Source organism: Tamandua tetradactyla, chromosome 2 (genome assembly GCF_023851605.1).
Source record: "Tamandua tetradactyla isolate mTamTet1 chromosome 2, mTamTet1.pri, whole genome shotgun sequence".
Lineage (NCBI taxonomy): Eukaryota > Metazoa > Chordata > Mammalia > Pilosa > Myrmecophagidae > Tamandua > Tamandua tetradactyla.
Genome location: NC_135328.1, coordinates 120559668 through 120703846, shown reverse-complemented (window position 1 = coordinate 120703846; position 144179 = coordinate 120559668). Strand labels below are relative to the sequence as shown.

Sequence of the window (144179 nt, the reverse complement as noted above, 5' to 3'; positions counted from 1 at the left end):
TCCGTTTTTGTTACATGGGCTGGGGCCGGGAATCGAACCGAGGTCCTCCGGCATAGCAGGCAAGCACTTTGCCCGCTGAGCCACCGCGGCCCGCTCCATTATTTTTTGAATGTCAGGGGTCCATCCCCTAATCCTTTGTAATCCTGTTCCTTTGAATTGTACCTCAATTTCTCTTTGGGAAACAATACCTCTTTCATTGAATATAGTGTTAAATATCATTGGATGTATTGAATATAATGCTAATGGGACTGATATTCAATCACACTCTTCTTCTGGAATTTGGGTGGTAGGCAGAGATTGAAAACAATCCATGTGTATTCATTTGAGGTTATCACTCTAAAGAAACTAGCCATCAACTCCTCCTCCATCATGAGATGTTTCTTTAGTCTTGCCTCCCATTCTGTGAGCCATCCATTTGAATTCTATTTTTACTTAAGTTAGCTTGATCTGGTTTTGGTTGCTTCTGTTCCAAGAACCCCAACAGATACAATGATGAGAACTGGATATTGTTTGTGAATAATTTAGATGGCCTCAGATGACAGCCATGCAAGGAATCTTGTATCTTTTGTGAAGGTTTTTAAACTCCAATAAAAAAGAATTATTGTTGGAAGGTTATTATGGAAACTTGTACAACAAACAGACTTTGAAAACCATATTAATAAGCAGTTCTAAATTTCTCGGCTTACACAAATATTTTGACAGGTTAATGTTCTCTGGATCAGCTTATACTTTCCTTTTTGATGAGTTATACAAGCTATTGCTACTGCTGCTGTTGCGTGGAGATGCGAAGTGGTGTCTGGGTTCAGGCATATTTCACAGAGAAGGGGAGAAGCTGTCTGTCTGACTCTTATCTTGTTTTATTATAGCCTGGGTCATCTGTGCTCTCAGAATCTTTATTCTAGACTCCATTCTAGACTCAGCCCTACAGCTGGACTCAGTTATTCTATGGAGGCATCAAGGATGTTGAGTTGGATAATTTTAGGTTCTGAAATAAACTTTTTCTCAATAAGTGGATAGACTGACCTTATACTACGACATCTTCTATCAAAATCTGACCTATTCTTTGAGCATTGCACACATCCCAAATGTTTTCGTAACACTTCTGTTGACCATATCTGGAAAAACTCTCCCTTACTCTGAAACGCTAGAATATGTATAATCTGAACTGGTATTATTAGGACTGATTTTACACTGGCTTATAATCTGGCCTTAATTTGCATACTATGTTCCCCCTAATTGTTCCCAAGCTTCCAGAAGTTTGGGAACAATTGCATGCAACTTTGCCCCTCCTATGGCAGTTGTCATGAATGAATGACATCTTTTTGTCCTTCCTCTACTTTTTGCCCCAAACCCCTGAATTCAGTAAGTGTTGATATGAATCCTATTATGAATTAGAAGACACTCATGGCAATGAAATTTAGTGCCAACACTAGCAATAGAGAAATCAGTGTTCTGGCAGCATAACAGAAGTAGGGTGTCTCAGGTTGTGATCCACAAGCTATTGCAGTCCACAGACAGTCTTCAAAATATATGTTAAAATGCTTGTTATATGAACACTTTTAGCAGAGCATGTGCTGTCCACTTTAAAGGCCCTACCTCTCCCTCTCTTCTGCTTCCAATCTGCATTTGCACATTTATATTCTTTGATAGGTTCTGAAGACATTGGAGTTTGGGAACCCAAATATATATGCCAACTTTTTATTATAGTAACATGTTGTGCTAGTTTGAAATGGTTTTGAACCCCACAAAAGCCATGTTCTTTAATCCTCATTCAATATTGCTTGGGTGGGATCTTTTTTGATGTTTCCATGGAAATGTGACCCACCCAATTGTGGGTGGTAACTTTTGATTAGACGGTTTCCATTGGAGATATGTCTTCACCCATTCAAGGTGTGGATGCTTACTGGAGCCCTTTAAGAAGAAACCATTTTGGAAAACGCTTTAGTGCTGACAGAGCCCACACTGCCAGAAACCTCTGGAGATGAAGAAAGAAAAAGTCCCTGGGGAAGGTGTTTGAAATGAGAAGCCAGAGACCCTGGCAGATGCCAGCCACATGCCTTCCCAGCTTACAAAGGTGTTCCAGACCCATCGGCCTTTCTTAAAAACAAAAAGGTATCTTTTTCTGTATGCCTTAGTTTGAACATTTTTATAGCCTTAGAACTGTAAACTTGCAATTTAACGAGATTCCATTTTTAGAAGCCATTCTTTTTCTGGTATATTGCACTCCAGCAGCTTTTACAAACTTAAATACATGTATGTAACTCAAAAATTCCCATTTTAACCACTTTTAAGTATACAATTCAGTGGCTCCAGAGAGTTATTAAACAACTTTACTGAGATATGGCTCACATGCCATACAATTTAGTCATTTAAAGTATACAGTTCATTGGTTTTTAGTATTTTCGCAGATGTGTACAACCATCACAATAGTCAATTTTAGGATATTTTCATCATCATAGAGACCCTGTCGCCATTGGCTATCATTTCCTCTCCTCCATCCTCTCAGCCTTAAGCAACCAAAAATCTGTTTTCTGTCTCTACCCACTGTGTTTTAAGTCTTGTTGTTATATCTCCAAATACTGTGCATATCTGCTTAAAGATCTCTGTATTTCTCTCACAGGTATGCTTTAAAAACTCCTTGACAAGAGTGATGCTTAACTGCAGACCACTACAAAGGGAGGCATTCACTAAATATTACCAACTGTTGCCCTTAATCTTGAGGTTGCTATGTGAGCCAGTCTGTGCCATAGATCACTGTCTGACTTTAAACCTTTGAAGTCATGCTTCTGTCTGATCACGATCGTGTTCCCTCTATGAACTTCACAAACATTTACTCCCTTAATTGTGCTGTATTTTCCAGGGTAAACAAATACCTTGAACAAAAATTATGTTTGTAAAAGAGCAATGTAATCATTTGGGGGTTTGGGGGCAAAGAGTAAAGGTATACAACTCTGATTTTATTCAGCCCTGAAGTAGACATGCAGGTGTAGGGCCAACTGAAATGAGCATATCTTTTAGGAGAGCTTTGGATCGCAGCTAGAACTTTGTTCCACCAGGAGATGAGCAAGGATGTGGGACACCAAGGGGCTTCACTGGTGGCCTGACTTCCTTCTTTGGGTAGAGCTTGTCCTTAGATACTGTCTTTCTATCTCAAGTTGACTAGGAGGCTTAGACCAGTCCTGAGGTAAGGTAGAAGGACTATAGGGGAAAAAAGTAAAAAGCCAGCAAAAATGGCAGATGACATGGATAAAACAATAGCGGTCATCCTCAGAAGATCACTCAGTACCTCACAATGACTTTTTTTTCTTTTTTTGCATGGGCAGACACCTGGAAATCGAACCCAGGTCTCTGGCATGGCAGGCAAGTAATCTGCCACTGAGCCACTGTCACACCGCCCCAGAATGATTTTTAAAGGAGCAAAAATAGATAGATATTGCCTCTTGATCTTTAATGGCTGGGCAGAGGCTCCAAATACAGCTTCTGGCACCCAGTTTATTTCTGGCTGTCAGTGTATTTTAAATGGTGGCTAATAATTAATTGACAGACCCATTATTCTCAGTGGGTTTTATTTCTTTGCATTTCACAATTATGGGGACGGAAGGAGGAGGCAGGGTGTACCACTTGACCTGTCCCTGAGGAATGCAGTCTGTGGTCTGTGTACCCACCATTTCTCCTGGTAGCGGCCTCTCCCTGATTTCATCAGTGGCACTTGAGGTGAGTGTGGTCTTTGCACTTATGTGAAGCAACAGGCAAGGCACAGAGTTATATTTTATCCAGTGTTGCTTTTCTCTAAGGGCAACATTATCTATTAATCACCTCCCCTCTACCTACATTCCTCCTAGGCATTGTGAAAAGTAGAGATGAAAATTCATGAAAAAGTTTATAGCTATGATAAGACAAAAAAAGTCTCTTTTGGAGGGTGGGTGGGTTGGGAGGTGGGTGGGAGGGGAATCTATGTGTCCACTTCTGTTAGTGAATAAACATTAATTGTTAGTATTTATTTAATTTGCTCATAAAAGTCTCATGCTAGGAATGTTCCAGGATGTGAAAAGCTGTCAATATCTCTTGCCTGGACTATTATGATAACTTCCTTATTGATTTTTTTACTTTCTGTCACTCCCTCTGCGATTCTCTATTTCCTATTTAATCGCCCAGACTAGCTTTGGAAACCATAGATCTGCTCATGAGGGTCCTTCCCAGCCCCTCATTCCTCCTGGATGAGAGATAAGGCTCAAAACACATCAGGAAACTCATTAAATCCAGAGGCCTTCTGTATTAGTTTCCTAGGACTTCAGTAACAAAATACACAAACTAGACAGCGTAAAACAATGATCAACAGAAATTTATTTCCCTGCAGTTCTGTAAGTTAGATGTCTGAAATGTATTTGTCAGCAAAGCCCTGCTGCCTCTGAAACCTGTAGAGGAAAATCCTTTCTTGACTCTTCTGGCCTTTGCTGACGATCCTTGGTTTGTTCATTGCTCTACCTTCTCCATCTCTGTCTGGCATTCTCCCAGATGTCTGTCTGTTGTCTCCAGTCCCTTCTTATAAGTCGTATTGGATCAGGGCCAATCTTTTTCTTTTAATTTTTTAAAAACATAGCAACATACAAACACAAACATTCTTACATATGATTATTCCATTCTTGTTATATAAATCAGTAACACAATATCATCACATAGTTGTGTATTCATCACCATGATCATTTCTTAGGACATTTGCATCAATTTAGAAAAAGAAATAAAAAGGAAAAAGAAAAAAACTCATACACACTATACCCCTTAGCCCTCCCTCTCAGTGACTACTAGTATTTCCATCTACCCAATATATTTTAACCTTTGTTTACCCTATTTTTTTCTATACCCCTTACCACTCCCTTTCATTTAGTAGCATTTCAATCTACTAAACTTACTTTAACATTTATTCCCCCTATTGTTTATTTATTTTTAATCCTTATGTTTTACTTATTAGTCAGGGCCAATCTTAATACAGTTTGGTCTCACATTAGCTAATCACATCTTCATAGACCCTATTTCAAAATATGGTCAAGTTTCACCCAAATCAGTAGGCCATGCCCTCAATCATAAGGCTTGCTCTTGTGAAGCTTATGTAGGTAGCAGAGAAGCTTAGACTACCTATAGGCATGCCTAAGAGCTACTTCTGGAGGACCTCTGTTGTTACTCAGATGTGGCCTCAGTCTCTCTAAGCTCAACTCTGCAAGTGAAATCATTGCCTTCCCACCTACGTGGGACATGACATCCAGGGGTAAAAGTCTCCCTGTTGACGTGGGAGATGACTCCCAGGGATGAATCCACACCTGGGACTGTGGGATCAACAAATCCATCCTGACCAAAAAGGGGAAAAGAAGTGTAATAATAAAGTATCAGTGGCAGAGAGAGTTCAAATAGAGTCAAGAGGCTACTCTGGAGATCGGTCTTACGGAAACTTCAGTTAGACCTTGTTACCTATCACAACCTGTCAACCCCGAACCAGAACCACTCACCCAATCCTAAAGAACACTTAGGGCAATATATAGGATTCTACAAAAGTTCCATGTACTAGAGTAACTTTCCAGAAACCTACAACCTCCGGATGGGTCCTTGGTCCAGATAAATTCTGAAACCTAGCCCAGCCTCTCCAGAACATCAAATAGTTCCATCTCTCTACCCCATTTTAGTGACAGACTCTTCCAATATCAAAAATTTAGAATGGCCATAGCCCAAACACCCTTAAAGAGAGGAATGGAAAGATCAAAAGTGATGATGGAGTTATACAGAGAAGATAGGATTTAACAAATGAATATGAATGCTGAATCGTTAAACTAATACCTCTTTTAGTCTTCAGTATTTTAGAACAGCTAGAAGTAAAAACCTAAAATTTTGGAATTGCAACCCATGTCAAAGCTTGAAATATGTTATACAACTAATTGTGGTGCTGTGCTTTGAAATTTATAGCTTTTTTGTATATATGTTATTGTTCACAAAAAAAGAAGGAAAAAAAGTCGATTGTGATGATAAAAAAATATTTAAGTCCCCTAGCCTCCTATATTCTGGAGCAGCTAGAATGAGAAATCTGAGAGGATGGTATGGTAGCCCATGACAAACTCTGGGATCTGTCCTGTACCTATTGTTGAAGAGAACTTTGAAACTATTGCTTTTTTATTTCTTTGCTTTGTATATATGTTATACTATACAATAAAAAAAGTTAAGAAAAAAAGGTATATGGTCATGTTCACAGGACCAGCTCTTAGGACCTGAATTTGCCTTGTTGGGAGACACAATTTAACCCATAACTTTCCCCATACCAGACTATCTTCTCGACTTTGTCAACAGCCACTCCCCTTTGCCCATGTTGCTTCCTCTCCCTTCAGTGCTCTCCTTCCAATGTGCCTCTTCTAGCCACCTCATGAATTCATTTTTAAGACTGTGTCACTCAAATGCCCCTTTTCTAGAATTTCTCAGTCCCCTTTTTCCTCTAACAACTGATTTCTCCCTCATCTGTTTCCAATAAGCCTTCCTTGTACCACTTTTAGGGATTTCTTGTTATATCCTCACAAGTTGTTTATAACTGTTTTGAACTTTTGTGTGTGTGTTATGTGCGTGTGTGAAGAGAGTAAAAGAAGAAAGCATGGAGTTTGGAGAATTGACTAGAGTGGTTTCAGAAGCAGTGAGATACCAGGAAGACACACCCTCATAGCCAATGCTGGATTGTTCCATTGATGTTTGTGGGTCTCACATTGTCCTCCTTCGCACCAAGAAAAGGTGGCTAGAGCATCGATGGCAGTTCTGACCAAGGTCCTCATTGCACTATGACTTCTTTGAAGGCAGGACTGACTCTTCTGTATCTGTTTCTCGAGTCAAGAGCATAATGCCTAGCCCAAATCAGGAACTCCGTAACTGTTGGTGCAAATGAATGACCCAGCAAAACAAAGCCTTTTCCCCAGTGCATGACTGTATTACTCATCCTGCTCCTTGTACCCTGACTTGACTCCTGAGAGTTCTTTATCACCTGCCTCTGGCTTGCCCACAGATGACTTCTATATCTTTTGCCTACTGGGACCTGAGCCAAGCCTGACTTGACTTCCTCCTGCACATTTGTTTATACATAGCCTGGCTGCTGGGTGAGTTTCAAACACCTGAGGTCTTACACATTCAGCCAACTCATGCACTGTCCCCGTCTTACCCTTTCCATGACAGAGGCAAGTGTGGAGGGTCAGCTCTTCTTCCCATCTACACTCTCCTTCTCTCCCCTAGCTGTGAGTTCCTTTCTCCTTCAGGAATGTCCTTGATGTTGTTTTAACCTAATACCTTTATCATTCTAAAAATAAACCAGCAAAAGCTAAATAACCCCGAGATACTGCCAAAGCCGCATTCTCCTAGTTGTGATTCTACATCTTTAAAAACACAAGTAAATTGATGTAAGGTTCTGAGTGAGTTTCATCTCTTTGGCCCAGTGCCTGTTGCTCTGATATTAAAGCTTTGGGCAAGATTGATTAAAATCATAAACTTGCTCAGATTTCACTGTTATTGATTTTTTTTTTAGATGGGTAACAGAAAAGAAGCTTGTTTTTAGTCAGTGTTTGTAGAACACCACTAATAGGTGTGGGGCTGTAGGATGGCTAGATTGCAAGCATAGTGCCATTCTGAAAAGCTGAAAACCCAAAAGATGAAGATTGAATTTTTAATCCTTTCTTAATCTGGCTCTTTATCTTTCCCTGAAAGGATGGGAGGCATTTCTCCCTCAAAAGTATTTTAAGCTCACACAGTTTTCAGCATTGAGACACGAGAATCGAAACTGTTCCTAACTCAGGGAAGCATTATCGTTACTGACTTCTTTGTGGGTTTGAATTCAATTTTTTTTATTCATTTAAATCATTATATTGTTAACAACAGCAAAAAGGGAAAGAACCTTCGCATCTTTGGTTTAACATAGTTTACTCTTTCATGAGAGAAATCTAAACAATCCTTTTGAAAATGAAGCATATATTTGGTAAGATTAAAATAAAAGAATTTTGAGATTTTTTTTTTTTTTTTGGATGGACAGGCACCGGAAATTGAACCCAGGTCTTGGGCACAGCAGGTGAGAACACTGCCTGCTGAGCCACCGTGGCCCACCCTATAATAAAAGAATTTTAAAGGCATATTTATGGATTCAGAAAGTGTACCAATATATTTTAAACTTTTATATTTTTCAATTATATATTATATTCATTTAGAATTTCAAAAATTAAAAAACACATTTGGTTTACTTGGCCTCTGATGATTTGAGCTCTAGAAAAGATTAGAAAGAAGATTGAGAAACTTGATTTTAGTCAAGATAGAGTAACAAATATTTTAAAATTTCAACTTATGTGTGAGACTAAAGCAACAAATGTTATTTGGTACAAAATTTATATTTTGACTAGTGCATTTCCTAATATAACTTATGTAGACAGCTTAATTGAATACCATAAGTACATGGAACCTTGAGTAGGACATGAGATTTTGTAGGTTTGCCCAGAGTGATGCCCTGACAAATCTCAGAGTGATTTGATCAGTGAATAAAAAAGTATTTGCAAAGAATGATGAGAACGGGGGAAAATTCAACTTCCCCAAGTTGAATTCTTGATATTCTCCCAAGCAGTTTGGACAACCAAAGCTATAGGCTGAGCCCCCAGTCTTGAGGTTTGTTCATATGAAGCTTAACCCCACAAAAGATAGGTCAAGCCTACTTAAAATTAGGCCTAAAAGTCACCCCCAGGAGAACCTCTTTTGTTACTCAGATATGGCCTCTCTCTCCAGCCAACCCCACAAGCAAACTCACCACCCTCCCTTTGCCTATGTGGGACATGATTCCCAGGGGTGTGGATCTTCCTGGCAACATGGGACAGAAATCCTAAAATGAGCTGAGACTCAGCATCAAGAGATTGAGAAAAACCCTAGAATGAGCTGAGACTCAGCATCAATGGATTGAGAAAACCTTCTCAACCAAAAGGGGGAAGAGTGAAATGAGACAAAATAAAGTGTCAATGGCTGAGAGATTCCAAACAGAATCCAGAGGTTACCCTGGAGGTTATTCTGATGCATAATGTAGATATCACCTTCTTAGTTAAGGTGTAATGAAGAGGCTGGAGGGAACTGCCTGAAAATGTAGAGCTGTGTTCCAGTAGTCATGTTTCTTGAAGATAATTATATAATGATATAGCTTTTGCAGTGTGACTGTGTGATTGTGAACACCTTGTGTCTGATGCTCCTTTTATCTACCTTATCAACAGATGAGTAAAACATATGGAATAAAAATAAATAAGAGGGGGAACAAATGTTAAAATAAATTTAGATTGAAATGCTAGGAGTAAGGGGTATGGTATGCATGAATTTTTTTCTGTTTTCCTTTTATTTCTTTTTCTGAATTGATGCAAATGTTCTGAGAAATGATCATGATGATGGATACACAACTATGTGATGATATTGTGAGTTATTGATCGTATATCTAGCATGGAATGATCATATGGTAAGAATGATTGTGTTTGTATGTTAGTATGTTTAATAAAAAAAAGATGGTTAAATAAAACCCACAATTAGAATAAAAACCAATAGATATAAACCAATCCAGACATGACACGGTAGTAGAATTAGAAAAAGAGGATGCTATCTCAGCTATTAAGACCACATTTTCTATGCTCAAAGATCTAGACAAAAGATGTACATGTTACATAGTAGTGTTTAAGAGACGAAAGACCCAGTAGACCTTCTGGAGAGGAAGACTTCAGTGATTGAGGTAAAGAATACACTGGATGGGATTTATGGGGTTAGACACTGCAGAAGAGAACAGAACATTAGTGAAATCCAGAACAACTTCAGCTGACCAAATATACATGTAGTTGGAGTCCCTGAAGGCAGGGAGGTCATACAAATATTTGAATGGCCCCCAATTTTCCAAATTTAGTGAAAGCCATAAACTCACATCTAAGATGGCCATCAAACCATAAGCATAAGAAGCATGAAGAAAATGACCATAACACGTCATCAGCCTATTGCTTAAAACCAGTAGAAAACAGAAAATCATAAAACTAGGCATAGAAAAATAGGTACATTATTTATGCAGAGGAACAAAGATAAAGGTGACAGCATATACTAAAAGAACATAAGAACTGAAAGAAAAAGAAAACATGTCAACTTAGAATTCATTACCAGTGAAAATATCCTTAAAATATTAAGGCAGAATAAGGACATTTTCAATCACCCAAATCTGAAAAAATTCATCACCACCATACCTGCACCATGAGAAATGTTGAAAGGAAGTCCTTTAAGCAGAAGAAATGGTACCAAATAGAATCCTGGATCAATACTTTGCATTGGAATGGAGACAACTGAATGTAGTAATTGCACAGGTAAAGGCAATTTTCTTTCTTTTTCTTTAAGTCTCTTAACAAGATAATTGTTAAAAACAAAAATAATAATATATTGTGGGGTTTATAACATAAATATATAACAACATTAACATTAAGCCTGGGGGATGAGAAATGGAAGCATATTGTTGTAAATTCCTTATACTATAATGTAAAATAGTATATTACTTGAAGATAGACTATGATAAGTTTTAAATGTATGTTATGAATCATAATTTAACCACTAAAATCTCAGAACAAAGAGATGAGCGAATAAGACAACAAAGAAGATAAAATCAATTGTAAAATTACTCTCCATCCCAAAGAAGGGGGAAAAGAGGTAAAAGGGAGCAAAGAACATTTAAAACAATGAGGAAAAACCAAGATAGTAGCCTTATCGCTAATTATTATGTAATCATATTAAATTTTAATAGTCTAAGGACCCCAATTAAAAATAAGAGCCTATAAGACTGGATTAAAAAAACAGAACCTAAATATATGCTGCTTGCAAGAAACGCACTTTGAAAATAAAAACACAAATAAGGTAAAGTAAATAATGAAAATGGATATCTATGGTAACACTAGTCAAAAAAAGCTGTTGTGACTAAATGACTAAATTTTTATCAAAGTGGGTTTCACAGCAAGGAATATTACGTGGATAAAGAAGGTCATTTTATAATGATAAAAAATTAAATTTGTCAACAGGACATACCTAGTTGTTTTTGCATGAGCAGGCACTGGAAATCAAACCTGGGTCTCGGGCGTGGCAGGTGAGAACTCTGCCACTGCGCCACCATTGCCTGCCCTGGACATACCTGGTTTTAAACACTTAGGCACCAGAAAAACCCAGAGCTTCAAATGCTACAAGAAAAAGTATATTGCTTTTTTGTAGATATCTTATATTTTACAATAAAAAAATTAAGAAACAATACTCTAAGAAAAATCTGATAGAACTTTAAGGAAAAAGACAAATCCACAATCCCTTTCTCAATTATTGATGGAACAAATGGAGAGAAAATCAGTAAGTGTATGGAATGCGGGAACAACACCATCAACCAAGGTTGTCTTATTGTCACTTATAGAAAACTTCACTCAACATCAGGAGAACACATATGTATATATAATTTGGGGGGGCATGGGCAGGCACTGGGAATTGAACCCTGGTCTCCAGCATGGCACATGAGAACTCTACCTGCTGAGCCACCATGGCCCACCCGGGAGAGCACATATTCTTTTTTTTTTTTATATTGTTCATTAATTAAAAAATTTTAACAACAAACAAAAATATTAACATATCATTCCATTCTACATATATAATCAGTAATTCTTAATATCATCACAGTTTCATATTCATCATTTCTTAGAACATTTGCATCAATTTAGAGAAATAAAAAGACAACAGAAAAAGAAATAAAACGATAACAGAAAAAAAAGATTATATATACCATACCCCTTACCCCTCGCTTTCATTTATCACTAGCATTTCAAACTACATTTATTTTAACATTTGTTCCCCCTATTATTTATTTTTATTCCATATGTTCTACTCGTCTGTTGATATGGTAGATAAAAGGAGCATCAGACACAAGAGAACACATATTCTTAAGTGCAGACAGTGCTCACTAAGATAGGTCGTATTCTGAGCCACCACACCAGTGTCAAAAGTTTAAAAGCATTGATATACAAAATATGTTTTTTCACCAACATAAAAGTAAATTAGAAAAAGATATTAGTATTATTTAATTTCCAAGTATTTAAAAACTAAGCAATACATGTCTAAATAATCTATTGGTCAAAGAAGATAGCAAAAGGAAAATCAGAAAGTACTTTGAACTGAATACAAATTAAAAACATTAAAACTTTTTGGGACACAGGTAAAGCAGTACTTAGAAACTTAGAGCATTAAATACCTCTATTAGAAAAGGAAAAATTCTCAAGTCTAGGACCTCAGCTTACATTTTAGTAATCTACAAAAAAGAGTAATTAAATCCAAAATAAGCAGAAAAAAGGAAATAATAAAAATCAGAGTAAAAATCATATATATATATATATATGGAGAGTGAGAGAATATATCAGTGAAACTAAAAGCTGACTTTTGGAGAGCCATAAACTCCTAGCCAGAATGATTATGGAAAGAAAAAGAAAGAAGACCCAAATTACCAACATCAGGATTTTGTTTCTGTTATAGATATTAAAAGGATAATAAAGAACTATAATAAACAATTTTATGCCAAAACATTTGACAACTTAGGTACAATGGATAGATTTCTTGAAAGAAACTTACTACCATGGCTTACTTAAAACAAAATAGATTTCTTGAATAGATTCATTTCTATTAAAGAAATTGAATATGTGGTTAAAAACTGTCTCACAAAGAAACTCTAGGCCTTCACTGGTAATTCTACCAAACTTAATTAAAGAACAAATTTAATCAATTCTACATGAACTCTTGAAGAAAATTGTAAAAGGGGAAATATTTATTATATTATAATGCCATAAGATCAGCATTAACCTGATACCAAAAATCAGACAAAGAAAGTACAAGAAAAGAAAACTACATTCCTAATGGATAAGATGCAACATTTCTTAACAAAATTTTAACAAATTTATTTCAATAAGATATAAAAAGGACAAATGTGATTGATTCCAGGAATGCAGGACTTGTTTAATATTAAAAAACCAATCTGAGTATTATTAAAACGATGTGAACTAAGGATGCAAGGGTAGTTCAGTGGTAGAATTCTCACCTGCAATGCAGGAAACCCGGGTTCGATTCCCGGCCCATGCACTTCCCTAACAAACAAACAAGCAAAACAACAAAAACAAACAAACAAAAATTCAACAAATGATGCTGCAATGACAGGATATATTTACATGGAAAAAGAATGAAATGTGACTCTGCCATACAGCATACAAAACAAAACAAAAAACAGTGTGAATGGACATAAGGGTAGACGTCTAGACCAACAAAATAAAAATTGAAAGTCCAGAGTTAAATCTGCACATCTATGGCCAGTTGATTTTTGACAAGATATGAAGTCCATTCAATGGGGAAAGAATAGTCTTTTCTACAAAAGATGCTAGGACACTACCTTCCACCATAAACTAAAATGAGTCCAAATGCATGAACAACCTAAATATAAATGTTAATCCTATAAAACTCTTACAAGAAAACAGAGAGAAATATATCTTTAGGACCTGGTAGTAGGTAATAGAGTTTTAGATTTTATACCAAAATTACAAGCAGCACCCCTCCCCCTAAAAAAAGATAAAATGGACTTCATCAAAATTAAAAGCTTTTGCATATCAAAGGACATTATCAAGAAAGTGAAAAGACAATCTAGAGATAGGAAAAAATATTTGGAAACCATGTATCTGGTAGGGGGTTAATATCCAGGATATGTAAAGAACTCATACAACTCAACAAAAAAGACAACCCAGTTTAAAAATGAGCATTTCTTCAAAGAAGATATTCAGATGCCCAATAGTGGTCTGAAAAAATTCTCATCATTTATTGTTAGAGTACTGCAAACAAAAACTGCAGTGAGATAGTACTTTACACCCACTAGGATGCGTATTACTGAAAAAACTGAAAATGCGTGTTGGAGAGGATGCAGAGAAATAGGAATCCTTATACCTTGGTGGCAATGTTAAATGGTGCAGCTGCTATGAAAAATAATTTGTCAGATCCTCAGAAAATTCAACAGAAAATTCAACTCCTAGCTATATATCCCAAAGAATCAAAAGCAGGGACTCAGACTGATATTTGTACATCATCTCAGCATTCGTCACAATAGCAAGGTGGAAGCAACCCAAGTGTTCATTAACAGTTAAATGGATAAACAAAATGTGATTTATCTGGACAATGGGGAATTATTCAGCCATAAAAAGAAGTGCAGTGCTAGTATACGCTACAGCATGGATAAAACTTGAAGACATGTTGGGAGAAATAAGTCTGACGCAAAAGGACAGATATTGTATGATTTCTCTTATTTGATATACTTGTAAGTAAATTCATAGAGACAGAAGGCAGCATAGTGGTTACCAGGGGTGGCAGGTGAGGGTATGGGGGTTATTGATAAAAGAGTGTGAATTTTGGTTTAGGATGATGAAAATAGTCTGGAAATATTTGTGAAACTTACACATTATTGTCAATGTACTTAAAGTCAAAGAACCGCTCACTTAAAATCATTTTAATGATTTTATTTTTCTTGTATTTTACCACAATTAAAAATAAATAAAACATACAGTCAATGTAATCTGTCATCTTTGTAGACTCAAAACAGAAAACTGCATGATCATTTTAATATTGAAATGTGAAAAAAAAGCATTGGACTAAATATCAATTACATTCTTGGCAAAAATTCTCAGCAGACTGAAAATAGAAGGAAACTGCCTCAAACTAGTAAAAGTCATCCATGAAAAACCTACATGTACTATACATGTAGCATAACATTTAATAGTAAAACACTGATAATGTCCCACTATCAAGAACCAATTAGAGGGTGGTACAGTGGTAGCTCACTGGCAGAATTCGATTCGGGTTCGATTCCTGGTGCCTGCCCATGCCAAAAAAAAAAAAAAAAAAAAAGAGAGAGAGAACCAATTAGAATGTCTGCTCTTACCACTTCTGTTCAGTATCTTCCTGAAGATCCTAGCCAGTACAGGGAAAAACAAAAGGAACCCACATTGGGAAGGAAAAATTAAACTTGTTTATAGTAGCCAAAAACTTTGTCTACATAGGAAATTTTATCATATCTTTCATTAGAACTAAGACTAAGTGTAACAGCGTTGTAGTATGTAACATCAACGTCCAATAATTAAATTTTATATACTGGCAATAATCAGAAATGAAAAATTAAAAAATATTATAATTTGTAATAATGTAAAAATATGCAATATGAAAAGCTTCAGAGTAAATCTTACAGAAGATATGTAAGACCCAAAAACTACAAAATTTTACTGAGGGGAATTAAAGAAGACTAAAAGTAGGGATATAATACCAATGTCATGGATTGGAAAACTTAATATTGTTAGGATGTCAGTTATTCCCAAATTGATCTATAGCTTCAGTGTAGTCCAATCAAAATCCCATCAGGTCTTGCTTTTTTGTAAAAATAGACAAGGTGATAACTAAAGTTTATTTGAAAATGCCAAGGATCTAGTATAGCTTAATACAACTTCAAAAAGGAAGACCAAATAAGAGGACGTTTACTAACTGGCTTTCGGTCTTCTTACAGCAATATAAGAAGCAAGAGTGTGGTATTGTCACTGTGGTAGTTAGGTTCAGCTGTCAACTTGGCCAGGTGAAGGTACCTAGTTATGTTGCTGTGGACATGAGCCAATGGTATGTGAACCTCATCTGTTGCTCATTACATCTGCAGTCGGCTAGGAGGCGTGCCTGCTGCAATGAATGATGTTTGATTTAATTGGCTGGTGCTTAAATGAGAGACTTAACTTAGCACAGCTCAAGCAGCTCAGCATACCTCATCTCAGCACTCGCAGCTCAGCCCAGGCCTTTGGAGATGCAGAAAGGAATCACCCTGGGGAAAGTTGTTGGAACCCACAGGCCTGGAGAGAAGGCCAGAAGAGATTGCTCTGTGTCTTCCCACGTACGTAAGAAAGAACCTCAGTTGAAAGTTAACTGCTTTTCCTCTGAAAAACTAAGGAAATAAATTCCCTTTTATTAAAAGCCAATCCGTCTCTGGTGTGTTGTATTCCAGCAGCTAGCAAACTAGAACAGTCAAGATAGACAAATAGATCAAGAGAACAGAGTAGAAGGTACAGAATGAGACCCAAACACATACTATTAATTGATTTTTTAGAAAAATGCAAAGAAAATTCATGGAGAAACTATAGTTTTTTTTTTTAATTAACGGAAAGAAAAGAAAAAAAAAGAAATTAACACAACATTTAGAAATCATACCATTCTACATATGCACTCAGTAATTCTTATCATCACATAGATGCATGATCATCGTTTCTTAGTACATTTGCATCGGTTTAGAGGAACTAGCAACACAACAGAAAAAGATATAAAATGTTAATATAGAGAAAAGAAATAAAAGTAGTAATAATAGTAAAAAAAAAAAACAAAAAAAAACCCTATAGCTCAGATGCAGCTTCATTCAGTGTTTTAACATGATTACTTTACAATTAGGTATAATTGTGCTGTCCATTTTTGAGTTTTTGTATCTAGTCCTGTTGCACAGTCTGTATCCCTTCAGCTTCAATTACCCATTGTCTTACCCTGTTTCTAACTCCTGCTGGACTCTGTTACCAATGACATATTTCAAGTTTATTCTCGAATGTCCGTTCACATCAGTGGGACCATACAGTATTTGTCCTTTAGTTTTTGGCTAGACTCACTCAGCATAGTGTTCTCTAGGTCCATCCATGTTACTACATGCTTCATAAGTTTATCTTGTCTTAAAGCTGCATAATATTCCATCGTATGTATATACCACAGTTTGTTTAGCCATTCTTCTGTTGATGGACATTTTGGCTGTTTCCATCTCTTTGCAATTGTAAATAACGCTGCTATAAACATTGGTGTGGAAATGTCCGTTTGTGTCTTTGCCCTTAAGTCCTTTGAGTAGATACCTAGCAATGGTATCGCTGGGTCGTACGGCAATTCTATATTCAGCTTTTTGAGGAACCGCCAAACTGCCTTCCACAGTGGTTGCACCATTTGACATTCCCACCAACAGTGGATAAGTGTGCCTCTTTCTCCGCATCCTCTCCAGCACTTGTCATTTTCTGTTTTGTTGATAATGGCCATTCTGGTGGGTGTGAGATGATATCTCATTGTGGTTTTGATTTGCATTTCTCTAATGGCCAGGGACATTGAGCATCTCTTCATGTGCCTCTTGGCCACCCGTATTTCCTCTTCTGGTAGGTGTCTGTTCAAGTCTTTTTCCCATTTTGTAATTGGGTTGGCTGTCTTTTTGTTGTTGAGTTGAACAATCTCTTTATAAATTCTGGATACTAGACCTTTATCTGATATGTCATTTCCAAATATCATCTCCCATTGTGAAGGCTGTCTTCCTTCTTTCTTGGTGAAGTTCTTTGATGCACAAAAGTGTTTAATTTTGAGGAGCTCCTATTTATTTATTTTTCTTCAGTGCTCTTGCTTTAGGTTTAAGGTCCATAAAACCGCCTCCAGTTGTAAGATTCATAAGATATCTCCCTACATTTTCCTCTAACTGTTTTATGGTCTTAGACCTAATGTTTAGATCTTTGATCCATTTTGAGTTAACTTTTGTATAGGGTGTGAGATACGGGTCTTCTTTCATTCTTTTACATATGGATATCCAGTTCTCTAGGCACCATTTATTGAAGAGACTGTTCTGTCCCAGGTGAGTTGGCTTGACTGCCTTATCAAAGATCAAATGTCCGTAGATGAGAGGGTCTATATCTGAGCACTCTATTCGATTCCATTGGTCGATATATCTATCTTTATGCCAATACCATGCTGTTTTGACCACTGTGGCTTCATAATATGCCTTAAAGTCCGGCATCGCGAGACCTCCAGCTTCGTTTTTTTTCCTCAAGATGTTTTTAGCAATTCGGGGCAAGCTGTCCTTCCAGATAAATTTGCTTATTGGTTTTTCTAATTCTGAAAAATAAGTTGTTGGGATTTTGATTGGTATTGCGTTGAATCTGTAGATCAGTTTAGGTAGGATTGACATCTTAATTATATTTAGTCTTCCAATCCATGAACACAGTATGCCCTTCCATCTATTTAGGTCTTCTGTGATTTCTTTTAACAGCTTTTTGTAGTTTTTTTTGTATAGGTTTTTTGTCTCTTTGGTTAAATTTATTCCTAGGTATTTTATTCTTTTAGTTGCGATTGTAAATGGGATTCGTTTCTTGATTTCCCCCTCAGCTTGTTCATTACTAGTGTATAGAAAAGCTACAGATTTTTGAATGTTGATCTTGTAGCCTGCTACTTTGCTGTACTCATTTATTAGCTCTAGTAATTTTGTTGTGGATTTTTCTGGGTTTTCTACGTATAGTATCATATCGTCTGCAAACAGTGATAGTTTTACTTCTTCCTTTCCAATTTTGATGCCTTGTATTTCTTTTTCTTGTCTAATTGCTTTGGCTAGAACTTCCAACACAATGTTGAATAATAGTAGTGATAGTGGACATTCTTGTCTTGTTCCTGATCTTAGGGGGAAAGTTTTCACTTTTTCCCCATTGAGGATGATATTAGCTGTGGGTTTTTCATATATTCCCTCTATCATTTTAAGGAAGTTCCCTTGTATTCCTATCTTTTGAAGTGTTTTCAACAGGAAAGGATGTTGAATCTTGTCAAATGCCTTCTCTGCATCAATTGAGATGATCATGTGATTTTTCTGCTTTGATTTGTTGATATGGTGTATTACATTAATTGATTTTCTTATGTTGAACCATCCTTGCATACCTGGGATGAATCTTACTTGGTCATGATGTATAATTCTTTTAATGTGTTGTTGGATACGATTTGCTAGAATTTTATTGAGGATTTTTGCATCTATATTCATTAGAGAGATTGGTCTGTAGTTTTCTTTTTTTGTAATATCTTTGCCTGGTTTTGGTATGAGGGTGATGTTGGCTTCATAGAATGAATTAGGTAGTTTTCCCTCCACTTCAATTATTTTGAAGAGTTTGAGGAGAGTTGGTACTAATTCTTTCTGGAATGTTTGATAGAATTCACATGTGAAGCCGTCAGGTCCTGGACTTTTCTTTTTAGGAAGCTTTTGAATGACTAATTCAATCTCTTTACTTGTGATTGGTTTGTTGAGGTCATCTATTTCTTCTTGAGTCAAAGTTGGCTGTTCATGTCTTTCCAGGAACCCGTCCATTTCATCTAAATTGTTGTGCTTATTAGCGTAAAGTTGTTCATAGTATCCTGTTATTACCTCCTTTATTTCTGTGAGGTCAGTAGTTATGTCTCCTCTTCCATTTCTGATCTTATTTATTTGCATCCTCTCTCTTCTTCTTTTTGTCAATCTTGATAAGGGCCCATCAATCTTATTGATTTTCTCATAGAACCAACTTCTAGTCTTATTGATTTTCTCTATTGTTTTCATGTTTTCAATTTCATTTATTTGTGCTCTAATCTTTGTTATTTCTTTCCTTTTGCACATGAAAAGATATTCAACATAATTGGTTATTAGGGAAATGCAAATTAACATGAGGGTGTGCATATACCTTATTAGAATGGTTTAAATTTTAAAAGTTGACCATACCAAGTGTTGATGAGGAAGTGAAGCAACTAAACTCTCATATCCCTCTGGCATGAATGTAAAATGGTATAGACGTTTTTGGAAAGAGTTTGGTATTTTTTCAAAACTTAAATATATACATACCATATAACCCTACCATTAAACTTAGATTTACCCAAGATAAATTTAAATCATATATCCATAGGAAGTCTTGTACACAAATGTTCACACGAGCTTTTTTTGTAATAACCAAAAACTGCAAACAACCAAAATATCTGTCAACAGATGAGTGACTAGCATGCTAGACAAAAGTAGAGCGCACACTGTATGATTCCATTTATTTAACATTCTGAAAAAGGCAGTGTAACCCATGGTGGCAGCACATCAGTGGTTGCCCAGGAATAGATTTGGGAGGTGGGAGAGATGGGAAGGGGCATGAGGGAGATGTTACACTGAGGCACAAGGAAGCTATTTGAATAGCTATGGTCATTATCTGATTTTTGCTATGCTTTCCCAGATATACACATATGTGAAAGTTTTATACTTTAAATACATCCTGTTTATGTGTCAATTATACTTCAGTTAAACTGTTTTTAATAAGAGGCTTTGTTATAGGAACTAAGTCTGGGATTAAGGAAGAAACTGCTATTTCTATGACTTAGAGACTTTGATCAGTGAAACCATATTAATATTCAAATATCATTTAGTCATTATCAATGTTAAAAACAACCAAATATTAGCATCTGTTGAAAAATACTTGTCAGATAATAAATACACTTAATAAATACACTTTCGAAACATATGGGTGAAGGTACTGTCTGTGTGTATGAGACTTGTCCATTCCACATTTGTTGCCATCTGCCATATAATAATTAGTTTCAATAAGGAAGAATGATAATACAAATCTTAATTTGCTAGTGCCACAAATGTCATAAAAATTGGTTAAATCTTTTGAAAATTATGAAGGAAACAAAAAAATTGAAATGCCATTGGTGTATAGTAATGTCATCACTAATAGAAACAGTGATAAAAATGAAATTGGTTCCTGACCCGTGCACTTCCCCCACCAAAAAAAAAAAAAAAATTCTACAAATGGTGCTGCAATAATGGAATAGTTACATGGAAAAAGGACGAGATGTGACCGCCACCGTACCAAAAACAAACAAACAAACAAACAAACAAAAAACCCCACGAAATTGCTTTCTTCTTAAGGAGATATATAAGAGGGTTGTAGTAATTTTCAGAAACATTTAAATTTAAGAGCATCTGTATTTCAAGCAAAAAGTTTCTTTATTTAAAAAAATATTCTGAAGTCCAAATGTGGTTGGCGCTCAAAATTATTTTTTATATTAATGACTGACTATAAATATGATCATTGCAGATTTAGCTTTGGATCCGGACCTTTATCTGGATGTGTGCCGTTCACTCTGGAAGTATAAAAGGACCTGCCCACAGGAATGGGCATTGCCACAGAGCTGTCAGGTCCTCCTCCTGTCTTACTGAGATATGCCCAGAGGCCATAGCAGTGACTGATGTTCAATAGATTTCAATCAGTTTTTTAAATGAATTAATGGATTTTAGTGATTATAAGACTGTCCCAGTGGCTTTCATCATTGTTTCCTATATTTTGATAGAAAGCAAATGCTTCTGAGAGATGGATGGCCTTGTTTTCCCCTCTCCTTCCTCCATAACTTCCTCTCCTGCCATGCGTGAGTTGTTAATCATTTTGATATACTCGTCTGAAAAGATGACAGCCTTCGGGCATTGTTGAACAAGGTTCCTGAACGATGAAACATGATGGGATAGATGTCTTGCTTACTTAGTGCTGGTGCCTTTCCTTTGAAGACCCAGAGATGAGTAAAATGCTTACGCTCAAAGAAACGGAAAGCAGGAGAAAGGACACTCATTGTTGCAATTATCTTGGACTTTCTTTTCATAGACTTCTTGGGGAAATGGATGTTTGTCTCTTTTCTCAGTTGCACACTGTAGGAAGCATGGTTTGGTCCATCAAACTGTGATTTTTGCCTTGAGGAAATCACAAAGCCGCACTTACTTCTCCAAAGGTTTTGCCGTTACAGCAAAGTCAGTGTATGTTTGGAATGGCATTTGGTTGACTTACTCCATTTTCCTCATTAAAAAAAAACAAAAAAAAAACTAAACCCTCCAAAACACCCAACAGCCCCCAAACAGATTTTACTTTTTAGAGTTTCCTAGATATCTAAATAATTAAGCCAATAGTAAAAGTTTATTGAAATGTTGAAAATTTATTTTCAATAGTAGCTGATAGCTCCCTATTTAGTTTCCTATTGTATTGGACTTTCTTATAAAGGCAGATTTTTAATTCTACAAAATGAAAACTACCCTTAAGACGTAACCAGATTTTAAGGCATGCGACTAGGTGAATGAACCTTGAGGACTGTATGTTGAATGAAATATCAGAAAGGAAAAGACAAATATTCTCATGCCTCACTCATATGGACTACCTATAATACACAAACTCTGAGAATTGAAGTCGAGAGCATGGGTTGGGGCCTATTGTAAAGGATACTAAATTGTCCGCTCTTACAGCAGTCACATCGATTCTGGAGTTGTAGCTATTATTCCTAAATTCTGAGATACTGACCTGTTTGCGTATTACTTGGTCATTCCCTGAAATGTCAGGTATTTAAGTGACACCTGAGACCCAGAGTTAAAGCACTGAAGCTAAGAAGTCAGAATTACCCCATACAACAACTGTTATAAAAGGTGAAAAAGTGATTAGACTTCTAGTAGAAATATTAATGAAGCTGATCTGGATAGGACTAAGGGAAATCAGAATACAGAGTAAAGGATGACAAGGTCCACATCTTAAAACTTCAACTTCTGTGTGAGACCAAAGGGGAGATGTTTTTTCAGTTTTTCTATTTCTTCTTTATGTTCAGCCCATGTCCTCTTCATGTCCTCCCTCAATTTATCGATTTCATTTTTGAAGAGGTTTTCCATTTCTGTTCGTATATTCAGCATTAGTTGTCTCAGCTCTTGTATCTCATTTGAACTATTGGTTTGTTCCTTTGACTGGGCCATATTCTCAATCTTCTGAGCGTGGACAGTTATCTTCTGCTGCTGGCGTCTGGGCATTTAGTCAGATTTCCCTGGGTGTCGGACCCAACAAGGTTGTAAGATTTTTCTGTGAAATCTCTGGGTTCTGTTTTTCTTATCTTGCCCAGTAGGTGGCGCTCGTGGCACACGTTTGCCTGCGGGTCCCACCAGTAAAAGGTGCTGTGGGTCCTTTAACTTTGGAAAACTCTCGCTGTCCGGGAGGTTTGCTAGCCGAAGCGGCTTGGAAGAGTGCCAGCAGGCCCGGGGTCCGAATGCGGGGAGGGTCGCTGGCCACTGCAGCCCGGGAAAGTGCCCGTCCGAATTTCCTAGTCGGCCCGGGGCGCCAAGCGTAGCGGGAGGGCGCCAGCCACAGCGGCCCGCCTGGGAGTGTGCACCATTCCCGGGGAGTCACGGGTTTGGAAGGGGCTCCCCCCGTCACCGTTCTCCGCGGCCTGGGGATTTCCGATCCAATTCTCTCAGTTGGTCCGGGGGGCCGCGCGTGGTGTGGGCACCAGCCGCTGCGGTTTGAGGGGACTGCCTGTCCAATTCTTCCAGCCGGCCCGGGAAGGGGGAAGGGAGTGACTCCGGCCACTTGCCGCCCCGCCCGGTGAAGCCTGCGCCCCTCGGCGATCTCACCAGAGCGGGTTCTCTCAGCCAGCCAGCCGTTCCAGGATGGGGTACGCTGTCTTTTTTATCTCTGTTGTGGCTTTGGGAGCTGTTCTGTATCGTTTCTACTCCCCTAGTAGCTGTCCTGGAGGAGAAACTAAGATCCGCGCATCTTACTAAGCCGCCATCTTCTCCGGAAGTCCCCTACCACCGGGAGATGTTTTATATGGTGCAAAATTTGTATTTTTGGTAGCACATTATCTGATTTAACTTGTGTGGTCAGTTTCTTTGAACACCATACTTACGTGGAATCTTGAAAAGGGTGTGAGATCATGTTGGTTTGTGCAGGTTAGTGTGATGCCCCAATATATCTCAGAGTAATTTGGGCAGAGAATAAAAAAGTATTTGCGAAGTCCCTTTGGATGACTGGGGAGAAAGGAGGAAATATTCAACTTCCCCATTTGGGGAATTCCTGATATTCTCACAAGCAGTGGGGGCAACCAATTCAGTAGGCTGAGGCCTCAATCTTGGGTACAACCCTATGAAACTTACTCCTGCAAAGGATAAGCTAAGCCTACTAAAATTTATGCCTAGCAGTCACCCCCAGAAAAGCTATTTTGTTGCTCAGATGTAGCCTCTCTCTCTCTAACCCAGCTTGGCAGGTGAACTCACTGCCCTCCCGCCCTACGTGGGACATGATTCCCAGGGTGTAAATCTCCCTGGTAATGTGGGGCAGGACTCCTGGGATGAGCAGGAACCCAGCATCATGGAATTGAGAAAGCCTTCTTAACCAAAAGGGAGAATATAGAAATGAGACAAAATAAGGTTTCAGTGGCTGAGAGATTTCAAACAGAGCTGAGAGGTTATCCTGGAGGTTATTCTTATGCATTATATAGATATCCCTTTTTAGTTTATGTTGTATTGGAGTGGCTAGAGCATAGTATCTGAAACTGTTGAACTGTGTTCCAGTAACCTTGATTCTTAAAGACGATTGTATAACTATATGGTTTTTACAATGTGACCATGTGATTGTGAAAACCTTATGTCTGATGCACTTTTAATCCAGGGTATGGACAGATGAGTAAGAAACTAAGGAAATATAAATAAATAAATTATGGGGGAGGATAAAGGCTAAAAAAAAATGGGTATATTGAAATGCTAGTGGTCCATGAGACGGAAGTATAAGGAGTATGGGGTATTTGAGTTTTTTCTTTTTCTGGAGTAATGCAAATGTTCTAAAAATGATCTTGATGAATACACAACTGTGTGATGATTGGGAGCTATTGATGTGTACTGTGCATGGACTGTATGTGTGTGAAGTTTCTCAATAAAAAAAAAAGAACCAAATTTACAAAAAAAGATCTATTGTGAGAATTTAAATGGATTCCTCTCTTAAATTTGATCTAATTTCTATGTCAGGAGTGAGTTATAATGCATATGCAGAAATGTGCTGCTTGGCTCTGAGGCCAGTTATGACATAGTGCTTCAAGGAAATGCAAACCGGTTTCTAAATAAAAAGACCAGTACATAAATGGCTTATGAATATTCTGGTTGTTGGTGAAGATTTCCTATCTTATGACTCATGCACATTATATGACAATGTTTTCCTTTGTTGAAGGTAAGCTCCAACTAAGAGTGGAGAAAAAATTATTTTGTTACTCAGACAATTACAGACACACCCTCTTTCCTTAATCAGTCCACACACATGCAGATTGTGAACCAAAGAAAAAATTTGTACAGTCATTACTGTTGAGCCATCAAAGCAAGATTCTCATTATCTTTTAGGGATCATTGCTTTCTTTAATAATTTTTCTTCAAAAGAAGATAGTATGCATTATAAAGCCCTATTTCAAAGAATTTTGCCCCTTCAGTTTTTTAGGGTGGTAGTAATTAAAATTTTTATTGAATTATAACATGCCTAAAGAGTGCACAATTCATAAGATTAGCTTGATGAATTTTTCTTAAAGTGAACATATCTGTTTAACTACTCAGCTAGTTCAAGAAAAAGAATATTACTAGGATGCAAGGAACTCCTTCTTAAACCCTTTTTCTTCTACAATCCCAAAGGTGAACTTATTGGTTAGTTTTGCCTAATTTTACATAAATAGACTCATAAAGTATGTATTTTTTTTACATGTAATTTAAATTTTTTTGTGAAAAATTACCATATATACAAAAAAGCAATAAATTTCAAAGCACATTGCAACAATTAATTGTAGAATGGATTTCAGAGTTTGGTATGGGTTACAATTCCACAATTTTAGGTTTTTACTTCTAGCTGCTCTAAGATACTGAAGATTAAAAGAAATATCAATATAATGATTCAGCACTCATACTCATTTGTTAAACCCTACCTGCTCTGTATAACTCCACCATCACCTTCGATCTTTCTCCTACTCTTTAGGGGTAGTTGGGCTATGTCAATACGAACTTTTTCATGTTGAAAGGGGCTGTCCTTAATTTAGGATAGCAGGATGGAACTAGCTGATATTCTGGAGAGGATGACCCCTCTGCGTTTCAGGATTTATCTGGTCCAGGGACCCATCTGGACGTTGTAGGTTTCCAGAAAGCTACCCTAGTGCGTGGAAGCTTTGTAGAATCCTATATATTGCCCTAGACATTCTTTAGGATGGGCAGGGATGGTTTTGGTTGGGTTTGGCATGTTATGAAAGGTAGCAGTGTTCCGAAGAGAAAGATAACCAATAAACACACCTTCAAGAAATAGAAAATCTAAACTTCCCTGTGTTAGTTTGCAAGCTGCTGGAATGTGATATACCAGATCTGGAATGGATTTTAAAAAGGGAAATTAAATAAATTACAAGTTTACAGTTCTAAGGAAGTAAAAGTGTCCAAATTAAGGCAGCAACAAGAGGTTACCTTCACTCAAGAAAGATCGATTGATCTGAAACACCTGTATCAGCTAGGAAATCACGCGGCTGACATCTGCTGGTCCCTTGCTCCTGGGCTCTGTTGCTTTCAGTCTCTGTCCATGTGAAGGTTCCTCACTTTGCTTTTCTGGGGCCGGCTTTCATCTCTTGGCTTCCTTTGGCTCTCTCTAGGTTCTGGCTTGCTTAACATTTCATGGCAATGTCTGCTGGCTCTAAGCATCTCCAAATATCCGTGCCTCTCTTCTCCAAGTGTTGGCATCTGTGCCAGTTCTGCTGTGAAGTTTTTGCTAGCTCTCTCACTGTTGGCCCAGCAATGTGGCGGTAGCCAGGGTCTCCTCAGTCTTCAAGGAATATGCTCCACCCTCTCCAAAGCCTGGGGCAGAACATTTCTGGGACATCGAGGTGGAAGGCCCACTCTCTGCTTCTGGGGCAGACTCACCATCTCCACGTGTGGGAGTCGGTCTGCTCTTCTGGCCTGGGGTTTCCTGGCTGCAGATGTTAGCCTCCATGTTTCTGCCTCTGAAGACATTTTTCCTTCACTTTGTTCTTTTTCTGTCCCTTTTAGTCCAGACTGGCAAGAGTTCCATTTATACAGATTCCATAACATTCTTGTTGGTTTTCTATCAAGTAGGCTGGGGTCATGCCCATCAGACAAAAGAACTTTCCATAAATCCTTTCTTGATAACTCCAACTCCAAACCTCACTTGTCCTGTAATGGCTGACTACTTTTGTGTTTTGTTAAATCCTCATGTGGGACCTTATTCACTGAGATCTCACTTTCTGGGAGCCCAGATTTTTCCAGGCCACCAATTTCTGTTTACTTTGTACCCAAGAGTTCAGTTCTCAACTTCTTTCTTTCCTCTCACATTTTACTATAAGCTGTGAGGAGCAGCCAGACTGCATTTCCCACATTTAGTTTGGAAATTTCTCCTGCTAAATATCCAAGTTCATTACTCTCAAATTCTGCCTTCCATCCAAAAATAATGCCTTCCTTTTAGTTTGCAAAGACACATTCATCATTTCTGTCTAAAGCCATTTCAGAATTACCTTTAGAGTCCACATGTTTACCAACAGTCTCTTTCAAAGCAATTCAGGCCTTCTGAATCAAAATCCTCAAAACTCTTCCAGAATCTTCCCCTTATCCATTTAAAAAGCTGTTGCAACATGTTTGGTATTTGCAAACCACAGCAGCATCCTACTTCTCCAATACCAAAATCTGTTTTAGTTTGCAAAAGCTGCCAGAATACAATATACCAGAAGTGGAATGGCCTTAAAAAGGAGTATTTATTAAGTTGCGAGTTTACAGTTCTAAGACTGTGAAAATGTCCAAATTAAGGCATCCAGGGAAAGAATCCTTGATTCAAGAAAGGCCGATGGGTCCAGAACATTTCTATCAGCTGCAAAGGCACATGACAACTTCTGCTAGTTTTCTCTGAGCTGCTTCAGTGGATTCCCCAGGGGCGTTTTCTTTCATATCCAAAGGTCTCTGGCTGGGAGGGTTCTCCTGGCTCTGTTGATTCTAAAGCTTTCTACAAAATGGTTCTCTCTTAAAGGGCTCCAATAAGCAACTCCACCTTGAATGGATAGAGGCACATCTCCATGAAACCATCTAATCAAACGTTACCACCCACAGCTGGGTGGGTCACATCTCCATGGAAACAAAAATAAAAGATCCCACCCAGCAGTACTGAATGAGGATTAAAGAGCATGGCTTTTCTAGGGTACATAACACCTTAAACAAGCACAGTTATGATGTGTAATTCTTTTAATGTGCTGTTGGATTCGATTTGCAAGTATTTCATTGAGAATTTTTGCCTCTATAGTCATTAGGGAGATTGGACGGTAGTTTTCCCTTCTTGTAGTATCTTTATCGGGTTTTAGTCCTAGAGTGATGTTAGCTTCATAAAATGGGTTAGGTAGTATTCCTTTTTCCTCGTTTTTTTGGTAGAGTTTGAGCAGGAATGGTGTTAGTTCTTTTGGAATGTTTGGTCAAATTCCCCTGTGAAGCCATCTGGCCCTCGGCTTTTCTTTGTACGAAGATTTTTGATGACTAATTGAATCTCTTTACTTGTGATTGTTTTGTTGAGGTCTTCTATTTGTTCTCTAGTTAGTATAGGTTGTATCTGTGTTACTAAGGAAATTGTCCATTTCATCTAAGTTGTCTAGTTTGTTGGTGTAGTTATTCACAGTATCCTCTTATGATTTTTAAAATTTCTTCAGGGTCCATGGTGATAAGCCCCTCTCTTTCTGATTTTATTTATTCGCATCCTCTCTCCTTTTTTCTTTGTCAACCTAGCTAAGGGTCCATCAGTTTTATTGATTTTCTTAAAAGAACCAACTTTTGATTTTATTGCTTTTATTTTTTTTGTTCATATATAAAAAATAAATGTATTTTATTTTTGCTTTAATCTTTTTTTTTTCCTCTCTTCTTCTGTTTGCTTTGTGGTTAGCTTCCTGTTCTTTCTCTAATTCCTCCAGGTGAGCTGTTAATTCCTCAGTGTTTGCTCTTTTTTTTTTTTTTTTTAACATAAGCAGGCTCCAGAAATCGAATCTGGGTCTCCTATATGTCAGGCAAGTATTCTGCCACTGAGCCACCATTGCACTGCCCCCTTTTTTCTTTTCTAATATAGGCATTCAGGTCAATAAATTTTCCTCTCAGCACTGCCTTTGCCATGTCCCATACATTTTGGTATATTGTATTCTTGTTTTCATTCTTCTCCAGTCATTTACCGATTTCTCCTGCAATTTCTTCTTTGATCCACTGATTGTTTAAGGGTGTGTTGTTTAATCTCCATATATTTGTGAAAGTTCTGATTCTTTGGTGGTTATTGATTTCTAGCTTCATTTCATTGTGGTCAGAGAAAGTGCTTTGAATTAATTTCAGTCTTTTAAAATTTATTAAGACCTGTTTTTTGCTCTAGCATATGATCTATCCTAGAGAATGTTCCATGAGCACCAGAGAACAATGTATATCTTGGTGTTTTAGGGTGTACTGACCTATTTATGTCTGTTAGGTCTAATTCACATACCACATTGTTTAGGTTCTCAGCTTCCTTATTGAACCCCTGTCTGGTTATTTTATCTATAGAGTAGAGTGGTGTATTGAAGTCTCCCCTTATTATCATTGAAATATCTGCCACTCCCTTCAGTCTTGCAAATGTTTACCTCATGTATTCTGTAGCTCCTTGATTGGGAGCATAAACATTTATGATTGTTATTTCCTCTTGGTGAATTGTCTCTTTTATAATATGTGATGTCCTTCTTTGTCTCTTATGCTTTCTTTGCATATAAAGTCTATTTTGTCTGAGATAGTATAGCTATTCCTGCTTTTCTTTGGTTCCAGCCTGTGTGGTATGTCTTTTTCCATCCTTTCACTTTCAATCTATTTGTATTCTTGGGACTAAGATGAATCTCTTGAAAACAGGATATAGGTGGGTCGTATCTTTAAATACATTTGGCCAATCTGTATCTTTGAATTGGGGCATTGATACATTAACACTCAAAATTATTATTGTAAAGACATTTCTTGAATCTACTATCTTATTCTTTGGTTTTTATTTGTCATATCATTTTTTTTTGTCTCTCTCTTTTTTCCTTTAAGTTACCCTTACTAATATTCTCCAGACTTCTCTCTCTGGTTGTTTTTTGTTGTTGCTTGTATTTTAAGCCAACAAAACTCTCCTTAGCATTTCTTCAAGGACAGGTCTCTTGTTAACAAAATCTCAGCATTTGCTTGTCTGTGAAAATTTTAATCTCTCCCTCACTTTTGAAAGACAATTTTTCTGGATAAAGAATTTTTGGCTGGCAATTTTTTCTTTGAGAATCTTAAGTATACATGCTACTGCCTTCTCACCTCCATGATGCCCATTGAGTAGTTCGAACTTAGACTTATGTGGCTTCCCTTGTATGTGGTGATTCTCTTTTGCTGCTTTCAGGACTTTCTGCTTCTCTTCAGCATTTGATAGTCTCATTAGTATGTGTCTTGAAGTGGGTCTATTTGGATTTATTTTATTTGGAGTTTATTGGGCTTCTTTGATTTGAATATTTATGTCTCTTATAAAGTTGGGAAGTTTCCCCAAATTATATCCTCAAATATTCCTATCCCTTTATTCTTTTCTCCTTCTGGAAGCAATCAGTTATCTTATATTTCTGTGCTTCATGTTGTTCGTCATTCAAATTTTTCCATCTTTTTCACCATTTGTTCTTTTATGTATTTGAATTTGATTTTCCTGTCCTCTATTTCACTTATTCTTCTTTCTGCCACTTCACGTTCACTGTTGTATGTTTCTAATATATTTTTAATTTTATCTATAGTATCTTTCATTTCTGTAATACCTACTTTTTTTCTTTTTATTCTTTCAAATTCTTCTTTATGCTTTTCTAGTGTCTTCTTGATAACCTTTACTCGTTAGCCAACCCATTGAAGTTATTTAAGAGACTTGTTTGAATATCTTTAAGTAGTTGTTCCAAACTCTATGTCTCCTCTGGCATTTTAATTTGATCTTTGGCTTGACCAAATCTTCTTGATTCTTCATGTGCTTAGTGATTTCTTATTGATTTTTTTGGCATTTGCTAATCTTGATAATATTAATTTGAAAGTTGTTTTACCTTGCTTATCTAGGACTTGTAATTGATTGGGTTTGTGCTGAAGGTCTCCTTTGTACTTAGTTTGTCAGTAATTTCTTGCTAAACCAAGGCTGGGACCTCATTGCAGGAGGTACAGCTCTATTTGAAGATCTGTTAAAATCTAAGGAGAAGGGCATTTTGCCTGAGTGAAATTTCCCAGTCTTTTCAACAGATGGATTTCTTGGGTCACCTCTTCCCCTCAGGCCTGCATCAGCTGGCTGGGCAGGTGCAAATCCTGTCAAGGCCGTAGGTTGCTATGCAAACTGATAGCTGCCAACCCCAGATTTGGGGGTGTGGAGACTGTACACCTCAGCAGAGAGTGTGCTTGCGGACACAATGTGTCTGGTGGTTCCCAGGCTCCCAGGTGGAATGGCCGTGGGCTATAGCACTGAGTATTTCAACTTCCCCTGCCCACAGCCAGCCTGGGAGTGCCAGGCATTGTGGCCCAGCTCACTCCCTCATCCCTACCTCTCTGCTCATGCACACCATGAATAGAGAAAGAATAGAAGTAGCAGGCCACAGAGAATCTCTTTTGCTGGCTAATTGACAGATGAGCTCTACTGTGTGTCTCCTCTCCTTGCAATGGGAAGCTACCCAGTCTTGAAACCAGGCACTCACAGCGACCTGCTTCAGGGATGGGGGGTAGACACTGTGCAACACAGCAAAATCTCTGTGTGTGGATAAACCAAGTCTGCTGGCTTCCAGGTTCCCCATGGATCTCATGGCTGTGGAGGTGAAAGAGAAGAGCTCCCACGCGAGCTGTGGAGCTGGGAGTGCAGAAGCACACCTCTCCCTTGGCATCCGTTCTGTCCTGTGTGTTGCAGCCTGACTCAGGTGCAGTCATGACTGAGCAAATGCACCTCACCCTCTCAATCATAGTGTCTCTGCTTTTTTCATCCAAGTCCTCCCTATGTAATGTAGAAGCCCCTCTCTGGTCACTTGTACCCTGGAACCACTATCCAGTCATTTTTATGTCCTTTCTCTAGTTATTCCATGGTTTGGGGTTGAACTCAGCCTATCCTATTCCACTGTCTTCCTAGAAGTCAATATGTACTGTTTTGTGTGTGGCTTCCTCAGTCTACACTCTTCACACTGTCAAATTAATTTACGTTGTTGCATGTAGCAGTGTTTTTACATTCTCATTGCTATGTAGTATTCCATTTTATAACTCTGCCCAAGTTCTTTATATGTTGTATTCTTGCTGGGCACTTGGGTTAGTTCCAGTTGGGGGCACTTATGAATAGCATTATTATGAATATTCTAGTATATCTATTTTGAAAGATACATGTGTGCATTTCTGATGGTTATTTATCAAGAGGTGGAATTCCTAGGTCACAGTTTATATTGGGCATGTTTAGCTTAGGAGACACCGGCAGTTTTCCATAGTGGTTGAACCAATTTGTACTTCCACAAGATGAGTATGAGAGTTCTAGTTTCTCCTCATGCTAACCATCCCTTAGAATTGATATTTTAAAATTGTAATCATTTAGGTACACATGTAGTGGTATGTAATAGGTTTTTAATCTGTATTTCTCTGATGGTTAAATTAATGCTGCTTAGCTCCGTACATATGTTTATTTGGTCATTTGGATATTCTCTTTTGTGAAATGGATTGAGTTGTCTGTGGTCAATTGATTGAAACACATGCTAAATGGATCCAAACTTTGATCAGGTCCATTGTGACTTTTTGCAATTAAGTATATTTATTTTCTAGATGGTAGAAATCAGATCTCCACAAACCTCAGCATAATAGGAGATTGTCTGAGTGACCCTTCTGTTCTTAAATGAATGGGTTTTTATTTACATGGTAGTAATATTCTCACCACCCACTGACAATTTATTAAAACAAGTACTCCTGATGAGCTAAGGGCTCATATTTGACAAGGGTTGGTTGCTAGGATTTTGTAGGAATGCATATAGTGGTTTTTTAATTAATGTGGCAATATTGACCAAACACTAAGAACCCATTGTAGGGAACAGAACTCATTGAACCTTGGAGTTGGGAGGTCTAGTTCGGTATTTTTGACAAACAAAACATCCAGACTCCATTCTCCTAGAGATGGAGCAAGTTTAACCCTACAGAGAAGTCTCAGGCAGGGCTATTCAGCCTCACCTCCAAACCACCTAGACAGTGTCTGTGGAAACATGGCTCTCCCATATTTCATGTTGTTTTCCTTTCCTTTTTCCCTTTCTTCTTGGAGAAGTTCCACTTCTTTTAAAAGTGAGATCACAAAATCTTTTGTCAAGTTGAATCACCTGGAGCTGCCCCGAGCCAGAGTAATAGCATTGTTTCTGCCAGTTGTGCTCAGCTTCTATATCTGTAAGTGTATGTTGTAAGTATAGTGCATTGTAGCAAGTTATATTTGGTTCATTTATTGCAACTACTGTATTTTGTTGGCTTAATGTGTGCCAGGCATTTTGCAATAGGCTAGGGATACAATGATTGAGATACTATCTCAGCCTTTATAGAGATAAATTGGTCAAATATATGAAGTAATCTTATGACAGTCAGTGGGAAATAATGGAAAAGTGTCCCGGGAATTACTTAGCAGGAAACTTGTAGGCATTACCTGGTGATGGTTATTGAGAGATGTGCTTCCTCTCTCAAAAGTTATCCGTATTTACTTGCCTGCCTTCCCAAAATGCACCAAGTTAAGAGAGAAATCTGGGGAAGAGTAATTGCATATATTATCTCATGGAACCAGGATCTCTTGCACTTCTTTCTAAATCACTTTGGATATTGGGATTTAAGAAGTTCGCCCCAGTGTCCTGGGTATTTAGCATATATAAAAGAGTTCATTCTTTGCTCCCATTGCATGCACACTACAATTTAGAGAAAGTGGGAAACATCTCAAAGAACTGAGAAAAGTCAGGAGGCAAATTGGAAGTAGAGACACACAGTGGAGGGCAAAGCTGCTGAAAGTGAGGGTATGGTGCACAGTTTGGGGACATGGAGGAGGTGGAAGCAAGCCTATAATTTTTTTTGTTTAATTTAAATTTGGAAAAGAAATCAGGAGTTATTTCTTGGTTTCTGTGAGCTTTGCTGTGATTGGAATTTGCCCTCAGAGGACCGGTGGTGTGGGTGGCCGGCATTGTTAGGTTGTAAAGCAGTTGGTGAGTGTTTAATTTAAGATAGAGTCGTTGGTTTGGCAGAACAACCCCTGGGTCCTCTCCTGAATACACAAGGGAAAGGAAACCAGCCCTGCATTTAATTTTTGAATTGACTCCGTGTAGGGGGTATTAGTAACTATTTTGCAGAAGAAGACAGACTCAGAAAGGTTAAAGTAATTTAACTAAGGTTGTTAAGTTGGGAGCAGAAGTGGGATTTGAATTTAGCTTAGTCTGTGCTCCTTCTACCATAGAATGGTTTTTATCCTATTTATTATTATTATTATCTCTAAAGAGAAAGCATAATGTATCCAGCTGAGGGGAGAGAGAAGGGCAGTCGGGGTCCTTCTACAGGGTCTGTGGTTGGGCCCCAGGATCCTCAGGTCAGCCCTACCCTGGAGCCATGCTTTTCTGATGTGCAGCACTGTCGGCAGGAAGCTGTCCACTCACAGCTGGAGTAGAAGTTTCCACGGTGGAGCACGTTGAGGCTCTTGGCAGATTACTGTGGTAAGATGTCTGTCTGGCCCTTTTTGGAGGCTTTTCTCAGGCTAGGAAAGGTCATGCAAAGAGATCCTTGATTGGCCTTCAGTAACTAGTCATTTGAAGGCTATGAAGGCAAGGGTATGAAAATTGTTGCTTTTGAGACATTTTCAAGGCAATGATATCTTCTTTTCAAATATTAACTGATAGGCTCTTCTTTGGAGAATTCTTGTTACCATAGGATCCTTCCCCACTGCTGCTTAATTGTAGAAACAGCCAGGGTATCCTTCATATATCCCAAGGAAGATGAGGCAGCAGAAAGAGGGGAACAAGGGGGGTTTTCTTCTCTTGACTTTTAAGTTTGAAAAATGTAGTCTCTTAGATTGAAATGAAAAATAAAATGGAAAACACACTTTTACAACTTAGAGAATATAATAGATTTGGAGGAATGCAACTAATATAAGGAAAAACTTTTCCCCATTCTACTTTTTTCCATTAGAAAAAATGTTTGGACTAAGGGAATAGGAAAAGACAGAGAAAAGTGCAAGGGAGAGTGTTTGTAAGATTCTAGAGGAAAACATAGGGTCACAAGGAAAGGCGTGTAATCAGCACCCAAAGATCACCAGCCTTTTCTGGAGTCAGCCCTATTGCTTACATCCAGGGCCCACACGGGAAGTAAGAAGTAACTGTCAATCACCTGTGCAGTGGAACAACGTGAGCTGAGTTCCCACTGGCTTCTGTTGAGCACGTCATTTTGACAACAGTCACAACTCTTTTTTTTTCTGAAAGGAAACAAGAATGTTTAATAAACATATGAAAATATAGTTATCCTCATTATTAATCAAGAAAATACAAATTAAAAATAAAATAAGATAAGATGCAATTTCAAACCTACCAGGTTGGGGAAAACTTAAAACCTTGATCATAGTGTCAGCTAAGATGAAAACGCTGATATACTGCTAGCACAGGAATTAAATTTATAGATCCATTTGAAAAACAATTTACTATAAACTAATATAAATAAACAAGGGCATAATTTAAGGGCAATCAAATCCTCTCAAGTGGTATGTTTCCTAAGAAAATTTTACGCTAGGCCAGGAATGCTGGGAAGAGCTTTATTTCCATATACAGAGTCTGCGGAGTGGATAAAGACATTTGCTTATATTTATGCAATGCCATTCCATAGGAGCGCGGATGCACCGCAGCCTCAGACATCAACAAGGCTGCTCTCCAAGCAGAAGGCTTAGCATAGGGCATAAATCAGCAGAACGAACATGGAATGATTCCACAGATAAAAACTGCAAAATTAACAAAATACCTTAATTATGTGTTCATATACGTATATGGCAATAACTTCAAAATGATTATTACAATCCAGATTGTGATTTCATCTGGGAGAGGTTCTGTGTTTTGTTTTCTTTTTTTTTTGTCTTTACCAGTGCACTCAGGCAGCATGGTACATAGAGGTTTCAAAGATAAGAATAAACTCTCGTTGGTTAACACAACTCGTTTTGACATCAGTCCAACAGGAGTGTCACATGTTTAGACTCTTTTTATAGTCCTCATTTCACTTAATCCACATGTAAAATCTCTGCTTCCATTTCCACAAGAAGGAGAGTGAAGTCCTAGACATAGCAGAGGAAGTAAGAGTCCGTCCCTTGGATTTGGATGAGCAGAGAGGAGTCAACTTCAAAGTTCAAGATAGACTTGAACAGCCAGTCCTCCCCTCTTTCCCGTTGCCATCTGCCTCAGTGTGGAGTTTCCACAAGTGCTCTCTAAGGAGCCCTGTTTCTCCAGGTGCAAGAATAGACAGACGTCCCCCTTGCTGAGACACTGGCGTATCTGTTCCCATTGCCCTTGCAGAGTCACAGAATCTGCTGCTACAGCTAGCTCTTTGGCACATGTATTCCACTGTTTTATGTGCATAAAATTCTATCCATGCAAGTTCAGACATGACCTGAGAGCTTGTCGGTTCTCACTCAGGTTGACTCTCCCAGGGATCAGGCTTGGAAGGATTAAAGGCTCCCCTCTTTCTTAGATTCCCACCCTGCCAAGGAAGCAGCTTCATCTGCCACAGACCATGGAGTCTGGGACATGTTGCTGAGCAATTTACTGAGAGTAACCTAGGAGATGCCAGAAGAGCCCTTCCATCCTCTGGAAAAAGACAGAAACCTTCTGGGAAAAGTGACCCAGGTTTCCCTGAACTGGACAAAGTTGTTGGTCACACAAGCCAAAGATGGGGTCAAATCTGATGACTCCTTAGGAACCCAGGACAAAAGAGCAGCTTCCCATGTCATGGGATGAAGTCCTAGAATTCGTTGCAACTGAGTTATTAATGGAGGGGATGTATGGTGGGCTGAAGGTGTGCCACCCACTTCCCCTTCAAGGAAGGATTTCTTGGCCCAGCTGCTGGCAGTGTGGTCAGCATTCATCTCTCAACCTCTTCTAGGTCTGCCTGTTGCAGAGCTGCCTAGACCAAGATGACCATTTTCCCAAGATGGCCATAGTTGATGACTAATTCAGTAACAGAGAAGCTCAGATGCCTTACAGATTAGGGACAGGGACAGGGCCAGGCCTAGAGACTAGCCAATGTGTTGAGGGGGATCTAAAATGGGTAATAGAGGTGAGGATGACAGCTATCAGTGCTACCCTGAGATCCTATGAAGCATCCACTAAAGTCTCCTATGTACTTGAGAAGAAACCAGCATATCTATTCATGAGTTGAAACTAGCTCAGGCCTTGAATCTCATAAACTTGAATGTGGCTCAGAAGAATTCTAGTGGACTGCAGTGCTTCTTTGTCATCTAAAACACAGCTTGAGAGACCAAAAAAGAGCCTCACTCCCCTGACTTTTGTCCTTGAAAGCTATACTCTAGGTTACCTGCTTCTATGAACACTAAGATAAAGTCTCCTGTGCTTTACCATGCCCTCCGGGCAGGGCAAGGCCAATGCCGAGGAGAGGTAAGACCATCAGTTGATAAAGATGATGGTGAGAATGGAGGGAATATGAGTAGAGGTGTTCTATGGGAGATAAGGCAGAAGGGAGGAGCCATTCTCCATTTGAGCTTGCCTGGAATTCAGGAATGGGAGGGGACTTGTTCTGGGGTTTGATTTGGGGGAGAATAAAAGAAAAGGTGTTTCGGACAGGAGGCCCAGGGCAGACAGGGACAAGGAGTCAGGAGAGGGCTGATGAGATGAGTAGAGAATAAAGAGCAGATAGGCGGGACCTACCCATGGGTGAGGAGAAGGAGCAGGATAGAAGAGCCAAGAGTGGCAGGGCCTTGGAGGGCTGGAGCTGTGTTTCTGGTAGCCCCAAGGTACAGGGGTTCAGGCACCAGCCATGCCCTCTGCACATTTTCCCTCATCCCTGCCTCTTGCTGCTGCTTGTGCCTGCTGGCCCAGCAGGTATCTTCCTTCCTGCTCCTTCTTTGGCGCCTGCAGGCATTCCCAGCTGCCTGGGTGCAGGGCTTGCCTGTGCTCAGGCCTTCCCCTTCTGCTCTCTTCTGAGGACTCAGACCTACCCTGCAGGGCTCTCATCCCAGCTCCTCATCCTCAGACCCTCATCTCACCTGTGCAGACGCACCTCACCTTCATCTCTGGCACCTCATCAAACTCACTTTTCTCTCTAAAACAAATGGTTCACTTTCTGATAATCCCATTATTTTCTCAACCTCTCAAGAGAGAAGCCTTGGAAGATCCTGGGAGGTTTTGACATGGCCCAGATGACCAGGAGACCACAGGCACCTCCTCCAAAGCCAATCCCCAGAGAAGGTGGAGGGGGAGGGCGCCCTGTCAACCCTGGCCCCGAGGCCGGCATCAAGGTGGAAAGAAAACCCTGAGGATAAAACAACCTTTTCAAGGGAGTTTGATAAAGAAAATGCCCCTTTGAAAATTCTCACTCCTTTAAGAAAACCTCTAGGAAACCTGGAGGGACAACACTAGTTGGCCTTTATGACAGGCTGAATAAGAAACTGAATGAAAACAAGCAAGAGGAGGCCCCAGAGACCCGGGAGACTTCCACCACTTGAGATAACCGTCTCATCTGCAGGTGGCTTCAGGATTGCCAGAGATTTGTCTTCTGAGAAGTGGCCCACTGCACAGAGATGGAATACAGTCCACTGATGGTGATTATTAAAATAAAAGGAACAAATTGTGAAAAGGTTGGGAAAAAGATTAGACGCTCTGGGGTCATCCATAATTTTTTTTTTCCCCAATGCCTTATCCAAACTGTCCCCCCAATCCTGCAGCTTCTTCCTTAGACATTTTTGACATTTTTCATTTTCCTTCATACCCAGAAACAAGGTACCAGCTTCAAACATAGTCCCCCTCCCGACTGCCTCATCCCTGTGCCCCAATAAAGCCATCAAAATCTCTAGGAGTAGATCCCAGGAATCTACATTTTTAATGACTTTCCAGGTGGCTTGTTTGCCCTGAGCTAAGGTTCGGACCAAAGTCCCTGTTGCCAAGAGATTATCAGTGTATAGTCAGGATAGATTAGATTATGCTGCTTTAACAAATAGTCCTGGAATCTCAGCAGTTTAACACAATAAATATTTACTTATTGCTCATGCAAATTTCAGTGTAGGTAAGATAGACTCCTTCTTCTTGTAGCTATACCATCTGGAACAGATGGACCCAAAGATATTGAGACCTTGGAAGGAATTGCTGAAGGGATGTTTCTAAGGGCCAGGCCTGGAATTGACTAGAACACAGTTCCCTTATGCTGTACTTAGGTGCAAGGGAGGCAGAGAAATGCCTAGGAAGTTTCCAGGAGAACGGAAGAGTCTTTGCCACAGCCAGTCTCCACGAATTATCTGGGTTTCTTCCTTCCCAAGAGTAGGGTTGCTTCCAAGTACCTGTCCACTTGGGTTGAAGAAACGACTTCATTTTCATGGGTGTCCTCACAATGGCCTCCACCACTTGTATTCACTTCAGTGGGTCCCTGGTTCTTACAGCTAAGAGACCCGACACAGCCTCTCTCCTCTAGCAAGTCTGGGCCTGGCTGCAGCCACCTCGTGCTCGCTTACCCTGTGGTTTCCTGACTCACTATATTAGCTACTTGGTCTTCTCCAGGACCCTCAGAACTTTGATCTCCTTGAATTTTTATTTGAGGAAACTATAGGACTTTCTTGGGGCCCTCTGGAAGAAAATTATCCTAGACTGACTTCAATTCTGGAAGGCATAATCAGACAGAACAAAAAAAAGGCTTAGTAATATGGACCAAATGTTGACAGGCAGAAAGTCCCCCAGCTAAGCACAAGCAACATTTTTAACTGTATTCTCCACCTTGGATGTTGAAATGGAACTGTTTCTAAATACCCTGAGTAATTAGGCTCTTGAAGAAGGCTGCATGGCTCAGTGGTTAAGACTGGAGGGGTTGCTATAATTAAATGGCCTAAATTTGAATCACATACCACTGCTTCTTAGGATGAGTCCTTGGCATGTTCTGGCATTTTACTGACCTCAGTTTTCTCATCTGCAAAAAAGGGAAAATCAATCATATCTATCTCCTTAATGAGATGAACACTAAGTGGCCCCATCACTGTTCCCAGCTCATGGTGTACCAATAAAAAGATGTTCAGTGTGGCCATAAAATCCTTTTTTTGCCCCTAAACCCGAACACCTTAACTTATATCTTTGATAAATAACCCACAAATATAAATTTTAACATCAAATGTAGGCCATCTACTCTCAGACATGTACTCTGCCCACTGTTATGTGTTGGAAATTCTATGACAAAGGGACGTGAATACTGTAGATGAGAAGGTAGGCTCTAGTGGTTGGCTGGGAGGACGGAACTCCCTACTACGTATCAACAGTCTAAATCCCTCCAGTTGCCAACATTTTATAACATTGTCATCCAAGAATTGCAGTATATGGACAGCTTAGGTTGCTGGGACCTTGCCCCTCTGATTCAGATTTGCAATGCTCTAGCCTAGTTCCAGGGCTGCCTCTGCTTCTGAAAACTGGATGGGAAGTTATGGGGTACCCTACTCCAAGGATCTGAAGCATTGTTGTCGTAACTGTTGGCTGTTCTTTCTTTCTTCTCTTTGAGACCCCAGGTGTTAGGAACAGCAAGGAAAGGGGGAATTAGGAAAATTAAGGAGTGTGCATGCTTGATGTGCAAAATGGCATTGCTTGACAGCAGTGTTTCTGTCCTTGAGGTGCACGGCGGGTATTTTCTTCCAGGGTTCGCTCTTACATAAAGGCAGTGCGGGCAGGGGTTGGAGGTGGGTGCGGTCTTACACGGGCCACAAAGAAAAGGGAAGCGAGGGTTTGGGCGCAGCAAGGGGTAGGATCTTGCAGTGAGTAAATTGTTGCCATGATATAAATACTGGCTGAATTCTTTTCCTTGCAAGAGCGGGGATAGAAACTGGTATTCAGGGACCTGTGGGGACTGTTTTTGATGGTCCTTTAAAATAATGTGAGCAAACATTTTAGGTCCCCAGCTCAATTTTTTTTCTCTTTAAAAAGATTCTTTTATTTGTTAACCAAAGGTTTTCTGAGACTTTGTTAATTAACTTTTCAGTTCACCAGTTAGCCTGGGACAGCTCTGCCTTCAGTAATCTCAGAATTTGTAAGCTTAGTTCAGCTTTACCTAATTCCAAATAGCTAAGGTCTATATTTTCTCCTTTTATTTATGCTTTGGCTCTCCATTCTGATTACTGCAAGCTATGCAAATCGAGCTAGAGAAGAGATTTAATTTAGTCAACAGTGAGTTTGCTTACACCAATTTGAATATTAGGGGTTGTCTATATGTAAATGACGAGAGAAAAGGAAAACTTGTGGCTATGTACTGTGACCAATTTCCCACACCATCCTGGCTGGTTTACCTTGTGTTAGATCTCAATTTTGTGCTCAAAGCCGAATTGGTTGTGGAAGGTTGTTTTGTGTGTCCTGGAAAAAAGAAAGACAAACCACTGCTATGATTCTGTGCCTGGGGCAATTCTGAAAATGCCTGCTCATTTAGGTACAGTCAGGAAAACCTCCATCTTGCCTCTCATTTATCATTTATGAGAGAGTGAGAGTGAGAGAAAAAGAACGAGAAGGAGGAGGGGGGAGGAGGAGGGGAGATGGGAGATTGAGAGAGACTGTTTCTCTTTTGCAAGCATTCTCCATTCAGTCAAATGAAGCTGCGTTCTTTGCATTCCAGGTTGGGGAATGAGGCTAAGATAGCCATCCCCTGAGGAAAGATGAGAGGATATGTGGAGTTGCTAGCAATCTAGGAGGAGGGCGAACTCTCCAAATTGCACAAAGGGTTGAGAACAGGGAAATTATCAGCACAGAATGAGTCCTAAGCAGACTTGGTTTTAGAGGACAATCTGAGAAAGGAGTTTTCTCAGGGGCCACTCCTCTAGCTAAGCCGCAGACAGAATAACCACCTCTTTGCAGCACTAACGTTGTCTTTGGTGGGAGGAAGAAAACAGAAGAGCGAAGATTACAGGGTTTATAAACACAGTCAGTTCATCTTGAAGGTGCACGAGGAAAATTTCCAGGCACAGATGTTGTTTTGCTTTAGAAGCAAGAGATGTATTCTTAATAGGAAAGCTGATCAAATTCTAGAACTGGTTCTTTCTTTTTTTCTCCCTCTCTTAAGTGGGTCAGGGAGAGAATTTCATATTTGTTGTTGGTTGTTACTGTGCCAGCTCAAAAGTAAGATGATTGGCTGAAACATAGAGCTTAACAATTATTGTTAAATACCAGCAGCTGGCTGTGTTTTGATTAAAGCTACAATCAAGAAATCTGGCAATCTGGCGTTCCATGATGGCTGAAGCCTTTTTCTTAATTTTTTTTTTAACTCCTTCGCACAATTGCTAGTCTTTTAGCACCTTTTCTTTTACTATCACTACGGTTTTGCATGTTTAAAAAGTTGGCAGAAGCCCTCCAAGGTAGTGCAAAATTCCTTGGTTTCTGAAAATGGGCTGCATGACAAGTATGCTGTGTTGCCCAGATGATTTGCAGTTTTTGCCTATTTGTTGAAAATGAACACCAGAGATGCATATCGGTTTGTCAGCATAGGTTTAATTATGCCATTTTCCCCACCCAATTAATTGCTCATAAATAGAAAAATAAAAGCAACTAAAATCAACTCCTTATCATGGCAAGGTTTTTCTAGAGAGCAGTTGTATTTTGCTGCCTCTAGGGCCCCCTAGTGGACAACAGCTGTATTTAGAATTTAGAATAAAGGACCGACTCAACTGGAAAGTCAGTTTCACACCAGCTTCTTCGTTATCAAGTCCAGGTGTAATGGCCATCACTTAGTTTCTATTAAGGAACTATTGTGGGGGAAATGCGCTATAATAGGAAAGACTAATAATTTTGGTGAGTATGGAAGTTTACATACCACTGTCAGATATACGAAGAAATTCTAGTTCTTGTAATTTATATAAACCATCTGAATTTCCTTACACGTCTCCAGCGTGTTGGGGTTGGGGAAGAGACATGGCAGATAAACCTAATTTTTACAAATAACTATCTCAGCTTTGATTTTTCTTCCCCATTAAATATTTATTTATTTATTTTCATGTTATTAAGTTTTTCAGATTTCCTCTGCATGGTTAGGTCCTTGGACCTCTACATGGAGTCTGTTGGGTACAGCTGGTCCCTTCTGGCTTTAAGGGGCAGCACGTTGCCCATAGTTAGTGCCTCTGATCCATCAATATTATCCACCAATGTTAGTGCACCATGTTGGACATGGGGCCTAGCCAAGGACCTGCCTCTTCTGAGGATGTGCTGGGAGTTATCAGATTCTCCCAGACCTATCTGCCATAAGGTCAGAGTGAAGGAAGGATGTTGAAGGAGCTGTCAGGTTTTCCCACACCTATCTACTGTAAGGTAGCAGTGAAGGAAGGATAGCGAGGCAGAGTCAGGTTTTCCCACACCTAACTACCATAAGGTGGGAATGAAGGAATGATATCAAGGACACTGGCAATCTGTTTTCCCCTCTTCTTTTCAATATTCCATCATGGATAGGTGGTGTAGGTTCTCCCTTCTGTGTATCGGGGACTTCCTTTCATCTTATCTTGCATTCTTTCTATCCTATGACTTGCAGCGAAGTTATAGAATCCATTTTGCTACACATACAGAACTGTCAAAACTGTCATGTCTCTGGGGACTCAGAAACACAATTATTTATTTTTTTTGTAGTCAAAGCTGAAGAACAATTTTTGTGTCTTTCTAAGATAATGGTTCTAAATCCTCTTAGAGGCAAATGGATATGTCTGGCTGAATGAGGGAGAAACATGTACTTGGAAGTGTAAATTGAAAAGCACATCATTATCTGTCAGTAAAGTATTATCTGCATTCCCTGATGTTATTGTTAACCCTGAAAATGCAGACATCTCATCGTTTGGATAAAACTTGGAAAGCACGGTAACTTCTATGTTATTTGCTCCTAATGTTCCTCTCTTGAACAGGCTGAAGATCAGTTGATATTTGATTTTACATGGACAGCCCCCTTGGGAAGGAGTAGAAGCAGGGAGACCAGGAGAAGATGGCGCATTTAAATAAAACCCAATTTCCCATTGCACAGAGATGAGTCTTTGCACAGAAGACAGTCCTCTTGTCAAACCAGTATCTACAGCAGAGCAAAGAAACCCTTTCTAAAAAAAAATAACCTTTATTATTTATTCTGTTCAAAACCCTTCAAGGCTCCCCAGATCTTGTGGCTTGAAGTCCAAATTCTCAGGGTCCTTTATTATACAGCCCCCTTCCCTCTCCCGCTCTCCCAGCCAATATCCTGTGCTCCACTGAGAGTATATAAGATTCTACTATTAGATAGAGCTATTTACGAGATAGATTTTATGTCAGCCTAATATTCCTTGTGCCTTCCTACTAACTCCTTTCTTCTTCTTTTTTTAAAAAAATAGATGCTCTTTTTAAGAACAGTTTTAGGATTACAGAAAAGTCATGCAGAAAATATGGAAAGTCCCTATCTACTCGCCCACTCTCCAGTTTTCCCTATTAAGAACATCTTGCGTTAGTGTGGTACATTTGTAACAGTTGGTGAACCAATATTGGTACATTATTAATAACTATGTCAATAATTTCCGTTAGGGTTCACTCTCTGTATTGTACAGGCCTTGGGGTTTTGACAAATGCGTAATGTCATGTACCCACCATTGCAATATCATACAGAATAATTTCCCTGCCCTAAAAATGCTCTGTGCTTGCCTGTTCATCCCTCTCCTACCTCCCCAACCCCCTGGCAACCACTGGTCTTTTTACTGTCTCTGTCTCTATAGTTTTGCCTTTTCCAAAATGTCATCTACTTTCTTTCTTTCTTTTTATTCTATTTAGATTTCATTAATTCTTCCAGGATCAATTCAAACCCCTTTCCTGTGAAACTTGCCCTGATGAGACAGCCTCTTGCTCCTTTGCATTTCTTTAGCCGGTAGTTCTTAACTCAGAGTGAGCTCTCGAATTGCCCGCCACGTTCTGATCCCGGACTCAGAAATTCAAATGTTCTTCAATTGGGCCTGCCTAGTTCAGGGAACGTCCTTGGCTTGGAGTCAGGAGTGAAGTGCGCTGTGGTCTATTCTCCTCTCATCCACTCCGTTTGGCATTTACCAGTGATTTGCCTTGTGTGGCTGGTTAACTCTTGGGGTGTAACAAGGTGTCTCTGATGAGCGACATAACCAGCACCTTCCCCCAGCGGCCTCTGCGTATCTGGTCACAACGCCTTCCAAGTTCACAGGATGCTCTGGAAAATCCTGGGTGTTAAGGGACACTGCTATCCCCGGATACTTCTCGTGCTTCACATGGGGACCTGAATACTATGGGCAAGGACGGGGACTTTCCCACCACTGGCTTTCATTCAGGAAGAGCCTTAATAATCTGTAGGACAAAACAACTCAGCTCCTGAAAGATAAATCCTCACAAGTGAAAAGTATGAATTCATTAAACAAATACATATCGAATGCCTACTATGTGCCAGGGACAAATGTGGGCAATGGCAGAGGCACTAGACTGAGCAGAGGGGACCTGGGCGAAGGAGGGAGGGGCAGGTACAGGGTCTTTGTGGGGTTGGGCCCCTGACAAAGCCCCTTTCCTGTCTTGCAGCCTTACCGCTAGATGCCCAGATGCTCAGAGGAGCAGGTAAGAAATGCTAGGGTTACTAGGGGCCAAATAATGGGGCCAGGGGACCTTTCTCTGACAGCTTGCCATAAAGATTGACAGAGGTCAGCTGCCTGGGGAGGGAGACAGGGTGTGGACAGACCCCAGGGCATGCAGTTTGGTGGTCTGGAGGAGATCAAGTAGCAGGGACTAGTGTCCCAGCCTAGAAGGTGACAGAAGACACCAAGGCGGGGGGCCGGCAAACGGGGGATCCCGGAGCTGAGGAAGGGCAGAGCTCTGTATGTGAAGCACTTCTCTGCTCCACCTGCTCAAAGGTCTAGAAGGAAAGAGACCCTAGGGCAGTCAGGTCCTGTTTACAATCCTAAGGACTCACATAAATGTTTCTGGAAATAGTAGGCACTTCTAATTAGCTAGAGGGTGTCCAGAGTATCGAGATTGGGGTATTAGAGTAACTGTGTTTGCTCAGCAACTTCTCAAGTCTGTCCTGTTCTTTTATCTCTTCAGCTGCATTATTGTAAAAACTTTGAGGCCAAGGATTCTTCTGTATTCAGCACCAAGTAGAGTGTCCCTCATAATAGGAAGTAGGGACTCAATTAAATCCACATTGGTTTCTATTTGACTGTTTTGACCTTGGGTTTTGTTACTTATTTCTCTCCCATCTGAGGAAGCATTAAAATAAAGTCCAGCGTGTGAATCAGATTGTTATGGGTAAATCAGTGGTTGATGAAACAAAATTTTTTTTCTCCCTGATCCTCCTGCAGGCTTGATTTAGATAATTTACAATTATAACCAAGGAAGAAGGAAACAATTATATGATGCAAATGAGCATAAAATGACACTCTTTGGGATCAAAGGCACACAATTGCTTAATTGCTGGTGAATTGCCCAGAGTTTATGTTTCAGTTATCTGATGCTGAGTAACAAAACCACCCTTAAACTTAGTGGCTTAAAACAACCACTTTTTTTTATCATTCACAATTCTAGGGAGTGACTGGACTCAGGTGTAAGAATCTTCTCCTCCCTATGATGATGCTTCAGTCATTTGGGGCTTGAGTGGGTCTAGGACAGCTCGTTCACAGGGCTGACCACTGGTGTTCACTCTTGGTGGGGACATCAGCCAGGACTGTTGACTGAGGGTTTTGGTACCTTTCATATGGACCTCTCCCTGGGGCAGTTTGGGCTTTCTCACAGCGCAGCGCTCAGTTCCTGGAAGGTCGTTCCAAAAGGAAGGGAGCAGAAGTTCTAGAACATCATTCTCACCACATTCTGTTGGCCAAAGCAGTCATGGACCTAGCCCAGATTCAAGAGGAGAGGAAATACAATCCACTCTTGATGTAAGAAGACATGCGTGTGGGCGGGCCACGGTGGCTCAGCAGGTAAGAATGCTTGCCTGCCAAGCCCGAGGACCCGGGTTCGATTCCCGGTGCCTGCCCATGTGAAAAAAAAAAAAAAAAAAAAAAGACATGCATGTTCAAGGAGTCTCCATCTTTGGACACTGCCGAATACAGTCTGCCCTCTAGCCACAATTCCCATCTTCCCCTCATGTAAGATATTCTCAATCTCCATACGCCACAAATTAGCTCAATGTTCAGAATCTCATGATTTAAAATCAGGCTCCAGTTCTGTTCCCTGGGGGTGGTTCTCTATAGCTCTTGGCTCCTTTCTCTGAGTCATCCTTTCTTTTCCATAATAAGTAACCTATGCTTGTAGCTGAGCAGCTTTCTTAGTCTGTTTCCTCACCTTAAGAGCTTGACCCAGAGACCTCTTTTCATTTTGAACTGTTTCTATCCCTCCTAGTCCAGTTTGGTATAACTCGTTTTAAAACTGTCTAAGTTTCCTGGGTATCAAACTATAAATTGACTCCATTAGACCAAAGTTATGCCCACATAACCTGGCTCTTTGAGGCCTCTAAAACTTTTTCTAGGAATTAAAGTCCTGTGGGGCAACTCCTTTAAGACAGGCTCTTGAAAACTGTGATGAGTAAATTCTGGTGTCAACTTAGCCAAGTGATGATGCCCAGTTGTCTGGTCAGCAAGCACTGGCCTAATTGTTGCTGCAAAGATATTTCAAAGCTGGTTGATAAGCTGGAAGACTGGTGTATTAAATCATCAGTTGATTGTATCTGTGACTGATTACATCTGCGATCAACTAAGCCCTGTCTCCCACCAACAATATAATCCAATCAGTTGAAGACCTTTTTAAGGGAGAACAGAGACTTTTTCCACTGCTTCTTCAGCCAGCAGCCTCTCCTGTGGAGTTTTTCCAGACCCTTCATCGGAGCTGCCACCTTCACAGCCCCTCCTGCAGATTTTTGACTCTTCCGTTCCCATGGTTGTATGAGACACCTTTATAAGTATTTGCAGGTCTCTCCTGTTGGTTCTGTTTCTCTAGAGAACCTTACTAATACAAAAGCCCTGTTATCTGACAGAGTGGCTCCCTGAGGTGCCATCTTAAGTCTTTCTGTGGTCTTGGAAGGATGTTACAGTGCACCCTTGATTTAATTTTACTCTGGAAATGGATCATTTTGCTTACAGAACCTGGATTGGAAGTCTTTGCCTTCAGGTCATTTTTTTTTCTGAGAACCTTTTTGCTGGCAGGAAAGACTGCCCTGGGTTCTTCATGTTTTCTCTAAATCCTGCTCCCAATTGAACAGTCCTTTTTACAGTTTATCTTCCTGTTTTACCTTATTTTCTAAGATGTAAGAAGGAACCAGTTGTCACTTTTAGCATGCTGCCTGGAAACAGCTTTCGCCAAATTCCTTAGTTCATTAGGTACCTTTCCTATCTTCTATGCGACTGCAGACGTGGCTGCCCTCATTTGACAGTGACACTAACTTTCAGCCTGTAGATAGCATGGGTTGCCTTTTCTTCATCGTCCAACAGTAATTTTATCGTTCTCCTTCGAGGCTCCATTAGGGTTGTTTTGAGACTCTTCTGGTCCCTGCTTCCCACCCAGTCCCAAAGCCAAAGCTATATATTTTATATGTCCATTGTAGCATTATCCCACTTCCAGAAATCAATTTCTGTTTCAGTTATCTACGGTTGCATGTTAAATCACCCCAAAACTTACTGGTGTAGAATAAGAACTACTATTTCTCTATGCTGGACCATGTTGGGATGGAAAGTCCAAGATGGCTAACTCTCCTGACATTTGGTGCTGGCGGTTGGCTGTCAGCTCAGCTTAGGCTGTTGACCAAGGATCTTGGTTCTCTTCCATGTAGGCCTTGCCAAGTTGCTGCTTAGGTTTCCTCTAAAATTGGATACTGGGTCCAAGAATGAGTGTCCTAAAAGAAAGGCAGTAGAAACTGCCAGCGTGTGTCCTGGGCTTGAAATTCACTTCTACCATATTTTATTTGTCAGAGCAGGGGACGGGCCTAGATTTAAAGGAAGGGAAATAAATTCCACCTTTCGGTGGAAGAGTGGCATGTACATGTAACACTGAGGGACCTGATGGCATGGAGCTCGTCTTGGGAGACCATCACTGTTGGGAGTCAAGAGTGCCTCTTGCAACAAGGACTTACATTGAATGAGGGACTACTTTTCTTCTGTGGAGAAGACAAACCTCCCAATCTTTTTTTTTTCCTTCTGCTCTATCCTATATATTGAAGGAATAGTATAGTCATCATTTAAACAATATCTTACTCTTGATAAATGGAGAATCTAATGCAAGAAAATTTATTTGATATTTCTCTCTGTTGGGCAGTGGTTCTTGGTCAAAAGTTGGAAAAACCAGGATTGAAGCATGAAACAAAGCCTTCATTTAGTATCGATGTGCAAAAAAGGGCCTGCACAGCTGTGTTTGTGGTGGTGCCGGTGGATGTTTTTCTCCTCTTCCTTGCATTGTTACTGGCTGAAGGTGGTGGATTCTTGTCAGTGCACTCAAATCACCAATTCCTGAGACAGCAGAAAGAGAAGAGAGTTTATTATTAAGCGTGTGGCAGGAGGTCAGATGGCCTAGTGGCCCCAAAATCTGTCTGTTCGAACTGCAGTGATTTTGTTAGTTTTATAGTGTTAAAAGATGGGCAAGTTTTAGATAATGAACACAGTGGCTCCAGATGATGTAAGGAGAGGTGATTTAATTATTGCGCAGATTGATTACATGCTTAGTCACAGAACATATGTAAGAAAATGGCGGCCTTAATATGATGATGATGTGGTTTTTAGTATTACAATGAAATATAAGTGACTTGTAGGTTAAAGTCTAAGGTACTGTGCCTGTCAGGTGGGCCCTCTTTGGTTAGATCCAGTCTCGGTTATCAAGATAGCTTTGGACTTGGGTTGGATTAGTTCTGGGTTGACCCAAGACCCTTCATTAGTAAACATTAGGGGCTGTCTTTAGTGATCACAAGACTCTAAAGTTGGAAAATCTGGAAAAGTTGTATAAGCAAAGGTTAATCACAAGGTTTTTCCAGTCACAAGGGTGCAAGATAAAGGCTATACAATCATTATCAGCGACCAAGGCAGCGGGATTACAATTGAAAGATTTTGGGTATTTCCCTCTCTCTACTCCAATACACCAGAAACTAAAAAGAAATATCTATATAATGATTCAGTAATCACAATCATCCCTTAAACCGCAGTTTCTCGGTTACAGAGTTCCTCCTCCTCCTTCTCCCCCATCTGCTTCCCTTTTTCCATCTCCTCCTTTTAATGTTACCCTGGAAATTATCATAAATTCTCTAGCTCATTATGATCTGGGCAATGGGATGTGTCCATGAGGTGTAGGACAATCCCCAAAGAGAAAGAAGAGGCAACGATTTCCCCCATTCATGTTTATTTTAGTATGTATCTTATTAAACAAATACAAATGAACAGGCTGTAAAAATTCATAGAGTTCAGAATTAGAAAATAAAAAGTGAAAGTCTCTGCTTACACCTACCCGCTTCAAAATCTCAGCACCGTTCTGCAGACGTAATCACCATCCACAGTTTCTGGTGTAAAATCTTCTGGTTCTTATCTCTGTTTCTTGATGAGGAACAGTGTTTACTGGCTCCCCATCAGAAAGCAGTGGTTCTCAAATTTTAACATGCTTCGGAGACACCTTGAGAGTTTCTTGAAATGTAGATTCCTGGGCTCCACCCCCAGAATTTCTGATTTGGTAGTTCTGGGGTGGAATCCAATATTTTCCATTTCCAGCAAGATCCCTGGTGATGCTGGTAACTTCTGTCCTGGAGCATACTGTGAGAACCACTGCCACCCACACTACTTCCTTCTTTTCCTCTCTAATTTATCTTCTGAGTTTTGTCAATTATATATGTTTGCATTCTACAATTTATCTTTATGACCTTACAGATATGCGTATGTGCTTATTTCTTGATTGACTACCTTTAGGTAGTATCCATCAAAAGCCACAGCTATAAAAGGTGACGTAGCAAGAGAAGTGTTTCTTCTTAATAATTTTGTTACTATTATAAAGGATATCTTTAAAATTTTTAACCATTTGATGCTGTTAAAGAAAAATGCAATTTCTCTTTTCAGAAATTGATCTTGTATCCCGTCACCTTGCAAATCCTTTAGTCATTCTGATTCTGTACTTCTAATGTTTTTGCACACTGATACATACAGCCTTCATCATTCATTCTTACTTTTGTATAACATTATAGTATTCCATTTTCTGATTATACCACAGGTTGATAATCCACTCTCATACTGATGGATGTTTAGATGTTTTTTCTGCTCTCCTTTCTTTGCTATAATGTCATAATGCGACAATAAAATTCTAGTAAATATCTCCTTGTGGACGTGGGTGACATTTTTTTTTTACCCCCAAGATATGCTAGGGAGTGGAACTGCTGGGTTATGGAGATTCAGACACGTCCTAAACACAATTCACAGGGCTTTACCCTTTATTCCACTTATTGCTGTGAAAACCAGCTAGGAGTGAGCTCCCAGTGGTTTTAGCAGGCCTTACCTGACATACCTCAGTCTGGGCTGCCTGCCCCTCCCCTCCAACCCAGGGGCAAGTCAGCTACACCACACACTGCACAGTGACCACTCGTGCACAACCAGGGACTTTGGGGGAGATGACGCCTATGGGGCAAAACTTTTGATGCTGGCACATAAGAACTGGTGATAAATTCTTCCCCCTTTCTGCCCCAGGACTGACTGTTCTGCAGTGCAGTTTGTCCGGCCTCTTGTAGGTTGGTCCAATTAGCTCAGGCAGCCAGTTACATCCTCTGCTAGTGCTGTCTTTTTCCTTCCTGCCTCCTCCTGCCCTCTCTATCACTCATCAGTTCGAGGAGACTACTTTTCTCTTAGAGTCAAGCAGAACCTGCCTTGGTTTACCTTCTGCCACAGTGAAGCTGCTCTAACTGGGGTGCAAGAAGCATGGAAAAGTTATGAAGCGACTGTGCACAATCATTGGAGGATTGGCGGCTTCAGTTACACAAATTGTGATTCTGTACTTGGAGTTTATGGAAATCTGAACTTCAGTTTTGGGTTCAGATTAGACAAGATTGGTGCTAATAAAAGCAGAGGTGGACCAATGAAAACCAGCCAGAAAGGTGGAAGCAGGAGATTGAAGCGGGTGTGACTGGATGCCCACTGCTAGCTTGGCTGAGGAAGAACCAACCTTGGGCCAGATAATATAACGAGTCCTGACTCTACCTCTTTTACATCTGACATAAATTGCTGATTGAACGTGCCATATCGTAGGTTGTGATATGATCATTCACGGCATAAATATGTATCGAGCACCTCCTGTATGCCAAGCACTGTTCTAAGGGCTTAGGAAATATAAACTAATTCAATTCTCATAATAGGCCTTGCAAAGTAAGAACTCTGTCCCATTTTACAGACTAGGAAATCGAGGCACACAGAGGGACCATAACTTCCCAACAATTTTCACGGTGGTCAAGTCCTCTTTGAACTCATGCAGTTTAACTCTAGGCCCATGTTCATGACCACTTTGTAATGCTACCTTTTGTTAATGCTTTCTTTCTTCTTTTTTTTTTTCTGCATGGGCAGGCACTGGGAATCGAACCTGGGTCTCCGGCATGGCAGATGAAAACTCTGCCACTGAGCCACTGTGGCCCACCCAATGCTTTCTTTCTTTTTAAAAGAAATTTTACTACTTTTAAGTCAAATTTACTAGGGCTTAATTAATATTCTAGTAAAAGTACCATAATTAATTAATAATTAATTGATAATTAATTTACCACAATTAATGTTATGGTAAAAAGTACAGTTCTTTGAATTTTGATTAACACATACAACCCTGTAACCACTCCCACAATCAAGAGACAGACATTTTCATCTCCCCCAAAAGTTATTTGCACCTTTCCCTCCACCCTCAGCCCTTGGAAACCATTGATGTCTTATTCTTCCTTCCTGCAGATTTGCTTTTTCGAGACTGACACGTGGATAGAATCAAACAGTATGTAGCCCTTTGAAGCAATCTTCTTGCACTTCGCATAACGCACAAGAGATCTACTCAAGTCGTTACAGGTTTTAGCAGTTTCTGTTTATGACCAGGTAGCATTCTATTGTATGTAGGTATAATTGTTTGTTTACCCATTCACCAGTTGAGGGATATTTGGATTATTTCCAGGTTTTGGCGATTACAAATAAAGCTGCAATAAAGATTTACCTACAGGTGTTTGTGTGGACATATGTTTTCATTTATCTTAAGTAAATGTCTAGTAGTGGGATTGCTGAATCATAAGATAAGTGAACATTTAACTTTATAAGAAACAGCAAACTGCTTTATCCAAAAAGGCTGTACCATTTGCATTTCTACCAAGAATATATAATATTTCCAGTTGCTCTACATCTTGTTAGCACTTGGTGTATTCAGGTTTTTTAAAAAAATTTTATCCATTGGAATAGATAGATAGTGCTATCTTGTGGTTTCACAATATGCATTTTCCCAATGACTAACAATCTTGAGCATACTTTCATCAGCTTATTTGCTATCTGTATATCTTCTTTGGAATGCTCTCTTATAAGTAATATTTTTCGTTAATCGTATGCTGTTTAATAAGTCATTAAATCCAATTCTGCAAGTGAATGTTCATATACACTCAGGTGCTTGAGTTCTAATCACTATGGAGAAAATCAAATGGTGTAACAGAGACAGGAGCAGGGTTCAAATTGCAGCTCAGACCTTACTAGCTGTTTACCTTCAGGCAAATGACTCAGCAGCTCTGTGACAGTTTTCTCCTCTGTAGAGTGAGGATATCAGAGCATCTGCAGTAAAGAGGATGCCCTGAGGTGTTTCATGCAATGAGTTTAGGACATAGCCTGACACTTAGTAGGTTCTAGGTATAGTGTTAGATTTCTTCCCCCTCCTTCACCTCCTTTCCTTCCTTCCCTCCTCGTTCCCCTCCTCCCTCCCCCTCCATGTCCCCTTCCTCCCTCCTCTTTCCTCTTCCTCATGTGGTCCATGACTGAATTCTAGTTCTCATGACAGCATGCATCAACTCATGTACTTGTAGAGAATTCATTTATTTTATTATAATTCCAGAGCTGTAAAGAGATCTGGCCTGATCCCCAAATATTACAAGAGAAGAAAAAGAGATCTGGAGAGTGTAAGTGTCTTGATTACATAGTTCACATGGCTAGCAACTGGAAAACCCTGGAAATGCCTTATGGAATGCCAGTTCAATATACTGAAAATCTCAATCATTTCCAGGACCGCTTTGGCATCTGGAAAAGTAAAATAGCTGGGTCTTTCATTGTTCCTCCAGCTTTTATAACGGTCAGTAGACTCATCCTACTAGAACTCAGTCGTTATTCTTAAAGAGCCCAGATTTATGTTTAAAACATATTTAGGATTAAACAAATGTGAAAACTACTTGCCACTCACAAACACCTTCAAATGACTGCATCGTTTCAATCAGGTAGAAATACAGTCTTCAGCTTTTGTTGAGTACAGTTCACTACTGGCTCTATTCTCTGGTGAGCTGTCATGATGTGGCATTGTAACGGGGTTGGGTTGGTGGAATGACTCCTTGGGAAAATAAATTCAAGCACAAGCTATTTAATTTAAAGCTGTGAAATAGCCGTTCACTGTGGATGTTGGTGATCATTCCCAGCAGGACTTCTGCCCTTAAATGTAAGGCTGAGGCTATGTAATTACTCAATAAGTCCACCAAGGGGAGCCCTTTCCATACAGAAGATATTACAATGTGCACTAGAGATTGTATCCAGTACGCACATCAACTTTTTATTTTGGTGTGTGTGTGTGTGTGTGTGTGTGTGTGTGTGTGTGTGTGTGTGTGTGTGTGTGTGTGTGCATGGTCCAGGAATCGAACCTGGGTCTCCCACATGAAAGGCGGGCATTCTAACCACTGAACTACCCATGTACCTGCTATCAGCTTTTGCTTATAAAGATAAAATTACTCGTGCAAAGGGTCTTCTGATCCCTAAAAGCACTACAGTTTTAGCATGATCAGACAGAGTCTTTTGCAGAAAGATAATACAAACATTTAGCTGCACTGCCTTGAAATAAAAACTGGTTGGAAAAAAAAAATTGGTTGAGTTTGGTTGGTGGTACATCTCCCCAGGGGAAGGGAACCAACATAATTTTTTAGCTGTTTTGCCTTCTCTTCATCAACGGAAAGGCGCAGCACCAAATCAAAGTCAGTTGTAGATAGTGATAACAAAAGATAATGTTTAATGTTAAACATTAAATATATTTATTTATATATACATATATAGTATTTAATGTTAAAAAATAAGATTTTATTGATAGCTTGCTAGGTGCCAAACACAGTTTCAAATCCACAGTTTTAAGTATTGACTCATTTAATCCTCATGGTGATCCCATAATGTTGAAATAACTATTGTCACCTCCACTTCATAGACGGGAAACTGAGGCACAGAGAAGTAAATTGCCTGGCCAAGGTCAGAATAAGATGCAGGCAGTTTTGCCAGTAGAATACGTGACCTTAATTGCTATATTGCCTTTCAGTAGTAAGTAGGTGATAAGACTTAGCTGAATGAAGAAGGAAGAAGGAAGGAAGGAAAGAGAAAAGAAAATAGGAAAGGAAAAAGTATAGGAAGGCAGGGAGGGAAGGAGGGAGGGAAGGAGGAAGAAGAAAGTGAGAGGGTGAGATAGTGAAACGAGGCAGATTAGGCAGTTGTTCCAGATGTCAGAATCAGAAGTATTTTCGTTTGTGACTTAGAGAGGAAAGTCAGAGTAGAGAACTTGGGCCTCTGAGCAGTTGCACAAACATGGCATTGCTTATCAAGAGAAAACAGATGAAGAAGAACTTATTTTGGATGTATCTTAAATTATTGGAAAACTTGTCAAATGTCCTTAAGGATAGTGACAGTGGAGAGAGTCGCAGAAGGTGTTTGACTAAGATGAAGATGTCTTAAAGTGAATGTGGAGATTAGAAATGCAGTTTTAGTGAAAAATATGCCACATTGTATAAAATCAAACCTCAACATGGTTTCGTTTCTCCATATTTTATTAATATTTCCAAACTTGCCTCATCTTCCTGGATTGTCTTTAAAGTTTCTTTTTTTAAAACCTCATGTATTATTTTTTTTTTTACAGCTCTTTCCAAATAGTCTGGATCGGTTATATTTTCTTGGCTTTAATGAGTTGTGAACCCCAATTTGCCCAGTGATAAAAGATGTCTGAGAAAGCTATCCAAAAATTTAAATAGCTACTTAAAATTTCCCCAGTTTAATATGATTTTGGTCATGCTATACTCAGCACATGAAATGTCAAGGATGGAAAAAAGATAAATTAATAATCCCTTGTAACCCTAAAGAGAGGGAAAAAGCTCCTCTTTGAGACTTCAATTCTGAGAAAGAATATCTCACACAGAGGCTGAGAGCTGGGCTCTGTGGCCCTTGGAAAAGCTGGTCGTCCATAACTGTGTTTGCTTTCAGATTTCTTGGCTTAAAAAGAAAACAAACAAACAAAAACCATAGTGATTTAGAAAAATTGATTCAAGGAGTCTGTTTTCTTTGCCAAGACAAATGATAGAACCCTGTTTCATTACCCTGTGAGTCAACTCTTTTCCTTGGTTCTGTAAAAAGATTATGCAACTCAGCAAATATGACTTAGGAATAAAACCAATGTTTGTGATTCATTTAAAAACAAAATAATTAATTCACATAATTAAATATAATTATGGCTTCATGCTGCTGTAGAAAAGGTGTTTTCCATTGAAGATCTGCCTTCTTTCAGGTGTCTGTTGTTTGTGTAGAAACCTTTTTGGACCTTCTCTTGTGCTTCGTTCAGTTTAGAATAAAAAGTTACTCAGTTTTAGAGTTACAGTTAAGCAGCGTGGCCACCAGGCTGGAGGGTACAAGGAAAGTGCCCCATGTTTTAGCCTTGTTTGATTTGACCTCATAAAGGGCTGGAGTAGCCAAATAGAGGTAACCGGCAGGGGCCAGTGGAGGGGCAGGGGCAGGAGAGTGGGGGCCAGAGCTCAGTCAGGCCCCAGAGAAAGGGTAGGCTCAGCCAATGAGCACCAAGAATCGTAACCAGAGAACCCCCATCTGTTGGCAAGTTTCAAAGAAATTTGGGGTCTGGGAAAGGTAAGAGAATCACCCAGAGAAGAATCTGTGAAGCCACAAGCACAAAAATGGGGGTTGGGAGCAGAGGCAAGAGCGAAGAATGTCCAAGAAAACTGCCTGGCGTGGGGTCCCATACCACGCAGCGTATAGGTTTGGGTATCTGCAGCACATCCTATGGCTAGGTCAGATTGGTTACTGTGCATGGTCAGCCTGAAACCACAAAGGCAAGACAAAAAAATGAAAAGACATATCTGACTGTATTGATTGTAAAAAGTCTCTCTAGTACTTGTCATTTTAAGAAAAAGTCAACACTAACTCTTGGTCTATGATGGGGTGAAGAGCTGGCAGGGAAGTGGTTTTAGGTTGCAAAACCTCACCCACATTTGCCCTCTCACCAGGAACTCTCAGGGCTCCTTACAGTTTTTCCCTTCATCCTCTTTACTACCCTCCCTAATTGCACCATTTTGAAAGGTGGTGGCCACGTCTCAGAAGCAGGGTGTCCCCAGTCCCATGGCTGGGAGGAAGGGTTGGGAGTATCCTATGTCTCTGCAGTAGAATGCTTACTACATCATCCATCTCTCATCATCTGTCTACCTATCTACCTGCCTACATCTATTTATCTGTCCCTCTCTCTCTCTATTCATCCATCATCTATCATCTATCTGTCAGTCTCCTCTTCCCTTCCTCCCTCCATCCATTTATATATCTATATCTATATCTGTATCTATATCTATATCTATATCTATATATCTGTATCTGTATCTGTATCTGTATCTATATCTATATCTGTCTGTCATGTCTATCATCTATATAATGTTTTGGTAGCAAATAACCTCAAATATGTTTCCATTGGGAACCCAATACCTGGATGCCTCTGGTAGTCTGACCCATATTCCTCCCCTAGGAGGAGGGTTCTAGCATTTCTTTGCATTTCGATGGAGACTCCATTTCCAAGAAGTGTTAACATGGGTATTTTGGAAGTTGCATCTGCTTGGATTGCTTACTCACACACTCATAAGGAGGAAATTGAGGAAGTGCATGATGGTGTCACAACCGTTTATATGATCACAGTGAGCACTTATTGTTTTTCCTTTGAACTTTACTTTCATTTAATCCTCACAACAGCTCCATGGGGTGGATAATACCCATTTTATAGATGATGACATTGAGAACATAAATAAGTGACTGGCTGGCTTTGGGCTCAGCCACGTTAATCACTGCATTAGCCTGTTTCTCCAAATGAAAAAGCAATTTATTTACTTTTTCCCACTTTATTTGTGCATTAGGAGAACAGAATGCAATTTCTCCCCTGCTCCAAGCCTCCTGGAAAATTTGGAGATTAAATCTTGAGTCTTAAGGAAAGAGAAACTAGTGTAGTTTTGAGGCAGTTTCTGGGTCTAATGGACCATCTACTGTAGTGTGAAATAACTAAAAGAAAAGTGGGTTTGAGATGCAAATGCCTTTGGAAGTAGGAAGGAATCTCTAGGGAAAAATGAGGTCAGATGATGGGGGAGAAGAATGGTGACTAAGAGGTGCTGCTCAGGAGTCTGGAGGTGACCCCAGAGAGGTTATCTGGAGGAGTAAGAAGGTTGGTTATCTGCTGGGAAGACTTGCGTGGGTGTATGGACTCAGGAAGACCGCCATGAATGACGGAGTGGGTGATTACTTTTGTGCCTCCCCGTGAACCACACCTCCTGGATTCACATACTTGTGCTGTCACCTCCTCTTGAGTTTGAGCTGCATTGAGCTGCTTTCGCCAGTAGAATGCAGCGGTAGTGACACATTGTTGGTTGGGGACTTCAGTCTTAAAAAGGTCTGGAGATTTCTGTTTTTGTGCTCTGGGAAGCTTTGAGCTTCCATGTAGTAAATCTGGATATCCTGCTGAATGTGGAAAGGCCCCTGGAGAGGGAGAAACCCTGAAAATATCTGGAGGACCAAAGAACCCAGCCAACGATAGGAAGTGAGGCCACAGACATAGGACCCCAAGGAAGCTGCCCAGCCAGCCTGTAGGCATTCGAATCTTTGTGACCGAGGCCTCAGATACGTATGTGGAGAAGCCACTTTGGGCCTTTCAGCCCCAGCAGACATCCCATGACACAGAGATGTCCTCATTGCACCCACCCAAATTGCTGACCACGGAATCATGACCAATAAACAAAATGGTTGCTGGTGTAGTCCAGCCACTAAATTTTGCATAGCTTATTTCACAGCAAGGGATGAGCAAACAAACTGTTGTTTGAGTGTCCAGGAACTGCAAAGAACCCCAGATGTCATCTGCTTAGAACCCTTCTTTAAGTGGGCATCTCCCAGCTCCAGAGCTAGCCTGCTGTTTACTAGCTGTTGTACGTTACTTCATCAGCATCCAGCACCAAGCAGTGGCAATGTTACTGTTTAGCATGAATTATCTCTGGCTGCCCCATACGGACAACCCTCCTCTGTTCCTCCTATGATATCTCAGGATATGCATAAACCCAACTGAGATGTGTGTGAGTGTGTTGGTTTGGGGTGGAGACTTGGAAACCCAGTGATATGATAAGACTCCCTGCATAGATTCATTATTTTCTTGAATAGAATAAGCACAAGACCTGCCAAATGTGGGACAGTAGAGAACGACTCCCCTGTTAGACATATTAGAGTAATTATTGGGTTGAGAATTTGGAGCTCTGTGCTTGGCCTCTGGCTTTGTCCTTCTGTGACCTTGGGAAAACCAACCAACCTGCCTGGGCTTCAGTTTCGTTATGACTATAGCTCTCAAAAATTTCTATAATTTAAATATGGTTATTAGGATTAAAAATAAAAACAATGAGCAATTGTTCCTGGAATAATGAGTGCTTAATCATGGACCAGGTGGGGACCATATAATAAGTTTTCTCTTAGAAAAAAGTTTAAAACGGTGGGCATATTTTGCACTTCCCACTTGTTGCAGTTGAAGCTGCGTGAGAATAGAGGTGGATTCTTGGGGGTTACCAGACTTACTCAATTACCCACAGACATTAACTAGCACACCTGTTCACATTTACCTTTTTATTACTTGGTCTCAGAGCCAATAAAATTATAGTCTGCTCCATTCGTTTTCATAATGCATTAATTGCTTTAATAATATATTTTTTCTCAAGTGTTGGAGTGGATCGCAGGGGACGGCCACTTAAGTTTCAAATTCCATCACTTAAAGGGGAACCCAAATAGTTTCTCTTTTACATAAGAGACATACGTGGTCACTAGCAGGTTATGGCCTCAGTACCTGGGCATATCTGCTTTCTGGTTTTCAGTGGCGTTTGCAAGAGGGTTTCTCAGCCTGTGGAAGCTCAGTAGCCCCCACCCCTGGAATCTGACAGTGCTCGAAAGCACTCACAGGTGAGGGGTAAGCTCAGTCATTTATGATAAAACAGTTGTGACCCAGGGCCTGGGAACAGAGGAATTCTCTGCCGTGTCATGGACACAGATCACAGCAGAAGGATTTAGCTATGAACACCTCTTATGTGCTTTCGGTCCCTCCCTGTCTTGTTTGCTGGCTCTAGATCCAGAGACGGATGCTGGTGACCACTTGTTTGTGGCTCTACCAGTGGTATGCTGGAACCATGGTTTTCAGGCTGGAAGGCTGTGACCTTGGAGATAGTGGGTTTAGTGATTTGCAGACTTAATTTTAGCTGTGGAGACTTTTGCTCAAAAAAAATGTGGGGCAGGAGGGCAATATGGAAAACAAAGGTGGGCACTTCAGCACGACATAATCAGGTGAGGGTGTAAGGTCTAAACCTGCTGGGGTCCTCCCTCAGCCCCCACCAAGACCCCAAGGAAGGAGCGTGAGGGTGAGTGCTGCTTGAGAACCAGTGGTGTGGTCCCACTGCTTCCTTTTTTACACATGAGGAAACTGAAACCTATGACATGGAGGAATTTTCCCAAGAGTACTCCATGAATGAGTGGGCAGCATGGCGTTTGCTTCCGGAGGCTTTCCCCTAACATCTTTCCCCATACCACCACCCCATTTTTACCCATGACCTGCAATGATGGGGTATTTTGATTTATTTTTTCTGTTGTCAGTCTTGGAGGGTTGCTTCCCACGATCTCCTAGAAAATGCATTCTTGTCATTTATGTTCCTTCTAGAGGTGCTTTTATGGAGAGACAGAGCCCCAGCTATTTTAGTTTGTTGAAGATGCTGGAATGCAATATACCAGAAATGGGTTGGCTTTTATAAAGGGGATTTATTAAGTTGTAAGTTTACAGTTCTAAGGCCATAAAAATGTCTAAACTAAGGTATCCAGAGAAAGATACCTTGACTTAAGAAAGGCATACTGGAACACCTCTTCATCTGGAAAAGCATGTGGCTGGATTCTCCTGGTCCTTTTGCTTCTGGTTTCAAACAGCTTCCCTGGGGGAGTTTTTTTCCTGCATCTCCAAACATCTCTTCCTGTGTTGGCTCTGAAGCTTTTTCCAAAATGGTTCCCTCTTGAAGGACTCCAGTAAGTGTATTAAGATTCACTTTGAATGGGTGGAGACACATCAAATCCCTAGAAACCACCTAATCAAAAGGTCCCACCTACAATTGGTTGGGCCACACCTCCAAGGAGAAAACTGCAGCCAAGGAGGTAGCTACCCCATTTCTAGTCCTAACTCCCTTACTGTCTGGTTTTGTTACCTTTGGGCACTTGCTTCCTTTCACTGGGCCCCAGTCTCCTAATCTGGGAAATGGGAATAAAAACTTCTAGGATGTTAGTTGTATTAGCTTCTATGGCTGCTGTAACACATGGCCACACACTTAGCTTAAACACTGACTTGTTCTCGCACAGCTCTGGAGGTCAGGAGTTTGAGATCAGTTTCATTGGGCTGAAATCAAGATATGGGCAGGGCCACATGTCCTCCGAAGACTCTCGAGGAGAATCCATCCCTTGCCTCTCCCAGCTTCTGGCTGCAGCTTCTGGCTGCCTCACTCCCATCTCTGCTGTGTGGTCCTGTCACCTCCCCCTCTTCTGTCTGTGGTCACTCTCCCTCTGTCTTCTTCTTATGAGGACAAACACGGTTATATTAGGGCCCACCCTGATGGCCCAGATTATCTCCCCATCCCACGGCCCCTAACCTAATCACATCAGCAAAGTCTCTGCCATGTAGGTAACATTTATGGGTTCCAGGGATTTAGACCTGATACTTTTGGGGGCTGTTACTCAGCCTGTCACCCGAGTCCACCTCAGGGGCTTGTCAAGATGCCCAGGGGAGATGATATATGTGAAAGTGCTTCTTTAATCATAAAGTGCTAGCAAATATATTAAGACATTTTTCATTTTAATAGTGTGTATATCTGTCTCAATAGCAGAATGCATGTTACAGTAACATAACAGAGATGTTGATGATAACAGTAAAACTAAGTGGGAAATTATATGTTGAAATTGGAGGCATCCATTCATTCAACAAATATTGCTTGAGCCTCTCCTGTGACCAGCATTCTTCTGAGTACTTGAGATCCGTCAGGAGATAAAACAGATAAAGCTCCCTGACCACATGGAACTTACATTGTAAGTCGTGGAAGTTTGAAGGGGACAGAGGATTCACAATGGACATAATAATAAGTACATATAATACTTTAGGAAGTTGGATAATGATTGCAATGGACAAAAGCCAGGGAAGAGTGATGGGGTAGATCTTGTTGAATTGAGGCATTTGAGCAAAGTCTTGAAAGAGGTGAAAGTGCCCCCTGCAGGTGTCGGGAAAGAGGAATTCAAGTTGACTGTAGCTGTGAGAGGTTGGGTACATTGTGAATGGAAGTGAGACAGTCCACCCTCACACTGTTATTCCTTTCCTGCACAGTGGCACTGTTTGTCTGTATCAAGGATTATGAGCTCAAATGTCTGCATATAGGTCAGTGAAGCAAGCCTGGGGTGAAAGCATTGGAAGTGACGGAGATGACAACCAAAAGGAGAGAGAGAGTGCCTTGTCTACCGGGGAGGGGGGACAGCCTGCCTGTAGCTGCTGTTGCTTCATAGAAATATAGATAAAAGGTAGCTGGACTTGCCAGGATTTTTTAAAAAATGATGAAAATTCATATACTAGAAACTGGGATGCAATGTGGTACACACACACACACACACACACACACACACACAGGAATATTATTCAGCCATGAAAAGGAATGAAATATCACTACCAGCTACAATGTGGATGAACTTTGAAAACATTAAACAGTGAAATAAGCTAGACTCACATAAGGACAGATATTGTATGATCCTATTTATATGAAATACATAGAATAAGCAAATTCATAGAGACAGAAAGTAGATTACAGATTAACGGGGCAGAGGGGTGGAGGATGGAGAGTTATTGCTTAATGGGTACAGAGTTTCTGTTTGGAATGATGAAAACGTTTTGGTAATGGATGGTGGTTGGTGCGCGTAGCAAAACATTGTAGATGAAATTAACGCCACTGAATGGTAAACCTAAAGATTTGTGTTATATATGTTACTACAATAAATAAACTTATGAAGCATGTAATAACGTGGATGAACCTAGAGAACATTATGCTGAGTGAGTCTAGCCAAAAACTAAAGGACAAATACTGTATGGTCCCACTGATGTGAACCGACATTCGAGAATAAACTTGGAATATGTCATTGGTAACAGAGACCAGCAGGAGTTAGAAACAGGGTAAGATAATGGGTAATTAGAGCTGAAGGGATACAGACTGTGCAACAGGACTAGATACAAAAACTCAGAAATGGACAGCACAATAATACCTAATTGTAAAGTAATCATGTTAAAACACTGAATGAAGCTGCATCTGAGCTATAGTTCTTTTTGTTTGTTTGTTTGTTTGTGTCTTTTGTTTTTTTTCTTTTTCCTTTTTTTATTATTATTATTATTTTTATTTTTTTCTCTATATTAACATTCTATATCTTTTTCTGTTGTTTTGCTAGTTCTTTTCCTAAATCGATGCAAATGTACTAAGAAATGATGATCATGCATCTATGTGATGATGTTAAGAATTACTGATTGCATATGTAGAATGGAATGATTTCTAAATGTTGTGTTAATTTCTTTTTTTCTTTAATTAATAAAAAAAAGTATATACAAAAAAAAAAAAAAACAACAGCAAGAACTTGGGTGTGTCGAATAAAATATACCTGGGGGCCAGATTCTGCCCGCAGGCCATTACTTTTCAACTTCCATTTTCTGTGATACATTTGCCAAACATCCCGATGTCTTCCCAGCCAAGAGTGGGTAAGTTTTCCCACACGGCCACCATGAGGAAAGCAAAGTGGAGAGGATGGACATCTGCACTCTATCCTTGAGGGTGGGAGGGCTCCCGTTTTGATGTGTGGTTTCCCCGTGGAGCCCCCTGAGATGCCAGGCACGCACCAACCACCCTCCCTGCTCCAATTCTTTTGTACTTATTTCCAGTGTTAGGGCTATCCCTTGGTCAGTGTCATGGTTAGGGACAGGTGTCAACTTGGCCAAGTTGTGGTACCTGTTCATCTGATTGGGCAAGCGCTGGCCTGTCTGTTGCAATGAGGACATTTCATAGGAATAGGTCATGATCACGTCAGCTACATCCACAGCTGATTCCATTTGTAATCAGCCAAAGGGGTGTGTCTTCTGCAATTAGTGATGCTAAATCCAATCATGGGAAGCCTTTTAAGGAGGACTCAGAGGAGACAGGTTCCATTCCTGCTTTGGCTGGTGAGCCTCTCTTGTGGAGTTCATCCAGGCCATCCATTGGAGTCATCAGCTTTGCAGCCTGCCCTGTGGATTTTGGACTCTGCATTCCTACGGTCACGTGAGACACTTTCATAAATTTTATATTTGCAAGTGTTCCCTGTTGATTCTGTTTCTCTAGAGAACCCTAACTAATACATCTTGGTACCAGGAGTGGTTCTTAAGGAACAGAGTCTTAAAAATGGGTTTTTATGAATGGTTTTCTACTCTGACTGGGCTCAGAGACACTAAGGACTCTGATTCCCGTAATCAGAATGACACTCCCAATCCATGGAGTGAGTTGGCAAAGGAGATAGTCAAAATATCATCATTCGATTCTCCTAATGCTTCGCTTGTACGAAGCCAGACTCTGGGGGATAATGTTTTTGACACCTTTACAGAGTTTTGTAGAAATAAGAGTTATAGAGATGTTGGTTGGTTGTTGTTAGATACACTGTCTACATTAAAGGGTGAAAGGGATGGGCTTAAGGCTTCAAACAAGAAGCTTAAGTGCCGTCTGAAAGATGTAGAGGTTTCTATGAGTATCCTGAAGGAAAATTTTATTTCCTGTAGCCGTAGACTTGAGATCTCTGAAAATCAGACTCAGAATCTTATTGTTAGAGTAGCAACTTTACAACGTAAACTGAAATCTCAGTCTTGCATGGTGTCTGCCGTTAAAGTGAGGGCATTGATTGGAAAGGAGTGGGACCCTGAAAAATGGGATGGTGACATATGGATTGATAATGATGTTGGGGGTGAGGTTGAAACCCTAGACCATGCTGAGCCTTCTTTAGATAACCCTGTAATAGTCTGCCCTGAGGACATAGCTGCCCCACCTCCAGCCTGCCTTGAGGAATTGGCCACCCAACCTCCTCCTGAAGGGATTAGCCCTAGAGTTATTAATCCTGTTTCACCAGATGAAACTGCAAATGAAAGCCCTGAAGCAAATGGCTTGGAAGATATTTCTAATTCTTTTCATGACCCACCCCCACCACCCCTCATTTCTTCTAGACCTATAACTAGACTAAAGTCCCAACAGGCCCCTAAAGGTGAGGTACAGAGTATCACACATGAGGAGGTACGTTATACTCCAAAAGAACTGTGTGAGTTTTCCAATTTATATAGACAGAAATCAGGGGAATATGTGTGGCAATGGATTTTAAGAGTGTGGGATAATGGTGGGAGGAATATAAGGCTGGATCAGGCTGAATTTATTGATATGGGCCCACTAAGCAGAGATTCTGCATTCAATGTTATAGCTAGAGCAGTTAGAAAAGGTGTTAACAGCTTGTTTGGGTGGTTGGTTGAAACATGGATCAAAAGGTGGCCAACATTACCTGAGGTTGAAATGCCAGAACTGCCCTGGTATAATGTAGATGAGGGGATCCAGAGGCTTAGAGAGATTGGGATGTTAGAGTGGATTTATCATGCAAAGCCTGCTCTTACACCCCAGGAATGTCCAGAGGATGCACCTTTTACCAGAACAGTGAGAAATAAATTTGTGAGACTAGCACCATCATCCCTCAAGAGCTCTGTGGTTGCACTTCTCTGTAGGTCAGATATTACTGTAGGAACTGCTGTCACTGAGCTGGAATCCTTAAACACAATGGGGATGACAGGATCCCGAGTTGGCAGAAGCCAGGTGGCAGCACTTAATCACCAAAGACAGGGTAGACGTGGGTATTATAATAGACAACAAACTCAAAGGAGGCATCAAAATTATATGACACGCAGAGATTTGTGGCATTGGCTAGTAAATCATGGGGTGCCTAGAAATACAATAGAAGGGCAGTCTACTAAATTTTTGTTGGAGCTGTATAAACAAAAGAGTTCTAGGTCAAGGGAACAGAAGTCTAACCTGAATTACAAAAACATAGAGTCACGGCCCCTTAACCAATTTCCAGACTTGAAACAGTTTACAGACCCTGAGCCCCTTGAATGAAGGGAAGGCCAGGTCCCTATGGGGGAGAAACCTGTTACACTGCCACAAATTTATACTGTTAACGTTCCTCTAAGTCTTCCTCAAGGAGACCGACGGTAAGTTACCAGGGTAACTGTGCATTGGGGAAAAGGAAATGATCAGATATTTCGGGGATTATTAGACACTGGTTCAGAAGTGACATTAATTCCAGGGGACCCAAAACGTCACTCTGGACCACCAGTCAGAGTGGGGGCTTATGGAGGCCAGGTGATCAATGGAGTTTTAGCTCAGGTCCATCTCACAGTGGGTCCAGTGGGCCCCCGGACCCATCCTGTAGTTATTTCCCCAGTTCCGGAATGTATAATTGGCATAGACATACTGAGCAACTGGCAGAATCCCCACGTTGGTTCTCTAACTCATGCAGTGAGGGCTATTATGGTGGGAAAGGCCAAGTGGAAGCCACTAGAACTGCCCCTACCAAGGAAAATAGTAAATCAAAAGCAATACCGTATTCCTGGAGGGATTGCAGAGATTACTGCCACTCTTAAGGACTTGAAAGATGCAGGGGTGGTGATTCCCACCACATCCCCGTTCAACTCTCCTATTTGGCCTGTGCAGAAAACAGATGGGTCTTGGAGAATGACAGTGGATTATCGTAAACTCAACCAGGTGGTAACTCCAATTGCAGCTGCTGTTCCAGATGTAGTATCATTGCTTGAGCAAATCAATACATCCCCTGGTACCTGGTATGCAGCTATTGATCTGGCAAATGCTTTTTTCTCAATAGCTATTAGTAAGGACCACCAGAAACAGTTTGCTTTCAGCTGGCAAGGTCAGCAATATACTTTCACTGTCCTACCTCAGGGGTATATCAACTCTCCAGCCCTATGTCATAATCTTGTTCGCAGAGACCTTGATCGTTTCTCCCTCCCACAAGACATCACACTGGTCCATTATATTGATGATATCATGTTGATTGGACCTAGTGAGCAAGAAGTAGCAACTACTCTAGATTTACTGGTAAGGCATTTGCGTGTCAGAGGATGGGAGATAAATCCAACAAAAATACAGGGGCCTTCCACCTCAGTAAAATTTTTAGGTGTCCAGTGGTGTGGGGCATGTCGAGATATCCCTTCTAAGGTGAAGGATAAATTGCTGCATCTGGCCCCTCCCACGTCCAAAAAAGAGGCACAACGCCTAGTTGGTCTTTTTGGATTTTGGCGACAACATATTCCTCATTTGGGTGTGCTACTCCGGCCCATTTATCGAGTGACCAGAAAAGCTGCTAATTTTGAGTGGGGACCTGAACAAGAGGAGGCTCTGCGACAGGTCCAGGCTGCTGTGCAAGCTGCTCTGCCACTTGGGCCATATGATCCAGCAGATCCAATGGTGCTGGAAGTGTCAGTGGCAAATAGAGATGCTGTCTGGAGCCTTTGGCAGGCCCCTATAGGAGAATCACAACGCAGACCCTTAGGATTTTGGAGCAAAGCCTTGCCATCTGCTGCAGATAACTACTCTCCTTTTGAGAAACAGCTTTTGGCCTGCTATTGGGCCTTAGTAGAGACTGAACGCTTAACCATGGGCCACCAAGTTACCATGAGACCTGAGTTGCCTATCATGAGTTGGGTGTTGTCTGACCCACCAAGCCATAAAGTTGGGCGTGCACAGCAGCACTCTATTGTAAAGTGGAAATGGTATATACGAGATAGAGCCAGAGCAGGTCCTGAAGGCACAAGTAAGTTACATGAAGAAGTGGCACAAATGCCCATGGTTTCCACTCCTGCTGCCACATTACCTTCTCTTTCCCAGACCAGAGCTATGGCCTCTTGGGGAGTTCCTTACAGTGAATTGACTGAGGAAGAGAAAACTCGGGCCTGGTTTACAGACAGTTCAGCACGATATGCAGGTACCACCCGAAAGTGGACAGCTGCAGCATTACAACCCCTTTCTGGGGTGTCCTTGAAGGACAGTGGTGAGGGGAAATCCTCCCAGTGGGCAGAACTTCGAGCAGTGCACCTGGTTGTTCATTTTGCTTGGAAGGAAAACTGGCCAGAGGTGCGTTTGTATACTGATTCATGGGCTGTTGCTAATGGTTTGGCTGGATGGTCAGGGACTTGGAAAGACCATAATTGGAAAATTGGTGACAAAGAGGTCTGGGGAAGAAGTATGTGGATAGACCTTTCTGAGTGGGCTAAAAACATGAAGATATTTGTGTCCCATGTGAATGCACACCAGAGGGTGACTTCAGCAGAGGAAGATTTTAATAATCAAGTGGATAAGATGACCCATTCTTTGGATACCAGTCAGCCTCTTTCCCCAGCAACTCCTGTTATTGCCCAATGGGCTCATGAACAAAGTAGTCATGGTGGTAGGGATGGAGGTTATGCATGGGCTCAGCAACACGGACTTCCACTCACCAAGGCTGACCTGGCTACAGCCACTGCTGAGTGCCCAATCTGCCAGCAGCAGAGACCCACACTCAGCCCCCGATATGGCACCATTCCCCGAGGTGACCAGCCAGCTACATGGTGGCAGGTTGATTACATTGGATCACTCCCTTCATGGAAGGGGTAGCGATTTGTTCTAACTGGAATAGACACATACTCTGGATATGGGTTTGCTTTCCCTGCATGCAATGCTTCTGCCAAAACTACTATCCGTGGGCTTACAGAATGCCTTATCCATCGTCATGGTATTCCACATAACATTGCTTCGGATCAAGGAACACACTTCACAGCAAATGAAGTGCGAGAATGGGCACATGCTCATGGAATTCTCTGGTCTTACCATGTTCCCCATCATCCAGAAGCAGCTGGATTGATAGAACGGTGGAATGGCCTTTTGAAAACTCAATTACGGTGCCAACTAGGTGGCAAAAACTTGAAAGACTGGGGTAATGTTCTCCAGGAAGCTGTGTATGCTCTGAATCAGCGTCCACTGTATGGTGCTGTTTCTCCCATAGCCAGGATCCATGGGTCCAGGAACCAAGGGGTGGAAATGGGTGTGGTGCCACTCACTATTACTCCTAGTGATCCACTAGGAAAATTTTTGCTTCCTGTCCCTGCCACCCTGAGTTCTGCTGGTCTACAGGTTTTAGTTCCAAAATGGGGTGTGCTTTCTCCAGGAGAAACAACAGTGATACCACTGAACTGGAAGTTAAGATTGCCACCTGGGCACTTTGGGCTACTTATGCCTCTGGATCAACACACCAAGAAGGGGATTACATTATTGTCTGGGGTAATTGACCCTGACTATCAGAAGGAAGTAGGACTGCAACTACATAATGGAGGTAAAGAAGAGTTTTCTTGGAATATAGGAGATCCCCTGGGGCGTCTATTAGTACTGCCATGCCCTGTGATTAAAATCAATGGAAAACTGCAACAACACAATCCAGGCAGGACCACTAATGGCTCTGAGACTTCAGGAATGAAGGTTTGGGTCACCCCACCAGGAAAAGAACCACGGCCAGCTGAAGTGCTTGCTGAGGGGAAAGGGAACATGGAATGGGTAGTGGAAGAAGGTAGTGATAAATATGAACTTCGACCACGTGATCAGTTACAGAAACGAGGACTGTAATGCTGTTTTGTTTGTGTTATACTATTTAAGTTGTAAGATATCAAGTTTAAGAATGAATGTTGCCCAAGGATTTGCATGCTATTCTGGAGAGATTTAATGTGTTTCCAGTTATATGCAGGACAGTTGAGTATTGTCAGGTAAAAGAAAAAATGTGTGCTTATTTGTTTTCATTTGGAAATTAAGTATGGTCTAAGGTGATATATATATATATATATATATATGTGTGTGTGTGTGTGTGTGTGTGTGCCAAGTTGACAAAGGGTGGACTGTCATGGTTAGGGACAGGTGTCAACTTGGCCAAGTTGTGGTACCTGTTCATCTGATTGGGCAAGCGCTGGCCTGTCTGTTGCAATGAGGACATTTCATAGGAATAGGTCATGATCACGTCAGCTACATCCACAGCTGATTCCATTTGTAATCAGCCAAAGGGGTGTGTCTTCTGCAATTAGTGATGCTAAATCCAATCATGGGAAGCCTTTTAAGGAGGACTCAGAGGAGACAGGTTCCATTCCTGCTTTGGCTGGTGAGCCTCTCCTGTGGAGTTCATCCAGGCCATCCATTGGAGTCATCAGCTTTGCAGCCTGCCCTGTGGATTTTGGACTCTGCATTCCTACGGTCACGTGAGACACTTTCATAAATTTTATATTTGCAAGTGTTCCCTGTTGATTCTGTTTCTCTAGAGAACCCTAACTAATACAGTCAGTTCCCATCATTTTGTGTGCTTGCCCTTTATCTCATGGCACATTGTAAGAATCTGAAGGAAAGGAACATTTCAAAATTTGGGGGGGAGGCTCCTCACATTGCCTGATGGGTCTGTAAAAATGTTTTATCAATTGCAAATCACTCTATAAATGGGAGTTGTAGTTTTCATTGTGTGTTGCTTATTCTTGTTGTTATCACTTGGATAAGTGGTGGGTTAAGCCTAGAGCACAGTTATAATTTGTCTTGGTGCTTTCTTTTATTGCTGAAAGATGGTGAGATTCAGGATGGCAAATTTTCATTTCCCTTTTGGATCACTGTACAGTCCTTCTGGTTATTATTATTGAGCAATGTGGCAGGTGCCTGGCTTCCCTCTGCTTTGGGGCACAGTGGAGGATTGTGCATCCCTGACCACTGAAGTTAGATGTGGTGCCATGCCTTACTTTGGCCAATGAAATAAGAGTCAGGTGACATCTCTCACTTCCCAGATGAGGCATTGAATGAATGGTGTGCAGCTTTCCAACTTCTTTCCTGCTTTGGCAAGAGTGGAAACATTTACTGATAAGGAAAAGCAATGCAGGACCTTCACACAATGAACAGCTGACCCGCAGAGTCACCCCAACCAGTAAGAGAAAATTCACACCACCAAAATTTTGGGGATATTTGTTGCCATAGAGTGACCTAGCCCTCAACATCATGACTGATATAAGGGGTGATTTTTTGTATTCGGTTGGAAAGAACACAGGCTTCAGAGTCAGACTTGAGTTTCATTCCTGGCTCTTTTGCTTGTTAGCTGAGCAACTGCCAAAGCTCAGGCTCCTCATTTAGGAGATGGAGAACAATGAACAGGACCAATTTCTTTTGGCTGAATGAGAATTAGAAACAGTCAAATTTGTGTTTGATATATCACCTTGAGGTTTTAGATGTGTGGTTGTAAGGTATTTATCGATTCAGTAGGGTGAGGCAAGCAAGTGTGCAATGTTTAAGAAGTCACTCATTCTCGTGTCATGCAAAAGTTGACCTGCTATTATGTACCACTCGCTGTACTTGGCCCTGGGAGGAGAGGAATCATTCACAGTCCTTAACCATTAAGAAGCCTATAATCTGCTATGGGGGAAGGGACTAATATCCATAGAGATAGGTCCAATAAGAAGTTACCTATGCTGTAGTGGCACCACAAGGAGTGGTGGGAGTGTCAGGAGCATTTCAGATGGAGAAGATAGTGGATGTTCACCAGGTAGAGTAAGGGAGGCAGATTCTCAATGAGAAGGAAAATATGAGTAAAGGTACAAAGAGGTGAAATGCTCTGAGTTATTTGGAGACTGGTAGAAATTTGAGACTACTGAGAATAAGGCTCAAACTGGGGGAGTGGAGTGGCAGTGATGGGGATGGGAGTAGACTGGAAATTTTGTAGAGAGTGAGGGAGCCACAAAGTTAGGAAGAAGTCAGATGGGTATTACAATAATATGCTCAAAATTTTAAAAACATGCATGTTTCATGACTTTTGCAAAAGCCACATGGTGAGATATAACATATTTGCAGAATGATAAATTTCAAAGTACAGTTTAACAAGCAGTTATATAACAAGTAGTTATAGAGCAGATTTCAAAGTATGGGTTACAGTTCCAGTTTTTGGTATTTCCTTCTGGCTGTTCTAATATACTAAAAACTAAAAGGAAATATCGTTATAATGATTCAGTGGTCATACTCATTTGTTAAATCCAAACTTCTCTGTTACAACTCCTCCCTCTTGTTTGACCCTTCTCTCAATCTTCAGGGATATTTCAGTAATGACCTTTCTAACTTCTTCATGTTGAAAAGTGTTGTTGTCATGATCAGGTTCATGTGTCAGCTTGGCAGGTGGTGGTACCTGTTTGCTGGTTGGGCAAGTGCTCCCTGTCTTTTGCTATGAGGACATCTCATAGAATTAAATCATGATCACATCAGCTACATCCACAGCTGATTCCATTTGTAATCAGCCAAGGGGAGTGTCTTCTCTAATGAATGATGCTTAATCTAATTGCTGGAAGGCTTTTAAGAAGGATTCAGAAGAGATAGGCTCTGTTCCTGCTTCAGCCAGCAAGCCTGTCCTGTGGAGTTCATCCAGACCCTCCATCAGAATCATTAGCTTCACAGCCTGCCCTACAAACTTTGGACTGTATGTTCCCACAGCTACCTGAGACACTTTTATAAATTTTATATTTACAAATACTTCCTGTTGATTCTGTTCTCTAGCGAACCCTAACTAATACAGTTGTCAACATTATGGGGTAGGGAAACGCAATTGTTTGATGTTCTGGGATTGTACTCTGTTTCAGGACTTATCTGGCATAGGAACAATCTAGAGGTTTTAAGTTTCTGAAAAACTGAACTTAATAAATCCAGTTTTTTATAGAGTCTTAGATAGAGCCCAAGGTTTTATTTAGGGTTTTCAGGAATACCATTGATTGGGGCTTGGCATACCATGACATTTGTAGCAAAGGCCACTTTAACATTTCCTTTAGCATTTGTTATGGTTATTATTGTTTTGTAACAAAGCACCCCAAAATTTAGTTGCTTAAAACTACCATTTTATTATGCTCATGTTTTCTGTGGTTCAGAAATTCAGAAAGAGCATAGTAGGGACAGCTTATCTCTGCTGTACCATGTTGGAGTCTTATTGGGAAGATTGAAGATTGGGGTGACTTCATGGCGGAAGTCTGGACTCACATGTCTGACCCCTGGGTGGGAGACTAGCACTGCTGACTGTGGTACACACAAGTGGCCTTTCCATGTAGTTTGAGCTTCCTCATAGCACGTTGGTTGAACTGATGTGGTGTTGTAGGGCTCCAACTAAAAGAGTCCCAGCAAACAAGGTGCAAGCCACATTGTCTTTTATGACTTAACCTTGGAAGTCATGCAACATCACTTTGCTGAATTCTCTTGATTCCATGAAAATTATAATTTCCCAGCTTCAAAAGGAGGATGCATAGACCCCCTTTCTCAGTTGGAGGAGTGTCCAAGTCACATTTTAAAAGAGCCTGTGGGATGGGAGACATACTGTGGCCATTTTAGGAAAATGCAGTCTGCCAAAGCATTCCTTTAATCACTATATGCAAATTATTTTGCTATTCTCACTAAACCTGTTATACTTTGTGTATTTTTGTGTGTCTATGTACTGATTTAGAGCTTTGACATTTTGGAGTGCCGGCAGGCACTATCCTCAACTGTTTCTCAGTTGAGAACTGCAGCCTTATATACCTAGGGTGATTAAAGTAGAAAAGCAATCTGAGAGAGGAGAACTTGACATGGAACAAGTCTTCCAAGAATTAGGGCCTTCTTACATGTGGAAGAGAATAAAAGATATTCTGCTGTAAGTTTTAATCAGAGGACCCATTTCCTTCTGAAGTGTAAGGGATGTTATGCTTCTCTCTGAATAAGGGACAGTATACGAGGTGATAATCTGTTCAATTCTTCCACCTTCATGGTTTACATGTACGGGGACAGATTGACACTTTTTTTTTCTGCAGAGTGAGAACTGATAGGAATATTCAACTGCTTGCCCATGACTATCAGCCTCCTTAGAAATGGATGCAGCTCTTGCCTTTCGGTCAGTGATAGCTGTGATACTTCAAAACAAAGGTAGAAACATCAGGCTGGGTTATTGTGAGGTATTTGGCAATGTCCTTTCAGTATGGATCCACTGTTGTTGGCAAACTCCCAATTTGCTTTAGACTGATGTCAGTGAAGGAGCTGGAGGCAATATCTACCCCATCCAGGCAGAGTTCCAAAATATTGGCCAAACCAGATTAAGCTAGGACTTATGGAAAAAGTTTGCCAGTGCCTTATAATGGCTGAGGCAGTTTGGAGGTTTGGGTACAAGAAGATCAGTATTGTAGACATTGCACTTAGGGAAATGCTAAATTTATTAGGATAACTTGCAATATGGATGTTTGGTTTTGCTCTTCATCTGTCTTACTTCCCCTGAATGTCACCAATTCTCTTAGCAGGAAAAGGGGAGAGAGAATTTTCACCCCTATCAGTTTTGCTTTTTTTTTTTTTTTTTAACTTTTTTATTAATTAAAATTTTTTTTAAATATAACAAACATACACATTCATAACATATGATTATTCTGTTCTATATATATAATCAGTAATTTACAATATCATCTCGTAGTTGCATATTCATCATCATGATCATTTCTTAGAGCATTTGCACCAATTCAGAAGAAATAAAATGACAACAGAAAAAAATTCATACCTACCATACCTCTTACCCTCCCTTTCATTGATCACTAGCATTTCAATCTACTAAATTTATTTTAACATTCGTTGCCCCTATTATTTATTTTTATGCCATAAGTTTTACTCGTTTGTTGATAAAGAAGATAAAAGGAGCATCAGACACAAGGCTCTCACAACCATACAGTCACATTGTGACAGCCATATCATCATACAATCATCTTCGTGAGACATGGCTACTGGAACACAGCTCTACATTTTCAGGCAGTTCCCTCCAGCCTCTCCATTACATCTCGACTAACAAGGCAATATCTATTTAATCCGTGAGAATAACCTCCAGGCTAACCTCTCCACTCTGTTTGGAATCTCTCAGCCATTGACACTTTATTTTGTCTCATTTCGCTTTTCCCCCTTTTGGTTGAGAAGGTTTTCTCAATCCCTTGATGCTGAGTCTCAGCTCATTCTAGGATTTCTGTCCCACATTGCTAAGAGGGCCCACACCCCTGGGAGTCATGTCCCACATACACAGGGGGAAGGTGGTGAACTCGCCTGTTGTGTTGGCTGGAGAGAGAGAGAGGCCACATCTGAGCAACATAAGAGGTTCTCTTGGGGGTGACTCTTAGGCCCAGTTTTAAGTAGGCTTGACGTATCCTTCATGGGGCAAAGCTTCATATGAACAAACCCCAAGATTGGGGACTCAGCCTATTGCTTTGGTTGTCCCCACTGCTTGTGAGAATATGAAGAATTCTCCACTTGGGGAAGTTGAATTTCCCCCCTTTCTCACCATTCCCCCAAGGGGACTTTTGTTTTGCCTTCTTTTAATGGACTAAATGTATACCATGACATGAATTGGGGAAATAGCAATAATCTGGTTTATTTAATCAATGTAGAGCAAAGCATGGAGTCTCCATAGCAATGATTAGTTACTGTACTAGATAAATAGGCAAGTTATACAGATATTTCTGCTGCCGTGTGATATACATGTTCTGAAAAATCTTGAGTACTGACAAATGGAGCACTAAATATAACAGGGCTTATTTTAACTTTTGTCCACAAAACGAGCTGGTAATCATAATAAAAATACTAGCCCATTTTAAAAGACTCAAGTTCTACAGATAAAGAAATGCTACAGAAATACTGGACTTTACCTTTAAAACAAAAAATGAAGGAAGCTTGACTGAATGGGATGGAAGGCAGGTAGAACCTGCTGAATTATGGACACAAGAGCATACCGCAGAAAGTTTGGGGAGAACCAAGCAATAAACACATGGAGTACAATGCATAGGACAAATTGAACAAAGGGAAAGGATGGGGGTGAATATACAGTGTGATATTCTGCAGCTTGCAGCATTCACCCTTGTTACTTGGTGCTTAGTTGTGTTCGACTTTAACACACTGGGAAAAATCATGTATTAACGCATGTAACTCCGGGTTGTGCTTACAGATTCGATTACATATCAATTGCATATGAAATAGTTCTATAACAGAAATATGCATTGCAGCAGAATGGAATGGACTGTGTTTGTGTTTAGGTATGATCTGGTTATGACTGAGATATAAGGAATTTGCAGAATGTGGGTAAGTTGAATATTAACTAGTGACAGCAGATATGGTCTCTTCAACTTTTTTCATAGAATTTTCTTCTTCTCTTACCCAGAAGAGAAATTTAGACCATCTTTTTGTATTGCCTTACATTTAGTATTCTTTTATAAGAGAAACAACTTCTCTTCTCTTTAGAAAGCGTTAAATTTATAAGCAAATGAGTTAAAATAATTTAAATAAAGTTGGTGAAAACTTTCAGTAAAGGGTTCTAGACCATCACTCAGATAAAGAAAGGACTTTGGCTTCTCAGTTTCTGTTATTTTAGTCACTATTGGCTAGGGAAATTGTTACCCTGAAGGCATCAAGATATTTCAAGAAAAACAAAATCTTAATGTATTTTTTAAAAGCTATTTTTGAAGACTGGCAAAATCCCAAACTTGTTTGCTGTTTTTAGTTTAGTTTCTGCTGAGCACTTTGTCTATTAACTTCAAAACCTAAGTGTAGTTTGGGGGAGATGTAATCTGCACAATATGTTTCTGATTATTTGCATATAACTCAGCAAAATGGTGTTTGGTAAGAGTTATTTATTTTTTTCCATCTCTTTAATTTTCATTGAACCTCACAAATTTTTTCTCATTTCCTCTAATTTAATGAATGTCCTTTTCATGGACAATAAAATATTTGCATTTCAAGAGGCTTAAATTTTGTCAAAACATCAATATACCCGAAATGGGACATGGTGCATTTCCCATAAGGAATGTTGGGTTGTTTGGAAGCTGGAGGTGGGGCTTGGAAGTCTTTTAGTACTTCTTTGTATATCTTGACTTGCCTTTTGTTGGTAGTTCTTCAAACTAATATGGTTGCTTTGGTATTAGAATAGTGGCATACCCCAAAAAACAAACCCCCTTTCCCATTCTTACCAATCCCTTCTTCCCTTCAGAGACCCGTAAACTCAATACCTAGTAGGAACCACTTTGAAAAGAGTAGTTCTGAAGTAAGAGGGTTTAGGCAATTTGAAATATTTTTCATGGGCTTAAAAAAAAGTGACAAGTGTATTTATGATCTGTCAACTTCGAATCAGTGTTAAAGTCTGCTGGGAAGCTTAACTTATTTTCTCTCCTTACTTCTTATTATTATCTTCTTTTATGTGGTTCTCTTTGTATCTGCCTTCCAGAGTGAATGTGCCCAGCTCTCCCAGCTTTGGCGATTCTGACAGCTTGGCAGGGAGAGCATCACTCCAAGACTGCTGGGTTGGTGTTCCGTTCCCAGCAGGAGCCCAGGAGAGGACAGCTGGTGTCCGAGGAGGCTCCTGTGGGTCTGTCACTTGCCAGTGGGATCCAAGACCCTGCAGTGGAGTGCCAAGGCTTTCCTCTGCAGATGGCAGGACTCTGGAGCTTGCTCCTGGGCGTCAGCTGTCTCCAACAGCTTCTCAAGCGCTTCCATATGTTGGTCAGTTCAGGTGGGAATAGGGATCTGGGCAAAAAAATAAATGGGCAAAAAAATGGGCATATGGGATTTATTCTTTATTTAAAATTATTAAGCCCTGCCAGGGAAGGACAAGCCCATCTTTTTTTTTTTCCCCCACCCCAACCATGGAGCACATTGAGTCTGGATAACACCTACACACGCCAGCTGAAATCTTGACTCATTGCTGGTTTTATTTGTATGTATTTTCTAACTTTAATTTATGATATGGTTTGCCTGGATATATTTTCTTCAGCCTTCAGCAATGCAGATGACCTCATTAAATCAGGTTAATAACCTGTTTGGTGACGAACTTTGCTGTCTGGGGTGGTTTGGGAAGTCAAGAAAAAAATGGAAGGAATAAAAGTATTCCTTATGATATCCAATTCAAGAATATGGTTAATTTTCTAAAAAGAGCAGCTCTATTGAGATAAAATTCACATACCGTAAAATTCACCATAAAATGCAATTCGGTGGTTTTTAGTGTATTGACAGAGTAGTGCAACTATCACCACTCTCTAATTTCAGAAGATTTTCTTCAGAAGATTTCACCCCAAAAAGACACCCTGCACCCATCTGCCATCACTCCTCATCCCCTCCTCCTCCCAGCCTCTGGTAACACCCACTATTCTACTTTTCTGTCTTTATGGATTTTCCTCCTTTTGACATTTCATGTAAGTGGAATCATATGATATGCGGCTTTATGTGCATTTGCTTAACAATTCAACACACAACAACAACAATATTTAACATAATGTTTTTAAGGTTCATCCATGCTGTGGAATAAATCAGTACTCTATTCCTTTTTATTACTTGGTAACATTCCATTATTTGTGTACCACATTTTGGTTATCCATTCATCAGTTGGTGGACATCTGGGGATCTTTTTGGCTATTATGAATAACGTTGCTGTAAAATTCATATACAAGTGTTTGTGTGGACGTACATTTTCATTTCTCTTCAGTATGTACCTAGGAGTGAAATAGTTGGGTCATATGGAACTCTGTGTTGAAGCTTTTGAGGAACTACCAGAGTGTTTTCCAAAGCATCTGTACCATTTTACAACCCCACCGGCCACATAGGAGAGTTCTAACTTCTTCACTTCCTCATTGACACTTGTCATTGTCTTTTTTAAGCCATCCTAGTGGGTATGAAATGACATTTCATTGTGGTTTGAGTTCACATTTCCCAGGAAGCTAATGATGTTGAGCATCTTTTCATGTGTTTATTGGCAATTCATATCTTCTTTGAAGAAATGTCTATTTCAAGTTCTTTAGCCATTTTCAATTTTTTTCCACTAAGTTGTAACAATTTATTTTATATTCTGGATATAAGTCCCTTATTACCTATATGATTTACAAATATTTTCTCCCATCATGTGGGTTATCTTTTTTACTTTCTGGGTGGTGTCCTCTGAAGCACTAATGTTTTTAATTTGGATGAAGTCCAAAGTATGTATTTTTTCTTTAGTCACATCCTTTTAGTGTCATATCTGAGAAATTATCCCTTAACCTAAGGTCATGAAAATTTACTTCTAAGTTTTCTTCTAACCTTTTGTTAGATTTAGCTCTTACATTTGGGCCTTTGATACATTTTGATTTAATTTCTGTGTATGGTGTGAAGTAAGGTTCCAACTTTATTCTTTTGCACATGTTCCAGCACCATTGGTTGAAAGGAATACACTTTCCCTACTGAATTGTGCATTCTGTCAATCTGCATTTTGTCTTTATGTCAGCACCGTGCTGTCTTGACTACTGTTAACTGTATAGTGAGTTTTGAGGTTGAGAAATATGGGTCCTCCAACTTTGTTCTTTTTTAAGATAGTTTTGGTTATTCTGAGTCTATTGTATTTTCATATGAATTTTAGGATCAGTTTGTCAGTTTCTGCAAAAATGCAACTGGAATTTTTATGGTGAAGAATGAGATTTGCTTTTAAATGAGAATAATGTAGAGAGATCATGACTTAAAGGCTGCTAATGGATTTATTTAAAAAAACAAGGGAAAAAGATTGTGCAATGTGTTTGTGCATTGAGTTTACAGGCAGAGTAATTTGTAGAGCATATTTAAAATCAGGAAGATCTAGGCTATTTTTCTGGAAACTCCAATTACAATTGTGACTTTAGGTAAGACGTTTAGCTTTTCTGTTTCCTCATCTATAAAATTGAGATAATGGTGACACATTTTAGGTACATTGTAAGGATCAAGGCAGGTAACTTATTTTTCAAGCTCCTGGTACAGTGCCTGGCACCTTGGTGTCCAATGAATTGTAGTGATTATTATTGTTATTGGATATCCCCCAATTTTGTGAATAAGAGAATTAGAAGAAATGACACACATTGTAGACATAATTACACAAATTGTGACATAAAGAAAACCTCTTGCTAAAGTATGAATAGCCTTTTAAAAGATGTGCCTTCTTCATTTGATGAATCAAAGTAAACTGCACAATCTCAGTGTCATATTTTAAAGAAGCGCCTGGAAAGAGAAGAACACATAAAGGTCTTGGTTCTCAATATATGACCTCAAGACTGTGAAATCAAAGCTATTTTCATAATTGTTCTAAGCTGTTATTTGTCTTTTTTCACTTACATTCTTTCTGAGTGTACAGTGGAGTTTTCCAGAAGCTACATGATGTGTGATGATGGCATAGCTCCAACGGCTAATGGAATGTGTCCTATTTTCTTTTACTTTACACATTTTTTTTAGTTTTAATATCAAATTCAGTTGCTCTTCATTATCTGTGGACTACACATTTGTGAATTGTCTGCTTGATAAAATTTATTTGCAACCCCAGAATCAATACTTGCAGTGCTTTCAGTGATATTCATGATCATACACAGAGGAGCAAAAATTTGAATTATCTGACACCCACATTGCCAGCTGAAGTTCAGCAAATTGATGCTCTGCCTCCTTGTTTCAGCTCTCATACTCTAAACGGGTGACCTTTTTATGGTATGTTTAGTGCCACTTTTTTTTTTTTTTTTTGCATTTTTGTGCTGTCAGTGATATTGCTGTTTAAAATGACCCCAAGTGTAGTGCTGAGATGCTGTCTAGTATTTCTAAGTGCAGGAAGGCTGTGATGTGCCTTACTAAGAAAATACATTCATTAGATTTATATGAGTTATAATGCTGTTGGTTGTAAGTTCAATGTTAATGAATCAACAATATATATTAAATGAGATTTCTTTAAGCAGAAACACCCATAAAACAAGGTTATTTATTGATTGTTTGAGAAAATGTTGTGACCAGAGGCTCCCAGAAACCTAACCCTTTATTTCCTCTAGAAGTGATGGTTCTGTATTTGCTAATTCAGTGTTCACAGCAACTTTGTTGAACATAACTACCACAAATAATGAGAACCAACTATACAGTAAATATAAATAGCCTTTTGTACAGTAAATATAAATAAACTTTTGTGAACAAAAGTTTATAAGAATAAATAATTTTTAATATCATAAAGGGATACTGAGACCAAAGAATTTGAGAATTGCTGCAATAGACAAACCTTTAGGTAATAATAGTAATATGTATTTTTTGAGCAAGGCATTGTGCTGAGTGCTTTCTTTGCAATATCTCTTTGGAGTGACGATGGAGCATTGCTATATCTCCTTTCACTGATGAGGAAGTGGGCCCCCAGAGGAATTAATTAATTGTTAAGCCTCACTTGGCTGGTAAGTGGCAGAACCAGGACTTCAGCCCATTGCACCTTGCTTCTCAAGCTCTGTCTTAAGAGTCTGCAGCCTTGGAAACTCAAAGGGCATTAACTTTCATGGTGAATCCCTGCTCTGGGATCTGAGGAGCTAAAAAGTCTAAGGTATGTGCCAAGCACACTGTTAGAACCAATTTTGGATTGTGACTCTGAAGCCGGTTGATTGGAACAAAAAGCTGAGGCCAGGACTGTCTCCATACTATTCCCAGAGATCTCGCCTCAACACACCCAGCTCTTTTAAAGAGTGGGTTGTTGGCTGCCCTGTGTCCTTTACCTCGTTAGATTTATGAGCTTTTGACTGCAGCAGCAGAGAGTTGGCCAAGAGCAGTGAGCTGCTGCCGCAGGGGCTGATTAATCATGAGCTCCCCAAGGGAAATCTAGGCTAGAGAGCCTGGGCAGCCAGGAAGGTCACGGACTCGGCTCTGCCTCGGGACTGAGACTTTTTTTGGTGCCAATGTCTCCACTTTTTGTATTTAAGAAACAAAAGAGGATTAGGGATGTATGGAAAAGCAGGCTGCGGGGGTGTGAGGAAGTGGGGGGTTAAGGTTGCAGGTTTGGTGATTGGGGGTGTTGCAGTCACTGTTAGAAGGAAAGGAAGTGAAACAGTTGAACTGTAATCCAGTAGCTTTGTTCTCGAAGACAATTGTATAATCATATAGCTTTTGCAGTGTCACTCTGTGATTGTGAAAACCTTGTGGGTGACACTTGTTTTATCTGGTGTATGAGCAGGTGAGTAAAGAAGTAGGGGTAAAAAAATAAATAGATGATGGGGGGATAAGGGATACAGTATGTTTTGGGTGTTCTTTTTCATTTTAATTTTTATTCTTATATGTATTTTTTTTTTAGAGTAGTGAAAATATTAAAAAATTGATTGTGGTGATGAATGCACAATTATATGATGATACTGTGAACCACTGATTTACACCTTGGATGATTATATTGTATGTGAATATATTTCAATAAAATTGCATTAAAAAGGAGGGGAAGGAAGGAGGGAAGGAAGAAAGGAAGGGAGGCAAGAGAGAAGGTAGGAAGGAAGGAGAAAAGAAAGAAAGAGGGAGAAAGAAAGTGGAAAGATCCCAACATTTGTATATTGTGAAAAATTTCTAATCTAGATTTATAGAATACTCTGGATATCTGAAATTTACCAAATTAATTTCCATCCGTAAAAATATTTTATTTTATAACTATTCCATGACTTTGCACATGTGTCCAAACCAGGAGCAAGATCCCCTTTGGGGAGTTCCCCTGCCCCACCTTCCCCCAATTTCCTGATAAAGAAACCAAAGACCAGAGAATTTCAGGGATTTGCCTGAGATCCCACAGCTGGTTCACAGAACAGACATCATGTTATTTTTCTTTCTGGATTTAAAGAATGAGCAAATTTTAAAAACAAAGGGAAGGAGGCAGAGAGGCATATAACCTCGGATATACCAACTTTTTGTTAATGAGACAGTAAGAAGCCGTAACCACTATCTGATGTCAGCACTTCTCATGAAAGAAAGGACATTTTGCATGTATTTTAAAGTTTTTTGAATAGCCTAAATTTAGTTTTATGCAATACACTGCATTTTCCTATGTGTCCTTATTTTAAGGCAGGCTGGTGTAAACCTTGTCCCATGACTTTGGGCTTCACGCTGACACTTAACAGCTGCGAAACTGTACTTTTAATTCAAGAAGAAGATGGAATGTGGTCCCCTGTAGTCTCCTTATTTTGGAGGTGAAGGCGAGCCCCACTTTTTGATCATTTGATTTAGCAGCTGGGAACTCTAACCTCTGTACACTGAGCACTGAGGTGGGCTGCAGCCCGCCCCCTGCCGAGGGCCTTCGTGAAGCCAAATCTGGGTTCCCACCAGGGCAGTGTCGACCTGTTCTGGGTTCCCAGCTGCGTGTCAGGGCCATTCAGGTGGAGCTGATGAGAACCTGGGCGAGGGCTTTCTACTTCTTTTTCATTTGGATCCCCAACGTACATTTCCAAAGTGGATTAGTTGCAAAAAGTTAAATGTCTCCACTAATTGTCTGACATAGCATGGTATCAAGCTCTAGTTTTCATGTAAGCTGTGCTCAGCTAAGCAAAGCAAAATAAAGAGAAAGACATGACCCTACTTGGATTCCTCAGTGACTTCCATAGCAACGCTCGTTGGCCCTCTGTGGTCATGTATTATACAAATTTTAGATCAGAATGGGTAAGTTTGAGGGTGTCATGTGCCTGCTATGATAGGTAAAAAAATGTGAGCAAATTCCTTCCCTCAGCCTCTTCCTTTGACTCCCAAGTCTCAGAAAAGAGGGGTCCTCACCGTTAAGGCGTCCAGCAGATTAGAAGGATGGATGACCAAGAAACTTGGCTACTAGGGTGACCAGAGGAAGGGTCAGAAGTTACCCTCCCAAATCCTGGAAGAATTTTAGGAACTCTTAGGCCTTTTTGGCAGTTCTGAGAAGTCAGGATTATAGGCTTTGGGGAATTTCCTAGAGCAGCTGGCACCCAGGAGTGCTAAACTTCAAATGCCTAGGACACTAATTATTAGGCACCATTACTGCATATTATTACAATGCCTTGGCCTCCTCTCACCTAACTTCCCATACTGCAACTGCTTTGGAAACTCAAGGATCAGTCTTTCCTGGGGCTTATCATGTTATCTTATGCCTTAGAGTGGTAATGGGAATTTAATCAAGGTTGATATGTGGTTAAATTAAACCAAACAAGCAAATATTTCCTGAGCTCTTCCTGTATACAAAGCTATATGCAAATCCCTTGCAATCATTACCTTGTTGCGGGTAATGACACAGGAAAAGGTGGCAAGAAATTTGGGTAAGTCCTTGAAAAAGGTCAAATGATCAATATGAGAGTAACAAGGCATGATTTATTTAGTATATACTATGTGCTGAGGACCTTAGATTTGACCTCGTTGAACAGCCTTGCAAGGTAAGTGCTATTACCTCCATTTTACTGAAACCCAGGGAGGTGAGTTATCTCGCTTGAGATCACATAGCTAATAAGTGGCAGAACCAAGGTGCACCCAGGTCCAATGTCAAAGTTCATTCAACTGCCTTATAATGATTCCCAAGCCTCTTCTTTAGACTGCCCAGGCCACGCCTAGTGCCACCAATGCATCTCAAACTCATTTCTCTTTCTAATTTTTACTGCTATTTTGTAGCACTTCCACAGCTCATGCTTATCATGATGATCTTATTCCAGCTGTCTGAAGAACTGGTCCTGGAGAAGGCCACATTTCTCTGTCTCGAGACCCATCTGTCCAAAGCTAACTAGGTGAGCATAAGGGCTGCAGGAATTGCCTCTCAAACCCTATACGGTCCTCTAGGAAGAGTTACCATTTGCTCAAGATGGGTAAGCATTTTTCCTTCTTGCTGCTGACAGTGTCCCTCCAGCTAGGTCTTCCTTTCCTGACCCATGAATTACAAATACAGAATGAAAAAGGCCTTCAGCAAAATTAGAGATTCTCAGTCCAATGATATCTTGGAAGTGGGCGTGTATAACACTGACCATCCCTAAATTAATAAAATGGGTTCTGTCACACTCCAGACTTTTCCTCAAGAAGTGCTGGGAGTTTTAATGACCACATCTGCCCATTAAGGGATCTGCTAGATATGAAGTTTTATAAGGTAAAGACTGAAAGTGGATCAGGTTCTCAATGCCAGAATTCCATTAGGTCTGCAATAAAGGATGCAGTCGATGTATTTCACAGATATATTTTGAAGTAGTAAAACCAAGTAACATAATAAGACCTTTTAAATTTAATATTTATTCCAGGAACTGATAATTTAAAAGAGGAACTTTTTTAGTGTGGCTGGGTAATATGTTTTTCTGCTCTATTTTTCTTCAGAGGCCTACTTATTTTTCTCTTTTCCCCGGGGTAGTAGTGCACCATTTGCTTTTATTGTACCCTGGCTCATGGGAACAGGTACTGGGCCTGTTTTCAGCTCTTTTTCTAGACTAACGTCTTTTTGATTCTGTTACCAGAAGGGTCTTAAGAGAATGAAGCAAATCCCCAGGCAGTCCTTGTTATCTGGTTCAGACCCATCTGCTTAGAACCTGCCCTTCCTCTTCAACAAAGACGAAAAAGCATTTGGTTTGTTCTGAGTGTATTATTAACAATCATATAACTTGGAAAGTAGGTTGGATTGAGAGAGTGGGTTGATCATAAGCTTCTACTACCCTTCTAGGCCTTGAAATGGCAGAGAGAGTTGCTAATGAGGATAAAGTCCTTTGGTAGAAGAAAACACTCTATCATCAGAGAGCCATAAATTTTGACATATTCCTGGAATGTAAGAGAGCATAAGTTGCATTTTCAGAGAAACCAGAGTATAGAAAATAACATCCCAAAGCACGCTTTGAGAAATAGCGCTACAGAGGTTAAGGTGATTTCAGTGATGCTCCAAGTTCAGAGTCCACAAACATTAGGAGCCTGTGAGGCAATTGCTAGGGAAATTAATCTAAAGGCTGCATCTGGAATAACTTATTGAGTCTTGTTCATCAGCCTTGATCTTAAAAAGCAACCTATAATGTCATCTGCTTTCAGGAACTGTCCTTTGAAGAAATTTCTGGGAGGAGTTCTCAGAGAGGACCTTGGGGGAACAGGCACAGAGAGCCTCCACACAGGAGGAAAAGAGTCCCCCACCAGGGAGAGGTTGGGAGGGGACAGGAGTAGGAGGTTTGCCTCCCTGATCCCTCATGAACTCCACCTCACGTGCTATAGCAAAGCAGGCCAGTTCATTCTCCAGTTCCCCACCCACAAGTAGACTGGTCAGTGCTGTCATGAAAGAGAGAGGACAGCTGGAGATCCAAACCTATACTACCACAGTGGAAACCCACACCACCACTACTATTAATCAAACAAATCCTCCATTCATGAAAATGAACAATCAAGGCTTGCTGGTCGTATGTGAAAAATAGCAGCATTTGAAAAAGCAGAGCAGTTGAAACTTGAAGGGACAGATACATTCGAGCAACTGAAAATAATAGAATGTATTCTTCTTAAACTTTTTATTTTGAAATAAGATCAGAGTTATAGAACAGTTGTAAAAAGAATGTAAAACCCATTTGGAAAACTTCAACATATCATCCTTAGATCCACCAACTTTAACATTTTGCCACATTTGCATATCATTATAATTGTCTATAAATCTATCAGTCCATCTCTATCTCTGTCATCTACTATTTACCTACCTATCATCATCTATTTATCTATGTCCTATCTATCTATTTAATCTGACTGTATCTATTATTTATCTGTATCTATCTATCTATCTATCTATTTATCTATCTATCTATCTGTCTGTCTATCGATTTATCTGTCATCTCTACCACCTATCCAACCTTTCTATCTCCATCATCATCATCTCTGCATAGAATCTGTACATAATCTATCGTCTACCTATCTTCTAAACATTTGAGGCAGGTTGCATACTTCAAGCTCCTTGAACTCATATGGAACATATTTTTGAAGAGCTTGAATCAGAGATAGGATTTAAGAATATGCACGCATTCCTTATCTTCTTTCTCTTCCCCATTTCACATCAGTGACAATTTCTCCTTGGCTATCCAGATTGTCCTCCTCTCTCTAAGCTCAAGGGAGAGGTCTGACTTTTCAAGCCTGGCTACTAGATATTTTGAAAGGCAGACTGAATATAGAATAGAGAGATAAAATGAAGGAGAACTTATCCAGAGTAACTTCATAACACAAAGTTGGGAATGAGGGGAAAAATTTTAATGGACTTGGGTTTGAGAGGCAAATGGAGTGACTGGGGAGAGCAGGAGAATTCAGAGTAGTGGCAGAACTGCAAAAATCAGGAAGGAGAAGAAAGAGCATGTGAGAAGGTATTGCCAATGATTTTGAATAGAACCCCATTAATTTTCTTTGAAAGATGCAAATAAATAATGGAACTTCTGTTAACTCACTTTGTTCAATGAATAGACTTTCTGTAAATGCATTGTTGAACAATGACTTAGCCACTTGTCTAAGTGGGGTTTATTAATGTCCTTAAAAAGAGGTTTATTAATGTCCTTAAAAAGATTTGAAAGGATACTATATCATAATAGAAAAAAAGGCTGGCTATGAAAAATAAGCAGTCAGAGTGAAAAGAGATCTTGCACATCTAATATACAGTTTCTAAAATGAAAATTTTCATCAAAGGAAAAAATAAAGGAATGGACATAATCGAGAGTTAATAATTGGTGTAGAGGGAAAAGTTGGAGGAAATCTCTCAGTATGTAGGTGTATCAAGTCAAAAGACATAAAAATGAGTGCTTAAGGCGGGTCATCGTGGCTCAGTGGCAGAGTTCTCGCCTGACATGCCGGAGACCCAGGTTCGATTACCAGTGCCTGCTCATGTGTTAAAAAAAATGAGTGTGTAATAAGTGTTAAGAATGATTATAGGTGCTTAAGATGAGAGTTGACAGGATAGACAAATCTCTATCCTCCTGGAATTTATATTTTAGTGAGGGTGACAGGCAATACATAACTATATGTACATGCACAATTATATGCATTATATATACACATGTACATTATATACATACATAATAAATGCTTTTTGTAGATATAAGCTTTCTGAATAAATATGAAAAAGAATAAGTGTATAGAGTATGTCTGTGCATGAGTGTACATACGTGTGTATATTTAGATGTGTGTATAAGAAGTGACATTTGAGACCTGAACAATGCAAAGACCCAGGAGAATCATTGTTTCTGGCAGGGAGCTTGGGAACAAGGTGGACATGCGTCCAGAAGTGTGAGAAGACTAGTGTGGGCCAGACCCCAGTGAGTGAGGGGAAGAGTAGTGGGAGGTGGTGAAGGAGCAGTCTGCTGGAGTCACCACACCTTAGTCATGGCAAGGATTTGAATCCCAGTTAAAGGGTAATGAGAAGTCATTGGAGAATTTTTAGCAAGGGACTGGTCTTATCTGATTTACGTTTGGAAGAGATCACTCTACTCTATAGAGACTGTGGGTGCAAGGATGGAAGGAGGTAGACCTGTCAGGAAGCTATTGTGATAGTCCATGTGTGAGGTGAGAGTGGCTTAGATCAGGGTACAAAGGGTGGGGGGCGGGGGGCTGAATGGAAGTGGACAGCTACAAAATGAGTTTTTCCCTTTTCACTGAGGTGTAACTTACACATAGCAAAATGCACATATGTTAGGTGTTCAACCTGATTGATTTTTATACATATATACACCTTGTAGCAACAGACTAACATCTAGAACATTTCTGTTGCTGGCGAAGTCTCCCTAATGACCCCTCCCAGTCAATAGATTTCCAAAGGTAACCACTGTTCTGACTCCTATCAGTTGTAGGTTGGCTTTTTTTTTTTTTTTTTAGCATGGGCAGGCACCTAGAATCGAACCCTGATCTCCGGCATGGTAGGTGAGAACTCTGCCTGCTGAGCCACTGTGGCCTACCCTGTAGGTTGGTTTTGAATAAAAATTAAACTATACCTTAAATATGTATTTTTTTGTGGACAGCTTTTTATACCCAGCATTATGACTGTGCGGTTCATCCATGGCTTTGTGACAGCTGTGGTTTCTTCTTTTTTGTTGCTGTGTAGTATTTCTTTGGGTGACTATATTATAATTTATTTATCCATTTTACTGTCATTGGAACGGGAGCTATTTCCAATTTTTGGCTATTGTGGACAAGACTGGTAGGAACATTCCTACGAGTGTCTTTTGGTGAACATATGTACTCAATTCCAGGAGCAGAGTTGCCTGACTTCCAGCAGGGAATGAGAATTTTAGTCCCTCCACAACTTTATCAATGCTTGATATAAAGAATCAAGGTACATGGTAATGCAGCTTGGTGAATGTAATTAACACCACTGAAGAATGTATTTGGAATTTTTGGTCATATATATGTTACTAGGATATAAATTTTAAAAAATTTTAGAGGATTGAATAGGACCAACAGTGAATGCTAATGTAGGATATGGACTATATCTAATAGTACGATTATAATAATATTGCTTTATCACTTGTAACAAAGATACCACACTGATGCAAAGTGTTAATAATAGGGAAAACTGTGTGTATGTGAACTCTTTATCATCTGCATGAGTTTTCTACAACTTCTCTAATAAAAAATAAAGAAATACATTTTAAAAAACTTAAGAAAAAAATCAAGTTATGTTAGAGGCAGAGCTGACAGGATGTATGGATGGTTTGGATGTGGGTTGCAAGGGAAAGAGCAGAGTCAAGGATGACTCCTTGTTTCTTGGGCCTGAGAGAGGAACTAAATGGTAGTGCCGTTTTCAAGTTTCTGAAGAGTGGGGGAAAAACAAGTTTGGGCTTGAATGGGTTTGGGTGGGAAATCAAGTTCTGTCTTGTCCATGCTAAGATGGACATGCCCAAATATCCTGGTGAATGGGGTGAATAGGTATTCTGGAATTCAGGGAACCAGTTAAGACTGGAAATAGCAATGTGGTTGTCATTGGCATGTAGATTGGAAAATAAGGAATTAGACGAAAAGACAGACAGCACTCATGTGTACATAGTATTTTCTTAATTTCCTACTCGGGGTAGGACCTCCCGATAACTAGGAGAGGAGAGATGAGAAGACAGGGGATGGTGGTCAGAGACAGAGTAAGGTGCTTAAATGTTAGATGCAGTTACAGGTAATGACAAGGTCCAGGAAGCAACCACCGGAGTTGCTGTTTGTACAGGGTATGGAAGTGGTTACCCTGAGTGTAGAAGACAAGGCTCTCTGCTCCTGAGCAAAACAAAAAGCCCAAGCGAAGCCAAACCAAACCAATAACAAACATCCATCACCACCCCATAACCATATACTGTTTAACAAAAAATGTAGAATTATTAAAAATAAAAGAACTGGCCAATGCTGGCCAAAAGAAAACCAAGCACAGCGATATGGATAGCTGATATAAAAAAATCCGAGGCAAAAAAAATAAAAAGTGAGAAAGTGTTATTGTTTGTGCTTGGTAAAATTTACAGTGCCCAAAGGAGATGCAATCGTCATGACGCTATGAAGGTAACAGTGTAGATTGAAGTATATAAAAACCAAAATGCTAAAAGGAATATAAATGCACGATCTTAATTGCAAATGTTAGTAGATCAGATACTACAGCAGGCACAATTCATAAACAGTAGTGCTAAGCGCACTCATTTTATTTATGTAAAGACAACACTTGTGTACATAGTATTTTCTTAATTTATAATGTATAAACAATTTTTAAAAGTTGCTGCTGTATGTGTATACCCAAGTTCCGTCAGATATGTGAAGAAAATTCAAAGATTATTAACAGGTTGCTGATTGTTTTTGTCGCACCGAAGCTTAAGTTGTAAAACCTGAAAGTGCAGGAATAAAATCTGCCTCAGTAACTCAATAGGACTCCGCATCCAACTTCAATTCAATTCCTATTCCTGTATAAGATACAAGCCTTAAGAAAAGACTCATTAAATTCCCACTTTGACTGGTTGCCAGCTGTAAGTTAATACACAGACTCATTTAGCTTTTCCCCTTCTGTGCTTGTGCGCAGTGCTTTGAATGATCTGTTTTTCTTGCTTTTGATTGCCGTATTCCATCCAAGGATTCTCATTTCCTCTTCTACTGACTTTTGGCCGGCATCATTTTGGAACTTGAAAAAAATATGCATCTTCTGCTTTTTTCTCATAGCTTTCATTTGCATTTTTGTCTATTTTGGAATTTTCTGCAATGCTTTCAAAATGTTTTATTTCCTGTTTTCATAAGCTTTATATAACTTAAGAAAAATGTGATCCAAGACCTGTCTGGGTTAGAGGTTATTTTTTTTTTTTTCACTGTAATATGGAATATATTGACCTGCAGAGCGTATCCTGGGCATGACTGTTTGTCGGGTTGTTTTTAGAGGACTTTGGCTAGGGATAATTTCCAAATTCTGCACCGTAGTGACTTGGGAAGGCAGCTGGCTGGATGCAGATGCAGACAATTAGCAAATATGCACGCCCACCCTCTCATTTTCAAGGCAAAAAGGATGAAATAGTTTCTGCTCTCCTTCCATTAGTGTCATTTCCTTATTTTTTCATGCGAACAGTAATCTATTATACTCAGTAAATGGCATTAATCTCGTGTCTAGCACAAGGAATTTTAACAAATGTGTATACTCCGATTTAAATATAAAACATTTCCATCATTCCAGAAATTTATTTCATGTTTTTTTTTTTCCCCAGAAAGTTCCTTCCCAATAACCCCTTATTCCAGGTAATGCTGATCTGCTTTTGTCACTGCTGATTCATTGTTTATGTTCAAGGATTTTGTATAAATGGAGATGAACATGTGAATTCCTTTGTTTAGGTGTGAAATATCACTCAGCATTTTTTCTGAAAGTCATCTATGTTGCCATGTATTTCAGTCATTTGTTCTTATATAGCATGGACTTAGCACAATTCCATGTTTATCCATTTTCCTATTTATGGACACCTGAGCTGTTTTAAATTTTTGGCTGTTATGGATAAAAACTGCTATTTCTGTGTAGGTTTTTTTTTTTTTTTGAACACATGCATTTGTTTCTCTTGGGTATATATCTAGGAATGTTATTGTTAGGTCATAGGGTAGGTATATATTTCTCAGAGAATGCTAATTTGTTTTCAAGGTCTTTGTAAAATTTTAAATTCCCACCAGTAATATTCTAGTTACTCCACCTCCTTGTCACCACTTAGCAGAGTTAGTTTTAATTTTAGCCGTTCTGGTGCATGCGTAGTGGCATCTCGTTGTGGTTTTGCTTTGTATTTCCCTGGTGATGAATGATGTTGCGTGCCTTTACATGTGCTCATTGGTTATTTGAATATTTTCTTTTATTAAGTGTGTTCAACTCTTTACCAATTTTTGTCAGATTGTTTGCATTTTTAATATTTCGTTTCCTTTTGAAGAGTTTAAACAATGAATATGCTTTGCTTGAAAGCCACCTCAGTGCCTGGATGGACCACAGTCTTTCAGATGTAATATCTTTAATGAGTATAAGAAATATTTGAGGTTGAGATATTATTCCATTTTGCAGAATAGGAAACTAAGTCTCAGACAGATAAGAGACCTCCCTCGAAATTGAAGCTTCCTGAATTGAACTATAGCACCTCTTGTATTTAGGTTCACTAGAAAAAAGGTGGAAGGGAAAACATTGCAAACAGAAACTTCATCATCCTTAGAACTGGCCCTGACATTTGTTTTTAAAGAGGTTTTAAAAGAAAACTCTTTTAGAATAGTTTTAGATTTACAGAAATATTGTAAAGATAATAAAGAGCGTTCCTAAACACTCCTCCTGTGCTCAGTTTTTAACACTTGTGGCAAAGCCTACATGTGATCTTCCTGGGATGTCAGTAGAGCCCACATTTTCCAGCCCCCTTTGTGGTTAGGTTTAGGGTATGCCTGAGTTCTGGCCAAAGGAGTACAAGCCGAATTGATGCAAGTGCCACTTATAGGCCTGGCTCATTGAAAAGAAAACATCCTTGCCCACTGTTTCAGTTTGCTAAAGCTTCTGGAATGCAATATACCAGAAATGAACTGGCTTTTATAAAGGGGATTTATTTAGTTGCAAATTGACAGTTCCTCAGAGGAAAGGCAGCTAGCTTTCCTCTGCCTTTCTGTGTCACGTGGGAAGGCACATGGCAATGTCTGCTGCCCTCTCTCCCAACTTTTGGGTTCAAAGGACTTTCTCCAGGGCATGTCCTTTCTGCATCTCTGAATGTGTGGGTCTGAGCTGGCTCTTCTGACCTGGGTCTTAGCTGAGTTGTACTGGCTGTGCTAAGCTACTTGAGCTATGCTGAGTTGCTTCTCTCTCTTCTGCCTTCTCCTTTTAAGCCTCACTCACTGGGGAAGGCACTTCCCTTAGCTGACTGCAGATATAATCAGCCATAGCTGAAATTCACATGCTGATGAGTTAAGTTCACAGCAACAAACAACTAGGCACCATCACCTGGCTGAGTTGACACCTGAACATAACTACCACATCCACTATCCTCATTCTCTTCTCTTACACATGGGCTGAACAATGAGAACTCCAAGGACCTAGAAGAAGGTGAAAATACAAGATGGAAGGATCCTGCAAACCTAACTGAATGCCAGCCTTCTTCCAGCCCCAACTGGCCTGTGCCATGAGCTGTGATCAAATGTTTGTGTTAAAGGCCTGAGATTTAGGGGCTGTTGACTCCAGCATCTTGTCTTGTTTGCTTTTCTGTTAAAATACTCTCTGTAAACCCGTAATTGTGTATATTTCTGACATATCATGAACTTGAATTGTGTATTGTCTTTCTATTAAGACGATACTCACTGAAGACTAATAATTAAGAATGTAGATTTGTTTAATATGGTACCCCTACATGTGATACCAGCACACACATTTTTGTGACATCTAGCAGTCTTAGAAATGGATCTTTCCCAAACTTACATATCTTACTCAGTTGAAGAGGATCAGAGAGGGCATTCTTAGAGAGTAAGTCACAACTATCCCCAAACATTTGCCAACAGCCCTTAAAACAAATTCCTAAAGTTTAATATTTATTTCACTGTTTTGCTCCATAATCTCCCAGCATATAGGAGATTCCACAGGAAACATAGAAACAGAGCTACGTGCGTTGCAGGGCATGTCATGAATTATAAGAATCTGTTCAGTTCTGAAGATCAAAACTTCCACCCATCTGGGATATATAAATCCTATACATAGATTTTATAGGGATGTTATCTTGAATTATGTGTTGGTTATTGGGTTTGGCACATAATAAATATAAATGATTCTCACAGGACAATAGATTAACATTCGGGGAAGAAAACAACAACAACAGGCATCTGTGGAATTTCAATGTGAAGATGCACTGCTCTTCTCGGAGAGGAAAGAGCTTCCAATCCTGAGGATCTGAAACTATGGCCATTTTAAAAATTGTTATTTTGAGCCCCTTACTAACTCTTCCCCAAGGGAAGAGGAAAGACTTATTGACTCAGTGAGACTGGGGAAAGGAGCAGAGCACGTTTGGCTTGCTCCTCAGGTTCCTCTCATTTACCCGTTGCTCTATCCACAGCAGGGCGCCCTCCTCTCTGCTGCTAGCTGGCAATGCTGTCGGCTGTTGGGAAAGCCGAGAGTGCCCAGCTGCACCAATGACTGGTGGGTGAGTCTGTCCAATTCCGAGGGAGATGTTAGGAAGCTCACTGAGGCTGATTGTCCAAGCATACCTCCCAAAAGATTTTAATGAGTAATAAAGATGATGCTATCCCCTTCGTCTATATTACACTGCCTCTCAACCAATTCTGAACTTGGAATGTGGAGGAATGGACAATGGCCATAATTATGGCTCTCTTGAATTCTAACGGATACATAATTTATATCTTGCATGTACAACACAGGTCATGAATGCCTATGGATTCCTGGCAGTGTACTGGAGACTGTGGATTTTAAAAGAGCAAAAGCATTTCATGAGTCTTCGTGGATAGATTGAAACTCCTTGAAGGAAGAGACAAATTTGTATGAAACTTGAAATCAACTAAAGAGAGCATATAAGTAATTATAGCAAAAGTTCAGAGATGTAAGATGTTGCTGTAGAATGGAATATTCTTGAAGACAGAACTTGAACCCACAGATGTCTGCAATACTTGGACACATGTAAGTTTATACAGAAAGAGACCGAAAAAATGTTTTAAAAAAATCAATCCACCTTACCTCTGTGGTTCCATTTTTCCAGAATTTATTTCCTTAAACTTATGCCTGCCCCTCCACCCTCCCTTCTACCTGCCATTTCTAGGTGACATGTAAGAAATGATATAGCCACATACACAAGGGACTTCAAGTTGATTCATACTTCTGTGTTTAAAAATAATGATCTGTGTTTATGAAATTTCCATAGCATGTTAATGTTGAGGACATGTAATCAGGAGCAATGGAATGTAAGGGTCTACATGACCTTCATTCTTTCTTGTCTTTATGCTCTTCATTATATAGCCTTCTCTATATACTTCTCCTCCACCTGTTCTTGTTCTTTAATGCATTATTCTTTGGAAGAGTAAAGTAAGTTAGCACTTTTGAGGACATCTTCGTGAGTCAAGGAAACAATAAACCTAGCCTAAACAAAGCAAGTGGTCAGAATGGATTTTAATGTCAAACTGGACATGTGAACACAATGGACAGAATTGTGAAAGCACCTCGTCCCCAGAGGGCAGTTACCTTTTAGTTCGCCAACATCTGAGTTGCCACCCCATTCCTGGTTCTAATTTCCATCAGTCTCCTTGTGCTGGCCAATATCTGCTCTGCCAAGCAAACTGCCCCTTTTTATGTACATTTAAGAAGCAAACCTAAAGTTACTGCACATGCTGCAGTGTCTTGAGAACAATTTCCCAGTATCACTGGGAGAGGGGCACCTTCCCTCCAGGCTGAAATTGAGCCTCCAACTGCAGTCATTGGTGTCACATCCTGCCTCTTTGTTGGCAAAGATGCATTCGCCATATGTGTGACTCCTCTTTCTCCTTCTCCCTTCATCCTTGTGCTCTCCTTCATCCCACAGAGAAAGAATTGGGTTGGGAGATGCCTTTAAGGCTGTTTTCCACACAGAGACCCCAGGAGTCTTCTAGTCACTTTGCGTGGAGAGACATTCCCTGTAGTGACCAGCAGTGGGCCCTGGGTGGGAAAAGGTAAAATTGATTTTCCTGAGTGTGATGGAGACTTCCTTTACTTAAGAGTATAATAGGATGAGGCACATGTGCCTTTAAGAGGCTTTACCTTTAGGTTTACTGGGGCAGATGGAATGAAAATTTAGACCCCTTAGATCAACAGTTCAGAGACGTTGAAGCCAAGAGCGTTTAATGGCTCACTGATGTTCTTGATAAAATCATGCTTACTTTTCATTTAGTTAGATTTTTTTAATAAGCTGGATATCTTCTAAACCTCTGTATTATCCAATATTCGAGGCCAAGGGCTGCAATATGGCTTTGTTATACTCCACAGAAGCAAGGATTCTGTCTTCTATACATCACATAATCTCTCTAAGTATCTAGTTTCACAGAAGACACTCTTACCAGATGTTTAAATGATGTTTAAGGCGTTTGTGTGAGAGCTATTGGTTGCTTATCTAGTATGTCCTGCTTTGTCTTTCTAACAAAATCATTGTGTTGGGTTGTCAATGTACCTAGCTCTCATACGTACATTTCTGAGCCTTTATTGTTGGTAGGGGTGGTCAGGCAATATTCTTCTAGCCAAAGAGTTGTTAACAGAAATGACTGGATGAGACTTCTGGGAAAGGAATTTCAAAGAGGATTGTTTCAGGCTGTCAGGCTTTTGCTTTTGACCCTTCCATCTTCCTCTTGCCTGGAATGGCCATTGTAATTGTTAGAGGTCCAGCAGCCATATTGTGTCCATGAGAACACTCTACAGTTGAAAACTATGTGTTAAGGTAGAAAGAGCCTGTTTCCTGGTGACGCTGTGGAAATTCCATGCCAGCTTTTAACTTCTCATCTCTAGACATCTTTTAAACCACTGCTTAAACATTTTGTGTTACGTTGCAGCCAAACTCAATTCCTAATTCATAAAATACTCAGTTTTCAGATTGTTTTATTTAGAGAAAAAACAGGAAAAAAGAATATCCAGCATCAAGACTTATTTTTTTTTGCACAAAAGAGTGGTGAAATTTTTATTTAAACATTGGTGATGGGGCATGTCAAACTTCTGTCTAACTCCCCAGTAACATCAAGGAAACCTAACATTTTTTTAAAGCAACATCCTTTCAAATTTATGTTAGCCTAAGGAAAAACTCTTTTGCATTGGACTTGTTGTCCTAATATACATGTGAAAACTGATGTTAGTGGATGTTTCCTTTGGAGGTGGTGGTCATATAGTTAGTTTAGTGGAATGGCAAGGGACTCTGGGATCTGCGAGGTGTGGGTTTGAATCTTGACTCCACTATAAACCAGCTGTGTAATTTTAAAAACATGATAGAATCTTCTCAGCCTCAGTCTTCTGATTTATAAAATCAAGAAGACCTCCGGTTAGATATGAAGGATCTGCAAAACAGAATATTGAAGAAACCCAGTGTGGTACCTGTGTGATAGTTTCTCTGTGTTGAGTCTTGTTTCTCATTCTCTCACCTAATAGATTTCTATAGAACATCTACTATATGCCAGGATTGTGTTGGGTGTTCAGTTCTCTGACTTTCTGAGTTTGTCCCAGATGGAATTATGGTTGCAGGGCTGGTACGTTGCTATGACTCATGCTTGATCCAGTTAATTTGTTGGCACTAATCGGGAGAGGATAAGGCTTCAGAACTTCATCACAAGGTTTCAGTTAAGAAGCCAAATTGAAATCTTTGTGGCATGGTGAGGTTTGGTGATTTCCATCCAAAACCAGATGTGAGGGATAGAGATGGGTCTGGCTGACATAGTTAGTGTTAGGAAGCCAGAATTAAAACCTTGAAATTCCATCTGGAAAATATTGTACCTTTCCAGGAAACAGAATAAGCTTTGGTACGCAGAGATCCTAAAAACTGAAATGAAATGGGGCTAATTTCCTTGTGACTTTATCCCCCATCACTAATTTCATATGTCCTACAGATGAGAGACCAAGGATTTGAAAATATTAAAAGTCAATGGATTATTTACAACAGGAAAGCATGTATTTTACCCAAGCCAGACCTTGAATCTTGTTCAGAACATCTTTTCTTGCTTACTTCTAAGTCAATGTGACCAACTGTTGTGGATTCTCAAATGGCCAACAAATTTGAGGTTGTTCAACATATATATTTGTGAATCATGGCATGAAATAAATATTTAGAAAAAAGTCATTAGGCTTTTTTTTCTGTAACCTCAGGTAGTGAGAGGAAGGAAAATACAGATGTTTTACCTTGTGAGAAATCAAGTTACTAATTATTTTTCTTTAATTCATCAAAGCTAAAGAGTGACTACTAGTAGGTCATATTTGCTACACATTTTTTAAGTGTCAGGACTTTCTGTGGATTACTAGTGTCTTTAATCCTCACCATTAATAACTGTCATTAGGTGAACATGACACTTGAGGTTGGTCCAAGTTTCACTGGAGGCAACGCATGATAGTAGAAAGAATGGGGTCCTTGGCTTCAGCAAGACTTGAGTCTAAGTCCTTACTGTGTAACTTTAAGGGCATTGTTAAATGTCTCTGCACCTCTGTTAGTTATTCTCTATTGCTTTCAAGTAGGTAGACTTAGCTTGAAAGGGTTGGGCCACCTCCCCAAGGTCACAGAGCTAATTCAGTCTGAGAGTTGGGGTTAGAGTTGCATCTGGCTGACCTTGGACCCTGTGCCTCCCCACCAGCTACTAGCTCTCCAGATGTTAGGGATCTCACAGATCCACCAAGGTGTGGGAAACACCCTGCTTTGACATGTGAGAAGCCGAGGTCCAAAGACAGTGAGATGGCTGCTCCAGTGAATGCAAGAGTCAGAATTCCAGTCCTAGTGTCTGCCTCCATCAAGGGCTCTGAGAAGGGGCATAAAGGGAGGAAAGCTAACAGTTCAATATTTTGCCTTCATTTTTTTTCCTTCATTTTCTGGCTCTGAAACATAGACCAAGATAAGATCTGAAATAGATCCATTTTCTCAGTTTCCAATATATTATGTTTCTACAAGATTTATGAATGTTTTTTCCTGGGCTGGGGCAAAAATGCTCCTGGATTATCAGGTTGTATTTACATTTTTCTCTTATCGCTTGCAGTCTTGCTTTGCTCTCCAGCTCCCTGCTCCGCCCTGCCTGGATAAGCTTTTGCTAGTTCACTCTTTCCATTATCCCCTGAACTTTCCCTTCACCTTCTTTACACCTTGGTAGTTTTTTTTTGTTGTGTTACCTGTTTTTTTTTTTTTTTCTAGATGAGTTTTTGTTTAAATTCTCCCTCTTTTGTTTTCTGTCTAGTTCAGAGTTTACATCCTGAATGTTTTAGATACTGGGAATCAACATTTGAGATTTTTATCTCCCTCTTATTGATAGTAATTCTTTCCCTAGTCTGCCAATTCCTGCCTTGATAATTGGTCTTTTCTATCCTAATAGCAAATGTTTTCCTGTGAGCTTTGAGCAGTTTTGATAGATTCTCTATGATGCAGAATGCATATTTGCTTCTAGCTCAGAACTGTGTTTTGTGGAATTTTCTTTTTAAGAACAGAACAAAGAGCAGTTGCAACTGCCGTTTCCTCAGCTCTTGTTTCCTTCGAGATCCTAAATAGTAACCAGACACTGACTTAAATTCCATGGCCCCTGTGGCTGCCCTCCCTTTCCCTTTTCCCTGTAGAGGTTCATTATTTTCTCCAAATTAAAACGTTCTGGTTGGAATGACTGAGTATAAAGAGACAGGGCAGCAGGGAACTCCATTTGTGCACAGGGATTAAATCTGGGTTGCCCTTCCTTACTGCTCTCTGATATGATTACACGGCCAAAAGGACCATGGCTTTGTAGTTTGAGGAGATGATTTTTGATAGAAAGTCTGCTTTCATTAATCAGGACAGCTGGATTTAAGAAACAATTACTGATTATTTCAGAGACAATACAAGAGGTTTTGGTTTTAGCAAGATATGAGGCTGCTTGTGGGCCATTCATTCATTCATTTGTAAGGTCATTCATTCTGCAAATATCGATTGCCAGCTTGTAATGGATCAGGTACTCTGCTGGGTTCTGAGGACACCAGGGTAAGCAAAAACAGACTGGCCTCTGCTCTCTCAGATTGTATAATGTTGTGGGGGTAACAGATATTAAGCAAATGACTACAGCCATAAATGTGTAGTTTGAGATAAGTATACTGAAGGAGAAGAAGAGGGGCCTAGAGTCCCACATAGGCCAGGTGTGTAGGTTTGTGTGTGTGTCAGGGAAGGCCTTCTCCTGGGGAAGAAAGATATTGAAGGTGAGCTAAGATATTACAGGTGAGCAGGTGTTTACTGGGTGATGGTTGGGAGTGGGGTGTGGGTCAGCTTTTCATGGGGTATGTTCCCTTTCCCAATACAGGAATGATGTGTGCAAAGGTCACATAGAAGAATTAGCATGGTGCTTGAATCTGGGCTATAAAGGCTGAGTTCCTGCGTGCAAGCAGGAGGGTGGATCAACATGGGAGAGATGCAGTGGTGGCAGGGTCCTAATTATACTGTGCCTCTAGATTGGGATGAAAAATTTGGTTTTTATCCTTAGAGCCACTGTGCTGGATTGAATAGAGTTACCCTAGAATTCATGTCCACCCAGAGCTTGTAAATGTGGCCTTATTTGGAAGTAGGGTCTTAGATGTAATCAAGTCAAGATGAGGCCACACTGAATTAGATTTGGCCCTAAGTCCAAAATGACTGGTGTCCTTATAAGATGATAGGAATTTACACATAGGCAAACAGATAAGAGACAGCCATGTGACAATGGAGACAGAAATTGGAGTGATGAAGTTGTAAGCCAAAGAATGTCGAGGATAGCTGGAAGCCACCAGAAACAGGGACAGAGGCGTGGAACAGACACTTTTCTAGAATCTCAGAGGGAACATGCCCTGCTCACACCTTGATTTTGGACCTCAAAGCTCCAGAACTGTAAAAGAATGAATTTCTGTTGTTTTAAGCCACCCATTTTATGGTACGTTGTTACAACAACCCATGAAAACGAATACAGCCAATTTAATAGGCTTCACCTCGGGGGATGACAATTAAGTTTGCACTTTGCAAAGACCATTCTTATTTTAGTATAGAAACAGAAAACAGATTTTCAGAAGGCCAGAATATGTTCATTTTTTCGTTCATTCATTCAAGAAATGTTTCTTGAGTACCAAGCACGGGTGAGAGAAAATGGAGGCTGAAAATGATGAGGTCTCTGTTCTGCTGGAGCTTATAGTCAAGAGGTTGAGGATAATAATAAACAAGTAAATAAATAGAAGAAGAGAAAAAAGAAATTCTGATGGTGATATCTGCAGTGAAAACAACAAATAAGAAGGCTATGACAGGCTTGGCTTGCTTTGGGGTGCGGTGCTGGTGGGGAGAACGTCATCTCCAGTTCAGCTGGGGTTTTCAGGGAAGGCTTCCCTGAGAAGGTGAGGTTTTCTTCCCTCAAGCAGCATTTCTCCCCTTTTGGAGTCTCACGTCTTGTTTAGAGCAGGGCCTGTCACCTTACACCCATCCCTTAAGTGTTAATCACTCAATGTGCTGACTCTGAAAATAGACCTGTGAATCCCCCCAGTTTTCCATGGCCTCTGTGCCGCCAAAGGGCATTTGATCTAGATGGAACTTACAAGATCATCTGATTCAATTCCCTCATTTTTCAGGTTAAAACCACCCGTGCACCCAAAATAAACCCTTTTGAGAAACACCATGCTGTTGTGTTACTAGCTCAGGGTGCACGGGTGGTTCAGTGATGGAATGCTCGCCTTCCATGTAGGAGACCTGGGCTCAATTCCCAGACCATGCACAACCCCCCCCCCCCCCAAAAAAAAAGCCCCAGAAGCCCAGGGAGGTTTTGTTCCATGAGTTGGTAGTCAGTCTGTCCTGGTATGCAGACTGCTTCATCCCGGGTCCAGATGCCATGCCCTGCCTTGCCATTGGGTCCTTGAAGAGTGGGGAAGGACAGGGAACAGCTGTGCTGTCTGAGGCTGCAAAGGCTATTTTCCATGCATTTTTCATCCCTGGGTGTGTAGGAGACTCCAAACACCTGAAGAATGTGATTAACAGTGCTTTCATTTTCCTGGCATCTATTAATGCAAAAAATTTTGGACAGCAACCAATTTAATTTAGACTACAAAAAATGCCATTTTTTCCCCAATCTGGCTTATATTAATGATGCTTTTAAAATGCCCTGAAGCTCTGAAGCATATTTAAGACCATGAAATAGTATTACAAAGGTTTTGCCATTTACAAAGTTGCATGGAAATGAAAGTCCAAAAAAGGAAAAAAACAAAACCCAATTCTCCTTGGTTTCTTTAAGATTTTGAATTTAATAAGACATTTCTTATTTAAGGTTTGTAAAAATAAATATATTTATTTTTCCAAAATGGAGTCTTATTGGCTAAGGCTTAATCTAGAACATAGTTTTCATGACTGAGTTAAAAATCCCTTTGGAAATCATGGTATAATCATGAACTGAAATAGAGCTTACTGAGTTGGTCATAATTAAAGTTATTTATTTTTATTTTTAATTTTTTTTACATTAGATCTCCTAGGAAAGTTTTCTTCTTTTTTTTTAAGGAGATATTGTTCTGGAAGGAAGAATCTCTGTGTATTTTTTTTCTTTTTTTAAAAATTTTTATTAATAAAATCAATCAACATACAAATGAACAAATATGTTCTTAACATATGAACATTCCATACTTGACATGCAATCAATGGCTCACAATATCATGACATAGTTGTATGTTCATCACCATGATAATTTCTCAGAATATTTATATCACCTCAGAAAAAGAAATAAAAAGAAAAAAGAAAAATCTCATGCATACCATACCCCTTACCTCTCCCTCTCATTGACCACTAGTTTTTCCCTTTACACAGTTTAACATTTGTTCCCCCTATTATTTATTTATTTTTAATACATATTTTTTACTCATCTGTCCATACCATAGATAAAAGGAACATTAGAATAAGGTTTTCACAATCAGACAGGGTGTGAAAGCTGTATCATTATACAATCATCTGAAAGAAGCATAGCTATTGCAACACAGCTCTACAGTGTCAGGCACTTCCCTCCAGCTTCTCTAATGCACCTTAAATTAAAAAGGGGTTATCTATATAATGCATAAGAATAACCTCCAGGATAACCTCTCAACTCTATTTGAAACTCTCAGACACTTTTTTTTTTGTCTCATTCCTCTCTTCCCCCTTTCAGTCAAGAAGGTTTTCTTAATCCCCTGATGCTGAGTCCCAGCTTGTTCTAGGATTTCTGTCCCACACTGCCAGGGAGGCTTACACCCTTGGGAGTCATGTCCCACATAGAGAGGGGGAGGGCAGTGAGTTTTTTGCCATGTGGGCTGAGAGGCCACATCTGAGAAACAAAAGAGGTTCTCTTGGGCCTAATTTTAAGTAGACTTAGCCTGTTCTTTGAGGGGATATGTTTCATATGAACAAACCCCAAGATTAAGGGTTCGGCCTATTGATTTTGTTGCCCTCACTGCTTGTGAGAATATCAGGCCTTCTCTAGTATGGGGTAGTTGAATTTTCCTTTTTTCTCACCACTCCCGCAAGGGGACTTTGCAAATACTTTTTTATTCACTGTTCAAATTACTCTGGGATTTATCAGGGCATCATTCTGGGCAAACCTACAAAATCTCATGCCCTGCTCAAGGTTCCATGTACTTATGGTGTTCAATTAAACTGTCCATATAAGTTACATTAGGAGATGCACCACTCAAAATATAAATTTTGTACCAAATAAACATTTTTTGCTTTAGTCTCACACATAAGCTAAAGTTTTAAAATATGGATTACCATCTATTTTCAACCCTCAGCCATATTGACATTCCTTGTTCTTCCTCATACAAAAGCTTTTTTTTTTTTGGCATGGGCAGGCTCTGGGAATCGAACCCAGGTCTCTGGCATGGCAGGCAAGAACTTTGCCACTGAGCCACCTTTGCCTGCCCCAAAAGCATTTTTTAATTTGTACATTTAGTCACTATCCTCATACACTCTAGACTTTTCCTAGACCATCTCAGTCTTTATCATCTATCATTTCTTCTGATTTCATTTGTACCCCATCCCTCTTCCCTCTAACATTGTCACATTCAGCTTCATTTAGTGTTCTAACATTATCGTATTATAGTTAGGTAGTATTGTGCTATCCATTTCTGAATTTTTACAATCAGTCCTGTTGCACAATCTGTATCCCTTCGGCTCCAATTACCCAATATCTACCCTATTTCTATCTCCTGATGGTCTGTGTTACCAAATGAAATTCTCCGAGTTCATTTGACATTTGACATTCCCACCAATAGTGGATAAGTGTGCCTCTTTCTCCACATCTACTCCAGCACTTGTTGTTTTCTGTTTTATTGGTAATGGCCATTCTGGTGGGTGTGAGATGATATCTCATTGTGGTTTTGATTTGCATTTCCCTAATAGCCAGGGAAGTTGAGCATCTTTTCATGTGCCTTTTGGCCATTTGTATTTCCTCTCCTGAGAAGTGTCTGTTCATGTCTTTTGTCCATTTTTTCATTGGGTTGTCTGTCTTTTTGTTGTTCAGTTGAACAATCTCTTTATATATTCTGGATAATACATTTTTATCTGATATATCATTTCTAAATGTTGTCTCCCATTGTATAGGCTGTCTTTTAACTTTCTTGATGAAGTTCTTTGATGCACAAAAATGTTTTATTTTGGGGAATTCCTATTTCTTTCTTTCTTCAATGCTTGTGCTTTGGGGATAAGGTCTAGGAAACCACATCTTATTATAGGATTTATAAGGTATTTCCCTACAGTTTCTTCTAAAAGTTTTATGGTCTTAGATCTAATGTTTAGGTATTTGATCCATTTTGAGTTAATTTTTGTATAGGGTGTGAGATATGGATCCTCTTTCATTCTTTTGCATGTGGATACCCAGTTCTCTAGGCACCATTTACTGAAGAGACTGTTCTATCCCAGCTGAGTTGGCTTGACTGCCTTGTCAAAGATCAATTGTCCATAGATGAGAGTCTATATATGAACTCTCTATTCGAGTCCATTGGTCAGTATAGATATCTTTATGCAGTACCATGCTGTTTCGACCACTGTAGCTTTGTAATACAGCTTAAGGTCAGGTAGCATGAGACCTCCAACTTCATGTTTCTTTCTCAGTATATTTTTAGTCATTCGGGGCACCCTGCCCTTCCAGATAAATTTGGTTATTGGTTTTTCTATTTCTGAAAAGTAAGTTTTTGGAATGTTAATTGGTATTGCATTGAATCTGTAAACCAATTTAGGTAGACTTGACATCTTAACTATGTTTAAATATGTATTTAGTCTTCCAATCCATGAACATGTATGCCCTTCCATTTATTTAGGTCTTCTGTGATTTCTTTTAACAATTTCTTGTAGATTTCTTTGTATAGGTCTTTTGTATCTTTAGTTAAATTTTTTCCTGAATATTTCATTCTTTTGGTTGCCATTGTAAATGGAATTTTTTTCTTGATTTCACCCTCAGATTGTTCATTGCTAGTGTATAGAAACGCTACAGATTTTAAGTGTTGATCTTGTAACCTGCCACTTTGCTGTACTCATTTATTAGCCCTAGTAATTTTGCTATGGGTTTTTCAGGGTTTTTGACATATAGTATCATATCTGTAAACAGTGAGAGTTTTACTTCTTCCTTTCCAATTTTGATGCCTTGTATTTCTTTTTCTTGTCTAAGTGCTCTGGCTAGAACTTCCAACACAATGTTGAATAACAATGGTGATAGTGGACATCCTTATCTTATTCCTAATCTTAGGGGGAAAGCTTTCAGTTTTTCCCCATTGAGGATGATGTTAGCTGTGGGTTTTCATATATACCCTTTATCATATTGAGAAATTTTCCTTCTATTCCTATCCTTTGAAGTGTTTTCAGCAAGAAAAGATGTTGAATTTTGTCAAATGCCTTTTCTGTTTCTGATCAATTGAGATGATCATGTGGTTTTTCTGCTTTGATTTGTTCATATGGTGTATTACATTAATCGATTTTCTTATGTTGAACCATCCTTGCATACCTGGGATGAATCCTACTTGGTCATCATGTATAATTCTTTTAATGTGCTGCTGGATTTGATTTGCAAGAATTTTATTAAGGATTTTTGCATCTATATTCATTAGAGAGATTGGTCTGTTGTTTTCTTTTCTTGTAATATCTTTGTCTGGATTTGGTATGAGAGTGATGGTGGCTTCATAGAATGAGTTAGGTAGTTTTCCCTCCTCTTCAATTGTTTTGAAAAGTTTGAGCAGGATTGATACTAATTCTTTTTTGAATGTTTGGTAGAATTCACACGTGAAGCCAACTGGTCCTGGACTTTTCAATTTCAAAGAAATTGAAATGACTAATTCAATTTCTTTACTTGTGATTGGTTTGTTGAGGTCATCTATTGCTTCTCAAGTCAATGTTGGTTGTTCATGCCTTTCTAGGAAGTTGTCCATTTCATCTACATTGTCTAGTTTATTAGCATAAGGTTGTTCATAGTATTCTCTCATTACCTCCTTGATTTCTGCAGAGTCAGTGTTATGTCTCCTCTTCCACTTTTGATTTTATTTATTTGGATCCTCTCTCTTTTTCTTTTTGTCAACCTTGCTAAGGGTCCATCAATTTTATTGATTTTCTCATAGAACCAACTTCTAGTTTTATTGATTTTCTCAATTGTTTTCATGTTCTCAATTTCATTTATTTCTGCTCTAATCTTCATTATTTCTTTCCTTTTGCTTGCTTTGGGGTTATTTTGCTCTTCTCTCCCTAATTCTTCCAAGTGGATAGTTAATTCCTCAATTTTTGCTCTTTCTTCTTTTTTGATATAAACATTTAGGACAATAAATTTCCCTCTTAGCACTGCCTTTGCTGCATCCTGTAAATTGTGATATGTTGTGTTTTCATTTTCACTTGTCTTGAGATATTTACTGATTTCTCTTGTAATTTCTTCCTTGACCCACTGGTGGTTTAAGAGTGTGTTGTTGAGCCTCCATATATTTGTGAATTTTCTGGCCCTCTGCCTATTATTGATTTCAACTTCATTCCTTTATGATCTGAGAAAGCGTTTTGTATTATTTCAGTCTTTTTAAAATGTATTGAGACTTGCTTTGTGACCCAGCATAAGGTCTATCCTTGAGAATGATCCATAAGCACTTGAGAAAAAAGATGTATCCTTTTATTGTGGGGTGTAATATTCTATAAATGTCTGTTAAGCCTAGTTCATTTATTCAAAATTTATTCAAATTTTGTTTCTTTATTGATCCTCTGTCTAGATGTTCTGTCCATTGATGACAGTGGGGAATTGAAGTCTCCAACTGCTATGGTTGATGCCTCTTTTCAGTGTTTTCAGTGTTTACCTCAAGTATTTGAGCATTCTGGCTTGGTGCATAAATATTCATGATTGGTATGTTTTCTTGTTGAATTGTTCCTTTTATTAATGCATAGTGTCCTTTTTTGTTTCTTTTAACTGTTTTGCATTTGAAGTCTAATTTATTGTATATTAGTATAGCTACTCCTGCTGTTTTCTGATTGTTATTTGCATGAAATATCTTTTCCCAACCTTTCACTTTCAACTTATGTTTATCCTTGGGTCTAAGATGTGTTTCCTGTAGACAGCATATAGATGGGTCCTGTTTTTTAATCCATTCTGCCAGTCTGTGTCTTTGATTTGGGAGTTTAATCCATTAACATTTGCTGTTATTACTGTACTGTTATTTCTTTTGCCATTTTGCCTTTTGGATTTTATATGTCATATTTAATTTTTCTTCTTTTTACCTTTACTGATAGTCTTCATTCCTACACTCTTCTCCACACCTTTCTCTCCTGTCCTCTCCTATCTGTCCCTAGTGCTCCCTTTAGTATTTCTTGCAGAACCAGTTTCTTGGTCACAAATTCTCTTGGTGATTTTTTTTTTTTTTGTCTGAAAATGTTTTAATTTCCCCCTCATTTTTGAAGACCAATTTTTCTGGATATAGAATTTGTGGTTGGCAGTTTTTCTCTTTCAGTAACTTAAATATATCACCCCACTGTTTTCTTGCCTCCCTGGTTTCTGCTGTTAATCTACACATAGTCTTATTGGGCTTCCCTTGTATGTGATGGATTGCTTTTCTCTTGCTACTTTCAAGATTCTCTCTTTCTCTTTGACATCTGACATTCTGATTAGTAAGTGTCTTGGGGTACATCTGTTTGGATCTGTTCTGTTTGGGGTATGCTGCAGTTCTTGGATGTGTAATTTTAAGTCTTTCTTAAGAGTTGGGAAATTTTCAGTGATAATTTCCTCCATTAGTTTTTCTCCTCCTTTTCCTTTCTTTTCTCCTTCTGGGACACCCATAACATGCGTATTCATGTGCTTCATGTTGTCATTCAATTCCTTGAGTCCCTGCTCATATTTTTCCATTCTTTTCCCTATATCTTCTTTTGCTTGTTGGATTTCAGATGTCCCATCCTCCAGTTCACTAATCCTATCTTCTGCCTCTTGAAATCTGACATTGTAGATGTCCATTGTTTTCTTCATCTCTTCTCCTGGGCCTTTCATTCCCATAAGTTCTGTGATTTGTGTTTTCAGACTTTCGATTTCTACTTTTTGTTCATTCCTTGCCTTCTTTATACATTCCTTCAATTCATTGATTTGATTTTTGATGAGGTTTTCCATGTCTGTTCAAACATTTTGAATTAATTGTTTCAACTCCTGTATCTCATTTGAATTGTTGGTTTGTTCCTTTGAGTGGACCATATCTTCAATTTTCCTAGTATGATTCATTATTTTTTGCTGGGGTCTAGGCATTTTATTACCTTAATTAGTTTATTCTGGTGATTGTTTTCACTTTTTTTCCTAGGATTTTCTTGCTGGATGACTTTGCTGTCTATCTGTTCTTTGACATCCAGTTCAGCTTATTCTAGGCCTCTAGCTTAGGTTTTGTTTAACAGATCAGAATTTTTTAGTTCTTATTTTCTTGTTTCTTGCCTTGCCTGTATGGTGTCTTTTTTTCCCACTTAGGAGGGTCTACTTAGGATTATAGACCTCAGCCAGATAGTCCCAGACCAAACTGGCTTCCTCTCAGGTGGAAGTTTTCCCTGAGGGTGAGACCCAGCAGATTGAAAGCATTTCCTATGAAGCCTCTCGAGTCTGCATTTTTCCTATCCTACCCAGTATGTGGTGCTTTTCTGCCTGTGCGTCCCACCAGCATAAGGTAATGTGGAATCTTTAACTTCAGCAGACTCTCCCTGCTGGGGTTGTGGTGGAGACAGAGGAGAGGTTGTAAGCTGACTTTAATCGCTTCACTTTTCCAGACCCTGGGGTTTGAATTACTTGGGGGAGGGAATCCACCTGAGCTGGGCCCCACCCCTTTCCCAGGGAAGGCACATGCTCCAGAAAAACACTCAAACAAGCTTAATTCTGCCTATGCCTGGGGCAGTTGGATCCTGAGAAGCCTTGCAGCTGTATCTAAAGAGTAGTCAAGCTGTAGAAACACAGCCACAAAAAAGAAAAAGAAAAATCCTTTTCAGAGCAGGACCCCCATTCCTCGGGTTTACCAATGAAGAGCTTAAGTTGATACGTTGCTTTGTGTATCTTCAGGTCCTATGTGCCCCCTCCTTTCCTTTAGGGCACAGATCCCTTCAAGTATTATGTGTTATCCGATCCAAAAAGACCTTTGTTTCTTGTTTTTTTATTTTCTTTTTCTGTCAGCCTTGCCCCTCTGTGCTGGGGCAAAAACCATCAACCTCCACTTTTACTCAAGGTTCAGCTGAGCTGGGGGCCTAATTTTAATAGTCAGAATTTGTCAATTAATTCCACAATCGGAGCCTGGTTGTGCTCAGCCCCTGCTGCTGGTAAAGTCTCTTTCCTATCCCCTCTGGCAAGCAGCCTATGGGGGAGGGGCACCAGCCACTGTGGTTTGGGGAACTCACAGTTGTGGGGGGCTCGCAGCTGGTCCAGCTTAACCAGACTGAGTTATGCTGTGTGTCCAGTCACTGATGTGGCCCCAGCAGTTGTTCTGTGCTGTTCCTGGCTATTTACAAGCTTCTCTGGAGGATGAACTATATCCCACACCTTGCTAAGCCGCCATGTTGGCCCCTGTCCTTCTCAGTGTGTTTTAATCCATCAAGTCAAGGCAATAGGCATTGAAAAAAAAGTTAGGTAGTAATTTTTATCCTGTAGAAAGCAATTTTATTGATGAATGTCAGGTATATCCAGTTGCTAAGGAAGCTTCTTTTTTCTCTGTGGATAACTCAGAAGATTGTTATAAACATTAGCAAATCTTTTACTGTATGAATAATAGCAAATAGTTATAAGGAACTTTCTTTTTGAAGAGAACTTCTTAAGATGTAAGCACTATTATGTGCTTATACACATACATAAATTCATTTAACTTTGTATAAAAATGAACTAGATGGTTTATGAGCCCCACTTTTAGATGAAGAAATTAAGGCACAGAAAAATTGAATTGCTTGCTCAAATTCACACTGCTTAAACCAAAAGCATGTGACCATAGAGTGACTTGGAACAAATTTTGTATGCTGTGTCAGCTAAGATGAGAAGAGGTCATCTGAAGTGTAGCTTCACTGGAAGCCTATGAATGTGCTTGAAGACTTCATGCTTGAATATCCCCTTGGGGTTTTTGTTTCCTTAGGTATGTTTTAGAAAGATCAGAATCTTCGAGAGGATTCTAAATCCCCTGAGTCTGTTGAGAAGGGGAAAAAGTCAGCTCTTCCTTAGAAATGTCATGGAAGTGAGTGTGCTGAGATATGCTTGACTTCCCAGTGGTGACTGTATGAACATGGGGTGCTGAAGGTCTGGTCCAGGCAGCAGATCTGTCCTGTGACTGCTGTAAGAAATGACCACCACCTTCCCATTCTCTTGCAGTTCTGGAGGCCAGAAATCTGAAATCAGTTTCACTGAGCTGGGATCAGGGTGTCAGCTGAGCCATGCTCCCCAGGAGCCTCTAGGAGAGCCTCTGTTCCTTGCCTTTTCCAGCTTCTGGGGCTGCCACCATTCCTTGGTTTGTGGTTGTGTTGGGGATTAAATCATGTACCCTACAAAGGACATGCTTAAGTTTTAATCCATGTTCCCATGGGTGGAAACCCATTTGTAAATAGGACCTTTGGAGATATTATTAGTTAAAATGTGGGTTCATTTGTAAATAGGATCTTTGAAGATCCAATTTAGATGAGGGCAAATTGAATCAGGGTGATCCTTACTATAATCCATATGACTGTATTCTTATAAGGCAGAGGAAATTCAGATACAGTCAATCAGAAAAAGCCAGAGGAAGCCACCAAGGAGACAGATCCCCATGTAATGGAGGCATAGATGCAAGCCAAGGAACCTCAAGGATTGCGGCAAGCCAGTATCAGAATGCTGTAGACACCGGGAGAAAGCATCACCCTACAAGACTTTAATTTTGGACTTCTAACCTCCAAAACCATGCTTCATTAAATCCAGTTGTTTAAGCCAAACACTGTGTGGTATTTGTCATAGCAACCTGGCAAACTAAGACAGGCTGTCTCTCTCCAATCTCTGCCTTCATTTTCACTTTGTTTTCCTCTTCTGTGTGTCCCAAATCTCTCTCTGCCACCCTCCTATGAGGACACGTGTGATAAGATTTAAGCCCCACCCAGGTAATCTCCCTGGCAAGATCCTTAACTTAATCACACCTGTAAAAATCTTTTTTTCTTTATAAGGTGACACTCACAGGTTCCAGGGATTAGGGTGTGGACATCTTTCTACCACATGGATTCTGGAGCCATCAGGCCAGCATCATGTATTTCTGGCAGACAAAGGAGAAGATTACAGGCAAGTGGTCCATGGAAGAGAGCCTTCCTACTCTCTAGACTTGGGGTGAAATGTCATAATCAGTGTCTGGCAGAACAAAAGACTGAGGGAAAAGACTTAAGCAATACAAAGCTCCAGAGTGACCGTGATGGCATGGTTTGCTGCTGAGTTTGTTTATGGGAGGAAAGAAAGGAGCCATGTTGGAAGCCCTAGGTGGTTTTCGTGTCCTGGAAGTTATGTAGAAATAGCCCAGGAGGAATGTGTTATTCAGGAGTATTCAAACAGACCACAAGGCTTGAGTGGTTAAAATAAAAAATAGAAATGTTCCCAGAGAGTGGGAATGTAAAATGGTCTTCGAAAATTCATTATTGTGGCCAGTTTGGTACAACAGAACACATCATTCCAAGTCTTTTGCTGATTTTACTCCATAAAGACTGGTTGTTGAGGGTGAGCAATGTAATTAAGACATCCAAAAATGGTAACTAAACATTGTGGGGAGGATGGGGTGAAATCCATAGACATGAGCACAAGGAAGGATTCTCCTTCCTGTTTTCATTCTTTAGTAGGGAATGGATGGGATATAGATACCTGGTTTAATGGAAGTGCCACATGCCTGTCCATTCATTTGCTTTAGATGAAAGAACAAGCCAAGATAAAACTCCAGAAAGGAACATTAACCAAACTGGGATCTTTTCTTATCAGTTCAGAAACATCTATAGATATGGACAACAGAGAAGCTTCCAGTCGATCAGATTCAGTATCTCTCCAACAGATATGCAGGTGAGATTTTTCAATGAAATTTTCCAAATGTAGGTTGTGAGTGCTACTGAGATTTTACCTGTAGCCTTGATGGTAAGATAGAAAATGCATTTTCCCTACATGGACACTTGTCATCTCTCAAAGTTCTAGGGCTTCCTGAAGGCCAAAGTTCTCAGGTTTTCCCTTCTGGTTCCTTCTTCTTCTCTACCATAGAACATCAAACATAATTTATAAGCTCAGGTAAGTTCCAGAGATGGTATTCAGGTAGGAATTCTTACCTAGCTTCATTTTTTCAAACACAGCTCCAAAAGCTAGAAGAGAAGCATTCAAACTTAGGTCTAATACGTATCTATATGACTATATTGTGATAAAAGGTCAATTTCTGGGCTAGAAGCCTTTTGAAAAGTTTCAGCACCCCCAAATCAATGACTTAGTTCTTCCATTCTGTGGCCTGTGGGATGCCAAAAACCCATCACCTGCTGATAAGTGAATAATAGCAGCCTTGGTGTACCTTGTTGTAGGCTATGCAGTGGAGTAACTCATTAAACTGCTTGGATATACCAATATGTAAGGAATCTTTTTACTTTTGCCAAAGGCAATTCGGTCTGTGACTACTCTGTGCACAACAAATAGCAAAACCTAGAAGTCTTGTGACTTTGAGGCCTCTCAATGACAGTTCCAAAAAAGAACAATCTCAAGGACTTGGTAGCTTTTGACCTTTATCTTTCCCAAGGCTGTAAAATGCAGAAATATTTCTGTTCTATCACATAAAGGCCTTTTCATCTCTGCCCCTTCAAAGCCCAATGTCTTCAAACTAACCAAGTAATTGTGGTCATCTGCCACATTGTGTAGGACACTTTTATTTTCTTGGACTACATTTCTATTAGATTGCTGTGATAATAAGTGATCGGGCAGTGGTGATTGGGTGTGATGTTCAGTTATTGCCTGTGAACTCACTGAAATCTTCCAAATCTTTTTCAATTTTCTAGACCCCAGTCAGACCCTACATTTGGAATGAAGCCCTTCCTAGCCTTCCCTCTGTAAGGTGGCCTTTTACTCCTTCAGCTCCTCTTGCTCACTGGTATAGAAAACATTGCGTGAACTCTTCCTTTGCTACTGCAGCACATTTAAGTGCTGGTGCTCTAAGAACTGGGCATATCTGCATAGTTCAGTGACTCGCAATTGAACAGATTGAATGGGGACACATATACCCCTCATGGGAGAAATGCTGGTATCTTTGGAAAGGATTTGCAATGTGAAAAAGTGTATTCAATATATTGATTGTTTACCCAATAGACATCACAAGAAGTAGAGGTCTTCCAGATCTCCTAGACTGGGGGGATTCATGGATACATAGAAAACAGAGAAATATGAGTTAAGCATAGTGTTCTAGTTTGCTAGTGGCTGGAATGCAACACACCAGAGACAGATTGACTTTTAATAAAGGGATTTATTTCATTAGTTCTTCAGAGGAAAGGCAGCTAACTTTCAACTGAGGTTCTTTCTTATATAGGAAGGCACATGGTGATCTCTGCTGGCCTTCTCTCCAGACCTCTGGGTTCCAACAACTTTCACCAGGGTGATTCCTTTCTGCATCTTCAAAGGCCTGGGCTGAGCTGTGAGTGCTGAGATGAGGTATGCTTAGCTGCTTTGCTTGTGCTACATTGACCTCTCTCATTTAAGCTTCCAGCCAATTAAATCAAACATCACTCATTGCAGCAGGCATGACTCCTAGCCAACTGCAGATGTAATCAGAAACAGAGAGGTTCACGTGCCACTGGCTCATGTCCGCAGCAATAGAACTAGGCACCTTCACCTGGCCAAGTTGACACCTGAATCTAACTACCATACATAGTGTGACCAAACATCCCAATTTTCCCGGTTCTGTCCAAGTTTACACCTATTGTGAAGGAATAATTATTTATAGCATCGTCTTTTATGCTATAGCTAGCTTGGTGTAGCTTGGTGTAGACATTAAATTGTGTGGTCAGTCTAGTTAAACAGAGCTTGAGAAGCACTGATCTGATAAGACCTCCAGAATAAAATAAATTCAACTTTGGATTCTGCATTTTCAAAACATGTTGGACCTCTTATTGCTTGAGTATGTTGTTTCTCATACTTCTAAAGGATTCACAGGAAAAAGGTTGACTGCCAAGAGCCTAATCCTGCTTTGTAACTGAAATATTTAGATGTACTTATAAAAAGGAATGATAAAAACCTTGAGTGAAGAAGAAGTAGGAGTGGGGAAGCTTAAAAAATCGACTGCTCCTTATTTGGGAACCATGCATGTCTTCTCTTTGGCGGCTCTTAACTTTGTCTTTACTCTGTGCTGTACATTAAGACATCTTGGTTCTAACCTCCTTCTCTCATAAGGAGGGAGGAGCATGGCTGAAGCCATTAGACTTTGGCTTCAACATCGAGTTGGGTTGAATAATGATTCTTATTCTGGTCATATGGAAGATCTGGCCTCATCTATTCCAAAGAAAACTGGCTAGTATCTTCACCCTCTGGGTAACAATAGGTTGTAATGTGAACTGCAATTAGTCATTAGTTTTTTCAGTGCAATGTGAGAAGACCGATTTAAATAACCAAAACAACAACGGCATCAAAACAAGATAAATGTTTGCAATCAACCTGCTTAAATGACTATTACCAAATATTTTTTCTCTGGCTAAAATGTCATCTCTGGGTTTTGATATATTAATTCCCTCCCTCTCCCACTGAGCTTGTAAGCAAAGAAGTAAAACAGCCTATTTACAGCAGATGTCAGGAAGACATCAACAGTCTGTGTGAATCCCTGCTGGACAACAGTTACCTGTTTGTGTCTGATTTCTTTGTGTTTTGAACTGTTTTGTTTTTTTTTTTCAATTAGTTTTATAGGTGCTTCAAGCTGGGGCCTGCATTTTTTTGTAGTAAGCTCACTGGAGTATTCCCCTTGAGGCTTGCTAAGCTTGACTACATTTGTGTTTTATGGGAGCTGAGTGTTGCAAGCTTGAGACTGCCATTTTGTTTTTTCATGCATTGAAATGACTTACTTTTCCCTTTTAGAGACTTCAGGTTTCAACAACTTGGAACAGGTTTAAAACCTGAGAAAAGAGTAAACGTATTTTGTAGTCATCACATCTGTGAAAAACGTTATCTAGAAATTGGAGAGATTAGTTCTGGTTTGTTGTCAACACATATACCAAGTTATGTGTTCTCTATTAACACAGAAATCCATGGTTAATGGTTTTCTAGGAAATTGTGTCTTATTGATAATGTTAGAAATTAAGTGCTATTTGGAAAAATGAATCTTTTCAAAAGATAGCTAGCCATTTCTATTTCACATGGGTTTTAACATCTCTCTTCATTATTCCTTTAAGATACTCTGACCGTATTTGACAATTTCTGTGGTCTAACTCAGAACACAGAAAGTGTGGGTAAATATTTAAAAAAAAAGTCCTTGGAAAGTTCCTCTTTTCCCTGCTCTTTTGGTTTATGAATAACTGAAAAGAGAAAGTTGACAGTGATTTGGTTTGTTTAAAGGGTAATAGACAGTTTTCCCTGAATTAAACATTTTTGTCTTAGCCTGCTGGAGTGCTTGAAAATTCCAAACTTTAGGCCACAAACTCTTAGTTGTGACATGTGAAAGTCTAGGAGTTAACTTTATTTTTGTTTTAATGGTTTTATTCACACACCCTACAATCCATCTTAAGTGTAGGATCAATGGCTGTTCGTATAATCACATAGCTAAGCTTAATGTTAACTTAAGAACATTCTCATTTCTTCCAAAGAAAAAAATCCCATATTCCTCATATCCCCTATCATTGACATTTAGCTTACCATAGACCTTAGTTTATATTAATTGTATTTTTCCCACATACCACCCTATTATTAATACCTTGTAATAGTGACATATATTTGTTCTAGTTCATGTAAGACTATCCGGGACTTCTCGCTCAGCGTCAAGCCCCCGGCCGGCGAAGGGGACAGAGGAGAGAGAGACAGACGCAGACAAACCGACTTGAATGGCAGACACGAATCCGTAACACGCGGCGGTTGTGAGCACAGACCTTTACTGGAGCTAAGCTTGCATTCTTTGTAACAGGTTCCGCGCGGGCTAAAATACCCCACGGGGGAGCAACCTCTATGCGGCCGTCAGGTACGGCTCCCTGCGGGTCGTCTCGCTTTCCCCGTCCGGGTAACGCCTTTATATACAAAATCCAAACCCAATGGGCTAACGCCACGTATACAAGGGTGATTGGTAGACAGGGTTGACGGGCGCGTACGTCATACGCAGAGGCAGGATGCGGGCGCCATCTTGGCTCACTCGATGGGCGGAGGGAACTCTAGAGCAGGCTGCGGCGTGTCCACTAGGCCCGACCCGGGAGGCGGCTCTCCACATAAGACCTTTCTTACATTTAAACCATTAACCACCATCATGTTCACTGTAGATTTTGCTAAGTTATACAGTCCCAGTTTTTATCCTCTAGCTTGCCTTTTGGTGATAAACATGACTCTAGCCTTTCTCCTTCAACCATACTCATACTCAGCTTTGTTAATAACACTTACAGTACCGTGCTGCCGTCACACAGTATTGCACTGTCCATTTGTGAACTTCTACAATCAACTTATTGGACACTGTACTCCTTATGCATTGATTGCCCAATTTCTTCCCTCTTTCTATCCCATTAGCCTATGCTTTTCTTTTTTTTTAAATATTGTTATTGTCAATCCTTAACAAACATACAAAGATTCTTGACATACATCCTATACATGATGTACAATCAATGGCTCACAATAGCATCACATAGTTGTATATTCATCACCATGATCATTTATTTTTGAACATTTGCATCTCTCCAGCAAAAGAACAAAAAAGAGAAAAGAAAAAAATGTATACATACGTACGCCTTACCCCTCCCTCTCATTGACCACTGATATTTCAATCTGCTCATTTACTTTAACCTTTGTTCCCCCTATTATTTATTTTTTATCCATATTTTTTACTCATCTGTCTATACTCTATACAAAAGGAGTATCAGACACATGTTTTTCACAATCACACAGTCACATTGTAAAAGCTGTATCATTATACAATCATCTTCAATAGCTTATGCTTTTGACTTTAAATTTCAGAGTGTGTGTTCATTATTATATTTAGTTCAGATTAGTGACAGCATACAATATCTGTCTTTTCATTTCTGGTTTATTTTGCTCAACAAAATGTCCTCAAGTTGCATTCACATCGCTGAGTGCCTTACAACTTCATTCCTTTCTGCAGCTGCACAATATCCCATCATATGTATACATCTCATGTATATATATATATATATATATATATATATATATATATATATATATATACACACTTCACCCTTCTGCTTATCAGTAGCTGGACCCTGGGGCCATCACCATCCATCGGCTATCGTAAATAATACTGCTATATACATTGGTGTGCAAATATCTCTTCATGTCCCTGCTTTCAGTTCTTTTGTGTATGTACATAGTAACAGGAGTGCTCAATAATATGGCAATTCTATACTTTGCTTTCTAGGAATTGACATTAAATAACTCATACGAGGTCCTTTGTCCTTCTCTCCTCCAGAGGCCCCTTTGGCCAAGTGTAGTGACACCTGGGTTAAAAGGCATTAAAGACTTCTGTCAAAACTAATCATGAGAGGCTACTAGGTGTCTTTCACTTAGCATGTTGCAGGGTTTTCATCCATGTTGTAGAGTGTATCAGTGTTTCCTTCCTTTTCATTACTGAATGGCATTGCACTGTATGGATATACCACGTTTTATTTACCCATTTATCCATTGATGGGTATTTGGATTGTGTCTCCGGTTTGGGTGTTATGAATAATGTTGCCATGAACATTTGTTTACAAGTTTTTGCATGGACATATGTTTTCATTCTTTTGAGTGTTTTATATATGTATATATGAGTGGATTTGCTGGATCGTATGGCTTCTCTATGTTTAATCTTTTGAGGAGCTGCCAGAGTATTTTCCAAAGCAACTGCATCATTTTATAGTCCTACCAGAGTGTGTGAGGATTCTGATATCTACACACCCTTGCCAATACTTATTATGTGATTTTTTGTTTCATAGCCATCCTTGTGAGTATGAAGTGGTACTCATTGTGGTGTCACATTGCATTGTTCTGAGACTTTATCTTTTAAGAGTATTGGTTCTTGATATGTATTTTAGGTAGTAAGTCCAGCTGCCTTTGGGTTTCAGAGAACCCACTGTTGTATTGGTTTATTGCAGTACAGCTCCTTCTTCCTTCACTACTGGCTGAATAAAGCAGAAAGAAATGAAAAAGGAAAACATATTTACTTAAGATGCTGCTCCCCCAAGAGAGACACTGGTTTATTTTCACAACTTTTTTACGAAATATATATTTTTGTGATCAAGAGTTAGTGTTGGTTTTTGAACTCTGCTTTTAAAATAAAACCAATGTAAACATTTCTTAGTTTTTTACATGCTTTGAAAAGAATTTTAATGACTGATTCTGTTCTTTTCTTCTTCTTTTTTTTTTTGCTTGGCAGGAACTGGGAATCGAACCCAGGTCTCCTGGCATGGCAGTTGAGAAATCTGCCACTGAACCACCATTGCACTGCCCTGATTCTTTCCTTTCTAGTGAATGTATACATTTTATTTATTTATTTGTTTTTACATGCCTCTATTGTTGGATGTTTTTCGGATATTGCTCGTGTTTCCATCTTGTCATTTCCTCTGTGGAATATTCTTACCCCACATATGTGGAATATTCTACCGCACCTGAAGGCTGGCATAACTCTTTGCCAGCCTTCGGGTCTTTGCTTGAATGTCATATCCTTGAGGCTCTCAGTGCTTTTCCCTTGCCTAAAATAACTCCCCACCCGTTATTCTCTTTTCCCTGGCTTAGTGTCTTTTCAGCCCATACCACATCCAACATTTTCTTATTTGTTTACTCTCTGTATTGCTCAGTTCTTTGAAGGTAGGACCTTCCCCGTGTTCCTGCTGTACTCTCAGCTTCTGGGCAAGTGCCAGGAGGTGAAATTAGAGCTGGGGGGAGGGGGAGGAGCGAGGTGGCTGGCTGACCGACCGCCAGGCCTTTTGTGGAAGGAAAGTGATTGGAACAGCAGCCAACAGGACAAGGCTGGCTAGATATCCCATGATGGTTGGTCCTGGGAAATAGTTGCTGCCATTTTCACCGGAGGCTGGCCCGCTGTGGAGAAATGGAAGAAACCTCAGCCTGGGGTCCTAGAAACTTGAGTTCTAGCTTCCCGTATGACCCCAAGATAATCATTTGGCCTTTCTGAGCTTGTGTAAAATGAGGACCCTGGACCTCTGGCTCCTCGCATTCTGATACTCGGGGATTCTGACTGAATTCTCAGTGGGCGGACATCACTGAAAATCTAAATTTAGGATGTGCCCAGGTGCATTCTATCTTTAATAAATAATCCTATCTCTTTGGGCACCTTTACCATATTAAACAGCATTTTCTCTCTCTTCCTTTCCCTCCACTCATCAACGCTCACTCATCTCTGTAAGGATGGAATTTTCTAATGTTGGAGTCTTAGACCCATCTGGCAGAAGAAAAGTCAAATTAAAAATTGTGTTTGAATGTGCTGTTTGAGCTGGAGCTAAATTTGAGTAAAAGCTTTGCCTGTGAATTTACGAAAATACAATGATCTAAATCCACTTTCTTGCCTTATAATTTTATGGTTGGAAGCATTACAGTTGTTTTTAGATTTTCATTGTAACTATTGTAGCCACAGACGGAACCAAATAGTGTTTGTTTATTTGTGTAACAAATTATGCCCCTTAGCTAACTTCACTGTGTAATTTGCATTGGGTGTGCATTTTGTCAAAGTATACATTGGCCTGAGGGTCTTCTCCTCCTTTTCTATTTTTGCATCTTCCTTCAAAGCATCACTGACATTAGAAAATTGGGAAGCAAAATGCAAATACGTGGGCCCAATTTATGTGGGTATTACACATATGTCTACAGATAGACAGACTTGCAGAAAGAGAATTGTGCAAAAAATTAGAAAACCCCAATATAAATTCCACTCCCTGCTATTTCAGTTGGGTAAACTTGAAGAAGTTATCTCATTTTATTGACCTTTTATTCACATTTAGAGCCAATAGAACATCCAAAGCACACTTTTTAAAATCATTTATAGATATTGTGTGTAAAACTCAAATTGTTCTGAGCTGCTATTGAATTTGAACAAGATAATGTCTGAAGTCTTGCTGTGAATTGTGAAATGTTTTCTAAAAACATGATAGAGATGACTAGAATTATTGGTAATGAGCACATTTCACATCAGGTTAACATTTGTCCCGAGGTAACTTTTTTAAAATCTGCATTTATAGAATTTGGATTTGAGAATGAATAAAGATAAAGTTTCTTTCCATTTGTCCATCTGAGATATTCTACGTGAGCAAACAATAGAGTCCCTTATAGCAAAATCTTGAAAACTCATGATGGACATGTATTCTTTCCTGTATTTTTTTCCAGATCCCTTTCAACAATCAACAAATTTCTTTTCAGACCTTGTGGTGTTTGGGCATCTGATGGCTTTGTCCATAAATGATTCTATCTCTGTACATGCTTTTTCTTTGGTTTCACAAAACCACATTGTGACAAGTTGTGGAAATGTCTCAGACAGTGGTAAAGTTGAGTTTCTTAAAACAGAATTGAAACTATGTCACATATTTAAGCCATTTGAATAAGCTAGGAATGTGTACAGGGGTAATATTCTAGTTCAAAACCCCACAGGAGTTCTAGATAAATGGTCAGTGCCTTACATTCGTCCTCGCTTATTCTAAATTCCTGCTGAGATATAATAATCATAAACTCAAAACTAAAGAATCATGTAAATACATCAAAGTATTGCTTTCTAGTTTGCACAGTACATTCAGATAAATCATACCCTGAGAGGGCCTGTCTCTGTTTCAGACTAGCTGATGAACTTGGTAATGACCTCTCAACTTGGTGGGCCTTCATTTCCCCTACTCTGAGGGTAAGAGAATGGTTTTGGGGTGGCACATCCAGCAAGGCTCCTCTAGCTCAAAAAGAGCCGTGACTATCCTAAACTCTGCTTTTTATTCTCTCAGATTGGCGGAATTGAAGTGAGAGGAATCTCAGGTCTATTGTGATTGGATGCATTGATTGATTTGCAATATTGAATTAAAATAGTAATACCTTCATTCATTTCTAAGTCCATGTTTATTCAGCTCCCCATGCATCAGACATTTTTCTAAGGCTGAAGATACAGGAATAGAAATGAGGCATGCACTGCTTTTGACCTTTTAATAGGAGTAGGTGCAGTGTCCACCTGTCCTGGGTGCTTGGCCTGGGGGTTGTCCTGGCCTGCTGGATTTTTAATGCTGAAACCGGGAAAGCTGTAGAAAAGCAAGGATAAGTGGGTCCCCCTAAGTGGGAGAGACTGACAATAAATAAGTTAAAAAAGGGAAAGTGAATGAAGTAATTTTAGATAGTGATAAATGTTGTGTGGGAAACCCTCAGGAGAGCATTTGGGGGTGAGGAGGTGGTACTGGTAATTGAGGGTGGGCATTTCAAGGAGGTGTCTTGGAGGAAACCACATTTAAGCCCAGGCGAGCTGGTGAGACTGTAAGGATTCAGGAGAGGGAGAATCCTCTCCCTCTCCTGTTTGGAGAGGCCTGTTTGGGCCTCCATCGCGGCCTGTTTGGGAAGTAGAACAGCAGCTAGGATGACTCCAGAGAAGGAGATGGAATGTTCTGGAGGCTGGGAGGGGCAAGGGCTCTGTGGGCCTCAGGAAAGAACTCCGGCCATAATAGCAACGGATGTTATCTTCTGGGTACTTCGTTTATTTCATGCCATTATTTTATACCCATTTTACGGGTAAGGATACCGAGGCACAGAGACTTCCATAAGTAAGATGTCCACGGTCACTCAGCTTGTCAAGGGTGGGGCCAAGATTCAAGCAGTCACTACCCTCAGCTGAGGGGACCCCTTTGGCCAACGTGAAGATACTTCCGTCCTTCCCAAGCCTCCCCAGTGCCAGCCCCACAGTCACCCAGTGGCAGGAGCAACGGTGGCCATTTAGACGCGCCCTCCCCAAGCATTTGCGGCTTTTGCTCAGCCTTAAACAAACATTGGGTGCCGGAGGAAGTATCTGCTGCTTTTGTGGATTGGCTCAAGCACTGAACGGGAGTAGTTATGGGATGGTTTAGATATAGTCGCTGTTTGTGGAATCAGGTCACTTCACTACGAAAACATTTGTGTTTCGGCATCCTTCACGGGGAACAGCGTCTTGAGTATCTGTGAGCTCCTGAAACACAAAGACCAGAGATGAGGGGACCCAGCAGGTGGGTATTCGAAAAAGGGGTGAGTCTGTGGTTAGGACACACATACCACACAGACACACACACCATGCACATACCGCACAGTGGCACATACACACCACACACATCACACACTCATACATCACACCACACACACACACACAAGATGCATGCACACACACATCACACCACACGCACACACACACACCACCCAAACCATATCCATATCACACAGAGGTACACATACCACACACTGATAGAGCACACCAGACACATCAGACAGGCCATACCACACATACAAACCACACATACATACCACACCAGACATATGCACACACACACACACACACTGTACACATACCATGTTGATGCACACACACTCACACTACATATACCACACCACATACACTTCACAGATAATGCACACATCATACACACATAGTGTATACGTACCACACTCACACACACACACACACACTATGCCAGCTTGAAACTGTTGTGCACCCCAGAAAAGCTACCTTCTTTAATCCTGGGGAGTTCATTGAGGCCCTTCTTCGAAGCTATCAGCTCACAGCCTGCCCTACAGATGTTGGACTTTTTCATCTCCACAGCTGCATGAGACGCTTTTATAACTCTCATATTACATATATCTCCTGTTGGTTCTGTTTCCCTGAGAACCCCAGCTAATCCACCCACATATACACCATACCACATGCATACACCACATACGCTACACACACAACGCACCACCCATACACATATACACACAAACCCACACGCGTACAAGGGAGAGTCATGAGCCTTGTAAGACCTGCTTAGAAAAATATGGCTACGAGATAGATGAAAACTTTCCTCGCCTAAAATTTTGCTTGCTTTGTGATCTCTCTGCTCACTGTGGTGTAAGGAAAGGGCCAGCCCTATTCTGAGCAAGTGCAGAGAAGAACGTGAATTTCCTCTCCTTTTTGTCCCGGTCCTTGGCGTGCGTCCAGCTCCAGCCTTGTGGCTTGAGTGTGCCCTGACTGCCTTACCATATGTGCGAGGCAGCATCAAGAGTTGGGGTTTCTGAACTTCTTTCACAGCTGTTTAAGAATGAGAGGGATCCTTTCTTATAAAGGAAAAGGAAGGCCAGAGGTGGAAAATAAGAGTTACAATGGAAAATTAAAAGGATAGGCGTTTGATTTTGAATATTCTAATTAATATGTAAGAGATTCATTGAATTTATTGAGGCTACAAAATTAACACATCCTAAAAGATATTTAGAGTCATCTTTTTTTTTCTTTTTCTTTCTCACAATAAGAATGGTGGTTTAAGATCTAGGGAGTCAAGAAAAAAAGGCAGAAAGCACATCATATGTTTGTTTTAAAACCTTGTCTGCAGTTTGGCTTTGACATTCAAAACTCTCTTCTCTCAGTAAATTTCTAACTTCTCCATTGCCCAATCTTATTTCTTCAACTTTTACAAGTCTACAGAATATAAATTCTGCTTAACTATAACATGGCTTGCGTGGACCAAAGAGTTACATTAATACCTAAAATTATGTTGATTAATAACCAAAGGCAGATTTTGCTGAAGAAAGGAAGGAGGCAGAGGAAAGCTTTCGAGGTTTAGATGGGAAGACCCAACCTTCTTTCCTAGTTGTCCTCCAGCTCCAAGTCCCAGGAGGCCAGAGGTGCAGTCACCCCTGGGGATGGGGGAGGACGTGGTTCCCCCTTTCTCCTTCTGGTATCATCTTTCCCTTCCTCAGTGTCCCTTCTGGACCCTCATGGTAGTATCTCAGTTAGCTCTGGGGTGGCAGAGTTCAAAGCACTGGCCTGTAGTTTATCTGCATCCTGGTTGCATCTCTTAGCAGCTGTGTAACCTTAGGCAAGTTACTTAACCTATCTGATCCTCCACTTTTCTTATTTATAAAAAGAGGATGTAATAACTACTTCTTAGGGTTGTTAGGGGCTACAAACTGAAGTCTAAGGCCTTCAGTCATTGGATTTAGGGCCCCCCCTAACCAAGTATGACCTCATCTTAATTTCACTAATTACAACTGTAAGGATCTTATTTCCAAATAAGGTCACATCCTGAGGTTCTGGGTGGACATGAATTTTGGGGACAATTTTCAGTCCTGTTACAGGCACTAGTAGGCTCTTTCGTTCCCTCTGTCATAGGGCACATATGCTTTGGGTTTATATTTAGCCTCAGGCAAACGTACCAAATGTCTCTAGTATAAAAGCACTGGAAACAAAGAAATGAATCTTAGTCCCATTAACTGGGACTGAATATACTGCCATGCACATGCACACACACTCACACACACAAATGCACAAGTTTTGACTTGTCTCTTAACCTTTAGGGTTTTGGTCCTTGCCGTGGTTTGTTTAGTTTAGTTTGTTAATGCTGCCAGAAATGCAAAATGGGGTGGCTTTTATAAAGAGAATTTATTAAGTTACAAGTTTACAGTTCTAGGGCCATAAAAACGTCCAAACTAAGGCATCAAGAGAAAGATATCTTGACTCAAGAAAGGCTGAGGGTCTAGAACATCTGTCAGCTGGAAAGGCACGTGCTGGTGTCTGCTGGTCCTTTGGATTCTGGTTTCAAACAGCTTCTCCGGGGTTGTTTTCTTTCTGCTTCTCCAAATGTCTTTGTGTCAGCTCTGAAGCTTTTCCCCAAATGGTTCCCTCTTAAAGGACTCCAGTAAGCAGATTAAGACCAGCCTTGAATGGGCAGACTCACATCTCCATGGAAGCCACCTAATCAGAAGGTCCCACCCACAACTGGGTGGGTTATGTCTCCAGGGAAACAATCAAAGAGATTCCATCCAACAATATTGAATCAGGATAATAATAATAATAATAATATTATTATTATTATTATTATTATTACATTAAAGAACATGGATTTTCTGGGGGTACAGAACAGTTTCAAAACCATCACAGTCCCTATTGTTTATTCTAAAGAATATCCTGATAATATTCTCAGAGCTGTCGATGGATTAATGTAACGTATCCTTTTTTGTGTGTGTGCCTGCAATCGAACCCAGGACTCCCACGTGGCAGGCAAGAACTCTGCCTGTGGAGCCACTGTGGCCTGTCCCTAATGTAACATAAAACTCTGTCTTTGATAGAGAATACCATAGACCAGGGGTCAGCAAACTTTTCCTACAAAGGGCCAGTTAGCTCAGTATTTTAAACTTGGCGGACACCGTGTGGTATCTCTTGCAACCCTCAATTCTACCATTGTATTATGGAAGGAACCACAGACAATAAATAAATTAATGGGTGTGGTTATGTGACAATAAAACTTTATTTACCAAAAAAAATGGAGGATAGGCTTGATTTGGCCAGGGAGCTGTGGCTTCCTGACAAAAGAAGAATACTAATGAGATTAATTCCGGACCCTGAGGCAGGTAACTAAGAAAGATCTTTAGGGCAGACAAGTGCTTGGCTCACGCCCACTCTATGTTGTCTCCAGCCTCAAGATGTGGTCAGGGACAATTAGAGGCTTTTCTTTTGTGCAACCCTGAGGTTATGGAGATGCTGATCGGCCTGAGGTGTTTTGGAGGATGGAAATTTACAAGTAGGCTGAGCACAGTTCCTCTGCCAAAGGCTGATTCAGAGTTCAGGGATTGAGCCTCTGGCATGGGGATTAAGCTGAATATTCCACCTTCACAGATCTCACTTGTCCCAGATACTGGACCAGATCTGCCATTGGCTCCTGGAAGGGTCCTGACCCTGTTGAAGGCTGATAGGTAAAGAAAGAAATGGGGAGAGGAGCAGGGTGGGGTCCCAATTTTCTGCTTTCAGCCTCAGTTTTGTATATTTTAACGAATCTGAGATGAGAACACCCTTTGGAAAGAACTAAGGAGCATGAAGGAATTTACTCACAAGGCCAAGAGTTACTAAACTGCTGAGTATTAAGTTCTCAGTAGGGATGCAGACAGACATGGGTACAAAACTCACACTGGGTCCCGGCTGGCTGCTTTGTTCTCCTGGCTCCATCAGGCTGCTTCCTGTGAGCCTGGAAACCGGCCCCCGCTTCCCCCAGAGCCATGTCCTCGTCGAGCCTGCCTGCGCCAACTTGCAGGATCTATTTCAAAAAGGAGCTTTTGTTACCCACCGTCATTTTTTAACCTCCTGTGGCTGTCAATCATCTGGAGACAGGGTTCTCCAAAGAGCCCTTGAAGGTTAGAGCTCCAGGAAGATGTGTCTGGGCTGGGAACCCTTGTGTTTTTCACTCTGGGAACTTGAGGCCCCCGTGGTGAGAAGTGCTGTTCAGACGACTCATTCAAAGTGAATTGAGAACCAGAATCTAGTTCCATGGGCTTCCAGTGCAGGGATCTGCTCATCACACAGAACTACTCTGTGACCCTTTGATTATTGATGTATTGGAGTTCACTGGTAGTCAATTTGAAACAGTACCAGAGAAGTAGAGGAGATTTCATTTTGCTCTTTGTCCTCGAGATTGAGATATAAAGTTTTTGCCTCACGCTGTAGATATGTCAACAAATCACTGAAATCCTCTTGTATTTGCTTGCCCAGAGATTTCCCTTTTATACTAGTGCATCAGTCAGGATAGGCTGAGTTATGTTGCTGCAACAAATGACTCCAAAACCTTAGTGGTTGATGAAAACAAGGTGGTATTTCTGACTCCTGCTATACACTCCTTGTAAAGTTGGCTGTGTTTTGCACCTTATATCCTTACTCTAGCGCTGAGGCCGACAAAGCAGCTTCCATCTCAGGGGTGGGCAAACTCCAGCCTGTAGGCCAAACCCCACAACAGGGGGCAGGCTGTTTTTGTAAATAAAATGTTATCTGAACACAGCCATGGTTGCTTGTTTATGGATCATCTGTGATAGTTTTCATGATACAACTGCAGAATCAAGTTGTTGCAACAGAGACTGTAGGGCTGTAATACCTAACCTATTTACTCTTTTATCTCTTAGAGGAAGAGTTTGCTGATTCCTGATCTGAAATACTGACAGTCTTGTGGAGGAAAGAAAAGAGACACAGCAAAGCATAGGCCGGTTCCTGAAACTTTTGTCCAGAAATGACGCATTGTCATTTCTTCCCACATTGTAGAGGCTGAAGCAAGGCATAGGGCCACTCTTGAGTTCAATACAAAGGGGCAGGAATTCAGTCTGTTCAACACAGAGCAGACAGAGGAAGCACAGGCAGAGTCCTGCCAAAGAAATAGTCTTTGCAAGGTGCCACTTCTGGGGTTGCCAGTGCTGCCCCTTCCCCACTGCACCTCCGGTTCCTCTGAAGCCCCAGGGAGTGACTTCAAATGAACCACAGCCTGGGAGTCACTTCCACAAGATTCAAGGGGCTGGATGGGAGCCACTTGCTGACCACATTTAAGTCACGTGCCCGTGTCCTAGCTTCATGGAAGGTGGGGAAATGAAGATCAAAACTTCATCCTTGGTCACAATCAGTGAATTCATTTGGTGCTTCTATTAGGTACTTGTGCTGGTGTGACTCACTGGGGTTGGACTGTGCCTAAGCATCTTCAACCTCACAGGGTCACAGGTGGGATAGCTTGACAAGCTGAGGTGGGGTTTGGTTGTGAAGGGGTGAGCTAAAGAGATACAGCCCTTGCTTTTATATTCAAATGAATTTATGCCCCATTTGAAAGGTCGGATGAGAATACACAATGTAAAGCCTTGTGTCCCATTACCACACCATACTCCCTAAAAATTAATATTTCTGACTTACTTCTGAATTAGTTGTATCATAATTACACTGTATTGTATCTTTTGCATTTAAAAACATTCAATTGTTCAATGCAAGAATTTAAAAAAATTCTCAGTTTTAATGCTATTTTGGTATTCCTTCACTTTTTTTCAAGTGTACCTTAAGCCTTGGAATATGGAAATGGCTTGGAAAATTATTGATCTCTAGTGATTTCCTACGTGAGATGATGCAAGCAGACAAATCTAGAATCCCTAAGAGACATGAGGGTGACCCGGGTTTGATTCCCGGACCATGCACCCCTACCCAAAAAATAAAAGGAGAGAAGTCTATTAGTTAAATTTTGCATTTTACTTAGTTTTTCTTTTAATGAACCATATTTAAAATAAATAAAATTCATTTATTTTAAACATTTAAAATAAATTCGAATCATGGTATTTCAACAGTGGAGGTAGCTTAGGGATCATCTGGTCTAACCACCAACTTTACAAGTGGGGAAACCGAGGCAGACAGAAAAAAAATGAACATCCCCAAAGGTTTTCTCATCCAATTGTTCCTCCACAAATGCTCTCCCGACTTCTTAGTCTAGTGCTTTTTTTCATGTGCTACTTCTCCTTGAAGGATCCTTGTGAATTTCCTTCTGTGGACCACCTTTCCTTACACAACTATCAAACAATCGTATTCTTCACATATTAGAAGCCTGAGCTAGTGAATAGATCAAGGGTGCAGGCCTCAGAATGCCTGGCATCTCTTTCTGCCTGGACAGGTCTCTTACGCTTTTGGAATCAGAAAATCCGGGGCAGGGCTGAGAGGATGTTGAGATGCCCAAGGGATGAGATGGGGAAGAGGTCACGTGGGTGTCCTGGAGGGGCATGAACCATGTGGGACTGAGCAGGCGTCCATTGGGGAACAGCCTTATGAAACCTTTACATAAATTGTGCTTCCCAATCGTGTTTGCCACGTCACAGCTGTGGAAGTTGGGGGATGCTGAAGAAGATGTTTTCATGGCCCTTGGTGATCCTGTAATGGAACTCACCTGTGAAGTGGGTGTGGCAGGTGCCCTTCCATGGGCTGTACCTGGGGTCCCCTTGACCTGCCACCAGGACTCGCGTGGGAGAAATGTGGCTGCTTTTTGAACCTGGCCCATTTTATGAAAAGATGCAGATTAAAACAAACAGAATGCCAGCAGCACACCACATGCCACAGAGTCTAAGACTGACGCATAGTTTTGTGAGAGTTAAAAAAAAGCGTCAGTCCTACGCTGAGGAAGAGAACAGTGGAGGAAATTGCTGCAAGCCTGGGGGAAGAATGGCTGTTTCATTTCTGCCTCATTTGCATCCCCCCTTAGGGACTATCTAGTTACCTTTCTAATGAGAAACAGGGACTTTAAAATGATTTCTTACCAAAGGCAAAGTGATTCTAATCTGAGTCTGGCTGTTGGATGGAGGGTGGAGGATGGGGTGCCTTTGGGTATATGGGCTTCTCCCGTCTCCTGGACACAGAGCTGCCAAGAAAGTGGGGAACAGGGAAAAGCTACAGCTCATTCTAACAAGGATGCTGTGCCAGGAAGAGTGTTCCCCCTTCGGCCACTCATCATATATTTTGTCCCTTTTGCTACTAGGATGTGAAAAAGCAAGACAACGTCTTGCTGGTTTTGGTTCCAGGTCCCCAAGGTTTTAAATATAGTATATATATATATATATATATATTTTTTTTTTGACTATTCATGGTTTATTTGGTGTTTCAGATACTATGACACTTGAATAGTTGGTTGCAGTGTTTATAGGTAGACCTTACTTTTAAAATTGCAGGGCAGTGTACACTACTTTGACATATCTGGTACAGAAAATAAGATCCTTTAGAATAGCTATGCACAAGACAGGCAATGTTGGATTTACGCATTGGAGTCTAGGATGTGATTGATTGGTGGGAAAGTGGTGAGATTAAGCATGTTGGATGAAGGTACAGAAGGTATATAATGCACAATAAGCATGCTTTCTTCTGGTTTGAAGGGCAACTGCAGCATGTACAGCATTGGCACTGGTACCTCAGAGGTGAGCTATTTTAAAGTAACCAGTTTGGGATTACCCAAGATAAATATCATCTCCAGCATCAAGATATAGCTATAAGGTTTTATGAACCATTGCTTCTTCTAACTTTCAGAAATTGATGTTTTCCCCAGGTCATCATAATATCACTGTTTTAATGACAGATCAGATAAAATGGACAACATGCACAATCCCCATCTAAAATCCTGTTGTAACCCAGACAGTGAAGTAGTACAACATTACATGACTTTAAAATTGCAGCTCTTTTTGGATCCCCCAGAGGGTACCTGCACTCTTCTTCAAATGGGACTCTTCTTCAGGAGTCAGAGTCACCCTGACAATGTCTGAGATTCCGTGTTGTCCCAAGATGCAAGGAACCCTAGGGAAGACATCATCTTTATATTCCATAGAGACCCTTAATCACCGTGGAAACTGGATGTTCCTGCCTAAGAGTTTTCATTATACTTTCTGCTAAATCTGCTGCAGACAGCCCAGTGGCCCAGGAAGTGTGACCTTTCAGTGTGATCACCTCATAAGCACTGTTGACCACCTGTTTGTGAACCTCTTTCTGCTGTTCCTTATCAGCATCAGGGCCTAAATCAGGGTGCATATTTTTCAAGGAGACCCAGCAACATACACTCCACTCCACACAGGCAAACTAGAATCTCCATGTTGCCCAAGGACCCAGCCATGACAGCTTCATGGGTGAATTCCCAGCCTCTCTCCCATTAGGTAATGGAACCAGGCTGAATCCCGACAGCTACAATTTCCAAGCGAACATGGTTTTTGGGAAAGCCACTTATCTTCCAAGCCGCGGTGGTCAAGATATTCACTGGGTTGGTAACAACAAGCAACTTGCAGTTGGGGCTGTATTTTACAGCGTTAGGAATGATGAATTTAAAGATGTTCACAATATGCTGGGCCAAATTAAGACAGCTTTCTTCCCCCTTTTGTTCAAGAAGGCTTCCTCAATCTCATGATGCCAGGTCCTGGCTCGTCCCTGTGAATCAGGTCCCACGCAGAGGAGAGGGTAGTAGTTTACCCGCCATGTCAGCTTAGAGAGGGAGGCCACATCTAAGCAACAAAAGTGGTTCTCTGGGGGTGACTCTGAGGTATAATTTTAAGTAAGCTTAGCTTCTCCTTTGCAGGAGTAAGTTTCATAGGGGCGAACCCCAAGATCGAGGACTCAGCCTATTGATTTGGTTGTCCCCACTGCTTGTGAGAATATCGGAAATTCTCCAAATGGACAAGTTGAATATTTCCTCCTTTCTCTCCAGTCCCTCAAGAGGACTTTGCAAACACTTTTCTATTTACTGACCAAATTACTCTGGGATTTATGAGGGCATCACACTAACCTGGGCTAACCAACAAGATCTCATTCCCTATTCAAGATTTCATGTACTTATGGTGTTCAACCTTGCAAGTTAAATTACGAAATGTGCTACCCCAAATATAAATTTTGTACCAAATAGACATCTCTCCCTTTGGTCTCACACAGAAGTTGAAGTTTTAAAATATGGACCATATCATCCTTTACTCTGTATTTTACCTTAGTCTTGTCCAGATTAGCTTCATTCATATCTCTACTTGAAGTCTGATCACTTTTTAAACAGTTTCTATATGGAGTAATGTTGGCTTTCATAGCTTCAGAGCTCTAATTCTCAGTCTCAGGTGTCACATAAATACCCAAAGTTTCTGAGAATGACCAGGTTATATAAAACAGCGCAGTGCCTCAGAATTTAAAAATAACAGTTTCAACTCCTGAATATATGTGACTGCTGTAAGAGCTTACAATCTAGGACCCTTTAGAGTAGGCTCCAACATGTTAACCCATGCTCTTGACATCAGATCACCGAGTTTTTGTATTATAGTTAGTCCATATGAGTGAGACATGATAATATTTGTCTTTTTGCTTCTGACATTTCATTCAGCACACAATCCTTAATGTTCATTCACCTAGTTGCATGCGTTACAACTTCATTCTTTCTTGTGGGTGCTCAGTAGTTCATTGTATTTATTCACCGTAGCTCCCCCTTCCATTCCTCAGTCGTTGTACCCTTAGATCACCTTCATCCATTGTGAATCTCCAACACTGCTGCCAGAAACACCAGTGTGCAAATGTCCATCCCTGTCCCCACTCTCAGTTCCTTCAGGTATGTACTGAGCAATGGGGTTTCAGGATCATATGGCAGCCCCATCCCTAGCCTCCTGTGGAACCACCATACTGCCCTCTAAGAGTCTGCACCTCTCAGTTTCCCTACCAACAGTGAGTAAGTACATCTCTTTATTCTTATTTTCTCTAGCACTTTTTTTCTCTCTGTTCATTGTTAAACAGTTATATTTGCACATCACACAACCCAACCTAAGTATTTAGACATGCCTTCACCACCACAATCTATATGAAGACATTTCCTTTTCTTCCACAAAGAATCCCTACCCTTCCCTCATTCCTCCTGCCTGTTGACATTTGGTTTTGGCATATGCCTTTGTTACATTCGGTGGAAACATATTACAATGTTACTGTTGACTATTGACCCTAGCTTGCATTGATTGTACTTTTTTGTATACAATCCATTTTCAACACCTTGCAATGTTGACCTTTTTTGTTCTCCTTCATGCAAAGACTTTTTTTATTTGTACATTTAATCACCATCATTGTCCACTCTTGGCATACCTAAGTTATACCCTCTCAGTCTTTATTTTCTATCTTTCCTGGTTTCATACATGCCCTCAGCCCTTCTCCTCAATCATACGTTCAGCTTCATTCAGTGTACTTATATTATTGTGCTACAATCAGGTAGTTTTGTGCTATCCATTTCTGAATTTTCACAATCAACCCTGTTGCGCAATCTATATTCCTTCTGCACCAACTTGCCATGTTTTTCATGGTCATTCATAGATGTGCGTAGACTGGCAAAAATTTGATCTCAACTGAGGTGGAGCAAGGTGACACTCTGTCTTCTTATTTTAGCACTCATACTGGGAATAAATAGCTCTTATACTGTGAATAAGAAATAAGAAATATTCTTATTTCACAATATATGTGAAATATACCTTTCACAGTATATTCAGTGCCATGTTTTTTGTGTTTTTGTGCTTTTTATGATGGTTTTACTGTTTAAAATGGTCCTCAGTGTATGCTGAAGTGTTTTTAAGTGCAAGAAGGCTGCGTTGTAACTTACAGAGAAAATACGTCTTAGATAATCTTCATTCAGGAATAAGATATAGTGCTGTTTGTTGGATGTGAGGTCAACATTAACGAATCAACAATATATATTAAATAAGATGTCTTTAAACAGAAACACCCAGAAAACAAGGTTCTGTATTGATCTGTCGATAACAATGTTGTCACCAGAGGCTTTCAGGAACCTGAGTTTTTATTTTCCTCTGGAGCAGTTGTTCGGTATTCACAGAGCACAAATATCTATCTCCAATAGAGGGTCAGCTATAGTCACACAAATACTATTACATGCTTGGATAATTTTGGTGAAGGAGGAATGCAAAGAGTCATGACAGTGTTAAGGTGTTAAGACCTGCTTCAGCCTGGTGGCTAGGAAAGGTCTTTAGAGGCTACTTCATCTCTGTATTTTTTTTTCTGTGTAGGCACAAGATGTATGGCATTTATCCATTGGCCAATCAGTGGGGGCCAAATTTGGAGATGTCTTTCTGGGAAGGAGTTTGGGTGGGTGTTTAAACCAGATGAACTCTGAATTTCCTTTCAAGAAGATTCCGTGCATCCTTCAATCTCTCTTTATTTACTATGGCAAAACACAATGCTAGGGTATGGGGGCATATGCAGAGTGGGGCTTGAAGGGATAAAATAAAAGAAAACAAAGAATGCCTGCTCTCAAGGAGCTCACAATATTTTGTTGGGAAGTCAAAGTATATAGAAAGACCATTTTTGATCAGGTCATCTTTGATTTACTTGGAATTTATGCCCATCCCTTTGTAGCCAGGTAGCTCTGACATGACCCTCTCACTTCCCAGGGCTTCCTTTTCTCATAACAGTGAATGGATTGATCATTGCCTCCTCTCTGTGCCCACAGTAGGTGGTGTAGACCTGGCATCCCCATCATAGCATTTTCTGCTTGACTTGAGTGTAGTAGACTCCACTGTGGATTGGTCTCACATGTTTCAGATATCCACTACTGCAATGCGAAACCACCCAGAACTTGGTGGCATAAGCTGCAGCCATTTCATTGATCATGATTCTGTGGGTCAGGAATTTGGGTGGGGCTGGTGGGTATGATTTGCCTCTGCTCCCTGTGGCATTACTTGGGGCAGGAGGCTTCAACCTGGTGTTGCTCACACATCTGGGGCCCGGTACTGGCTGTTGGCTGGGCCACCCACTTCCTTTCCATGCACTCTGTTGGTCTCTTTCCACCCCATCTTGGTTGAGTTGGAGCTTCATTAAATGGCTGGCTTCCAAAAGGACAAAAATAGAAGCTATTTTTGGGTCTCTTAATGCCTGGCCCAAAGGTTACACAGCAAGACTTCAACCAAAGCAAGACACAGAACCAGACTAGATCAAAGGGAGGGGAAACAGTTTCCACCATTTGATGACAAGAACAGCAAAGTCATACTGCAGAGGGGCATGTGTGATGGGGGCATGGCTGTAGTCATGGTTGGAAATGTTTTATTTGTTCCCATCACTTAGCACATGCCTGGAATACAGTAATTACTCAATAATAAAAAGAACTAAGATTTATTTTATTTATAATTTTTTAGAGCTAACCTTTAATGCATTTCACTCATCTAAGCATTTTACATGTATTATCTCATTTAATTCTCACAATGCTTTGAGGTATTACCATGCCCATTTTACAGAAGAAACTGAGTCTTGGAGATTATCTTTATTACCCAAGAATTCTGAGCTAGCAAAATAGGGAACTAGAATCCAGACTCAGGCAGTTTGGCTCCAGAGGTTAAGCATGGAATGCTTCTACTAAAAGACTTAACAATGATGTTTTGGGGGTTTACTCTTCCATGGAATTATTGCATCACTATTATAGCCCTAGAAGCTACTCCTACTGTTTTCTTATTCATAGTCTGTTAATTTTTTAAAGCCAGACTCAGGGGAGGGAGGTTGATGGCACCAACGGACTGAATTCCTTTGGAATCAAAAGTGCCATGAATTTGTCAAGCAGACAAATTCAAGTCCTGGGATTTGAATTTACTTCAGATCCCTCTTGCCCTCTTCCTGAGGGCAACAGATGCCTCACAACAATTGGTTGCCAAATGCTTCTCTCTAATGTGGTGTCAGTTGGTGGTGATATTTTCACATTTTACGAGCTTTCTGTAAAGTTTATATTTATTTATTTTTAAAGTTGCGAGATTATGCTTCCCGACTTTTTTGAAATTAATATTTTATTTTGTGAAATGGTGGTAAGAATAAATCGTAGATGTTTTCTAGTGAAGACACATGGCAACAAAGAAGTTGGCAGCTCTGTGTCCATTACAAAATATGCCTGCTTTAGCATTTTACAGTTCATCAAAATCCCAAAGTCTGGGGATCTCTGCTTCAACAGAAGAAGGCATGTGGTGTAGTTGTGGAGTTGCATGGCCCTAGTTTTGCCACAACTGACCTTAGACCCTTGAGAATATTGCAGCATTTTCTTTTTACTATTCCTTAGCCTTGCTATTGCATCAACAAAGTAGATTCAGGATTGTTTTGATAATTTAATGACATTATTTGTAGAAAATATTTTTTTAAGAAGCTGCTCTGGCATTCATAGTAAGTGCACAATAAATATGAGAAAACACCATTAATATTGAATCCTATTCTTATTGAAGATGGCAACTCTTGTACCTGGCTCTGGCTAAACAATGAACATTCCAAAACCCAAATATACAAGGATGCTGTGGGAACATCCTTCACTCACTCATAGCCCCATACATTCTTCTTCTTTTTATTTTTTTTAAGATGTACAAGGCAACAAGATTTTATTCCCTAATGAGGAAATAAGCAAGCATACAAGTCAAAGCCAGCTGGCAGAAGCGAAGTTTGTTTGTTTGTTTGCTTGTTTGTTTTTAACAGCTATGGGTAACTTTCTCCAGCAGTCTTTCAAAAGTCTTAGACACCAGTTTAATTCCCAGTTGAGGCACAATGGTTTTCAATTATTAATTAAACTCTGAATTTTCTAGATTGATCCTCAGGCCATCTTCCGAAAGACTAGGCTCTAGTACAAACAGCTAGCAGCCCTCCTGGGGAGACCTGCTCCAGAAGGTGTAACTAGCATTTTTATTCCACCCCCCCCCCCCAAAAAAATCAGGTGAAATATGTCACGTATCAATTATTAATACAATGAACATATCCTTAACTCAAAAGCCTCCAATTTTACCCATTCATATCTTCAATCCTTTCTAACTGAACTCTACCTTACACCTAGACAGATAATAGTGGACAGAAAAATCAAGAATATCTCTGGGTGTGGAGCTCACAGGATGCCCTGGTGGTTGTATTTGCCAAAGACCAGGAATTAAAGTGTTTGGGACATTTATGCTAACCTCAAAAAAATCAGTCTCTTCCACTATCTTAACCAAAACTCCCAAGGCCCACACAACCATACAATCTGCTATATAGGTAGAAAGAGTAACACCAGAGAGGTAGGTCATCAACACAGCCATTTGTATAAAGAAACAGAGGCACAAAGAGGAAAATGACATGTCCTTTCTCATAAATCACAGCCCCTTCTCCCAATCTTACCCTGTTTCCTGACCTAAGCTTTTCCACCTGTCATTCTCAGAATAGTTACTTTTTGAAGGACTGTTTCTATGCTATGTTTCGGCCCCTTGTGCCTACTCTATTTTGAAAAGAAACTTCTTACTGTGTTTGTCCAAGCCCTGAGGTCTAGCTCTGAAACCATCATAAGAGATATGGTTGTTGACCCAACTCATTTTCACCTTGTTGTAATCACCAGCCTCTTGGCTCTGTTACCACAAATCAACTCCTGGTCTAGATAAACAGGTTCTTTGATACACACATCTGGACACTTATATTCCAGGGTTGGATGTGCTCCTTTAGCCCTGAGAATTCCCTCTTGACTTTCAGGAAAACTCTCCCTGCCCTTCAAAACAATCCCAGATCTTTGGTCACATGGCAATGAGAAATTTTGCTCCCCCCAAATCAAGGTTTTGATTTTCAGCTATGTAATTGCCACCAGCTATTCTCAAGCACTACCACTGGCTTTGCCCTTCAAACTGGTAATCAAACTGGTAGTCATTTTTTGTGAAACTATCAACATCTCCTGGGGAGTTGGAGTCAATTTGTAGCTCCAAGACCAGTCTGCCATATAACCATGGAGAATGTTAAACATTTACACCCAAATTTATCCCTTGCCTTGAATTCATATCAATATTTGTATCTAAACTGAATATATAACCAGGGGCCTACATGACATTCTCATGAGGAGCCTAACAAGCACCTCCATTTTAGCATGCACAGAACATAATGTTGCCCCAGACTAAGTTTTTCCCATCTTATTGATACTAACAACATTTCTACCCTACAGATAAGTCAGGAGTTATTCTAGATTACTCTTTATACCTAATTTGGGGATAGAGAATAAAAATATTCTTTTTATTCTTTAAATAAAAAGACTTGGGACCTCTGGGTAGGATCCTGGGCATCTTTGAGGTTGGTAGACCACCAGGGTCCCCAGATATCTGAGGACTGCAGAGTACATATGGCTCCATCCTTCTTTGTAGCCCTAAGAGGACTTTTGTGCCTCTCAGGTCCCCAAACTGTCTCGACGCGTTGAGTTCCTGCCTTCCCCTGGGGCTGGACCAAGGCAGATGTTTGGCTGAGGAGTCCTCGGAGAAGAGGGTTTCTTCTGGTGTCACACACAAGAATGACACTTTGCCAGCAGGAACCTGGTGGTGCCCAGGGGTTGAGATGTCTGTGCCTTCAGTGACTCTGGGGGTTGCTGCTGCTCAGGGTTCCTGTCAATCTGACTTGGGCCTCATGCACAAATAGGAGCAGGCACAGAAAATTCACAAGGTAACCCAGCGAGGAGGAACAAGCCAAACTCTAAGAACACTTTGGAGTTCTTTTGTGAGGAGACAAGTGAATCCGAGAAGCTGAACTCATCATGCGAAGAGAACAATGAACCCCATCTTGAGTAATAAAAATAATATAAAAAGAGATCTTTTGGAATGCGGCAACTTTTTTTTTTTCATGTGCAGGCTCCAGGAACCGAACCCGGGTCTCCCACATGTCAGGTGAGAATTATACCACTGAGCTACCCTTGCACTGCCCCTATTTTTTTTTTTTTAATTAAAAATTGAGTAGGTGAGTGAAAGATGGCCATCACTGTTAGGACCAAAAGCATTGACCTGGGAGACCAAAAGAAGGACTTTAAAACAAAGAGCAAAGTGACATAAAGAATTCTTAATAAGAGAAAGGTGGTTGATAAATTCAGAATAAAAATTTAATTTATAATGAATGTAGAGAAAATAATACCTTCTTGGGCCTGAGTTGTTGGAGCGTTCACCTCTTGGTATGCCAGGTGTCATGGTCAGATTCATGTGTCAACTTGGCCAGGTGGTGGTACCCATTTGTCTGGTTGGGCAAGTGCTGGCCTATCTTTGCTGTGAGGACATTTCATAGAATTAAATCATGATCACATTGGCTACATCCACAGCTGATTCCATTTGTAAGCAGCCAAGGGGAGTGTCTTCTGCAATGAGTGATGCTTAATCTAATCACTGGAAGACTTTTAAGGAGGATTCAGAAGAAACAGGCTCTCTTCTCTTCTTGCTTCAGGCTGTGAGCCTCTCCTGTGGAGTTAGTCCAGACCCTCCATTGGAATTGTCAGCTTCACAGCCTGCCCTACAGATTTTGGACTTTACATTCCCATGGTTATGTGAGACACTTTTATAAATTTTACATTTACAAAATATTTCCTGTTGATTCTGTTCTCTTGAGAATCCTAACTCATACACCAGGGAAGTGGTAGATTGCTCAGCAGACTTTGTGAGAACACTGAAGGATATTGTAGTCTTAGATGTAACCCAAATATCACAGTTAGCAAGAATGTGTCAATCACTCTGCACTGGAAGAGATAAGAGACTGGTATGCAAAGCAATTATTTCATTTTCATGTTTGATCTTGCTGTTCCTTTCATTGGCACAGCAGGCTGTACCTCCTGACAGACGTGAACAAAATATTTTGGCTTGATGCTGAGGAGTGGGAAACACTGGCTAGGTATTAAAGAACCTTTTAAACAATAAGAGTAGTTGAAAAACTAGTGTGTCATCTCAGGTGCTGGTTGAGATACCATCCTTTTCAATGTTTAAAGGGAGGATTGATAAATATATAGTGTGGTCATTGGCTTCAGAATGTCAGCAGACAGGGTGAAAATCTTCCTTGCTTAGAAAATACACTTCTGGAATGCGAGTTTGACAGTTTTCTCAATATTGTATTGGACTCATGGCAGGGTTTGTTAACATATAATTAGACACTTGATATGGCTATGATTTTTTAAAAATTTAATCTTTGAAATGGTTGCTATAAGAGGTGGAGCTTTGGGGTGGGCTATGGTGGCCATGGCAGGCAGAGTTCTCATCTGCCAAACTGGAGACTTGGGTTCGGTTCCTGGTGCCTGTCCATGTTAAAAAAAAAAAGAAAAAAAAAGAAGTGGAGCTTTGGGGTGTCTCCCTCAGGGAGGATTTGAGTGTGATCTAAGTGTGGGAAGACGTATGCACATGAACATTGTGGGGGAACACAACAGCTGTCCACCAAAACTGACCTGCCCTTCTTTCTCGCAGTTAGACTATAGCTCCAAGCCTCCTATACAGTTTGGTGTGGCTAGGAGTTCTTAGTGTAATGGGAACAGAACAAATGCGGGTTATGTCTCACTTTGGCCCCTCAAACCTTCCCATACATGCCCCTTCAAGAGTGCTTGCTGGATGTTGTGAATGAACTTGTGCAACATTATGTGATGAAAAATTAGCCAGAAACAAAAAGGCAAATATTGTATGGTCTCATTTAGAAAACACTTCTAAGAAAATTGGGGCCTAGAACGTAAGCTCTTTTTTAAGATTGTTTCTTTAAATTTGCTATTACCATCTGGAGGTATGAGAATGGAGCTTTTTAAGACTTTTAAAAAATTTACTGTTAAGAATTTTTTTATGCTGTATGGTAGGGGTCACATTTCAGTCTTTTTCCATGTGTCTATCCCGTTATTGCAACACAATTTGTTGAGTTTTTTTTTGGTGGGGGAGGCGGATGGACTGGTGTGGTAATTAGGTTCAGGTGTCAACTTGGCCAGGTGAACGTGCCTAGTTCTGTTACTGTGGACATGAGCCAATGGTACATGAACCTCATCTGTTACTCATTACATCTGCAGTCAGCTAGGAGGAATGCCTGCTGTAATGAATAATGCTTGATTTAACTGACTGGTGCTTAAATGACAGAGCTCAACATAGCACAGCCCAAGCAGCTCAGCATACCTCATCTCAGCACTCGCAGCTTAGCCCAGGCATTTGGAGATACAGAAAGGAATTACCCTGGGGAAAGATGTTGGAACCCAGAAAGACGTTGGATCTAGCAGAGATCACCCTGAGCCTTCCCACGTAATAAAGAACCTCACTTGAAAGTTAGCTGCCTTTCCTCTGAAGAACTATACGTCAACTAAATAAACCCCTTTTATTGAGGGTGTGTTGCATTCCAGCAGCTAGCAAACTAGAACAACTGGGAATCGATCCCTGGCTAGAATTCTACCACTGAATTGTCCTTGCACCCCCTAGAATGCAAGCTCTTAAATCAGTGACATTTAGTCTGGAGCTGTAATTGTTTTTCCTAGATTTTGAGAGGTTGTGCTATATATGTATAATCTGGTATTTCTCTGGAACTCTCAGTACCTGTGTGACATCTAAAACTCAGAGTTGGAGTTCTGCAGTTCTGAAGGACAGCATTGTCACATACAATTGTTAAGGAGATTGAAAAGAGATCAGGCTTCAATTAGAGATATGAAGCCAATCAGGTCAGAATTAAAATAATTCAGAATATAGGAATAAGGAAGACTTTGTATTTTAGAACTTCACCTCATCTTTGAGACCAAAAGAAGAGAGGTCTATTTTGTTCAGAACCTAAATTTTCTGTAGCACATAATGTAACTCAACCTGCATGGATAGATGAAATTTAAACAATCGAAACACTGGGAGCCCAGAATGGGAATGATTCTGTATAGCTTAATGTAATTCTGTATAGCTTAATGTAATGCCCAGATACATTCCAGAGCATGTTAAGCAGATAATTAAAAAGTATTGGCTAAGTCCCTTGAGGAATGAGATAAAAAATATGAAACTATTAAATTTTAACGCTAGGGAAATCGCTGATACTGTCTCAAACATTAGGGACTCCCAAGTCAATAGTCCAAGCCTTTGATATTGAGGCTTGCTCTTGTGAAGCTTATTCATATGGTGGAGAAGTTTAGTCTCCCTGTAGCTATGCTTAAGAGTTACCTCCAGGGGACCTCTTCATGTTGCTCAGATGTGGCCTCTCTAAGCCCAACTCTGCAAGTGAAATCATTACCCTCCCGGCTACGTGGGGCATGATATCTAGGGGTGAAAACCCCCCTGGCAACATGGGATATGACTGCCGGAGATGAGCTTGGCTCTGGCACTATGGGATCTATAATGCCGTCCCGACTAAAAGAGGGAAAAGAAGTGTAAGTCGAGAGGCTGCTCTGGAGGTCACCCTTTCATAAGCTTCAGATAGACATTACTACCTATCATGGTTTGCCAAACGGCAACCAAAACCATTCCTGCCAACCTTAAAGAACACCTAAGGCTTTATCTGAGATTCTGCAAAGGTTCCATGCACCGTGATTATTTTCCAGAAACCTACAACCTCCACATGGGTTCCTAGGCTAGATAAGACCTGAAACCCAGGGGGCCCAGCCTGGCCAGAACACCAAATAGTTCCATCCCCCTATCCTATGTTATCCACAGCCCCTTCCAACATGAAAACATTAGACTGGACATAGCCCAAATAACCCTAAAGATTGGAAGAAAGATCAAAGGAGAAGGTGGAATTATACAGAGAAGATAGGGTTTAACAAATGAGTATGACTGGGGAATCATTATATTGATATTTCTTTTAGTCTCCCATGTTTTGGAGCAGTTAGAAGTAAAAACTTTAAATTATGGAACTGTAACCCATACCAGACTCTGAAATCTGTTTTACAACTAATTGTTGCAGTGTGCTTTGAAATGTATTGCTTTTTTGTATATATGCTATTTCTCTCTCTCTCTCTCTCACACACACACACACACACACACACAAAACCAAAAAAAAAAAAAAAGTGCTTGCTGGGTACAGATGACTCTGAGGTCTTACGGGAGAGCAGAAATAAAAGACAGAGGGATCCTGAGTCTCTGAATCCCCAAGTGAAGGAGAGCTGCTTCCTCACTAGAATCACCTGTACTGTCCTGTTCCCTTACTGCCTTAAAGTCAGTGAAATGTTGGTGCTTACTTGTTACAGCAGCTAGCAGCCAACAACACGCTAATTAGGAAGTAGCTGTGTAACTGGCCAGTGTCAATGCTCTATAGACCTCTTGTCTGGAGACATTTGAAAGCATTTCCAAAGACATATGTCAGTTATGCATTGTCTAAAAGCACACTGTGCTTTTCCCCCTTCTCATATTCCCTTCCTCTCCCTATACCTCATAGAATGAAATACTTAGTTGGAAAGGCAGCTTGGGTATACTTCATTTGACCAACAATATTTGAAAATCTGCCACATGCAGGAACCTGTGCTAAGCCATGGGATAGAGATGCAGTACCTGCTTATTGTCGGTTGCCATCGAGCTCTACCCTCACGCTTATCTGTGACATAACCCAGGTGAGGGTCAACCTTGAGCACCTTCAATGACAGAACACTTTGCCTTCAGAAGCCATCCGTTCTAGTGTGAAAGAACTGTAATAATGAAGAATTATTCATTATTATTAAGAATATTGTACTAATGTTGACTATTACTCGCTATATAGTATCTGCTGATTGGATCCAGCCCTAACAACTATCCAAAGGTTGAAGGTATTTTTCTTTCCATGAGGATTTTTCTTCTTCAAGCTAAACATATTGAGTTCCTCCTGAGTTCCTAACTTGACTTGGTTTTGAGGGCCTCCCCGTCTCCTGCAGAAGCATTCCAGAATGGCTCTATTATTTTAGTTTAATCAGCTGCTTGCATGGATTAGTGGCAGTCTCCACCATGATGTGTCCTCAGCTTGAGCTCACACCCTCACATCTCAATCCTGGATCACTATTGTAATCACCTAGCTGTTTTTTTGTTTTTCTTTTTAGTTTGTCTTCAACCCCTCCGTTTATCCTTGAACCAT

The 144179-nt window shown here is 40.2% G+C and overlaps 1 long non-coding RNA gene and 1 pseudogene across 1 annotated transcript; one reads left to right on the top strand and one right to left on the bottom strand.

Annotated features, from left to right (window-relative positions):
- The first annotated feature begins 56805 nt into the window (after positions 1–56805).
- LOC143661908 (uncharacterized) lies at positions 56806–112066 on the top strand. The gene is made up of 4 exons (XR_013164960.1): positions 56806–56936; positions 84922–84993; positions 95057–95312; positions 111961–112066. It is a non-coding gene; the product is annotated as an uncharacterized LOC143661908 (long non-coding RNA).
- Positions 112067–131086: 19020 nt separating this feature from the next.
- LOC143657204 (L-lactate dehydrogenase A chain pseudogene) lies at positions 131087–135226 on the bottom strand (annotated as a pseudogene).
- Between the last annotated feature and the right edge of the window lie 8953 nt (positions 135227–144179).